Genomic DNA, 136,918 nt, shown 5'->3' with positions numbered 1-136,918 from the left:
CTCAGTCTCTCTCCATCTCTCAGTCTCCGTCTCCCAGTGTCTGACTCTCAGTCTCCGTGTCTCTGTCTCTATTCGTCTCTCCATCTCCATCTCACAGTCTCTCTCCGTCTTGCAGTCTCTGTCTCTAAGTCTCTCTCCATCTCTCAGTCTCTCTCCATCTCTCAGTCTCTCTCTGTCTCTCAGTCTTCCTCTCTCAGTCTCCGTCTCTCAGTCTTCATCTCTCAGTCTCTGTCTCTCAGTCTCTCACCGTCACTCAGTCTCCATCTCTCTGTCTCACTCTGTCTCACAGACTCCGTCTCTCAGTCTCCGTCACTCAGTCTCCGTCTCTCAGTCTCTCTTCGTTTTTCAGTCTCTCTCCATATCTCAGTCTCCATCTCTCAGTCTCTCTCCATCTCTCAGTCTTCTTCTCTCAGTCTCCGTCTCTCAGTCTTCATCTCTCAGTCTCCGTCTCTCAGTCTATCAACGTCTGTCAGTTTCCGCCTCTCAGTCTCTCTCCGTCTCTCTGCCTCTCACCATTTCTCAGTCTCTCTACATCTCTCAGTCTCCATCTCCCAGTGTCCGACTCTCAGTCTCCGTCTCTCTGTCTCTATCCGTCTCTCCATCTCCATCTCACAGTCTCTCTCCGTCTCGCAGTCTCTATCTCTAAGTCTCTCACCGTCTCTCAGTCTCCGTCTCTCAGTCTCCTTCTCTCAGTCTACTTCTCTCAGTCTCGGTCTCTCAATCTCTCTCCGTCTCTCATTCTCTCTCCATCTCTAAGTCTCTCTCCGTCTCTCAGTCTCTCTCAGCCAATCATTCTCCTTCTCTCAGTCTCTGTGTCTCAGTCTCCATCCATCTCTCAGTCTCCGTCTCTCAGTCCCTCGCCATCTCTCAGTCTCCATCTCTCAGTCTTCGTCTCCCAGTTTCCGTCTCCCAGTGTCCGTCTCTCAGTCTCTGTCGCTCACTCTCTCTCCGTCTCTCAGTCTCTCTCCGTCTCTCAGTCTTCTTCTCTCAGTCTCCATCTCTCAGTCTTCATCTCTCAGTCTCTGTCTCTCAGTCTCTCACCATCTCTCAGTCTCCTTCTCTCAGTCTCTCTCTGTCTCTCAGTATCCATTTCAGTCTCTGTCTCTCAGTCTCCGTCTCTTAGTCTCTCTCCTTCTCTCTGTCTCCGTCTCTCAGTCTCCATTTCTCAGTCTCTCAGTCTCCCAGTTTCCGTCTCCCTGTGTCCGTCTCTCAGTCTCTGTCACTCACTCTCTCTCCGTCTCTCAGTCTCTCTCCGTCTCTCAGTATCCATTTCAGTCTCTGCCTCTCAGTCTCCGTCTCTTAGTCTCTCTCCTTCTCTCTGTCTCCGTCTCTCAGTTTCCATTTCTCAGTATCTCAGTCTCCTTCTCTCTGTCTCCGTCTCTCAGTCTCCATCTATCTATCTCTCTCTGTCTCTCAGTCTCCATCTCTCAGTCTCTCTCCTTCTCACAGTTTCCGTCTCCCAGTCTCTCTCTCCCAGTCTCCGTCTCTCAGTCTCTGTCTATCAGTCTCTCCTTGTCTCTCAGTCGCTCTCCATCTCTCATCTCCGTCTCTCAGTCTCCGTCTTTCAGGCTCTATCCGTCTCTCAGCCTTTCTCCATCCCTCAGTCTCGCTACATCTCTCATCTCCGTCTCTCAGTCTCCGTCTCTCTGACTCTCTCCGTCTCTCAGTCTCCATTTCTCAGTCTTTCTCCGTCTCTCAGTATCCGCCTCTCAGTCTCTCTCCGTCTCTCAGTCTCTCACCGTATCTCAGTCTCTCTCCAACTCTCAGTCTCTCTCCATCTCCCAGTCTCCATCTCTCAGTCTCCATTTCTCTGTCTCTCTCTGTCTCTCCGTCTCCATCTCACAGTCTCTCTCCGTCTCTAAGTATCTCTCCATCTCTCAGTCTCTCTCCTTTTCGTAGTCTCCTTCTCGCAGGCCCCATCTCTCAGTCTCCATCTCTAAGTCTCTCTCTGTCTCTCAGTCTCTCTCTGTCTCTCAGTCTCTCTCCGTCTCTCAGTCTCTCCCGTCTCTCAGCCTCCGTCTCTCAGTCTCGGTCCCTCAGTCTCTCAGTCTCCGTCTCTCTGTCTCCATCTCTCAGTCTCTCTCCATCTCTCAGTCTCTCTCCTTTTCGTAGTCTCCGTCTCCCAGTCTACATCTCTCAGTCTCCGTCTCTCAGTCTCTCTCTGTCTCATCAGTCTCTCTCTGTCTCTCAATCCCTCTCTTTCTCTCAGTCTCTCCCGTCTCTCAGCCTCCATCTCTCAGTCTCCGTCTCTCAGTCTCTGTCTCTCAGTCATACTCTGTCACTCTGTCTCCGTCACTCAGTCCCCATTTCTCAGACTCTCTCCGTCTCTCAGTCTCCATCTCTCAGTCTCCATCTCTCAGTCTCTATCCATCTGTCTCTCTCCGTCTCTCAGTTTCTGCCTCTCAGTCTCACTCCGTCTCTCTGTCTCTCACCGTTTCTCAGTCTCTCTCCATCTCTCAGTCTCCGTCTCCCAGTGTCTGACTCTCAGTCTCCGTGTCTCTGTCTCTATTCGTCTCTCCATCTCCATCTCACAGTCTCTCTCCGTCTTGCAGTCTCTGTCTCTAAGTCTCTCTCCATCTCTCAGTCTCTCTCCATCTCTCAGTCTCTCTCTGTCTCTCAGTCTTCCTCTCTCAGTCTCTGTCTCTCAGTCTTCATCTCTCAGTCTCTGTCTCTCAGTCTCTCACCGTCTCTCAGTCTCCTTCTCTCAGTCTCTCTCTGTCTCTCAGTATCCATCTCAGTCTCTGCCTCTCAGTCTCCATCTCTTAGTCTCTCTCCGTCTCTCAGTCTCCATCCCTCAGTCTATCAGTCTCCTTCTCTCTGTCTCCATCTCTCAGACTCCATCTATCTATCTCAATCCGTCACTCAGTCTCCGTCTCTCAGTCTCACTCTGTCTCACAGACACCATCTCTCAGTCTCCGTCAATCAGTCTCTATATCTCAGTCTCTCTCACTCAGTCTCTCTCCGTCTCTCAGTCTCTCTAAGCCAATCATTCTCCTTCTCTCAGTCTCCATGTCTCAGTCTCCATCCATCTCTCAGTATCCGTCTCTCAGTCTCTCTCTTTCTCTCAGTTTCCGTCTTCCAGTGTCCGTCTCCCATTCTCCGTTTCTCAGTCTCTGTCTCTCAGTCATACTGTGTCTCTCATTTTCCGTCACTCAGTCCCCATCTCTCAGACTCCATCCGTCTCTCAGTCTCCGTTTCTCAGTCTCTCTCCATCTCTCAGTCTCCGTCTCTCGGTCTCTCAGTCTCAATCCATGTCTCAGTCTCACTCTGTCTCACAGACTCCATCTGTCAGTCTCGGTAACTCAGTCTCCGTCTCTCAGTCTCTCTCCATTTTTCAGTCTCTCCGTATGTCAGTCTCCGTCTCTCAGTCTCTCTCCGTCTCTCAGCCTTTTTCTGTCCCTCACACTCTCTCCATCTCTCACCTGCTGCCCTCAGTTTCCGCCTCTCAGTCTCTCTCCGTCTCTCAGTCTCTCACCGTTTCTCAGTCTCTCTCCATCTCTCAGTCTCTGTCTCCCAGTCTCCGTCTATCAGTCTCCATTTCTCTGTCACTCTCCGTCTCTCCGTCTCAATCTGACAGTCTCTCTCCGTCCCACAGTCTCTCTCCTTTTCGTAGTCTCCGTCTCCCAGTCTCCATTTCTCAGTCTCCGTCTCTCAGTCTCTCTCTGTCTCTCAGTCTCTCTCTGTCTCTCAGTCTCACCCGTCTCTCAGCCTCCGTCTCTCAGTCTCGGTCCCTCAGTCTCTCAATCTCCGTCTCTCTGTCTCCGTCTCTCAGTCTCTATCCATCTCAGCCTCTCTCCTTTTCGTAGTCTCCATCTCCCAGTCTACATCTCTCAGTCTCCGTCTCTCAGTCTCTCTCTGTCTCTCAGTGTCCATCTCTCAGTCTCGGTCTCTCAGTCTCCGTCTCTCAGTCATACTCTGTCACTCAGTCTCCGTCACTCAGTCCCCGTTTCTCAGACTCTCTCTGTCTCTCAGTCTCTGTCTCTCAGTCTCTGTCTCCGTCTCTCAGTCTCTGTCTCTCGGTCTCTCAGTCTCACTCCATCACTCAGTCTCCGTCTCTCAGTCTCTCTCCATATCTCAGTCCCTCACACTTTCTCAGTCTCTTTCCATCTCTCAGTCTCCGTCTCACAGTATTTCTCCGTCTCTTAGTCTCCTTCTCTCAGTCTCTGTCTCTCAATCATACTCTGTCACTCAGTCTCCGTCACTCAGTCGCCATTTCTCAGACTCTCTCCATCTCTCAGTCTCCGTCTCTCAGTCTTTCTCCGTCTCTCAGTCTCTGTCTCTCGGTCTCCGTCTCTCGGTCTCTCCGTCTCATTCCAACTCTCAGTCTCCGTCTATCAGTGTCCATCCCTCAGTCTCTCAGTCTCCGTCTCTCTGTTTCCGTCTCTCCATCTCCATCTATCTGTGTCTCTCAGTCTCTCAGTCTCCATCTCTCAGTCTCTCTCCTTCTCTCAGTTTCAGTCCCCCAGTCTCCGTCTCCCAGTCTCCATCTCCCAGTCTCCGTCTCTCAGTCTCTGTCTCTCAGTCTCTCTCTGTCTCTCAGTCGCTCTCTGTCTCACAGTCTCTCCCCTCTCTCAGTCTCTCCCGTCTCTCAGTCTCCTTCTCTCAGTCTCCGTCTCTCAATCTCCGTCTCTCAGTCATACTCTGTCTCTCAGTTTCCATCATTCAGTCCCCGTCTCTCAGACTGTCTCCGTCTCTCAGTCTCCGTTTCTCAGTATCTCTCCATCTCTCAGTCTCTGTCTCTCAGTCTCCGTCTCTCGATCTCTCAGTCTCACTCCGTCACTCAGTCTCCGTCTCTCAGTCTCACTCATCTCACAGACTCCGTCTCTCAGTCTCCATCACTCAGTCTCCATCTCCGCCTCTCAGTCTCACTCCGTCTCTCTGTCTCTCACCGTTTCTCAGTCTCTCTCCATCTTTCAGTCTCCGTCTCCCAGTGTCTGACTCTCAGTCTCCGTGTCTCTGTCTCTATTCGTCTCTCCATCTCCATCTCACAGTCTTTCTCCGTCTTGCAGTCTCTTTCTCTAAGTCTCTCTCCATCTCTCAGTCTCTCTCCATCTCTCAGTCTCTCTCTGTCCCTCAGTCTTTGTCTGTCTCTCAGTCTCCTTCCCCACATCTCCGTCTCTCAGTCTCTCTCCGTCTCTCAGTCTTCCTCTCTCAGTCACTGTTTCCCAGTATGCATTTCCCAGTCTCCGTCTCTCAGCATCCGTCTCTCAGTCTCTCTCCTTCTCTCAGTCTATGTCTCTCAGTCTCCGTCTCTCAGTCTCTCACTGCCTCTCAGTCTCTCTCTTGGTCTGTCTCTTTCTCTCAGTCTCTCTCCATCTCTAAGTCTCCGTCTCTCATTCCCTTTCCGTCTCTCATTCTCTCTCCTTCTCTCAGTCTACTTCTCTCAGTCCCTCTTCGTCTCTCAGTCTCTGTCTGACGGTCTCCGTCTTTCAGTCTCCGTGTCTCTCTCTGTCTCTCTCCGTCTCTCTTTCGCCTTCTCTCAATCTCCGTCTCTCAGTCTCTCTCTCTCTCGCAGACTCTGTCTCACTGTCTCGGTCTCTCAGTCTCGGTCTCTCAGTCTCCGTCTCTCAGTCTCTCTCAGTCTCTGTCTCTCAGTCTCCGTCTCTCTGTCTCTCACTGCCTCTCAGTCTCTCTCTGGCTCTGTCTCCTTCTCTCACTCTCTCTCCGTCTCTAAGTCTCGGTCTCTCAGTCTCTCTCCTTCTCTCAGTCTCCGACTCTCAGTCTCACTCCATCTCTCTGACTCTCTCCTTCTCTCAGTCTCTCTCCGTCTCTCAGTCTCCGTCTCTCAGTCTCCATCTCTCCGTCTCTGGCTCTCTCCATGTCTCAGTCTCCGTGTCTCTGTCTGAGTGTCTTTTCCTCGAATTCTCTGTCTCCGTGTCTCTGTCTCCATCTCTTATTCTCCGTCTCCCAATCTCTCGCTGTCTCTCAGTCTCTCTCCGTCTCTCATTCTCTCTCCTTCTCTCAGTCTCCTTCTCTCAGTCTCTCTTCATCTCTCAGTCTCTGTCTTAGGGTCTCCGTCTCTCAGTCTCCCCGTCTCTCTCTGTCTCTCTCCATCTCTCTCCACCTCTCAGTCTCCGTCTCTCAGTCTCTCTCTGTCTCGCAGACTGTGTCTCACAGTCTCGGTCTCTCAGTCTCCGTCTCTCAGTCTCTCTCGATCTCTCAGTCTCTCTCCAGCTCTCAGTCTCCATCTCTCAGTCTCCGTCTCTCAGTCTCCGTCTCTTTCTCTGTCTCTTTTATTCTCTCAGTTTCTCCCCGTCTCTCAGTCTTCTTGTCTCAGTATCCGTTTCTCAGTCTCCCTCCGTACCTCAGTCTTCATCTCTCAGTCTCCGTCTCTCAGTCTCTCGCCGTCTCTAAGTCTCTATCTCTCAGTCTCTCTCTGTCTCTCAGTCTCCGTCTCTCAGTCTCTGTCTCTCTGTCTCTCTCTGTCCCTCAGTCTCTCTCCGTCTCTAAGTCTTCCTCTAAGTCTCCATTTCCCAGTATCAGTTTCCCAGTCTCCGTCTCTCAGTCTCCTTCTCTCAGTCTCTCACTGCCTCTCAGTCTCTCACTGCCTCTCAATCTCTCTCTGGCTCTGTCTCCTTCTCTCAGTCTCTCTCGGTCACTCAGTCACTGTCTCTCGGTCTCCATCTCTCATTCTCTCGGTCGCTCTCCTTTTCTCAGTCTCCATCTCTCAGTCTCACTTTGTCTCGCAGTCTCCATCTCTCAGTCTCCATCTCTCAGTCTCTGTCTGTCAGTCTCTCTCTATGTCTCAGTCTCTCTCGGTCTCTCAGTCTCCGTTTCTCAGCATCCATCTCTCAGTCTCCGTCTCTCAGTCTCTCTCCATCTCTAAGTCTCCGTCTCTCAGTCCCTTTCCGTCTCTCATTCTCTCTCCTTCTCTCAGTCTCCTTCTCTCAGTCCCTCTTCGTCTCTCAGTCTCTGTCTTACGGTCTCCGTCTTTCAGTCTCCGTGTCTCTCTCTGTCTCTCTCCGTCTCTCTTTCGCCGTCTCTCAATCTCCGTCTCTCAGTCTCTCTCTGTCTCGCAGACTCTCTCTCACTGTCTCGGTCTCTCAGTCTCGGTCTCTCAGTCTCCGTGTCTCAGTCTCTCTCCTTCTCTCAGTCTCTGTCTCTCAGTCTCCGTCTCTCTGTCTCCGTGTCTCTGTCTCCATCTCTTATTCTCCGTCTCTCAGTCACTCGCTGTCTCTCAGTCCCTCTCCGTCTCTCATCCTCTCTCCTTCTCTCAGTCTCCTTCTCTCAGTCTCTCTTCGTCTCTCAGTCTCTGTCTTACGGTCTCCGTCTCTCGGTCTCCCCATCACTCTCTTTCTCTCTCCGTCTCTCTTTCTCCCTCTCTCAGTCTCCGTCTCTCAGTCTCTCTCTGTCTCGCAGATTCTGTCTCACAGTCTCGGTCTCTCAGTCTCCATCTCTCAGTCTCTCTCCGTCTCTCATTCTCTCTCCTTCTCTCAGTCTCTCTCGATCTCTCAGTCTCTCTCCAGCTCTCAGTCTCCATCTCTTAGTCTCCATCTCTCAGTCTCCGTCTCTCAGTCTCCGTCTCTTTCTCTGTCTCTTTTATTCTCTCAGTTTCTCCCCGTCTCTCAGTCTCCTTGTCTCAGTCTCCTTGTCTCAGTCTCCCTCCATCTCTCAGTCTTCATCTCTCAGTCTCCTTCTCTCAGTCTCTCGCCGTCTCTCAGTCTCCATCTCTCAGTCTCTGTCTGTCTCTCAGTCTCCATCACTCAGTCTCTATCTCTCAGTCTCTCTCTATCCCTCAGTCTCTCTCTGTCTCTCAGTCTCCTTCACTACGTCTCAGTCTCTCAGTCTCTCTCCGTTTTTCAGTCTTCCTCTCTCAGTCTCCGTTTCCCAGTATCCGTTACCCAGTCTCCGTCTCTCAGTCTCCATCTCTCAGTCTCTAATGCCTCTCAGTCTCTCACTGCCTGTCAGTCACTCTCTGGCTCTGTCTCCTTCTCTCAGTCTCCGTCTCACAGTCTCTCTCCTTCTCTCAGTCTCTGTCTCTCAGTCTCCGTCTCTCTGTCTCTCACTGCCTCTCAGTCTCTCTTTGGCTCTGTCTCCTTCTCTCGGTCTCTCTCCGTCTCTAAGTCTCCGTCTCTCATTCTCTCTCCTTCTCTCAGTCTCCGTTTCTCAGTCTCACTCCATCTCTCTGTCTCTCTCCTTCTCTCAGTCTTTCTCCGTCTCTCAGTCTCCGACTCTCAGTCTCTATCTCTCCGTCTCTGGCTCTCTCCATGTCTCAGTCTCCGTGTCTCTGTCTCCGTGTCTCTGTCTAAGTGTCTTTGCCTCAATATCTCTGTCTCCGTGTCTCTGTCTCCATCTCTTATTCTCCTTCTCTAAGTCTCTCACTGCCTCTCAGTCTCTCTTTGGCTCTGTCTCCTTCTCTCAGTCTCTCTCCGTCTCTAAGTCTCTGTCTCTCATTCTCTCTCCTTCTCTCAGTCTCCGTTTCTCAGTCTCACTCCATCTCTCTGTCTCTCTCCTTCTCTAAGACTCTCTCCGTCTCTCAGTCTCCGTCTCTCAGTCTCCATCTCTCCGTCTCTGGCTCTCTCCATCTCTCAGTCTCTCTCCTTCTCTCAGTCTCTGTCTCTCAGTCTCCTTCTCTCTGTCTCTCTCCATCTCTCAGTCTCTCTCTGTCTTTCAGTCTCTCTCTCTCAGTCTCCTTCTCTCTGTCTCTCTTCATCTCACTCCGTCTCTCAGTCTCTCTCCGTTTCTCAGTCTCTGATAGTCAGTATCCATGTGTCAGTCTCTTTGTCTCAGTCTCCGTGTCTCATTCTCCGTGTGTCTCTCTCCATGTCTCTGTCTTCGTGTCTCTGTCTCCGTGTGTCTGTCCCTGTCTCTCTGTCTCTGTGTCTCAGTCTGCATCTCTCAGTCTCTCTCCGTCTCTAAGACTCCATCTCCTAGTCTCTCTCGGGCACTCAGTCTCTGTCTCTCGGACTCCATCTCTTATTCTCTCGGTCGCTCTCCTTTTCTCAGTCTCCATCTCTCAGTCTCACTTTGTCTCGCAGTCTCCGTCTCTCTGTCTCTGTCTCTCAGTCTCCATCTGTCAGTCTCTCTCCATGTCTCAGTCTCTCTCAATTTCTCAGTCTCTGTTCCTCAGTCTCCATCTCTCAGTCTCCGTCTCTTAGTCTCTCTCCATCTCTCAGTCTCCGTCTCTCAGTCTCATTCTCCCAGTCTCTGTCTCTCCGTCTCTCTTCATCTCTCTCTGTCTCTTAATCTCTCTCCAACTCTCAGTCTCTCTCCATCTCTTGGTCTCAATCTCTCGTCTCTCTCCATCTCTCAGTCTCCGTGTCTCAGTCTCTGTGTCTCAGTCTCTTTGCCTCTGTCTCTCTGTCTCTTTCTCCATGTATCTGTCTCCGTATCTCTGTCCCCGTTTCTCTGACACTGTGTATCTGTCCCCGTGTCTCTGTCTCCGTCACTCAGTCTCCATCTCTCAGTCTCCTTCTCTCAGTCTCTCTCCATCTCTAAGACTCCATCACTCAGTCTCTCTCAGTCTCTCTCGGTCACTCAGTCTCTGTCTTTCAGTCTCCTTCTCTCTGTCTCTCTTCATCTCTCTCCGTCTCCCAGTCTCTCAGTCTCCATGAGTCAGTTTCCGTGTGTCAGTCTCTTTGTCTCAGTCTCCGTGTCTCATTCTCCGTGTCTCTGTCTCCATGTCTCTGTCTCAGTGTCTCTGTCTCCGTGTCTCTGTCCCCGTCTCTCTGTCTCTGTGTCTCAATCTGCGTCTCTCAGTCTCTCTCCGTCTCTAAGTCTCCATCTCCTAGTCTCTCTCGGTCACTAAGTCTCTGTATCTCTGTCTCCATCTCACAGTCTCACTTTGTCTCGCAGTCTCTGTCTCTCAGTCTCCGTCTGTCAGTCTCTCTCCATCTCTCAGTCTCTCTCCGTCTCTCAGTCTCCTTTCCTCAGTCTCCATCTCTCAGTCTCTGTCTCTTAGTCTCTCTCCATCTCAAAGTCTCCGTCTCTCAGTCTCTGTCTCTCAGTCTCTGTCTCTCCGTCTCTCTTCATCTCTCTCTGTCTCTTAGTCTCTCTCCATCTCTCGGTCTCCATCTCACATCTCTCTCCATCTCTCAGTCTCCCTGTCTCAGTCTCTGTGTCTCAGTCTCTGTGTCTCAGTCTCTGTTTCTCTGTCTCTGTGTCTCTGTCTCTGTGTCTCTTTCTCCATGTCTCTGTTTTCGTGTCTCTGTCTCCATGTCTCTCTCTCCATCTCTCTGTCCCCATTTCTCTGACACCGTGTATCTGTCACCGTGTCTTTGTCTCCGTCACTCAGTCTCCATCTCTCAGTCTCCTTCTCTAATTCTCTCTCCATCTCTAAGTCTCCATCACTCAGTCTCTCTCAGTCACTCTCCGTCTCTCAGTCTCCATCTCTCAGTCTCTCTCCGTCTCTCATTCTCTCCAGGTCTCTCTGTCTAATTCACTCTGTCCCCGTCTCTCAGTCTCTCTCCATCTCTCAATCTTCTTCTCCCAGTCTCCGTCTCTCATTCTCTCTCCATCTCTCAGTCTCCGTCTCTCAATATCTCTCCGCATCTCAGTCTCCGTGTCTCTATCCCTGTGTCTCAGTCTCCGTCTCTCATTCTCTCTCCGTCTCTAAGTCTCCATCACTCAGTCACTCTCAGTCTCTCTCAGTCTCTCAGTCTCTGTCTCTCAGTCTCTCTCCGTCTCTCAGTCTCTGTCTCTCAGTCTCCGTCTCTCAGTTTCTCTCCGTCTCTCCGTCTCTCTTCATCTCTCTCTGTCACTTATTCTCTGTCCTTCTCTCAGTCTCTCTCCAACTCTCGGTCCCTGTCTCTCTCTCCCTCTCCATCTCTCAGTCTTCCTCTCTCAGTCTCCATTTCCCAGTATCCGTTTCCAAGTCTCCGTCTCTCAGTCTCCGTCTCTCAGTCTCTCACTGCCTCTCAGTCTCTAATTGCATCTGAGTCTCTCACTGCCTCTCAGTCTCTCTCTGGCTCTGTCTCCTTCTCTCAGGCTCCGTCTCTCAGTCTCTCTCCTTCTCTCATTCTCCATCTCTCAGTCTCCGTCTCCCAGACTCCGTCTCTTTCTCCACCTCTTTTATTCCCACAGTCTCTCCCCGTCTCTCATTCTCCTTGTCTTAGTCTCCGTCTCTCAGTCTCCGTCTCTCAGTCTCCATCTCTCAGTCTCACTCCATCTCTCTGTCTCTCTCCTTCTCTCAGTCTCTCTCCGTCTCACAGTCTCCGTCTCCCAATCTCCATCACTCCATCTCTGGCTCTCTCCATGTCTCAGTCTCCGTGTCTCTGTCTCCGTGTGTCTCTCTAAGTGTCTTTGCCTCGATGTCTCTGTCTCCGTGTCTCTGTCTCCATCTCTTATTCTCAGTCTCTCAGTCTCTCTCTGTCTCTCAGTCTCCGTCTCTCAGTCTCTGTCTCTCAGTCGCTCTCTGTTCCTCAGTCTCCCTCTGTCTCTCAGTCTCCTTCTCTACGTCACCGTCTCTCAGTCTCTCTCCGTCTCTCAGTCTTCCTCTCTCAGTCTCCGTTTCCCAGTATCCATTTCCCAGTCTCCGTCTCTCAGTCTCCGTCTCTCAGTCTCTCACTGCCTCTCAGTCACTCAGTGCCTGTCAGTCTCTCTCTGGCTCTGTCTTTTCTCTCAGTCTCCGTCTCTCAGTCTCTCTCCTTCTCTCAGTCTCTGTCTCTCAGTCGCTGTCTTTCAGTCTCTCACTGCCTCTCAGTCTCTCTTGGCTCTTTCTCCTTCTCTCAGTCTCCAACGTCTCTAAGTCTCTGCCTCTCAGACTCTCTCCTTCTCTCAGTCTCCGTCTCTCAGTCTCACTCCATCTCTCTGTCTCTGTCCTTCTCTCAGTCTCTTTCCATCTCTCAGTCTCCATCTCTCAGTCTCCATCTGTCCGTCTCTGGCTCTCTCCATGTCTCAGTCACCATGTCTCTGTCTCCGTGTCTCTGTCTAAGTGTCTTTGCCTCGATGTCTCTGTCTCCGTGCCTCTGTCTCCATCTCTTATTCTCCGTCTCTCAGTCTCTCGCTGTCTCTCAGTCTCCGTCTCTCAGTCTCTCTCCATCTCTCATTCTCTCTCCTTCTCTCAGTCTCCTTCTCTCAGTCTCTCTTCGTCTCTCAGTCTCTGTCTTACGGTCTCCGTCTCTCAGTCTCTCTCCATCTCTCTCTTTCTCTCTCCGTCTCTCCTTCTCCCTCTCTCAGTCTCCGTCTCTCAATCTCTCTCCATCTCGCAGACTCTGTCTCACAGTCTCGGTCTCTCAGTCTCCGTCTCTCAGTCTCTCTCCGTCTCTCATTCTCTCTCCATCTCTCAGTCTCTCTCGATCTCTCAGTCTCTCTCCAGCTCTCAGTCTCCATCACTCAGTCTCCATCTCTCAGTCTCTGTCTTTCAGTCTCCGTCTCTTTCTCTGTCTCTTTTATTCTCTCAGTTTCTCCCCGTCTCTCAGTCTCCTTGTCTCAGTCTCAGTCTCTCAGTCCCCCTCAGTCTCTCAGTCTTCATCTCTCAGTCTCCAGCTCTCAGTCTCTCACCGTCTCTCAGTCTTCCTCTCTCAGTCTCCGTTTCCCAGTATCCATTACACAGTCTCCGTCTCTCAGTCTCCGTCTCTCAGTCTCTCATGCCTCTCAGTCTCTCACTGCCTGTCAGTCTCTCTCTGGCTCAGTCTCCTTCTCTCAGTCTCCGTCTCTCAGTATCCGTTTCCCAGTCTCCGTCTCTCAGTCTCCGTCTCTCAGTCTCTCACTTCCTGTCAGTCTCTCTCTGGCTCTGTCTCCTTCTCTCGGTCTCTATCCGTCTTTAAGTCTCCTTCTCTCAGTCTCTCTCCTTCTCTCAGGCTCTGTCTCTCAGTCTCACTCCATCTCTCTGTCTCTCTCCTTCTCCCAGTCTCTCTCCGTCTCTCAGTCTCCGTCTCTCAGGCTCCATCTCTCTTTCTCTGGCTCTCTCCATGTCTCAGTCTCCGTGTCTCTGTCTCCGTGTCTCTGTCTAAGTGTCTTTGCCTCGATGTCTCTGTCTCCGTGTCTCTGTCTCCATCTCTTATTCTCCGTCTCTCAGTCTCTCGCTGTCTCTCAGTCTCTCTCAGTCTCTCATTCTCTCTCCTTCTCTCAGTCTCCTTCTCTCAGTCTCTCTTCGTCTATCAGTCTCTGTCTTACGGTCTCCGTCTCTCAGTCTCACCGTCTCTCTCTTTCTCTCTCCGTCTCTCTTTCTCCGTCTCTCAGTCTCTCTCCGTCTCGCAGATTCTGTCTCACAGTCTCGGTCTCTCAGTCTCCGTCTCTCAGTCTCTCTCGATCTCTCAGTCTCTCTCCAGCTCTCAGTCTCAATCTCTCAGTCTCCATCTCTCAGTCTCCATCTCTCAGTCTCCGTCTCTTTCTCTGACTCTTTTATTCTCTCAGTTTCTCCCCGTCTCTCAGTCTCCTTGTCTCAGTCTCCTTGTCTCAGTCTCCCTCCGTCTCTCAGTCTTCAGCTCTCAGTCTCCGTCTCTCAGTTCCTCTCTGTCTCTCAGACTCCGTCTCTCCATCTCTGGCTCTCTCCATGACTCAGTCTCCGTGTCTCTGTCTCCGTGTCTCTGTCTAAGTGTCTTTGCCTCGATGTCTCTGTCTCCGTGTCTCTGTCTCCATCTCTTATTCTCCATCTCTCAGTCTCTCGCTGTCTCTCAGTCTCTCTCCGTCTCTCATTCTCTCTCCTGCTCTCAGTATCCTTCTCTCAGTCTCTCTTCGTCTCTCAATCTCTGTCTTATGGTCTCCATCTCTCAGTCTCCCCATCTCTCTCTGTCTCTCTCCGTCTCTCTTTCTCCCTCTCTCAGTCTCCGTCTCTCAGTCTCTCTCCATCTCGCAGATTCTGTCTCACAGTCTCGGTCTCTCAGTCTCCGTCTCTCAGTCTCTCTCCGTCTCTCAGTCTCTCTCCATCTCGCAGATTCTGTCTCACAGTCTCGGTCTCTCAGTCTCCGTCTCTCAGTCTCTCTCGATCTCTCAGTCTCTCTCCAGCTCTCAGTCTCCATCTCTTAGTCTCCATCTCTCAGTCTCCGTCTCTCAGTCTCCGTCTCTTTCTCTGTCTCTTTTATTCTCTCAGTTTCTCCCCGTCTCTCAGTCTCCTTGTCTCAGTCTCCTTGTCTCAGTCTCCCTCCGTCTCTCAGTCTTCATCTCTCAGTCTCCTTCTCTCAGTCTCTCGCCGTCTCTCAGTCTCCATCTCTCAGTCTCTGTCTGTCTCTCAGTCTCCATCACTCAGTCTCTGTCTCTCAGTCTCTCTCTGTCCCTCAGTCTCTCTCTGTCTCTCAGTCTCCTTCACTACATCTCAGTCTCTCAGTCTCTCTCCGTTTTTCAGTCTTCCTCTCTCAGTCTCCATTTCCCAGTATCCGTTTCCCAGTCTCCGTCTCTCAGTCTCCATCTCTCAGTCTCTAATGCCTCTCAGTCTCTCACTGCCTGTCAGTCTCTCTCTGGCTCTGTCTCCTTCTCTCAGTCTCTCTCCTTCTCTCAGTCTCTGTCTCTCAGTCTCCGTCTCTCTGTCTCTCACTGCCTCTCAGTCTCTCTTTGGCTCTGTCTCCTTCTCTCGGTCTCTCTCCATCTCTAAGTCTCCGTCTCTCATTCTCTCTCCTTCTCTCAGTCTCCGTTTCTGAGAGACGGAGACTTAGAGACGGAGAGAGACCGAGAGAAGGAGACAGAGCCAGAGAGAGACTGAGAGGCAGTGAGAGACTGAGAGACGGAGACTGAGAGACAGAGACTGAGAGAAGGAGAGAGACTGAGAGATGGAGACTGAGAGAAGGAGACAGAGCCAGAGAGAGACTGACAGGAAGTGAGAGACTGAGAGACGGAGACTGAGAGCCGGAGACTGGGAAATGGATACTGGGAAACGGAGACTGAGAGAGGAAGACTGAGAGACAGAGAGAGACTGAGAGACGGAGACGTAGTGAAGGAGACTGAGAGACAGAGAGAGACTAAGGGACAGATAGAGACTGAGAGACAGAGACTGAGAGATGGAGACTGAGAGACAGAGAGAGACTGACAGATGGAGACTGAGAGACGGTGAGAACTGAGAGACTGAGACTGAGAGATGAAGACTGAGAGACGGAGGGAGACTGAGAGAAGGAGACTGAGACAAGGAGACTGAGAGATGGGGAGAAACTGAGAGAATAAAAGAGAGAGAAAGAGAAGGAGACTGAGAGACGGAGACTGAGAGACGGAGACTGAGAGATGGAGACTGAGAGATGGAGACTGAGAGATGGAGACTGAGAGATGGAGACTGAGAGATGGAGACTGAGAGCTGGAGAGAGACTGCGAGATCGAGAGAGACTGAGAGACGGAGACTAAGAGACCGAGACTGTGAGACAGAATCTGCGAGACGGAGAGAGACTGAGAGATGGAGAAAGAGAGACGGAGACAGAGACACGGAGACAGAGACATCGAGGCAAAGACACTTAGACAGAGACAAGGAGACAGAGGCACGGAGACTGAGACATGGAGAGAGCCAGAGACGGACAGATGGAGACTGAGTGACGGAGACAGAGAAACGGGGACAGATACACGGTGTCAGAGAAACGGGGACATAGAGACGGAGACAGATACATGGAGAAAGAGACACGGAGACAGAGACACAGAGACTGAGACACAGAGACTGAGACACAGAGACTGAGACACAGAGACTGAGAGATGGAGAGAGACGAGAGATGGAGACCGAGAGATGGAAAGAGACTGAGAGTTGGAGAGAGACTAAGAGACAGAGAGAGATGAAGAGGGACGGAGAGACAGAGACTGGGAGAAGGAGACTGAGAGATGGAGACTGTAAGAAAGAGATTGAGAGAAGAAGAGAAACTGAGAGAAAAGAGACTGAGAGAAGGAGAGAGAATGAGAGATGGAGAGAGACTGAGAGACGGAGACTGAGAGACAGCGAGAGACTGAGAGACGGAGAATAAGAGATGGAGACAGAGACACGGAGACAGAGACATCGAGGCAAAGACACTTAGACAGTGACACGGAGACAGAGAAATGGAGACTGAGACATGGAGAGAGCCAGAGAAAGAGAGATGGAGACTGAGAGAAGGAGACTGAGAGACGGAGAGAGACTGAGAGAAGGAGAGAGACTGAGAGAAGGAGAGAGACAGAGAGATGGAGTGAGACTGAGAGACGGTGACTGAGAGATGGAGACTGAGAGATGGAGACTGAGAGCTGGAGAGAGACTGAGAGATCGAGAGAGCCTGAGAGACGGAGAGAGAATGAGAGACGGAGAGATACTGAGAGACGGAGACTGAGAGACCGAGACTGTGAGACAGAGTCTGCGAGATGGAGAGAGACTGAGAGACGGAGACTGAGAGAGGGAGAAAGAGAGACGGAGAGAGTAAGAGAGTGATGGGGAGGCTGAGAGACGGAGACCGTAAGACAGAGACTGAGAGATGAAGAGAGACTGAGAGAAGGAGACTGAGAGAAGGAGAGAGAATGAGAGACAGAGAGGGACTGAGAGACAGCGAGAAACTGAGAGACGGAGAATAAGAGATGGAGACAGAGACACGGAGACAGAGACATCGAGGCAAAGACACTTAGACAGAGACACGGAGACAGAGACACCGAGACTGAGACATGGAGAGAGCCAGAGATGGAGAGATGGAGACTGAGAGACGGAGACTGAGAGACGGAGAGAGACTGAGAGAAGGAGAGAGACAGAGAGATGGAGTGAGACTGAGAGATGGAGACTGAGAGACGGAGACTGGGAAATGGATACTGGGAAACGGTGACTGAGAGAGGAAGACTGAGAGACGGAGAGAGACTGAGAGACGGTGACGTAGAGGTGGAGACTGAGAGACAGAGGGAGACTGAGGGACGGAGAGAGACTGAGAGCGACAGAGAGACGGAGACTTAGAGACGGAGAGATAATGAGAGACGGAGACTGAGACACAGGGATAGAGACACGGAGACTGAGATGCGCAGAGATATTGAGAGACGGAGACTGAGAGATGCAGAGAGATGGAGAGAAAATGAGGGACGGAGAGAGACAGAGAAACTGAGACACGGCGAGAGACTGAGAGACGGAGAATGGGAGAAGAAGATTGAGAGATGGAGAGAGACTGAGAGACGGGGACAGAGCGAATTAGACAGAGAGACGGAGAGACTGAGAGACGGGGACAGAGTGAATTAGACAGAGAGACAGGGAGAGAATGAGAGAGACTGTTTGATGGAGACTTAGAGATGGAGAGAGAATGAGAGAAGAAGACTGAGAGATGGAGACTGAGTGACGGAGACACAGACACGGTGACAGATACACGGTGTCAGAGAAATGGGGACAGAGAGACGGAGAGAGAGACATGGAGACAGAGACACGAAAACAGAGACATGGAGAAAGAGACACAGAGACAGAGACACAGAGACAGAGAAACAGAGACTGAGACACAGAGACTGAGACAGGGAGACTGAGAGATGCAGAGAGATGAGAGATGGAGACCGAGAGATGGAGAGAGACTAAGAGACAGAGAGAGATGAAGAGAGACGGAGAGACAGAGACTGAGAGACAGAGACTGAGAGACGGAGACTTTGAGATGGAGACAGACTAAGAGACAGAGACTGAGAGATGGAGACTGAGGAAAGGAGACTGAGAGACGGAGAGAGACTGAGAGATGGAGAGAGACTGACAGATAGAGACTGAGAGACAGAGACTGAGAGACAGAGACTGCGAGACAAAGTGAGACTGTGAGATGGAGACTGAGAAAAGGAGAGCGACCGAGAGAATGAGAGATGGAGACTGAGATACAGAGACTTAGTGACCGAGAGAGACTAGGAGATGGAGACTTAGAGACGGAGAGAGACTAAGAGACGCAGACTGAGACACAGAGACAGAGAGACGGGGACAGAGACACGGAGACAGGGACACTGAGACAGAGACATGGAGACAGAGACATGCAGAATGAGACACGGAGACTGAGACAAAGAGACTGACACACGGAAACTGACTCATGGAGACTGAGAGACTGGGAGACGGAGAGAGATGAAGAGAGACAGAGAGAAGGAGACTGAAAGACAGAGACTGAGTGACCGAGAGAGACTGAGAGAGACTGAGTGATGGAGTCTTAGAGATGGAGAGAGACTGAGAGAAGGAGACTGAGAGATGGAGACTGAGTGACGGAGACAGAGACACAGGGACAGATACACGGTGTCAGAGAAACGGGGACAGAGAGACGGAGACAGATACATGGAGAAAGAGACACGGAGACAGAGACACAGAGACTGAGACACAGAGACTGAGACACAGAGACTGAGACACGGAGACTGAGAGATGGAGAGAGATGAGAGATGGAGACCGAGAGATGGAGAGAGACTGAGAGTTGGAGAGAGACTAAGAGACAGAGAGAGGTGAAGAGAGACGGAGAGACAGAGACTGGGAGAAGGAGACTGAGAGACGGAGACTGAGAGATGGAGACTGAGAAATGGAGACTGAGAGATTGAGAGAGACTGAGACATGGAGAGAGAATGACAGACGGAGACTGAGAGACAGAGACCAGAGACGGAGACTGCGTGACAAAGTGAGACTGAGAGATGGAGACTGAGAAAAGGAGAGCGACCGAGAGAATAAGAGATGGAGACCGAGAGACAGAGACTGAGTGACTGAGAGAGACTAGGAGATGGAGACTTAGAGACGGAGAGAGACTGAGAGATGCAGGCTGAGACACAGAGACAGAGAGACAGGGAGAGACACACGGAAACAGAGACACGGAGACAGAGACATGGAGACAGACACACGGATAATGAGACACGGAGACTGAGACAAAGAGACTGACACATGGATACTGACTCTCGGAGACTGAGAAACGGAGAGAGACTGAGAGTCGGAGAGAGATGAAGAGAGACAGAGAGAAGGAGACTGAGAGACAGAGACTGAAAGACGGAGAGAGACTGAGAGATGGAGAGAGACAGAGAGAAGGAGAGTGAGAGAGAGAGACTGAGAGAAGGAGAGAGAATCTGAGATGGAAACTGAGAGACAAAGACTGAGAGAAGGAGAGAGACTGAGAGACGGAGAGTTAGAGACGGAGAGAGAATGAGAGAAGGAGAGTTAGAGACGGAGAGAGACTGAGAGAAGGAGACAGAGCCAGAGAGAGACTGAGAGGCAGTGAGAGGCTGTGAGATGGAGACTGAGAGACAGAGACTGAGAGAAGGAGAGAGACTGAGAGACAGAGACTGAGTGAAGGAGACAGAGCCAGAGAGAGACTGAGAGGCAGGGAGAGACTGAGAGGCAGTGAGAGACTGAGAGGCAGTGAGAGACTGAGAGAAGGAGACTGAGAGACGGAGACTGGGAAACGGACACTGGGAAACGGAGACTGAGAGAGGAAGACTGAGAGACAGAGAGAGACTGAGAGACGGAGACGTAGAGAAGGAGACTGAGAGACAGAGAGAGACAGAGGGACAGAGAGATACTAAGGGTCAGAGAGAGACTGAGAGACAGAGACTGAGACACGGAGACTGAGAGATGGAGAGAGATGAGAGATGGAGACCGAGAGATGGAGAGAGACTGAGAGATGAAGACTGAGAGACGGAGGGAGACTGAGAGACGGAGACTGAGACAAGGAGACTGAGAGACGGGAGAAACTGAGAATATAAAAGAGACAGAGAAAGAGACAGAGACTGAGATACGGAGACTGATAGATGGAGACTGAGAGATGGAGAAAGAGAGCAGGAGAGAGACTGAGAGACAGAGACTGAGAGACCGAGACTGTGAGACAGAGCCTGCGAGACGGAGAGAGACTGAGAGACGGAGACTGAGAGAGGGAGAAAGAGAGACGAAGAGAGAAAGAGAGAGATGGGGAGACTGAGAGACGGAGACCGTAAGACAGAGACTGAGAGATGAAGAGAGACTGAGAGATCGAGAGAGACTGAGAGACGGAGACTGAGAGACCGAGACTGTGAGACAGAATCTGCGAGACGGAGAGAGACTGAGAGACAGAGAAAGAGAGACGGAGAGAGACAGAGAGAGACGGGGAGACTGAGAGATGGAGACCGTAAGACAGAGATTGAGAGACGAAGAGAGACTGAGAGAAGGATACTGAGAGAAGGAGAGAGAATGAGAGACGGAGAGGGACTGAGAGACAGCGAGAGACTGAGAGACTGAGAATAAGAGATGGAGACAGAGACACGGAGACAGAGACATGGAGACTGAGACTTGGAGAGAGCCAGAGATGGTGAGACTGAGACTGAGAGACAGAGGTACTGAGAGACGGAGACTGAGAGATGAAGACTGAGAGACGGAGGGAGACTGAGACAAGGAGACTGAGACAAGGAGACTGAGAGACGGGGAGAAACTGAGAGAATAAAAGAGTCAGAGAAAGAGACGGAGACTGAGAGATGGAGACTGAGAGATGGAGACTGAGAGATTGAGACTGAGAGCTGGAGAGAGACTGAGAGATCGAGAGAGACTGAGAGACGGAGACTGAGAGACCGAGACTGTGAGACAGAATCTGCGAGACGGAGAGAGACTGAGAGACGGAGAAAGAGAGACGGAGAGAGACAGAGAGAGACGGGGAGACTGAGAGACGGAGACCGTAAGACAGAGACTGATAGACGAAGAGACACTGAGAGAAGGAGACTGAGAGAAGGAGAGAGAATGAGAGACGGAGAGGGACTGAGAGACTGAGAGACGGAGAATAAGAGATGGAGACAGAGACATGGAGACAGAGACATCGAGGCAAAGACACTTAGACAGAGACACAGAGACAGAGACACGGAGACTGAGACATGGAGAGAGCCAGAGATAGGGAGATGGAGACTGAGAGACGGAGACTGAGAGACGGAGAGAGACTGAGAGAAGGAGAGAGACAGAGAGATGGAGTGAGACTGAGAGACGGAGCCTGAGAGAAGGAGAGAGACTGAGAGACGGAGACTTAGAAATGGATAGAGACCGAGAGAAGGAGACAGAGCCAGAGAGAGACTGACAGGAAGTGAGAGACTGAGAGACGGAGATTGAGAGACGGAGACTGGGAAACGGATACTGAGAGACGGAGGCTGAGAGAAGGAGACAGAGCCAGAGAGAGACTGACAAGCAGTGAGAGACTGAGAGGCATGAGAGACTGAGAGACGGAGACTGAGAGATGGAGACTGGAATTGGATACTGGGAAACGGAGACTGAGAGAGGAAGACTGAGAGACGGCGAGAGACTGAGAGCTGGAGACTGAGAGATGAAGACTGAGAGACTGAGGGAGACTGAGAGACTGAGACTGAGACAAGGAGACTGAGAGACGGGGAGAAACTGAGAGAATAAAAGAGACAGAGAAAGAGACGGAGACTGAAAGACGGTGACTGAGAGATGGAGACTGAGTGATGGAGACTGAGAGCTGGAGAGAGACTGAGAGATCGAGAGAGACTGAGAGACGGAGAGAGAATGAGAGACGGAGAGAGACTGAGAGACGGAGACTGAGAGACCGAGACTGTGAGACAGAGTCTGCGAGATGGAGAGAGATTGAGAGACGGAGACTGAGAGAGGGAGAAAGAGAGACGGAGAGAGAAAGAGAGAGATGGAGAGAGACTGAGAGACGGAGACCGTAAGACAGAGACTGAGAGACGAAGAGAGACTGAGAGAAGGAGACTGAGAGAAGGAGCGAGAATGAGAGACGGAGAGAGAATGAGAGACGGAGACTGAGAGACAGCGAGAGACTGAGAGACGGAGAATAAGAGATGGAGACAGAGACACGGAGACAGAGACATCGAGGCAAAGACACTTAGACAGAGACACGGAGACAGAGACACGGCGACTGAGACATGGAGAGAACCAGAGACGGACAGATGGAGACTGAGAGATGGAGACTGAGAGACGGAAAAGGACTGAGAGAAGGAGAGAGACAGAGAGATGGAGTGAGACTGAGAGACGGAGACTGAGAGAAGGAGAGAGACTGCGAGACGGAGACTTAGAGACGTTGGAGACTGAGAGAAGGAGAAAGAGCCAAAAGAGACTGAGAGGCAGTGAGAGACTGAAAGACGGAGACTGAGAGACAGAGACTGAGAAAAGGAGAGAGACTGAGAGACGGAGACTGAGAGAAAAGACAGAGCCAGAGAGAGACTGACAGGCACTGAGTGACTGAGAGGCAGTGAGAGACTGAGAGACGGAGACTGGGAAATGGATACTGGGAAACGGAGACTGAGAGAGGAAGACTGAGAGACGGAGAGAGACTGAGAGATGGTGACGTAGAGAAGGAGACTGAGAGACAGAGGGAGACTGAGGAACAGAGAGCGACTGAGAGACAGAGACTGAGAGACGGAGACTGAGAGACAGAGAGAGACTGAGAGACTGAGAATAAGAGATGGAGACAGAGACACGGAGACAGAGACATCGAGGCAAAGACACTTAGACAGAGACACGGAGACAGAGACACGGAGACTGAGACATGGAGAGAGCCAGAGATGGAGTGATGGAGACTGAGAGACGGAGACTGAGAGACGGAGAGAGACTGAGAGAAGGAGAGAGACAGAGAGATGGAGTGAGACTGAGAGATGGAGACTGAGAGACGGAGACTGAGAGACGGAGACTAAGACAAGGAGAATGAGAGACGGGGAAAGACTTTTGGAATAAAAGAGGCGGAGAAAGAGACGGAGTCTGGGAGACGGAGACTGAGAGATGGAGAATGAGAGAAGGAGAGAGACTGAGAGACGGAGCCTGAGAGAAGGAGACAGAGCCAGAGAGAGACTGAGAGGCAGTGAGAGACTCAGATGCAATTAGAGACTGAGAGGCAGTGAGAGACTGAGAGACGGAGACTGAGAGACGGAGACTGGGAAACTGATACTGGGAAATGGAGACTGAGAGAGGAAGACTGAGAGACGGAGAGGGACTGAGAGACAGTGACCGAGAGTTGGAGAGAGACTGAGAGACGGACAGAGAATAAGTGACAGAGAGAGAAGAAGAGAGACGGAGAGATGGAGAGAAACTGAGAGACGGAGACTGAGAGACGGAGACTGAGAGACTGAGAGAGACTGAGAGCGACTGAGTGACGGAGACTTAGAGACGGAGAGAGAATGAGAGACGGAGACTGAGAGACAGGGATAGAGACACGGAGACTGAGATGCGCAGAGATATTGAGAGACGGAGACTGAGAGATGGAGAGAGAATGAGAGACGGAGACTGGGAGAAGAAGATTGAGAGATGGAGAGAGACTGAGAGACGGGGACAGAGTGAATTAGACAGAGAGACAGGGAGAGAATGAGAGACGGAGAGAGACTGAGAGATGGAGACTGAGAGACGGAGAGAGACTGAGAGAGACTGAGTGATGGAGACTTAGAGATGGAGAGTGAATGAGAGAAGGAGACTGAGAGATGGAGACTGAGTGACGGAGACACAGACACGGTGACAGATACACGGTGTCAGAGAAATTTTGACAGAGAGACGGAGAGAGAAACATGGAGACAGAGACAAGAAAACAGAGACATGGAGAAAGAAACACTGAGACAGAGACACAGAGACAGAGAAACAGAGACTGAGACACAGAGACTGAGACAGGGAGACTGAGACAGGGAGACTGAGAGATGGAGAGAGACTAAGAGACAGAGAGAGATGAAGAGAGACAGAGACAAGAGACTGAGAGACAGAGACTGAGAGACGGAGACTTTGAGATGGAGAGAGACTAAGAGACAGAGACAGAGAGTTGGAGACTGAGAAACGGAGGCTGAGAGACGGAGAGAGACTGAGAGATGGAGAGAGACTGAGAGACAGAGACTGAGAGACAGAGACTGCGAGACAAAGTGAGACTGTGAGATGGAGACAGAGATACAGAGACTTAATGACCGAGAGAGACTAGGAGATGGAGACTTAGAGACGGAGAGAGACTGAGAGACGCAGACTGAGACACAGAGACAGAGAGACGGGGACAGAGACACGGAGACAGAGACACTGAGATAGAGACATGGAGACAGAGACACGGAGAATGAGACACGGAGACTGAGACAAAGAGACTGACACACGGAAACTGACTCATGGAGACTGAGAGACTGGGAGACGGAGAGAGATGAAGAGAGACAGACAGAAGGAGACTGAAAGACAGAGACTGAGTGACCGAGAGAGACTGAGAGAGACTGAGTGATGGAGTCTTAGAGATGGAGAGAGACTGAGAGAAGGAGACTGAGAGATGGAGACTGAGTGACGGAGACAGAGACACGGGGACAGATACACAGTGTCAGAGAAACGGGGACAGAGAGACGGAGACAGATACATGGAGAAAGAGACACAGAGACAGAGACAAAGAGACTGAGACACAGAGACTGAGACACGGAGACTGAGAGATGGAGAGAGACGAGAGATGGAGACCGAGAGATGGAGAGAGACTGAGAGTTGGAGAGAGACTAAGAAACAGAGAGAGATGAAGAGAGACGGAGAGACAGAGACTGGGAGAATGAGACTGAGAGACGGAGACTGAGAGATGGAGAGAGACTAAGAGACGGAGACTGAGAGATGGAGACTGAGGAACAGAGACTGAGAAATTGAGAGAGACTGAGACATGGAGAGAGACTGACAGATGGAGACTGAGAGACGGAGACAGAGAGACGGAGGCTGCGAGACAAAGTGAGACTGAGAGATGGAGACTGAGAAAAGGAGAGCGACCGAGAGAATAAGAGATGGAGTCCGAGAGACAGAGACTGAGTGCCCGAGAGAGTCTAGGAGATGGAGACTTAGAGACGGAGAGAGACTGAGAGATGCAGACTGAGACACAGAGACAGAGAGACAGGGACAGACACACGGAGACAGAGACACGGAGACAGAGACATGGAGAGAGACACACGGAGAATGAGACACGGAGACTGAGACAAAGAGACTGACACATGGATACTGACTCTCGGAGACTGAGAAACGGAGAGAGACTGAGAGACGGAGTGAGATGAAGAGAGACAGAGAGAAGGAGACTGAGAGACAGAGACTGAAAGACGGAGAGAGACTGAGAGGTGGAGAGAGACAGAGAGAAGGAGACTGAGAGACAGAGACTGAGAGAAGGAGAGAGACTGAGAGATGGAGAGAGCCAGAGACGGAGAGATGGAGACTGAGAGACGGAGACTGAGAGATGGAGAGAGACTGAGAGAAGGAGAGAGACAGAGAGATGGAGTGAGACTGAGAAACGGAGACTGAGAGAAGGAGAGAGAATGAGAGACGGAGACTTAGAGACGGAGAGAGACCGAGAGAAGGAGACAGAGCCAAAGAGAGACTGAGAGGCAGTGAGAGACTGAGAGACGGAGACTGAGAGACAGAGACTGAGAGAAGGAGAGAGACTGAGAGACGGAGACTGAGAGAAGGAGACAGAGCAAGAGAGATACTGACAGGCAGTGAGAGACAGAGAGGCATTAGAGACTGAGAGATGGAGACTGAGAGACGGAGACTGGGAAACGGATACTGGGAAACGGAGACTGAGAGAGGAAGACTGAAAAACAAAGAGAGACTGAGAGACTGAGACGTAGTGAAGGAGATGGAGACTGAGAGATGGAGACTGAGAGATGGAGACTGAGAGCTGGAGAGAGACTGAGAGATCGAGAGAGACTGAGAGACGGAGACTGAGAGACCGAGACTGTGAGACAGAATCTGCGAGACGGAGAGAGACTGAGAGAGGGAGAAAGAGAGACGGAGAGAGACAGAGAGAGACGGGGAGACTGAGAGATGGAGACTGTAAGACAGAGATTGAGAGATGAAGAGAGACTGAGAGAAGGATACTGAGAGAAGGAGTCTCCGTCTCTCAGTCTCACCGTCTCTCTCTGTGTCTCTCCGTCTCTCTTTCTCCATTTCTCAGTCTCTCTCCGTCTCGCAGATTCTGTCTCACAGTCTCGGTCTCTCAGTCTCTGTCTCTCAGTCTCTCTCGATCTCGCAGTCTCTCTCCAGCTCTCGGTCTCCATCTCTCAGTCTCCATCTCTCAGTCTCCGTCTCTAAGTCTCCTTCTCTTTCTCTCTCTTTTATTCTCTCAGTTTCTCCCCGTCTCTCAGTCTCCTTGTCTCAGTCTCCTTCTCTCAGTCTCCCTCCGTCTCTCAGTCTTCATCTCTCAGTCTCAGTCTCTCAGTTCTCACCGTCTCTCAGTCTCCATCTCTCAGTCTCTCTCTGTCTCTCAGTCTCCATCTCTCAGTCTCTGTCTCTCAGTCTCTATCTGTCCCTTAGTCTCTCTCTGTCTCTCAGTCTCCTTCACTACGTCTCCGTCTCTCAGTCTCTCTCCGTCTCTCAGACTTCCTCTCTCAGTCTCCATTTCCCAGTATCCGTTTCCCAGTCTCCGTTTCTCAGTCTCCGTCTCTCAGTATCTCACTTCCTGTCAGTCTCTCTCTGGCTCTGTCTCCGTCTCTCAGTCTCCGTCTCTCAGTCTCTCTCCTTCTCTCAGTCTCTGTCTCTCAGTCTCCGTCTCTCAGTCTCTCACTGCCTCTCAGTCTCTCTCTGGCTCTGTCTCCTTCTCTCGGTCTCTCTCCGTCTCTAAGTCTCCGTCTCTCAGTCTCTCTCCTTCTCTCCGTCTCCGTCTCTCAGTCTCACTCCATCTCTCTGTCTCTCTCCTTCTCTCAGTCTCTCTCCGTCTCACAGTCTCCGTCTCCCAATCTCCATCACTCCATCTCTGGCTCTCTCCATGTCTCAGTCTCCGTGTCTCTGTCTCCGTGTGTCTCTCTAAGTGTCTTTGCCTCGATGTCTCTGTTTCCGTGTCTCTGTCTCCATCTCTTATTCTCAGTCTCTCAGTCTCTCTCTGTCTCTCAGTCTCCGTCTCTCAGTCTCTGTCTCTCAGTCGCTCTCTGTTCCTCAGTCTCCCTCTGTCTCTCAGTCTCCTTCTCTACGTCACCGTCTCTCAGTCTCTCTCCGTCTCTCAGTCTTCCTCTCTCAGTCTCCGTTTACCAGTATCCATTTCCCAGTCTCCGTCTCTCAGTCTCCGTCTCTCAGTCTCTCACTGCCTCTCAGTCACTCAGTGCCTGTCAGTCTCTCTCTGGCTCTGTCTTTTCTCTCAGTCTCCGTCTCTCAGTCTCTCTCCTTCTCTCAGTCTCTGTCTCTCAGTCGCTGTCTTTCAGTCTCTCACTGCCTCTCAGTCTCTCTTGGCTCTTTCTCCTTCTCTCAGTCTCCAACGTCTCTAAGTCTCTGCCTCTCAGACTCTCTCCTTCTCTCAGTCTCCGTCTCTCAGTCTCACTCCATCTCTCTGTCTCTGTCCTTCTCTCAGTCTCTTTCCATCTCTCAGTCTCCATCTCTCAGTCTCCATCTGTCCGTCTCTGGCTCTCTCCATGTCTCAGTCACCATGTCTCTGTCTCCGTGTCTCTGTCTAAGTGTCTTTGCCTCGATGTCTCTGTCTCCGTGCCTCTGTCTCCATCTCTTATTCTCCGTCTCTCAGTCTCTCGCTGTCTCTCAGTCTCCGTCTCTCAGTCTCTCTCCATCTCTCATTCTCTCTCCTTCTCTCAGTCTCCTTCTCTCAGTCTCTCTTCGTCTCTCAGTCTCTGTCTTACGGTCTCCGTCTCTCAGTCTCTCTCCATCTCTCTCTTTCTCTCTCCGTCTCTCCTTCTCCCTCTCTCAGTCTCCGTCTCTCAATCTCTCTCCATCTCGCAGACTCTGTCTCACAGTCTCGGTCTCTCAGTCTCCGTCTCTCAGTCTCTCTCCGTCTCTCATTCTCTCTCCGTCTCTCAGTCTCTCTCGATCTCTCAGTCTCTCTCCAGCTCTCAGTCTCCATCACTCAGTCTCCATCTCTCAGTCTCTGTCTTTCAGTCTCCGTCTCTTTCTCTGTCTCTTTTATTCTCTCAGTTTCTCCCCGTCTCTCAGTCTCCTTGTCTCAGTCTCAGTCTCTCAGTCCCCCTCAGTCTCTCAGTCTTCATCTCTCAGTCTCCAGCTCTCAGTCTCTCACCGTCTCTCAGTCTTCCTCTCTCAGTCTCCGTTTCCCAGTATCCATTACACAGTCTCCGTCTCTCAGTCTCCGTCTCTCAGTCTCTCATGCCTCTCAGTCTCTCACTGCCTGTCAGTCTCTCTCTGGCTCAGTCTCCTTCTCTCAGTCTCCGTCTCTCAGTATCCGTTTCCCAGTCTCCGTCTCTCAGTCTCCGTCTCTCAGTCTCTCACTTCCTGTCAGTCTCTCTCTGGCTCTGTCTCCTTCTCTCGGTCTCTATCCGTCTTTAAGTCTCCTTCTCTCAGTCTCTCTCCTTCTCTCAGGCTCTGTCTCTCAGTCTCACTCCATCTCTCTGTCTCTCTCCTTCTCCCAGTCTCTCTCCGTCTCTCAGTCTCCGTCTCTCAGGCTCCATCTCTCTTTCTCTGGCTCTCTCCATGTCTCAGTCTCCGTGTCTCTGTCTCCGTGTCTCTGTCTAAGTGTCTTTGCCTCGATGTCTCTGTCTCCGTGTCTCTGTCTCCATCTCTTATTCTCCGTCTCTCAGTCTCTCGCTGTCTCTCAGTCTCTCTCAGTCTCTCATTCTCTCTCCTTCTCTCAGTCTCCTTCTCTCAGTCTCTCTTCGTCTATCAGTCTCTGTCTTACGGTCTCCGTCTCTCAGTCTCACCGTCTCTCTCTTTCTCTCTCCGTCTCTCTTTCTCCGTCTCTCAGTCTCTCTCCGTCTCGCAGATTCTGTCTCACAGTCTCGGTCTCTCAGTCTCCGTCTCTCAGTCTCTCTCGATCTCTCAGTCTCTCTCCAGCTCTCAGTCTCAATCTCTCAGTCTCCATCTCTCAGTCTCCATCTCTCAGTCTCCGTCTCTTTCTCTGACTCTTTTATTCTCTCAGTTTCTCCCCGTCTCTCAGTCTCCTTGTCTCAGTCTCCTTGTCTCAGTCTCCCTCCGTCTCTCAGTCTTCAGCTCTCAGTCTCCGTCTCTCATTTCCTCTCTGTCTCTCAGACTCCGTCTCTCCATCTCTGGCTCTCTCCATGACTCAGTCTCCGTGTCTCTGTCTCCGTGTCTCTGTCTAAGTGTCTTTGCCTCGATGTCTCGGTCTCCGTGTCTCTGTCTCCATCTCTTATTCTCCATCTCTCAGTCTCTCGCTGTCTCTCAGTCTCTCTCCGTCTCTCATTCTCTCTCCTGCTCTCAGTATCCTTCTCTCAGTCTCTCTTCGTCTCTCAATCTCTGTCTTATGGTCTCCATCTCTCAGTCTCCCCATCTCTCTCTGTCTCTCTCCGTCTCTCTTTCTCCCTCTCTCAGTCTCCGTCTCTCAGTCTCTCTCCATCTCGCAGATTCTGTCTCACAGTCTCGGTCTCTCAGTCTCCGTCTCTCAGTCTCTCTCCGTCTCTCAGTCTCTCTCCATCTCGCAGATTCTGTCTCACAGTCTCGGTCTCTCAGTCTCCGTCTCTCAGTCTCTCTCGATCTCTCAGTCTCTCTCCAGCTCTCAGTCTCCATCTCTTAGTCTCCATCTCTCAGTCTCCGTCTCTCAGTCTCCGTCTCTTTCTCTGTCTCTTTTATTCTCTCAGTTTCTCCCCGTCTCTCAGTCTCCTTGTCTCAGTCTCCTTGTCTCAGTCTCCCTCCGTCTCTCAGTCTTCATCTCTCAGTCTCCTTCTCTCAGTCTCTCGCCGTCTCTCAGTCTCCATCTCTCAGTCTCTGTCTGTCTCTCAGTCTCCATCACTCAGTCTCTGTCTCTCAGTCTCTCTCTGTCCCTCAGTCTCTCTCTGTCTCTCAGTCTCCTTCACTACATCTCAGTCTCTCAGTCTCTCTCCGTTTTTCAGTCTTCCTCTCTCAGTCTCCGTTTCCCAGTATCCGTTTCCCAGTCTCCGTCTCTCAGTCTCCATCTCTCAGTCTCTAATGCCTCTCAGTCTCTCACTGCCTGTCAGTCTCTCTCTGGCTCTGTCTCCTTCTCTCAGTCTCTCTCCTTCTCTCAGTCTCTGTCTCTCAGTCTCCGTCTCTCTGTCTCTCACTGCCTCTCAGTCTCTCTTTGGCTCTGTCTCCTTCTCTCGGTCTCTCTCCGTCTCTAAGTCTCCGTCTCTCATTCTCTCTCCTTCTCTCAGTCTCCGTTTCTGAGAGACGGAGACTTAGAGACGGAGAGAGACCGAGAGAAGGAGACAGAGCCAGAGAGAGACTGAGAGGCAGTGAGAGACTGAGAGACGGAGACTGAGAGACAGAGACTGAGAGAAGGAGACAGAGCCAGAGAGAGACTGACAGGAAGTGAGAGACTGAGAGACGGAGACTGAGAGCCGGAGACTGGGAAATGGATACTGGGAAACGGAGACTGAGAGAGGAAGACTGAGAGACAGAGAGAGACTGAGAGACGGAGACGTAGTGAAGGAGACTGAGAGACAGAGAGAGACTAAGGGACAGATAGAGACTGAGAGACAGAGACTGAGAGATGGAGACTGAGAGACAGAGAGAGACTGACAGATGGAGACTGAGAGACGGTGAGAACTGAGAGACTGAGACTGAGAGATGAAGACTGAGAGACGGAGGGAGACTGAGAGAAGGAGACTGAGACAAGGAGACTGAGAGATGGGGAGAAACTGAGAGAATAAAAGAGAGAGAAAGAGAAGGAGACTGAGAGACAGAGACTGAGAGACGGAGACTGAGAGATGGAGACTGAGAGATGGAGACTGAGAGATGGAGACTGAGAGATGGAGACTGAGAGATGGAGACTGAGAGCTGGAGAGAGACTGCGAGATCGAGAGAGACTGAGAGACGGAGACTAAGAGACCGAGACTGTGAGACAGAATCTGCGAGACGGAGAGAGACTGAGAGATGGAGAAAGAGAGACGGAGACAGAGACACGGAGACAGAGACATCGAGGCAAAGACACTTAGACAGAGACAAGGAGACAGAGGCACGGAGACTGAGACATGGAGAGAGCCAGAGACGGACAGATGGAGACTGAGTGACGGAGACAGAGAAACGGGGACAGATACACGGTGTCAGAGAAACGGGGACATAGAGACGGAGACAGATACATGGAGAAAGAGACACGGAGACAGAGACACAGAGACTGAGACACAGAGACTGAGACACAGAGACTGAGACACGGAGACTGAGAGATGGAGAGAGACGAGAGATGGAGACCGAGAGATGGAAAGAGACTGAGAGTTGGAGAGAGACTAAGAGACAGAGAGAGATGAAGAGGGACGGAGAGACAGAGACTGGGAGAAGGAGACTGAGAGATGGAGACTGTAAGACAGAGATTGAGAGACGAAGAGAAACTGAGAGAAAAGAGACTGAGAGAAGGAGAGAGAATGAGAGATGGAGAGAGACTGAGAGACGGAGACTGCGAGACAGCGAGAGACTGAGAGACGGAGAATAAGAGATGGAGACAGAGACACGGAGACAGAGACATCGAGGCAAAGACACTTAGACAGTGACACGGAGACAGAGAAATGGAGACTGAGACATGGAGAGAGCCAGAGAAAGAGAGATGGAGACTGAGAGAAGGAGACTGAGAGACGGAGAGAGACTGAGAGAAGGAGAGAGACTGAGAGAAGGAGAGAGACAGAGAGATGGAGTGAGACTGAGAGACGGAGACTGAGAGATGGAGACTGAGAGATGGAGACTGAGAGCTGGAGAGAGACTGAGAGATCGAGAGAGCCTGAGAGACGGAGAGAGAATGAGAGACGGAGAGATACTGAGAGACGGAGAGTGAGAGACCGAGACTGTGAGACAGAGTCTGCGAGATGGAGAGAGACTGAGAGACGGAGACTGAGAGAGGGAGAAAGAGAGACGGAGAGAGAAAGAGAGTGATGGGGAGGCTGAGAGACGGAGACCGTAAGACAGAGACTGAGAGATGAAGAGAGACTGAGAGAAGGAGACTGAGAGAAGGAGAGAGAATGAGAGACAGAGAGGGACTGAGAGACAGCGAGAAACTGAGAGACGGAGAATAAGAGATGGAGACAGAGACACGGAGACAGAGACATCGAGGCAAAGACACTTAGACAGAGACACGGAGACAGAGACACCGAGACTGAGACATGGAGAGAGCCAGAGATGGAGAGATGGAGACTGAGAGACGGAGACTGAGAGACGGAGAGAGACTGAGAGAAGGAGAGAGACAGAGAGATGGAGTGAGACTGAGAGATGGAGACTGAGAGACGGAGACTGGGAAATGGATACTGGGAAACGGTGACTGAGAGAGGAAGACTGAGAGAAGGAGAGAGACTGAGAGACGGTGACGTAGAGATGGAGACTGAGAGACAGAGGGAGACTGAGGGACAGAGAGAGACTGAGAGCGACAGAGAGACGGAGACTTAGAGACGGAGAGATAATGAGAGACGGAGACTGAGACACAGGGATAGAGACACGGAGACTGAGATGCGCAGAGATATTGAGAGACGGAGACTGAGAGATGCAGAGAGATGGAGAGAAAATGAGGGACGGAGAGAGACAGAGAAACTGAGACACGGCGAGAGACTGAGAGACGGAGAATGGGAGAAGAAGATTGAGAGATGGAGAGAGACTGAGAGACGGGGACAGAGCGAATTAGACAGAGAGACGGAGAGACTGAGAGACGGGGACAGAGTGAATTAGACAGAGAGACAGGGAGAGAATGAAAGAGACTGAGTGATGGAGACTTAGAGATGGAGAGAGAATGAGAGAAGAAGACTGAGAGATGGAGACTGAGTGACGGAGACACAGACACGGTGACAGATACACGGTGTCAGAGAAATGGGGACAGAGAGACGGAGAGAGAGACATGGAGACAGAGACACGAAAACAGAGACATGGAGAAAGAGACACAGAGACAGAGACACAGAGACAGAGAAACAGAGACTGAGACACAGAGACTGAGACAGGGAGACTGAGAGATGCAGAGAGATGAGAGATGGAGACCGAGAGATGGAGAGAGACAAAGAGACAGAGAGAGATGAAGAGAGACGGAGAGACAGAGACTGAGAGACAGAGACTGAGAGACGGAGACTTTGAGATGGAGACAGACTAAGAGACAGAGACTGAGAGATGGAGACTGAGGAAAGGAGACTGAGAGACGGAGAGAGACTGAGAGATGGAGAGAGACTGACAGATAGAGACTGAGAGACAGAGACTGAGAGACAGAGACTGCGAGACAAAGTGAGACTGTGAGATGGAGACTGAGAAAAGGAGAGCGACCGAGAGAATGAGAGATGGAGACTGAGATACAGAGACTTAGTGACCGAGAGAGACTAGGAGATGGAGACTTAGAGACGGAGAGAGACTAAGAGACGCAGACTGAGACACAGAGACAGAGAGACGGGGACAGACACACGGAGACAGGGACACTGAGACAGAGACATGGAGACAGAGACATGGAGAATGAGAATCGGAGACTGAGACAAAGAGACTGACACACGGAAACTGACTCATGGAGACTGAGAGACTGGGAGACGGAGAGAGATGAAGAGAGACAGAGAGAAGGAGACTGAGAGATGGAGACTGAGTGACGGAGACAGAGACACAGGGACAGATACACGGTGTCAGAGAAACGGGGACAGAGAGACGGAGACAGATACATGGAGAAAGAGACACGGAGACAGAGACACAGAGACTGAGACACAGAGACTGAGACACAGAGACTGAGACACGGAGACTGAGAGATGGAGAGAGACGAGAGATGGAGACCGAGAGATGGAGAGAGACTGAGAGTTGGAGAGAGACTAAGAGACAGAGAGAGGTGAAGAGAGACGGAGAGACAGAGACTGGGAGAAGGAGACTGAGAGACGGAGACTGAGAGATGGAGACTGAGAAATGGAGACTGAGAGATTGAGAGAGACTGAGACATGGAGAGAGAATGACAGACGGAGACTGAGAGACAGAGACCAGAGACGGAGACTGCGTGACAAAGTGAGACTGAGAGATGGAGACTGAGAAAAGGAGAGCGACCTAGAGAATAAGAGATGGAGACCGAGAGACAGAGACTGAGTGACTGAGAGAGACTAGGAGATGGAGACTTAGAGACGGAGAGAGACTGAGAGATGCAGGCTGAGACACAGAGACAGAGAGACAGGGAGAGACACACGGAAACAGAGACACAGAGACAGAGACATGGAGACAGACACACGGATAATGAGACACGGAGACTGAGACAAAGAGACTGACACATGGATACTGACTCTCGGAGACTGAGAAACGGAGAGAGACTGAGAGTCGGAGAGAGATGAAGAGAGACAGAGAGAAGGAGACTGAGAGACAGAGACTGAAAGACGGAGAGAGACTGAGAGATGGAGAGAGACAGAGAGAAGGAGAGTGAGAGAGAGAGACTGAGAGAAGGAGAGAGAATCTGAGATGGAAACTGAGAGACAAAGACTGAGAGAAGGAGAGAGACTGAGAGACGGAGAGTTAGAGACGGAGAGAGAATGAGAGAAGGAGAGTTAGAGACGGAGAGAGACTGAGAGAAGGAGACAGAGCCAGAGAGAGACTGAGAGGCAGTGAGAGGCTGTGAGATGGAGACTGAGAGACAGAGACTGAGAGAAGGAGAGAGACTGAGAGACAGAGACTGAGTGAAGGAGACAGAGCCAGAGAGAGACTGAGAGGCAGGGAGAGACTGAGAGGCAGTGAGAGACTGAGAGGCAGTGAGAGACTGAGAGAAGGAGACTGAGAGACGGAGACTGGGAAACGGACACTGGGAAACGGAGACTGAGAGAGGAAGACTGAGAGACAGAGAGAGACTGAGAGACGGAGACGTAGAGAAGGAGACTGAGAGACAGAGAGAGACAGAGGGACAGAGAGATACTAAGGGTCAGAGAGAGACTGAGAGACAGAGACTGAGACACGGAGACTGAGAGATGGAGAGAGATGAGAGATGGAGACCGAGAGATGGAGAGAGACTGAGAGATGAAGACTGAGAGACGGAGGGAGACTGAGAGACGGAGACTGAGACAAGGAGACTGAGAGACGGGAGAAACTGAGAATATAAAAGAGACAGAGAAAGAGACAGAGACTGAGATACGGAGACTGATAGATGGAGACTGAGAGATGGAGAAAGAGAGCAGGAGAGAGACTGAGAGACAGAGACTGAGAGACCGAGACTGTGAGACAGAGCCTGCGAGACGGAGAGAGACTGAGAGACGGAGACTGAGAGAGGGAGAAAGAGAGACGAAGAGAGAAAGAGAGAGATGGGGAGACTGAGAGACGGAGACCGTAAGACAGAGACTGAGAGATGAAGAGAGACTGAGAGATCGAGAGAGACTGAGAGACGGAGACTGAGAGACGGAGACTGTGAGGCAGAATCTGCGAGACGGAGAGAGACTGAGAGACAGAGAAAGAGAGACGGAGAGAGACAGAGAGAGACGGGGAGACTGAGAGATGGAGACCGTAAGACAGAGATTGAGAGACGAAGAGAGACTGAGAGAAGGATACTGAGAGAAGGAGAGAGAATGAGAGACGGAGAGGGACTGAGAGACAGCGAGAGACTGAGAGACTGAGAATAAGAGATGGAGACAGAGACACGGAGACAGAGACACGGAGACTGAGACTTGGAGAGAGCCAGAGATGGTGAGACTGAGACTGAGAGACAGAGGTACTGAGAGACGGAGACTGAGAGATGAAGACTGAGAGACGGAGGGAGACTGAGACAAGGAGACTGAGACAAGGAGACTGAGAGACGGGGAGAAACTGAGAGAATAAAAGAGTCAGAGAAAGAGACGGAGACTGAGAGATGGAGACTGAGAGATGGAGACTGAGAGATTGAGACTGAGAGCTGGAGAGAGACTGAGAGATCGAGAGAGACTGAGAGACGGAGACTGAGAGACCGAGACTGTGAGACAGAATCTGCGAGACGGAGAGAGACTGAGAGACGGAGAAAGAGAGACGGAGAGAGACAGAGAGAGACGGGGAGACTGAGAGACGGAGACCGTAAGACAGAGACTGATAGACGAAGAGACACTGAGAGAAGGAGACTGAGAGAAGGAGAGAGAATGAGAGACGGAGAGGGACTGAGAGACTGAGAGACGGAGAATAAGAGATGGAGACAGAGACATGGAGACAGAGACATCGAGGCAAAGACACTTAGACAGAGACACAGAGACAGAGACACGGAGACTGAGACATGGAGAGAGCCAGAGAAAGGGAGATGGAGACTGAGAGACGGAGACTGAGAGACGGAGACTGGGAAATGGATACTGGGAAACGGAGACTGAGAGAGGAAGACTGAGAGACAGAGAGAGACTGAGAGACGGAGACGTAGTGAAGGAGACTGAGAGACAGAGAGAGACTAAGGGACAGATAGAGACTGAGAGACAGAGACTGAGAGATGGAGACTGAGAGACAGAGAGAGACTGACAGATGGAGACTGAGAGACGGTGAGAACTGAGAGACTGAGACTGAGAGATGAAGACTGAGAGACGGAGGGAGACTGAGAGAAGGAGACTGAGACAAGGAGACTGAGAGATGGGGAGAAACTGAGAGAATAAAAGAGAGAGAAAGAGAAGGAGACTGAGAGACAGAGACTGAGAGACGGAGACTGAGAGATGGAGACTGAGAGATGGAGACTGAGAGATGGAGACTGAGAGATGGAGACTGAGAGATGGAGACTGAGAGCTGGAGAGAGACTGCGAGATCGAGAGAGACTGAGAGACGGAGACTAAGAGACCGAGACTGTGAGACAGAATCTGCGAGACGGAGAGAGACTGAGAGATGGAGAAAGAGAGACGGAGACAGAGACACGGAGACAGAGACATCGAGGCAAAGACACTTAGACAGAGACAAGGAGACAGAGGCACGGAGACTGAGACATGGAGAGAGCCAGAGACGGACAGATGGAGACTGAGTGACGGAGACAGAGAAACGGGGACAGATACACGGTGTCAGAGAAACGGGGACATAGAGACGGAGACAGATACATGGAGAAAGAGACACGGAGACAGAGACACAGAGACTGAGACACAGAGACTGAGACACAGAGACTGAGACACGGAGACTGAGAGATGGAGAGAGACGAGAGATGGAGACCGAGAGATGGAAAGAGACTGAGAGTTGGAGAGAGACTAAGAGACAGAGAGAGATGAAGAGGGACGGAGAGACAGAGACTGGGAGAAGGAGACTGAGAGATGGAGACTGTAAGACAGAGATTGAGAGACGAAGAGAAACTGAGAGAAAAGAGACTGAGAGAAGGAGAGAGAATGAGAGATGGAGAGAGACTGAGAGACGGAGACTGCGAGACAGCGAGAGACTGAGAGACGGAGAATAAGAGATGGAGACAGAGACACGGAGACAGAGACATCGAGGCAAAGACACTTAGACAGTGACACGGAGACAGAGAAATGGAGACTGAGACATGGAGAGAGCCAGAGAAAGAGAGATGGAGACTGAGAGAAGGAGACTGAGAGACGGAGAGAGACTGAGAGAAGGAGAGAGACTGAGAGAAGGAGAGAGACAGAGAGATGGAGTGAGACTGAGAGACGGAGACTGAGAGATGGAGACTGAGAGATGGAGACTGAGAGCTGGAGAGAGACTGAGAGATCGAGAGAGCCTGAGAGACGGAGAGAGAATGAGAGACGGAGAGATACTGAGAGACGGAGAGTGAGAGACCGAGACTGTGAGACAGAGTCTGCGAGATGGAGAGAGACTGAGAGACGGAGACTGAGAGAGGGAGAAAGAGAGACGGAGAGAGAAAGAGAGTGATGGGGAGGCTGAGAGACGGAGACCGTAAGACAGAGACTGAGAGATGAAGAGAGACTGAGAGAAGGAGACTGAGAGAAGGAGAGAGAATGAGAGACAGAGAGGGACTGAGAGACAGCGAGAAACTGAGAGACGGAGAATAAGAGATGGAGACAGAGACACGGAGACAGAGACATCGAGGCAAAGACACTTAGACAGAGACACGGAGACAGAGACACCGAGACTGAGACATGGAGAGAGCCAGAGATGGAGAGATGGAGACTGAGAGACGGAGACTGAGAGACGGAGAGAGACTGAGAGAAGGAGAGAGACAGAGAGATGGAGTGAGACTGAGAGATGGAGACTGAGAGACGGAGACTGGGAAATGGATACTGGGAAACGGTGACTGAGAGAGGAAGACTGAGAGAAGGAGAGAGACTGAGAGACGGTGACATAGAGATGGAGACTGAGAGACAGAGGGAGACTGAGGGACAGAGAGAGACTGAGAGCGACAGAGAGACGGAGACTTAGAGACGGAGAGATAATGAGAGACGGAGACTGAGACACAGGGATAGAGACACGGAGACTGAGATGCGCAGAGATATTGAGAGACGGAGACTGAGAGATGCAGAGAGATGGAGAGAAAATGAGGGACGGAGAGAGACAGAGAAACTGAGACACGGCGAGAGACTGAGAGACGGAGAATGGGAGAAGAAGATTGAGAGATGGAGAGAGACTGAGAGACGGGGACAGAGCGAATTAGACAGAGAGACGGAGAGAGAATGAAAGAGACTGAGTGATGGAGACTTAGAGATGGAGAGAGAATGAGAGAAGAAGACTGAGAGATGGAGACTGAGTGACGGAGACACAGACACGGTGACAGATACACGGTGTCAGAGAAATGGGGACAGAGAGACGGAGAGAGAGACATGGAGACAGAGACACGAAAACAGAGACATGGAGAAAGAGACACAGAGACAGAGACACAGAGACAGAGAAACAGAGACTGAGACACAGAGACTGAGACAGGGAGACTGAGAGATGCAGAGAGATGAGAGATGGAGACCGAGAGATGGAGAGAGACAAAGAGACAGAGAGAGATGAAGAGAGACGGAGAGACAGAGACTGAGAGACAGAGACTGAGAGACGGAGACTTTGAGATGGAGACAGACTAAGAGACAGAGACTGAGAGATGGAGACTGAGGAAAGGAGACTGAGAGACGGAGAGAGACTGAGAGATGGAGAGAGACTGACAGATAGAGACTGAGAGACAGAGACTGAGAGACAGAGACTGCGAGACAAAGTGAGACTGTGAGATGGAGACTGAGAAAAGGAGAGCGACCGAGAGAATGAGAGATGGAGACTGAGATACAGAGACTTAGTGACCGAGAGAGACTAGGAGATGGAGACTTAGAGACGGAGAGAGACTAAGAGACGCAGACTGAGACACAGAGACAGAGAGACGGGGACAGAGACACGGAGACAGGGACACTGAGACAGAGACATGGAGACAGAGACATGGAGAATGAGACACGGAGACTGAGACAAAGAGACTGACACACGGAAACTGACTCATGGAGACTGAGAGACTGGGAGACGGAGAGAGATGAAGAGAGACAGAGAGAAGGAGACTGAGAGATGGAGACTGAGTGACGGAGACAGAGACACAGGGACAGATACACGGTGTCAGAGAAACGGGGACAGAGAGACGGAGACAGATACATGGAGAAAGAGACACGGAGACAGAGACACAGAGACTGAGACACAGAGACTGAGACACAGAGACTGAGACACGGAGACTGAGAGATGGAGAGAGACGAGAGATGGAGACCGAGAGATGGAGAGAGACTGAGAGTTGGAGAGAGACTAAGAGACAGAGAGAGGTGAAGAGAGACGGAGAGACAGAGACTGGGAGAAGGAGACTGAGAGACGGAGACTGAGAGATGGAGACTGAGAAATGGAGACTGAGAGATTGAGAGAGACTGAGACATGGAGAGAGAATGACAGACGGAGACTGAGAGACAGAGACCAGAGACGGAGACTGCGTGACAAAGTGAGACTGAGAGATGGAGACTGAGAAAAGGAGAGCGACCTAGAGAATAAGAGATGGAGACCGAGAGACAGAGACTGAGTGACTGAGAGAGACTAGGAGATGGAGACTTAGAGACGGAGAGAGACTGAGAGATGCAGGCTGAGACACAGAGACAGAGAGACAGGGAGAGACACACGGAAACAGAGACACAGAGACAGAGACATGGAGACAGACACACGGATAATGAGACACGGAGACTGAGACAAAGAGACTGACACATGGATACTGACTCTCGGAGACTGAGAAACGGAGAGAGACTGAGAGTCGGAGAGAGATGAAGAGAGACAGAGAGAAGGAGACTGAGAGACAGAGACTGAAAGACGGAGAGAGACTGAGAGATGGAGAGAGACAGAGAGAAGGAGAGTGAGAGAGAGAGACTGAGAGAAGGAGAGAGAATCTGAGATGGAAACTGAGAGACAAAGACTGAGAGAAGGAGAGAGACTGAGAGACGGAGAGTTAGAGACGGAGAGAGAATGAGAGAAGGAGAGTTAGAGACGGAGAGAGACTGAGAGAAGGAGACAGAGCCAGAGAGAGACTGAGAGGCAGTGAGAGGCTGTGAGATGGAGACTGAGAGACAGAGACTGAGAGAAGGAGAGAGACTGAGAGACAGAGACTGAGTGAAGGAGACAGAGCCAGAGAGAGACTGAGAGGCAGGGAGAGACTGAGAGGCAGTGAGAGACTGAGAGGCAGTGAGAGACTGAGAGAAGGAGACTGAGAGACGGAGACTGGGAAACGGACACTGGGAAACGGAGACTGAGAGAGGAAGACTGAGAGACAGAGAGAGACTGAGAGACGGAGACGTAGAGAAGGAGACTGAGAGACAGAGAGAGACAGAGGGACAGAGAGATACTAAGGGTCAGAGAGAGACTGAGAGACAGAGACTGAGACACGGAGACTGAGAGATGGAGAGAGATGAGAGATGGAGACCGAGAGATGGAGAGAGACTGAGAGATGAAGACTGAGAGACGGAGGGAGACTGAGAGACGGAGACTGAGACAAGGAGACTGAGAGACGGGAGAAACTGAGAATATAAAAGAGACAGAGAAAGAGACAGAGACTGAGATACGGAGACTGATAGATGGAGACTGAGAGATGGAGAAAGAGAGCAGGAGAGAGACTGAGAGACAGAGACTGAGAGACCGAGACTGTGAGACAGAGCCTGCGAGACGGAGAGAGACTGAGAGACGGAGACTGAGAGAGGGAGAAAGAGAGACGAAGAGAGAAAGAGAGAGATGGGGAGACTGAGAGACGGAGACCGTAAGACAGAGACTGAGAGATGAAGAGAGACTGAGAGATCGAGAGAGACTGAGAGACGGAGACTGAGAGACCGAGACTGTGAGACAGAATCTGCGAGACGGAGAGAGACTGAGAGACAGAGAAAGAGAGACGGAGAGAGACAGAGAGAGACGGGGAGACTGAGAGATGGAGACCGTAAGACAGAGATTGAGAGACGAAGAGAGACTGAGAGAAGGATACTGAGAGAAGGAGAGAGAATGAGAGACGGAGAGGGACTGAGAGACAGCGAGAGACTGAGAGACTGAGAATAAGAGATGGAGACAGAGACACGGAGACAGAGACACGGAGACTGAGACTTGGAGAGAGCCAGAGATGGTGAGACTGAGACTGAGAGACAGAGGTACTGAGAGACGGAGACTGAGAGATGAAGACTGAGAGACGGAGGGAGACTGAGACAAGGAGACTGAGACAAGGAGACTGAGAGACGGGGAGAAACTGAGAGAATAAAAGAGTCAGAGAAAGAGACGGAGACTGAGAGATGGAGACTGAGAGATGGAGACTGAGAGATTGAGACTGAGAGCTGGAGAGAGACTGAGAGATCGAGAGAGACTGAGAGACGGAGACTGAGAGACCGAGACTGTGAGACAGAATCTGCGAGACGGAGAGAGACTGAGAGACGGAGAAAGAGAGACGGAGAGAGACAGAGAGAGACGGGGAGACTGAGAGACGGAGACCGTAAGACAGAGACTGATAGACGAAGAGACACTGAGAGAAGGAGACTGAGAGAAGCAGAGAGAATGAGAGACGGAGAGGGACTGAGAGACTGAGAGACGGAGAATAAGAGATGGAGACAGAGACATGGAGACAGAGACATCGAGGCAAAGACACTTAGACAGAGACACAGAGACAGAGACACGGAGACTGAGACATGGAGAGAGCCAGAGAAAGGGAGATGGAGACTGAGAGACGGAGACTGAGAGACGGAGAGAGACTGAGAGAAGGAGAGAGACAGAGAGATGGAGTGAGACTGAGAGACGGAGCCTGAGAGAAGGAGAGAGACTGAGAGACGGAGACTTAGAGATGGATAGAGACCGAGAGAAGGAGACAGAGCCAGAGAGAGACTGACAGGAAGTGAGAGACTGAGAGACGGAGATTGAGAGACGGAGACTGGGAAACGGATACTGAGAGACGGAGGCTGAGAGAAGGAGACAGAGCCAGAGAGAGACTGACAAGCAGTGAGAGACTGAGAGGCATGAGAGACTGAGAGACGGAGACTGAGAGACGGAGACTGGAATTGGATACTGGGAAACGGAGACTGAGAGAGGAAGACTGAGAGACGGCGAGAGACTGAGAGCTGGAGACTGAGAGATGAAGACTGAGAGACTGAGGGAGACTGAGAGACTGAGACTGAGACAAGGAGACTGAGAGACGGGGAGAAACTGAGAGAATAAAAGAGACAGAGAAAGAGACGGAGACTGAAAGACGGAGACTGAGAGATGGAGACTGAGTGATGGAGACTGAGAGCTGGAGAGAGACTGAGAGATCGAGAGAGACTGAGAGACGGAGAGAGAATGAGAGACGGAGAGAGACTGAGAGACGGAGACTGAGAGACCGAGACTGTGAGACAGAGTCTGCGAGATGGAGAGAGATTGAGAGACGGAGACTGAGAGACAGCGAGAGACTGAGAGACGGAGAATAAGAGATGGAGACAGAGACACGGAGACAGAGACATCTAGGCAAAGACACTTAGACAGAGACACGGAGACAGAGACACGGCGACTGAGACATGGAGAGAACCAGAGACGGACAGATGGAGACTGAGAGATGGAGACTGAGAGACGGAAAGAGACTGAGAGAAGGAGAGAGACAGAGAGATGGAGTGAGACTGAGAGACGGAGACTGAGAGAAGGAGAGAGACTGCGAGACGGAGACTTAGAGACGTTGGAGACTGAGAGAAGGAGAAAGAGCCAAAAGAGACTGAGAGGCAGTGAGAGACTGAAAGACGGAGACTGAGAGACAGAGACTGAGAAAAGGAGAGAGACTGAGAGACGGAGACTGAGAGAAAAGACAGAGCCAGAGAGAGACTGACAGGCACTGAGTGACTGAGAGGCAGTGAGAGACTGAGAGACGGAGACTGAGAGACGGAGACTGGGAAATGGATACTGGGAAACGGAGACTGAGAGAGGAAGACTGAGAGACGGAGAGAGACTGAGAGATGGTGACGTAGAGAAGGAGACTGAGAGACAGAGGGAGACTGAGGAACAGAGAGCGACTGAGAGACAGAGACTGAGAGACGGAGACTGAGAGACAGAGAGAGACTGAGAGACTGAGAATAAGAGATGGAGACAGAGACACGGAGACAGAGACATCGAGGCAAAGACACTTAGACAGAGACACGGAGACAGAGACACGGAGACTGAGACATGGAGAGAGCCAGAGATGGAGTGATGGAGACTGAGAGACGGAGACTGAGAGACGGAGAGAGACTGAGAGAAGGAGAGAGACAGAGAGATGGAGTGAGACTGAGAGATGGAGACTGAGAGACGGAGACTGAGAGACGGAGACTAAGACAAGGAGAATGAGAGACGGGGAAAGACTTTTGGAATAAAAGAGGCGGAGAAAGAGACGGAGTCTGGGAGATGGAGACTGAGAGATGGAGAATGAGAGAAGGAGAGAGACTGAGAGACGGAGCCTGAGAGAAGGAGACAGAGCCAGAGAGAGACTGAGAGGCAGTGAGAGACTCAGATGCAATTAGAGACTGAGAGGCAGTGAGAGACTGAGAGACGGAGACTGAGAGACGGAGACTGGGAAACTGATACTGGGAAATGGAGACTGAGAGAGGAAGACTGAGAGACGGAGAGGGACTGAGAGACAGTGACCGAGAGTTGGAGAGAGACTGAGAGACGGACAGAGAATAAGTGACAGAGAGAGAAGAAGAGAGACGGAGAGATGGAGAGAAACTGAGAGACGGAGACTGAGAGACGGAGACTGAGAGACTGAGAGAGACTGAGAGCGACTGAGTGACGGAGACTTAGAGACGGAGAGAGAATGAGAGACGGAGACTGAGAGACAGGGATAGAGACACGGAGACTGAGATGCGCAGAGATATTGAGAGACGGAGACTGAGAGATGGAGAGAGAATGAGAGACGGAGACTGGGAGAAGAAGATTGAGAGATGGAGAGAGACTGAGAGACGGGGACAGAGTGAATTAGACAGAGAGACAGGGAGAGAATGAGAGACGGAGAGAGACTGAGAGATGGAGACTGAGAGACGGAGAGAGACTGAGAGAGACTGAGTGATGGAGACTTAGAGATGGAGAGTGAATGAGAGAAGGAGACTGAGAGATGGAGACTGAGTGACGGAGACACAGACACGGTGACAGATACACGGTGTCAGAGAAATTTTGACAGAGAGACGGAGAGAGAAACATGGAGACAGAGACAAGAAAACAGAGACATGGAGAAAGAAACACTGAGACAGAGACACAGAGACAGAGAAACAGAGACTGAGACACAGAGACTGAGACAGGGAGACTGAGACAGGGAGACTGAGAGATGGAGAGAGACTAAGAGACAGAGAGAGATGAAGAGAGACAGAGACAAGAGACTGAGAGACAGAGACTGAGAGACGGAGACTTTGAGATGGAGAGAGACTAAGAGACAGAGACAGAGAGTTGGAGACTGAGAAACGGAGGCTGAGAGACGGAGAGAGACTGAGAGATGGAGAGAGACTGAGAGACAGAGACTGAGAGACAGAGACTGCGAGACAAAGTGAGACTGTGAGATGGAGACAGAGATACAGAGACTTAATGACCGAGAGAGACTAGGAGATGGAGACTTAGAGACGGAGAGAGACTGAGAGACGCAGACTGAGACACAGAGACAGAGAGACGGGGACAGAGACACGGAGACAGAGACACTGAGATAGAGACATGGAGACAGAGACACGGAGAATGAGACACGGAGACTGAGACAAAGAGACTGACACACGGAAACTGACTCATGGAGACTGAGAGACTGGGAGACGGAGAGAGATGAAGAGAGACAGACAGAAGGAGACTGAAAGACAGAGACTGAGTGACCGAGAGAGACTGAGAGAGACTGAGTTATGGAGTCTTAGAGATGGAGAGAGACTGAGAGAAGGAGACTGAGAGATGGAGACTGAGTGACGGAGACAGAGACACGGGGACAGATACACAGTGTCAGAGAAACGGGGACAGAGAGACGGAGACAGATACATGGAGAAAGAGACACAGAGACAGAGACAAAGAGACTGAGACACAGAGACTGAGACACGGAGACTGAGAGATGGAGAGAGACGAGAGATGGAGACCGAGAGATGGAGAGAGACTGAGAGTTGGAGAGAGACTAAGAAACAGAGAGAGATGAAGAGAGACGGAGAGACAGAGACTGGGAGAATGAGACTGAGAGACGGAGACTGAGAGATGGAGAGAGACTAAGAGACGGAGACTGAGAGATGGAGACTGAGGAACAGAGACTGAGAAATTGAGAGAGACTGAGACATGGAGAGAGACTGACAGATGGAGACTGAGAGACGGAGACAGAGAGACGGAGGCTGCGAGACAAAGTGAGACTGAGAGATGGAGACTGAGAAAAGGAGAGCGACCGAGAGAATAAGAGATGGAGTCCGAGAGACAGAGACTGAGTGCCCGAGAGAGTCTAGGAGATGGAGACTTAGAGACGGAGAGAGACTGAGAGATGCAGACTGAGACACAGAGACAGAGAGACAGGGACAGACACACGGAGACAGAGACACGGAGACAGAGACATGGAGAGAGACACACGGAGAATGAGACACGGAGACTGAGACAAAGAGACTGACACATGGATACTGACTCTCGGAGACTGAGAAACGGAGAGAGACTGAGAGACGGAGTGAGATGAAGAGAGACAGAGAGAAGGAGACTGAGAGACAGAGACTGAAAGACGGAGAGAGACTGAGAGGTGGAGAGAGACAGAGAGAAGGAGACTGAGAGACAGAGACTGAGAGAAGGAGAGAGACTGAGAGATGGAGAGAGCCAGAGACGGAGAGATGGAGACTGAGAGACGGAGACTGAGAGATGGAGAGAGACTGAGAGAAGGAGAGAGACAGAGAGATGGAGTGAGACTGAGAAACGGAGACTGAGAGAAGGAGAGAGAATGAGAGACGGAGACTTAGAGACGGAGAGAGACCGAGAGAAGGAGACAGAGCCAAAGAGAGACTGAGAGGCAGTGAGAGACTGAGAGACGGAGACTGAGAGACAGAGACTGAGAGAAGGAGAGAGACTGAGAGACGGAGACTGAGAGAAGGAGACAGAGCAAGAGAGATACTGACAGGCAGTGAGAGACAGAGAGGCATTAGAGACTGAGAGATGGAGACTGAGAGACGGAGACTGGGAAACGGATACTGGGAAACGGAGACTGAGAGAGGAAGACTGAAAAACAAAGAGAGACTGAGAGACTGAGATGTAGTGAAGGAGATGGAGACTGAGAGATGGAGACTGAGAGATGGAGACTGAGGAACAGAGACTGAGAAATTGAGAGAGACTGAGACATGGAGAGAGACTGACAGATGGAGACTGAGAGACGGAGACAGAGAGACGGAGGCTGCGAGACAAAGTGAGACTGAGAGATGGAGACTGAGAAAAGGAGAGCGACCGAGAGAATAAGAGATGGAGTCCGAGAGACAGAGACTGAGTGCCCGAGAGAGTCTAGGAGATGGAGACTTAGAGACGGAGAGAGACTGAGAGATGCAGACTGAGACACAGAGACAGAGAGACAGGGACAGACACACGGAGACAGAGACACGGAGACAGAGACATGGAGAGAGACACACGGAGAATGAGACACGGAGACTGAGACAAAGAGACTGACACATGGATACTGACTCTCGGAGACTGAGAAACGGAGAGAGACTGAGAGACGGAGTGAGATGAAGAGAGACAGAGAGAAGGAGACTGAGAGACAGAGACTGAAAGACGGAGAGAGACTGAGAGGTGGAGAGAGACAGAGAGAAGGAGACTGAGAGACAGAGACTGAGAGAAGGAGAGAGACTGAGAGATGGAGAGAGCCAGAGACGGAGAGATGGAGACTGAGAGACGGAGACTGAGAGATGGAGAGAGACTGAGAGAAGGAGAGAGACAGAGAGATGGAGTGAGACTGAGAAACGGAGACTGAGAGAAGGAGAGAGAATGAGAGACGGAGACTTAGAGACGGAGAGAGACCGAGAGAAGGAGACAGAGCCAAAGAGAGACTGAGAGGCAGTGAGAGACTGAGAGACGGAGACTGAGAGACAGAGACTGAGAGAAGGAGAGAGACTGAGAGACAGAGACTGAGAGAAGGAGAGAGACTGAGAGATGGAGAGAGCCAGAGACGGAGAGATGGAGACTGAGAGACGGAGACTGAGAGATGGAGAGAGACTGAGAGAAGGAGAGAGACAGAGAGATGGAGTGAGACTGAGAAACGGAGACTGAGAGAAGGAGAGAGAATGAGAGACGGAGACTTAGAGACGGAGAGAGACCGAGAGAAGGAGACAGAGCCAAAGAGAGACTGAGAGGCAGTGAGAGACTGAGAGACGGAGACTGAGAGACAGAGACTGAGAGAAGGAGAGAGACTGAGAGACGGAGACTGAGAGAAGGAGACAGAGCAAGAGAGATACTGACAGGCAGTGAGAGACAGAGAGGCATTAGAGACTGAGAGATGGAGACTGAGAGACGGAGACTGGGAAACGGATACTGGGAAACGGAGACTGAGAGAGGAAGACTGAAAAACAAAGAGAGACTGAGAGACTGAGATGTAGTGAAGGAGATGGAGACTGAGAGATGGAGACTGAGAGATGGAGACTGAGAGCGGGAGAGAGACTGAGAGATCGAGAGAGACTGAGAGACGGAGACTGAGAGACCGAGACTGTGAGACAGAATCTGCGAGACGGAGAGAGACTGAGAGAGGGAGAAAGAGAGACGGAGAGAGACAGAGAGAGACGGGGAGACTGAGAGATGGAGACTGTAAGACAGAGATTGAGAGATGAAGAGAGACTGAGAGAAGGATACTGAGAGAAGGAGTCTCCGTCTCTCAGTCTCACCGTCTCTCTCTGTGTCTCTCCGTCTCTCTTTCTCCATCTCTCAGTCTCTCTCCGTCTCGCAGATTCTGTCTCACAGTCTCGGTCTCTCAGTCTCTGTCTCTCAGTCTCTCTCGATCTCGCAGTCTCTCTCCAGCTCTCGGTCTCCATCTCTCAGTCTCCATCTCTCAGTCTCCGTCTCTAAGTCTCCTTCTCTTTCTCTCTCTTTTATTCTCTCAGTTTCTCCCCGTCTCTCAGTCTCCTTGTCTCAGTCTCCTTCTCTCAGTCTCCCTCCGTCTCTCAGTCTTCATCTCTCAGTCTCAGTCTCTCAGTTCTCACCGTCTCTCAGTCTCCATCTCTCAGTCTCTCTCTGTCTCTCAGTCTCCATCTCTCAGTCTCTGTCTCTCAGTCTCTATCTGTCCCTTAGTCTCTCTCTGTCTCTCAGTCTCCTTCACTACGTCTCCGTCTCTCAGTCTCTCTCCGTCTCTCAGACTTCCTCTCTCAGTCTCCATTTCCCAGTATCCGTTTCCCAGTCTCCGTTTCTCAGTCTCCGTCTCTCAGTATCTCACTTCCTGTCAGTCTCTCTCTGGCTCTGTCTCCTTCTCTCAGTCTCCGTCTCTCAGTCTCTCTCCTTCTCTCAGTCTCTGTCTCTCAGTCTCCGTCTCTCAGTCTCTCACTGCCTCTCAGTCTCTCTCTGGCTCTGTCTCCTTCTCTCGGTCTCTCTCCGTCTCTAAGTCTCCGTCTCTCAGTCTCTCTCCTTCTCTCCGTCTCCGTCTCTCAGTCTCACTCCATCTCTCTGTCTCTCTCCTTCTCTCAGTCTCCATCTCCTAGTCTCTCTCGGTCACTCAGTCTCTGTCTCTCGGTCTCCGTCTGTCAGTCTCTCTCCATGTCTCAGTCTCTCTCAATCTCTCAGTCTCCGTTTCTCAGTCTCCATCTCTCAGTCTCTGTCTCTTAGTCTCTCTCCATCTCTCAGACTCCGTCTCTCAGTCTCCTTCTCCCAGTCTCTGTCTCTCCGTCTCTCTTCATCTCTCTCTGTCTCTTAGTCTCTCTCCAACTCTGTCTCTCTCCATCTCTCGGTCTCCATCTCTCGTCTCTCTCCATCTCTCAGTCTCCATGTCTGAGTCTCTGTGTCTCAGTCTCAGTCTCTCAGTCTCTGTGTCTCTGTCTCCGTGTCTCTTTCTCCATGTATCTGTCTCCGTCTCTCTGTCCCCGTTTCTCTGACACCGTGTATCTGTCCCTGTGCCTCTGTCTCCGTCACTCAGTCTCCATCTCTCAGTCTCCTTCTCTCAGTCTCTCTCCATCTCTAAGACTCCATCACTCAGTCTCTCTCAGTCTCTCTCGGTCACTCAGTCTCTGTCTTTCATTCTCCTTCTGTCTGTCTCTCTTCATCTCTCTCCGTCTCCCAGTCTCTCAGTCTCCATGAGTCAGTTTCCGTGTGTCAGTCTCTTTGTCTCAGTCTCCGTGTCTCATTCTCCATGTATCTGTCTCCATGTCTCTGTCTCAGTGTCCCTGTCTCCGTGTCTCTGTCCCCGTCTCTCTGTCTCTGTCTCAGTCTGCGTCTCTTAGTCTCTCTCCGTCTCTAAGTCTCCATCTCCTAGTCTCTCTCGGTCACTCAGTGTCTGTATCTCAGTCTCCATCTCTCATTCTCTCAGTCGCTCTCCTTTTCTCAGTCTCCATCTCACAGTCTCACTTTGTCTCGCAGTCTCTGTCTCTCAGTCTCTGTCTCTCAGTCTCTGTCTGTCAGTCTCTCTCCATTTCTCAGTCTCTCTCCGTCTCTCAGTCTCCTTTCCTCAGTCTCCATCTCTCAGTCTCTGTCTCTTAGTCTCTCTCCATCTCAAAGTCTCCGTCTCTCAGTCTCTGTCTCTCAGTCTCTGTCTCTCCGTCTCTCTTCATCTCTCTCTGTCTCTTAGTCTCTCTCCAACTCTCTGTCTCTCTCCATGTCTCAGTCTCTCTCAATCTCTCAGTCTCCATTTCTCAGTCTCCATCTCTCAGTCTCCGTCTCTTAGTCTCACTCCATCTCTCAGTCTCCGTCTCTCAGTCTCCTTCTCCCAGTCTCTGTCTCTCCGTCTCTCTTCACCTCTCTCTGTCTCTTAGTCTCTCTCCAACTCTCAGTCCCTCTCCATCTCTCGTTCTCCATGTCTTGTCTCTCTCCATCTCTCAGTCTCCGTGTCTCAGTCTCTGTGTCTCAGTCTCTGTGTCTCTGTCTCCGTGTCTCTTTCTCCATGTATCTGTCTCCGTCTCTCTGTCCCCGTTTCTCTGACACCGTGTATCTGCCCCCGTGTCTCTGTCTCCATCACTCAGTCTCCATCTCTCAGTCTCTCTCCTTCTCTCAGTCTCTGTCTCTCAGTCTCCTTCTCTCTGTCTCTCTCCATCTCTCAGTCTCTCTCCGTCTTTCAGTCTCTCACTCTCAGTCTCCTTCTCTCTGTCTCTCTTCATCCATCTCCATCTCTCAGTCTCTCTCCGTTTCTCAGTCTCCGAGAGACAGTATCCATGTGTCAGTCTCTTTGTCTCAGTCTCCGTGTCTCATTCTCCGTGTGTCTGTCTCCATGTCTCTGTCTCCGTGTCTCTGTCTCCATGTGTCTGTCCCCGTCTCTCTGTCTCTGTGTCTCAGTCTGCGTCTCTCAGTCTCTCTCCGTCTCTAAGTCTCCATCTCCTAGTCTCTCTCGGTCACTCAGTCTCTGTCTCTCGCTCTCCATCTCTTATTCTCTCGGTCGCTCTCCTTTTCTCAGTCTCACTTTGTCACGCAGTCTCCGTCTCTCAGTCTCTGTCTCTCAGTCTCCGTCTGTCAGTCTCTCTCCATGTCTCAGTCTCTCTCAATCTCTCAGTCTCCGTTTCTCAGTCTCCATCTCTCAGTCTCTGTCTCTTAGTCACTCTCCATCTCTCAGTCTCCATCTCTCAGTCTCCTTCTCCCAGTCTCTGTCTCTCCGTCTCTCTTCATCTCTCTCTGTCTCTTAGTCTCTCTCCAACTCTCAGTCTCTCTGCATCTCTCGGTCTCCATTTCTCGTCTATCTCCAACTCTCAGTCTCCGTGTCTCAGTCTCTGTGTCTCAGTCTCTGTGTCTCTGTCTCCGTGTCTCTTTCTCCATGTATCTGTCTCCATCTCTCTGTCCCCATTTCTCTGAAACCGTGTATCTGTCCCCGTGTCTCTGTCTCCGTCACTCCGTCCCAATCTCTCCGTCTCTGGCTCTCTCCATGTCTCTGTCTCCGTGTCTCTGTCTCCGTGTCTCTGTCTAAGTGTCTTTGCCTCGATGTCTCTGTCTCCGTGTCTCTGTCTCCATCTCTTATTCTCCGTCTCTCAGTCTCTCGCTGTCTCTCAGTCCCTCCCCGTCTCTCATTCTCTCTCCTTCTCTCAGTCTCCTTCTCTCAGTCTCTCTTCGTCTCTCAGTCTCTGTCTTACGGTCTCTGTCTCTCAGTCTCCCCATCTCTCTCTTTCTCTCTCCGTCTCTCTTTCTCCCTCTCTCAGTCTCCGTCTCTCAGTCTCTCTCCATCTCGCAGACTCTGTCTCACAGTCTCGGTCTCTCAGTATCCGTCTCTCAGTCTCTCTCCATCTCTCAGTCTCCATCTGTCAGTCTCCATCTCTCAATCTCCGTATCTCAGTCTCTGTCTCTTTCTCTGTCTCTTTTATTCTCTCAGTTACTCCCGTCTCTCAGTCTCCTTGTCTCAGTCTACGTCTCTCAGTCTCCCTCCGTCTCTCAGTCTTCATCTCTCAGTCTCCGTCTCACAGTCTCTCGCCGTCTCTCAGTCTCCATCTCTGAGTCTCTCTCCATCTCTCGGTCTCCATTTCTCATCTCTCTCCATCTCTCAGTCTCCGTGTCTCAGTCTCTGTCTCTCAGTCTCTCTCTGTCCCTTAGTCTCTCCCTGTCCCTCTGTCTCTCTCTGTCTCTCAGTCTCATTTTCTACGTCTCCGTCTCTCAGTCTCTCTCTGTCTCTCAGTCTTCCTCTCTCAGTCTCTGTTTCCCAGTATCCGTTTCCCAGTCTCCGTCTCTCAGTCTCCGTCTCTCAGTCTCTCTCCTTCTCTTCAGTCTCTGTCTCTCTGTCTCCATCTCACAGTCTCTCACTGCCTCTCGGTCTCTCTCTGGCTCTGTCTCTTTCTCTCAGTCTCTCTCCTTCTCTCAGTCTTTGTCTCTCAGTCTCCATCTCTCAGTCTCTCTCCTTCTCTCAGTCTCCATCTCTCAGTCTCCTTCTCTCAGTCTCCATGTCTGAGTCTCTGTGTCTCAGTCTCAGTCTCTCAGTCTCTGTGTCTCTGTCTCCGTGTCTCTTTCTCCATGTATCTGTCTCCGTCTCTCTGTCCCCATTTCTCTGACACCATGTATCTGTCCCCGTGTCTCTGTCCCCGTCACTCAGTCTCCATCTCTCAGTCTCCTTCTCTCAGTCTCTCTCCATCTCTAAGACTCCATCACTCAGTCTCTCTCAGTCTCTCTCGGTCACTCAGTCTCTGTCTTTCAGTCTCGTTCTCTCTGTCTCTCTTCATCTCTCTCCGTCTCCCAGTCTCTCAGTCTCCATGAGTCAGTTTCCGTGTGTCAGTCTCTTTGTCTCTGTCTCCGTGTCTCATTCTCCGTGTCTCTGTCTCCATGTCTCTGTCCCCGTCTCTCTCTCTCTGTGTCTCAGGCTGCGTCTCTTAGTCTCTCTCTGTCTCTAAGTCACCATCTCCTAGTCTCTCTCGGTCACTAAGTCTCTGTATCTCAGTCTCCATCTCTCATTCTCTCGGTCGCTCTCCTTTTCTCAGTCTCCATCTCACAGTCTCACATTGTCTCGCAGTCTCTGTCTCTCAGTCTCCGTCTCTCAGTCTCCGTCTGTCAGTCTCTCTCCATCTCTCAGTCTCTCTCCATCTCTCAGTCTCCGTTTCTCAGTCTCCATCTCTCAGTCTCTGTCTCTTAGTCTCTCTCCATCTCAAAGTCTCCGTCTCTCAGTCTCTGTCTCTCAGTCTCTGTCTCTCCGTCTCTCTTCATCTCTCTCTGTATCTTAGTCTCTCTCCATCTCTCGGTCTCCATCTCTCATCTCTCTCCATTTCTCAGTCTCCCTGTCTCAGTTTCTGTGTCTCAGTCTCTGTTTCTCTGTCTCTGTGTCTCTGTCTCTGTGTCTCTTTCTCCATGTCTCTGTTTTCGTGTCTCTGTCTCCATGTCTCTCTCTCCGACTCTCTGTCCCCGTTTCTCTGACACCGTGTATCTGTCACCGTGTCTGTGTCTCCATCACTCAGTCCCCATCTCTCAGTCTCCTTCTCTCATTCTCTCTCCATCTCAAGTCTCCATCACTCAGTCTCTCTCAGTCTCTCTCCGTCTCTCAGTCTCCATCTCTCAGTCTCTTGGTGTCTCTCATTCTCTCCCTGTCTCTCTGTCTAATTCTCTCTGTCCCCGTCTCTCAGTCTCTCCGTCTCTCTGTCTAATTCACTCTGTCCTCATCTCTCAGTCTCTCTCCATCTCTCAATCTTCTTCTCCCAGTCTCCGTCTCTCAGTCTCTCGCCGTCTCTCAGTTTCTCTGTCTTTCTCCGTCCCTCATTCTCTCTCCATCTCTCTCCATCTCTCAGTCGCCGTCTCTCAATATCTCGGCGCATCTCAGTCTCCGTGTCTCTATCCCTGTGTCTCAGTCTCCGTCTCTCATTCTCTCTCCGTCTTCTAGTCTCCGTCTCTCTGTCGCTCTCAGTCTCTCTCAGTCTCAAAGTCTCCGTCTCTCAGTCTCTCTCCGTCTCTCAGTCTCTGACTCTCAGTCTTCGTCTCTCAGTCACTCTCCTTCTCTCAGTCTCCGTCTCTCAGTCTCACTTTGTCTCGCAGACTCCATCTCTCAGTCTCCGTCTCTCAGTTTGTCTCCGTCTCTCCGTCTCTCTTCATCTCTCTCTGTCACTTATTCTTTGTCCGTCTCTCAGTCTCTCTCCAAATCTCGGTCCATGTCTCTCAGTCCCTCTCCGTCTCTCAGTCTTCCTCTCTCAGTCTCCGTTTCCCAATATCCGTTTCCCAGTCTCCGTCTCTCAGTCTCCGTCTCTCAGTCTCACACTGCCTCTCAGTCTCTCATTGCCTCTGAGTCTCTCACTGCCTCTCAGTCTCTCTCTGGCTCTGTCTCCTTCTCTCAGACTCCGTCTCTCAGTCTCCATCTCCCAGACTCCGTCTCTTTCTCCGTCTTTTTTATTCCCACAGTCTCTCCCCATCTCTCATTCTCCTTGTCTTAGTCTCCGTCTCTCAGTCTCACTCCATCTCTCTGTCTCTTTCCTTCTCTCAGTCTCTCTCCATCTCTCCGTCTCCGTCTCTCAGTCTCCATCTCTCCGTCTCTGGCTCTCTCCATGTATCAGTCTCCGTGTCTCTGTCTCCATCTCTTATTCTCAGTCTCTCAATCTCTCTCTGTCTCTCAGTCTCCGTCTCTCAGTCTCTGTCTCTCAGTCTCTCTCTGTCCCTCAGTCTCCCTCTGTCTCTCAGTCTCCTTCTCTACGTCACTGTCTCTCAGTCTCTCTCCGTCTCTCAGTCTTTCTCTCTCAGTCTCCGTTTCCCAGTATCCATTTCCCAGTCTCCGTTTCCCAGTCTCCGTCTCTCAGTCTCTCACTGCCTCTAAGTCTCTCAGTGCCTGTCAGTCTCTCTCTGGCTCTGTCTTTTCTCTCAGTCTCCGTCTCTCTGTCTCTCTCCTTCTCCCAGTCTCTGTCTCTCAGTCTCCGTCTCTCAGTCTCTCACTGCCTCTCAGTCTCTCTCTGGCTCTGTCTCCTTCTCTCTGTCTCTCTCTGTCTCTAAGTCTCCGTCTCTCAGTCTCTCTCCTTCTCTCAGTCTCTCTCCTTCTCTCAGTCTTCTCCATCTCTCAGTCTCCGTCTCTCAGTATCCATCTGTCCGTCTCTGGCTCTCTCCATATCTCAGTCTCCGTGTCTCTGTCTCCGTGTCTCTGTCTCCATCTCTTATTCACTGTCTCTCAGTCTCTCGCTGTCTCTCAGTCTCCGTCTCTCAGTCTCTCTCCGTCTCTCAATCTCTGTCTTACTGTCTCCGTCTCTCAGTCTCCCCATCTCTCTCTTTCTCTATCCGTCTCTCTTTCTCCCTCTGTCAGTCTCCGTCTCTCAGTCTCTCTCCATCTCGCAGACTCTGTCTCACAGTCTCGGTTCTCAGTCTCCGTCTCTCAGTCTCTCTCCGTCTCTCATTCTCTCTCAGTCTCTCAGTCTCTCTCGATCTCTCAGTCTCTCTCCAGCTCTCAGTCTCCATCTCTCAGTCTCCATCTCTCAGTCTCTGTCATTCAGTCTCCGTCTCTTTCTCTGTCTCTTTTATTCTCTCAGTTTCTCCCCATCTCTCAGTCTCCTTGTCTCAGTCTCAGTCTCTCAGTCTCCCTCCGTCTCTCAGTCTTCATCTCTCAGTCTCCAGCTCTCAGTCTCTCGCCGTCTCTTAGTCTCCATCTCTCAGTCTCTCTCTGTCTCTCAGTCTCTGTCTCTCAGTCTCTGTCCCTCAGTCTCTCTCTGTCCCTCAGTCTCTCTCTGTCTCTCAGTCTTCCTCTCTCAGTCTCCGTTTCCCAGTCTCCGTTTCCCAGTCTCCGTTTCCCAGTCTCCGTCTCTCAGTCTCCGTCTCTCAGTCTCTGTCTCTGTCTCTCTCTGTCTCTTAGTCTCTCTCCCTATGTCAGTCTCTGTCTCTCAGTCTCTGTCTCTCAGTCTCTGTCCCTCAGTCTCTCTCTGTCCCTCAGTCTCTCTCTGTCTCTCAGTCTTCCTCTCTCAGTCTCCGTTTCCCAGTCTCCGTTTCCCAGTCTCCGTTTCCCAGTCTCCGTCTCTCAGTCTCCGTCTCTCAGTCTCTGTCTCTGTCTCTCTCTGTCTCTTAGTCTCTCTCCCTATGTCAGTCTCTGTCTCTCAGTCTCTCTCCATCTCCTAGACTCTGTCTCTCTTCTCTCTCCATCTCTAAGCCTCCATCTCTCAGTCTCTGTCTCTCCCTATCTCTCTGTCTCTCAGTCTCCGTCTCTCCCTCTCTCTTCATCTCTCAGTGTGCATCTCTCAGTCTCCGTCTCTTAGTCTCTCTCCATCTCTCAGTCTCCGTCTCTCAGTCTCCATCTCGCAGTCTCCGTCTCTACGTCTCTCTTCATCTCTCTCTGTCTCTTAGTCTCTCTCCATCTCTCAGTCTCAGTGTCTCAGTCTCTGTGTCTCAGTCTCTGTGTCTCAGTCTCTGTATCTCTGTCTCCGTGTCTCTTTCTCCATTTCTCTGTCTTCGTGTCTCTGTCTCCATGTCTCTGTCTCCGTCTCTCCGTCCACGTTTCTCTGACACCGTGTATCTGTTCCCGTGTCACTGTCTCCGTCACTCAGTCTCCATCTCTCAGTCTCCTTCTCTCATTCTCTCTCCATCTCTAAGTCTCCGTCACTCAGTCTCTCTCAGTCTCTCTCCGTCTCTCAGTCTCCGTCTCTCAGTCTCTCGCCGTCTCTCATTCTCTCCCTGTCTCTCTGTCTAATTCTCTCTGTCCCCGTCTCTCAGTCTCTCTCCTTCTCTCTGTCTAATTCGCTCTGTCCCCGTCTCTCAGTCTCTCTCCATCTCTCAATCTTCTTCTCCCAGTCTCCGCCTCTCAGTCTCTCGCCGTCTCTCAGTCTCTCTGTCTCTCTCCGTCTCTCATTCTCTCTCCATCTCTCTCCATCTCTCGGTCTCCGTCTCTCATTCTCTCGGTCGCTCTCCATTTCTCAGTCTCCATCTCTCAGTCTCACTTTTTCTAGCAGTCTCCGTCTCTCAGTCTCCGTCTCTCAGTCTCCGTCTGTCAGTCTCTCTCCATCTCTCAGTCTCTCTCTGTCTCTCAGTCTCCGTTTCTCAGTGTGCATCTCTCAGTCTCTGTCTCTTAGTCTCTCTCCATCTCTCAGTCTCCGTCTCTCAATCTCCGTCTCTCAGTCTCTCTCTGTCTCTTAGTCTCTCTCCATCTCTCGGTCTCCATCTCTCATCTCTCTCCATCTCTCAGTCTCCGTGTCTCAGTCTCTGTGTCTCAGTCTCTGTGTCTCAGTCTCTGTGTCTCTGTCTCCGTGTCTATTTCTCCATGTCTCTGTCTTCGTGTCTCTGTCTCCATGTCTCTGTCTCCGTCTCTCTGTCCCCATTTCTCTGACACCTTGTATCTGTCCCCGTGTCTCTGTCTCCGTCACTCAGTCTCCATCTCTCAGTCTCCTTCTCTCATTCTCTCTCCATCTCTAAGTCTCCATCACTCAGTCTCTCTCAGTCTCTCTCCGTCTCTCAGTCTCCTTCTCTCAGTCTGTCGCCGTCTCTCATTCCCTCCCTGTCTCTCTGTCTAATTCTCTCTGTCCCCGTCTCTCAGTCTCTCTCCATCTCTCAATCTTCTTCTCCCAGTCTCCGTCTCTCAGTCTCTCGCCGTCTCTCAGTCTCTGTCTCTCTCCGTCACTCAGTCTCCGTCTCTCAGTATCTCTCCATCTCTCGGTCTCCGTCTCTCAATATCTCTCCATCCCTCAGTCTCCGTGTCTCAGTCTCCATGTCTCAGTCTCCGTCTCTCATTCTCTCTCCGTCTCTAAGTCTCCGTCTCTCAGTCGCTCTCAGTCTCTCTCTGTCTCTCAGTCTCCGTCTCTCAGTCTCTCTCTGTCTCTCAGTCTCTGTCTCTCAGTCTCCGTCTCTCAGTCTCTCAGTCACTCTACTTCTCTCAGTCTCCGTCTCTCAGTCTCAATTTGTCTCGCAGACTCCGTTTCTCACTCTCCGTCTCTCAGTTTCTCTCTGTCTCTCCGTCTCTCTTCATCTCTTTCTGTCTCTTATTCTCTGTCCGTCTCTCAGTCTCTCTCCAACTCTCGGTCTCTGTCTCTCAGTCTCTCTCCATCTCTCAGTCTCCGTGTCTCTGTCTCCATTTCTCAGTGTCTTTGTCTCAGTCTCTCTGTCTCTGTCTCCGTGTCTCTTTCTCCATGTCTCTGTCTCCGTGTCTCTGTCTCCATGTCTCTGGCTACATGTCTCTGTCTCCGTCTCTCTATCCCCGTTTCTCTGTCCTCGTGTATCTGCCCCCGTGTCTCTGTTTCCGTCTCTCTGTCTCCGTCTCTCAGTCTCCATCTCTCAGTCTCTTTCCTTCTATACGTCTCCGTCACTCAGTCTCTCTCAGTCTCTCTCCATCTCTCAGTCTCCGTCTCTCAGTCTCTCTCCGTCTCTCAGTCTCTCTCCGTCTCTCTGTCTAATTCTCTCCGTCCCCGTCTCTCAGTCTCTCTCCATCTCTCTGTCTAATTGTCTCTGTCCCCGCCTCTCAGTCTCACTCTATCTCTCAGTCTTCATCTCCCAGTCTCCGTCTCTCAGTCTCTCATCGTCTCGCAGTCTCTCTGTCTCTCTCCGTCTCTCAGTCTCTCTCCATCTCTCTCCATTACTCGGTCTCCGTCTCTCAGTCTCTCTCCGTGTCTCAGTCTCTGTGTCTCAGTCTCCGTGTCTCTGTCTCCGTGTTTCTATTTCCGTGCCTCTGTCCCCGTTTCTCTGTCTCTGTGTCTGTGTCTCAGTCTCCATCTCTCAGTCTTTCTCAGTCTCTCAGTCTCTGTCTCTCAGTCTCTCTCTGTCTCTCAGTCTCTGTATCTCCATCTCCATCTCTCAGTCTCCCAGTCGCTCTCCTTCTCTCAGTCTTCATCTTTCAGTCTCATTTTGTCTCGCAGACTCAGTCTCTCAGTCTCCATCTCTCATTCTCTGTCTCTCATTCTACATCTCTCAGTCTCTCTCCGTCTCTCAGTCTCTGTCTCTCATTCTCCTTCTCTCTGTTTCTCTTCATCTCTCTCCGTCTCTCAGTCTCTCTCCGTCTCTCAGTCTCTGTGAGTCAGTATCCGTGTGTCAGTCTCTTTTTCTCAGTCTCCGTGTCTCGTTCTCCGTGCCTCTGTCTCCATGTCTCTGTCTCCGTGTCTCTGTCTCTGTGTCTCTGTCCCCGTCTCTCTGTCTCTCTCCATCTCAAAGTCTCCATCTCCTAGTCTCTCTCGGTCACTCAGTCTCTGTATCTCAGTCTCCATCTCTCACTCTCTCGGTCGCTCTCCTTTTCTCAGTCTCCATCTCACAGTCTCACTTTGTCTCTCAGTCTCCGTCTCTCAGTCTCCGTCTCTCAGTCTCTGTCTCTCAGTCTCTCTCCATCTCTCAGTCTCTCTCCGTCTCTCAGTCTCCGTTTCTCAGTTTACTCTCTCAGTCTCCGTCTCTTAGTCTCTCTCCATCTCTCAGTCTCCATCTCTCAGTCTCCGCCTCTCAGTCTCCCTCTCTCAGTCTCTGTCTCTCAGTCTCTCTCTGTCTCTTAGTCTCTCTCCGTATGTCAGTCTCTGTCTCTCAGTCTCTCTCCGTCTCCCAGACTCTGTCTCTCAGTCTCTCTCCATCTCTCAGCCTCCGTCTCTCAGTCTCCGTCTCTCAGTCTCCGTCTCTTAGTCTCTTTCCATCTCTCAGTCTCCATCTCTCAGTCTCCATCTCTCAGTCTCCATCTCTCAGTCTCTGTCTCCCCGTCTCTCTTCATCTCTCTCTGTCTCTTACTCTCTCTCCATCTCTCAGTCTCCGTCTCTCAGTCTCCGTCTGTCAGTCTCTCTCCATCTCTCAGTCTCTCTCTGTCTCTCAGTCTCCGTTTCTCAGTGTGCATCTCTCAGTCTCCGTCTCTTAGTCTCTCTCCATCTCTCAGTCTCCGTCTCTCAATCTCCGTCTCTCAGTCTCTCTCTGTCTCTTAGTCTCTCTCCATCTCTCGGTCTCCATCTCTCATCTCTCTCCATCTCTCAGTCTCCGTGTCTCAGTCTCTGTGTCTCAGTCTCTGTGTCTCAGTCTCTGTGTCTCTGTCTCCGTGTCTATTTCTCCATGTCTCTGTCTTCGTGTCTCTGTCTCCATGTCTCTGTCTCTGTCTCTCTGTCCCCATTTCTCTGACACCGTGTATCTGTCCCCGTGTCTCTGTCTCCGTCACTCAGTCTCCATCTCTCAGTCTCCTTCTCTCATTCTCTCTCCATCTCTAAGTCTCCATCACTCAGTCTCTCTCAGTCTCTCTCCGTCTCTCAGTCTCCTTCTCTCAGTCTGTCGCCGTCTCTCATTCCCTCCCTGTCTCTCTGTCTAATTCTCTCTGTCCCCGTCTCTCAGTCTCTCTCCATCTCTCAATCTTCTTCTCCCAGTCTCCGTCTCTCAGTCTCTCGCCGTCTCTCAGTCTCTCTGTCTCTCTCCATCTCTCATTCTCTCTCCCTCTCTCTCCATCTCTCGGTCTCCGTCTCTCAATATCTCTCCATCCCTCAGTCTCCGTGTCTCTGTCCCTGTGTCTCAGTCTCCGTCTCTCATTCTCTCTCCGTCTCTAAGTCTCCGTCTCTCAGTCGCTCTCAGTCTCTCTCTGTCTCTCAGTCTCCGTCTCTCAGTCTCTCTCTGTCTCTCAGTCTCTGTCTCTCAGTCTCCGTCTCTCAGTCTCTCAGTCACTCTACTTCTCTCAGTCTCCGTCTCTCAGTCTCAATTTGTCTCGCAGACTCCGTTTCTCACTCTCCGTCTCTCAGTTTCTCTCTGTCTCTCCGTCTCTCTTCATCTCTTTCTGTCTCTTATTCTCTGTCCGTCTCTCAGTCTCTCTCCAACTCTCGGTCTCTGTCTCTCAGTCTCTCTCCATCTCTCAGTCTCCGTGTCTCTGTCTCCATTTCTCAGTGTCTTTGTCTCAGTCTCTCTGTCTCTGTCTCCGTGTCTCTTTCTCCATGTCTCTGTCTCCGTGTCTCTGTCTCCATGTCTCTGGCTACATGTCTCTGTCTCCGTCTCTCTATCCCCGTTTCTCTGTCCTCGTGTATCTGCCCCCGTGTCTCTGTTTCCGTCTCTCTGTCTCCGTCTCTCAGTCTCCATCTCTCAGTCTCTTTCCTTCTATACGTCTCCGTCACTCAGTCTCTCTCAGTCTCTCTCCATCTCTCAGTCTCCGTCTCTCAGTCTCTCTCCGTCTCTCAGTCTCTCTCCGTCTCTCTGTCTAATTCTCTCCGTCCCCGTCTCTCAGTCTCTCTCCATCTCTCTGTCTAATTGTCTCTGTCCCCGCCTCTCAGTCTCACTCTATCTCTCAGTCTTCATCTCCCAGTCTCCGTCTCTCAGTCTCTCATCGTCTCGCAGTCTCTCTGTCTCTCTCCGTCTCTCAGTCTCTCTCCATCTCTCTCCATTACTCGGTCTCCGTCTCTCAGTCTCTCTCCGTGTCTCAGTCTCTGTGTCTCAGTCTCCGTGTCTCTGTCTCCGTGTTTCTATTTCCGTGCCTCTGTCCCCGTTTCTCTGTCTCTGTGTCTGTGTCTCAGTCTCCATCTCTCAGTCTTTCTCAGTCTCTCAGTCTCTGTCTCTCAGTCTCTCTCTGTCTCTCAGTCTCTGTATCTCCATCTCCATCTCTCAGTCTCCCAGTCGCTCTCCTTCTCTCAGTCTTCATCTTTCAGTCTCATTTTGTCTCGCAGACTCAGTCTCTCAGTCTCCATCTCTCATTCTCTGTCTCTCATTCTACATCTCTCAGTCTCTCTCCGTCTCTCAGTCTCTGTCTCTCATTCTCCTTCTCTCTGATTCTCTTCATCTCTCTCCGTCTCTCAGTCTCTCTCCGTCTCTCAGTCTCTGTGAGTCAGTATCCGTGTGTCAGTCTCTTTTTCTCAGTCTCCGTGTCTCGTTCTCCGTGCCTCTGTCTCCATGTCTCTGTCTCCGTGTCTCTGTCTCTGTGTCTCTGTCCCCGTCTCTCTGTCTCTCTCCATCTCAAAGTCTCCATCTCCTAGTCTCTCTCGGTCACTCAGTCTCTGTATCTCAGTCTCCATCTCTCACTCTCTCGGTCGCTCTCCTTTTCTCAGTCTCCATCTCACAGTCTCACTTTGTCTCTCAGTCTCCGTCTCTCAGTCTCCGTCTCTCAGTCTCTGTCTCTCAGTCTCTCTCCATCTCTCAGTCTCTCTCCGTCTCTCAGTCTCCGTTTCTCAGTTTACTCTCTCAGTCTCCGTCTCTTAGTCTCTCTCCATCTCTCAGTCTCCATCTCTCAGTCTCCGCCTCTTAGTCTCCCTCTCTCAGTCTCTGTCTCTCAGTCTCTCTCTGTCTCTTAGTCTCTCTCCGTATGTCAGTCTCTGTCTCTCAGTCTCTCTCCGTCTCCCAGACTCTGTCTCTCAGTCTCTCTCCATCTCTCAGCCTCCGTCTCTCAGTCTCCGTCTCTCAGTCTCCGTCTCTTAGTCTCTTTCCATCTCTCAGTCTCCATCTCTCAGTCTCCATCTCTCAGTCTCCATCTCTCAGTCTCTGTCTCCCCGTCTCTCTTCATCTCTCTCTGTCTCTTACTCTCTCTCCATCTCTCAGTCTCCGTGTCTCAGTCTCGGTGTTTCAGTCTCTGTGTCTCAGTCTCTGTCTCTCTGTCTCTGAGTCTCAGTCTCCATCTCTCTGTCTCCTTCTCTCAGTCTCACTCCATCTCTAAGTCTCCATCACTCAGTCTCTCTCAGTCTCTCTCCGTCTCTCTGTCTCCCTCTCTCAGTCTCTCGCCGTCTCTCATTCTCTCCCTGTCTCTCTGTCTAATTCTCTCTGTCTCCGTCTCTCAGTCTCTCTCCCTCTCTCTTTCTAAATCGCTCTGTCCCCGTCTCTCAGCCTCTCTCCCTCTCTCTTTCTAAATCGCTCTGTCCCCGTCTCTCAGTCTCTCGCCATCTCTCAATCTTCTTCTCCCAGTCTCCGTCTCTCAGTCTCTCGCCGTCTCTCAGTCTCTCTGTCTCTCATTCTCTCTCCATCTCTCGGTCTCCGTCTCTCAATATCTCTCCGTCTTTCAGTCTCCGTGTCTCTGTCCCTGTGTCTCAGTCTCCGACTCTCATTCTCTCTCCGTCTCTAAGTCTCCGTCTCTCAGTCGCTCTCAGTCTCTCAGTCTCTGCCTCTCAGTCTCCGTCTCTCAGTCTCTCAGTTACTCTCCTTCTCTCAGTTTCCGTCTCTCAGTCTCCGTGAGTCAGTATCCGTGCGTCAGTCTCTTTTTCTCAGTCTCTGTGTCTCATTCTCCGTGTCTCTGTCTCCATGTCTCTGTCTCCGTGTCTCTTTCTCTGAGTCTCAGTCTGCATCTCTCAGTCTCTCTCCATCTCTAAGTCTCCATCTCCTAGTCTTTCTCGCTCACTCAGTCTCTGTATCTCAGTCTCCATCTCTCATTCTCTCGGTCGCTCTCCTTTTCTCAGTCTCCATCTCACGTCTCACTTTGTCTCGCAGTCTCCGTCTCTCAGTCTCCGTTTCTCAGTCTCAATCTCTCAGTATCCGTCTCTTAGTCTCTCTCCATCTCTCAGTCTCCGTCTCTCAGTCTCCGTTTCTCAGTTTCCGTCTGACAGTCTCTCTCCGTCTCTCAGTCTCCATTTCTCAGTCTCCATCTCTCAGTCTCCGTCTCTTAGTCTCTCTCCATCTCTCAGTCTCCGTCTCTCAGTCTCTGTCTCTTAGTCTCCGTCTGTCAGTCTCTCTCCATATCTCAGTCTCTCTCAATCTCTCAGTCTCCGTTTCTCAGTCTCCATCTCTCAGTCTCCATCTCTCAGTCTCCTTCTCCCAGTCTCTGTCTCTCCGTCTCTCTTCATCTCTCTCTGTCTCTTAGTCTCTCTCCAACTCTCAGTCTCTCTGCATCTCTCGGTCTCCATTTCTCGTCTATCTCCAACTCTCAGTCTCAGTCTCTCAGTCTCTGTGTCTCTGTCTCCGTGTCTCTTTCTCCATGTATCTGTCTCCGTCTCTCTGTCCCCGTTTCTCTGAAACCGTGTATCTGTCCCCGTGTCTCTGTCTCCGTCACTCAGTCCCAATCTCTCCGTCTCTGGCTCTCTCCATGTCTCTGTCTCCGTGTCTCTGTCTCCGTGTCTCTGTCTAAGTGTCTTTGCCTCGATGTCTCTGTCTCCGTGTCTCTGTCTCCATCTCTTATTCTCCGTCTCTCAGTCTCTCGCTGTCTCTCAGTCCCTCTCCGTCTCTCATTCTCTCTCCTTCTCTCAGTCTCCTTCTCTCAGTCTCTCTTCGTCTCTCAGTCTCTGTCTTACGGTCTCTGTCTCTCAGTCTCCCCATCTCTCTCTTTCTCTCTCCGTCTCTCTTTCTCCCTCTCTCAGTCTCCGTCTCTCAGTCTCTCTCCATCTCGCAGACTCTGTCTCACAGTCTCGGTCTCTCAGTATCCGTCTCTCAGTCTCTCTCCATCTCTCAGTCTCCATCTGTCAGTCTCCATCTCTCAATCTCCGTATCTCAGTCTCTGTCTCTTTCTCTGTCTCTTTTATTCTCTCAGTTACTCCCGTCTCTCAGTCTCCTTGTCTCAGTCTCCGTCTCTCAGTCTCTCACTGCCTTTCAGTCTCTCCCTGCCTCTCAGTCTCTCTCTGGCTCTGTCTGCTTCTCTCCGTCTCCGTCTCTCAGTCTCTCTCCTTCTCTCAGTCTCTGTCTCTCAGTCTCCATCTCACAGTCTCTCACTGTCTCTCAGTCTCTCTCTGGCTCTGTCTCCTTCTCTCAGTCTCTCTCCATCTCTAAGTCTCCGTCTCTCAGTCTCTCTCCTTCTCTCAGTCTTTGTCTCTCAGTCTCCATCTCTCAGTCTCTCTCCTTCTCTCAGTCTCTGTCTCTCAGTCTCCTTCTCTCTGTCTCTCTCCATCTCTCAGTCTCTCTCCGTCTTTCAGTCTCTGTCTCTCAGTCTCCTTCTCTCTGTCTCTCTTCATCTCTCTCTGTCTCTCAGTCTCTCTCCGTGTCTCAGTCTCCGTGTCTCAGTCTCAGTGTCTCTGTCTCCGTGTCTCTATCGCCGTGCCTCTGTCCCCGTTTCTCTGTCTCTGTGTCTGTGTCTCAGTCTCCATCTCTCAGTCTCTCTCAGTCTCTCAGTCTCTGTCTCTCAGTCTCTCTCTTTCTCTCAGTCTCCGTCTCTCACTCTCCGTCTCTCCCTATCTCTCTGTCTCTCAGTCTCCGTCTCACCCTCTCTCTCCATCTCTCAGTCTCCATCTCTCAGTCTCCATCTCTTAGTCTCTCTCCATCTCTCAGTCTCCGTCTCTCAGTCTCTCTCCATCTCTCAGTCTCTCATCGTCTCGCAGTCTCTCTGTCTCTCTCCGTCTCTCAGTCTATCTCCATCTCTCTCCATCACTCGGTCTCTGTCTCTCAGTCTCTCTCCGTGTCTCAGTCTCCGTGTCTCAGTCTCCGTGTCTCTGTCTCCGTGTCTCTATCGCCGGGCCTCTGTCCCCGTTTCTCTGTCTCTGTGTCTGTGTCTCAGTCTCCATCTCTCAGTCTCTCTCAGTCTCTCAGTCTCTGTCTCTCAGTCTCTCTCTTTCTCTCAGTCTCTGTATCTCCGTCTCCGTCTCTCAGTTTCCCAGTCGCTCTCCTTCTCTCAGTCTTCATCTTTCAGTCTCATTTTGTCTCGCAGACTCAGTCTCTCAGTCTCCGTCTCTCATTCTCTGTCTCTCATTCTACATCTCTCAGTCTCTCTCCATCTCTCAGTCTCCGTGAGTCAGTATCCGTGTGTCAGTCCCTTTTTCTCAGTCTCCGTGTCTCATTCTCCGTGTCTCTGTCTCCATGTTTCTGTCTCTGTGTCTCTGTCTCGTTATCTCTGTCCCCGTCTCTCTCTCTCTCTCCGTCTCAAAGTCTCCATCTCCTAGTCTCTCTCGGTCACTCAGTCTCTGTATCTCAGTCTCCTTCTCTCACTCTCTCGGTCGCTCTCCTTTTCTCAGTCTCCATCTCACAGTCTCACTTTGTCTCTCAGTCTCTCTCCATCTCTCAGTCTCCGTTTCTCAGTTCCCTCTCTCAGTCTCCGTCTCTTAGTCTCTCTCCATCTCTCAGTCTCCATCACTCTGTCTCCGTCTCTCAGTCTCCGTCTCTCAGTCTCTCTCCATCTCTCTCCATCACTCGGTCTCTGTCTCTCAATCTCTCTCCGGGTCTCAGTCTCCATGTCTCAGTCTCCGTGTCTCTGTCTCTGTGTCTCTGTCTCCATGTCTCTATCTCCGTGTCTCTGGCTCTGTGTCTGTGTCTCAGTCTCCGTCTCTCAGTCTCTCTCAGTCTCTCAATCTCCGTCTCTCAGTCTCTCTCTGTCTCTCAGTCTCTGTATCTCGGTCTCCATCTCTCAGTCTCCCAGTCGCTCTCCTTCTCTCAGTCTTCATCTTTCAGTCTCATTTTGTCTCGCCAACTCAGTCTCTCAGTCTCCGTCTCTCAGTCTTGTTCTCTCATTCTCCGTCTCTCAGTCTCTCTCCGTCTCTCAGTCTCTCTCCGTATCTCAGTCTTCCTCTCTTAGTTCCTCTCCATCTCTCAGTCTCTTTCTCTCAGTCATTCTCTCCGTCTCAGTCTATCTCCGTCTCTCAGTCTCCAACTCTCTTCATCTCTCTCTGTCTCTCAGTCTCTCTCCGTCTCTCAGTCTCTCTCCATCTCTCAGTCTCCACGTCTCAGCCTCCGTTTCTTTGTCTCCATGTTTCTGTCCCGGTGTCTCTGTCCCCTTGTCTCAGTCTCCGTGTCTCAGTTTCCGTGTCTCAGTCTCATGTCTCTTTCTCCGTGTCTCTTTCTCCATGTCTCTGTCTCCGTCTCTCTGTCCCCGTTTCTCTGTCCCCATGTATCTGTCCCCATGTCTCTGTCTCCGTCTCTCAGTCTACGTCTCTCAGTCTCTTTCCATCTTTAAGTCTCCGTCATTCAGTCTCTCTCCATCTCTCAGTCTCCATCTCTGTCTCTCTCCATCTCTCAGTCACTCCCCATCTCTTTGTCTAATTCTCTCTGTCCCCGTCTCTCAGACTCTCTCCATCTCTCAGTCTCTTTCTCTCAGTCTCCGCCTCTCAATCTCTGTCTCTCACTCTCTCTCTGCCTCTCAGTCTCTCTCTGTCTCTCAGTCTCTCAGCCCCCTTCTGTCAGTCTCCATCTCTCAGTCTCCATCTCTCAATATCTGTCTCTCAGTCTCTGTCTCTCAGTCTCTCTCTGCCTCTCAGTCTCTGTCTCTCAGTTGCCATCTCTCAGTTTCTCGTTGTCTCTCAGTCTCCATCTCGCGGTCTCTCAACTTCTCTCAGGCTCCGTCTCTCACTCTCTCTCTGCCACTCGATCTCTCTCATTCTCTCTCGGACTCTCAGTCTCTCTCCGTCTCTCAGTCTCTCTCCATTTTTCGGTCTCCATCTTTCAGTCTCTCTGTCCCCGTGTCTCTGTCCCCGTGTCTCTGTCTCTGTATCTCAGTCTCCATCTCTCAGTGTCTCTCCGTCTCCAAGTCTCCGTTTCTCAGTCTCTATCCTTCTCTCAGTCTCTGTCTCTCAGTCTCTCAGTCGCTCTCTGTCTCTCAGTCACCGTCTCTCAGTCTCTCTTTCTCTTGCAGACTCCATCTCTCCATCTCCATCTCTCCGTCTCTCAGTCTCTCTCCATCTCTCGGTCTCCGTTCCTCTGTCTCTCTCCGTCTCTCAGTCTCTCTCGGTCTCTCAGTCTCTGTCTCCCAGTCTCTGTCTCTCAACCTCTGTCTCTCAGTCTCTCAGTCTCTCAGTCTCTCACTCTCTCAGTCTCTCTTCGTCTCTCAGTCTCTCTCCATCTCTCGGTCTCTGTCTCTCAGTCTCGCTATGTCTCTCAGTCTCCATTAATCTGTCTCTCTCTGTCTCTCATTCACTCTCCGTCTCTCAGTCTCTGTCTCCCAGTCTCCATCTCTCAACCTCTATCTCTCAGTCTCTCTCTGTCTCTCAGTCTCTCTCTTTCTCTCAGCCTCCGTCTCTCAGTTTCCGTCTCTCAGTCTCCGTCTCTTAGTCTCTTTCCATCTCTCAGTCTCCGTCTCTCAGTCTCCATCTCTCAGTCTCTGTCTCCCCGTCTCTCTTCATCTCTCTCTGTCTCTTAGTCTCTCTCCATCTCTCGGTCTCCATCTCTCATCTCTCTCCATCTCTCAGTCTCCGTGTCTCAGTCTCGGTGTCTCAGTCTCTGTGTCTCAGTCTCTGTGTCTCTGTCTCTGTGTCTCTGTCTCTGTGTCTCTGTCTCCGTGTCTCTTTCTCCATGTCTCTGTCTTTGTGTCTCTGTCTCCATGTCTCTGTCTCCCTCTCTCTGTCCCCATTTCTCTGACACCGTGTATCTGTCCACGTGTCTCTGTCTCCGTCACTCAGTCTCCATCTCTCAGTCTCCTTCTCTCAGTCTCTCTCCTTCTCTCAGTCTCCATCTCTCAGTCTCTCGCCGTCTCTAATTCTCTCCCTGTCTCTCTGTCTAATTCGCTCTGTCCCCGTCTCTCAGTCTCTCTCTCCATCTCTCAGTCTTCTTCTCCCAGTCTCCGTCTCTCAGTCTCTCGCCGTCTCTCAGTCTCTCTGTCTCTCTCCATCTCTCGGTCTCCGTCTCTCAATATCTCTCCGTCTTTCTGTCTCCATGTCTCTGCCCCTGTGTCTCAGCCTCCGTCTCTCATTCTCTCTCTGTCTCTAAGTCTCCGTCTCTCAGTCGCTCTCAGTCTCTCTCAGTCTCTCAGTCTCCGTCTCTCAGTCTCCGTGAGTCAGTATCCATGCGTCAGTCTCTTTTTCTCAGTCTCCGTGTCTCATTCTCCGTGTCTCTGCTTCCGTGTCTCTGTCCCCATCTCTCTGTCTCTGTGTCTCAGTCTGCATCTCTCAGTCTGTATCCGTCTCTCAGTCTCCATCTCCTAGTCTCTCTCGCTCACTCAGTCTCTGTATCTCAGTCTCCATCTCTCATTCTCTCGGTCGCTATCCTTTTCTCAGTCTCCATCTCACAGTCTCACTTTGTCTCGCAGTCTCTGTCTCTCAGTCTCCGTCTCTCAGTCTCCGTCTGTCAGTCTCTCTCCGTCTTTCAGTCTCCGTTTCTCAGTCTCCATCTCTCAGTCTCCGTCTCTTAGTCTCTCTCCATCTCTCAGTCTCCGTCTCTCAGTCTCTGTCTCTCAGTCAGTCTCTGAGTCTCAGTCTATCTCCGTCTCCTAGTCTCTGTCTCTCAGTCTCCGTCTCTCTTCATCTCTCTCTGTCTCTCAGTCTTTCTCCGTCTCTCAGTCTCTTTCCATCTCTCAGTCTCCGTCTCTCAGTCTCTCTCTGTCTCTCAGTCTCCGTGTGTCAGTCCCAGTGTGTCAGGCTCCGTGTCTCTGTCTCCGTGTCTCTGTCTCAATGTCTCTGTCTCCATGTCTCTTTCGCCGTTTCTCTGTCTCTGTGTCTCTGTCTCCGTGTCTCTGTCTCTGTGTCTCTGTCTCCATGTCGCTAACTCCGTGTCTCTGTCTCCGTGTCTCTGTCTCCTTGTCTCTGTCCCGGTGTCTCTGTCTCCGTGTCTCTTTCTCCACGTCTCTGTCTATGTGTCGCTGTCTCCTTGTCTTTGCCTCCATGTCTCTGTCTCTGTGTCTCAGTCTCAGTCTCTCTGTCTCCGTCTCTCAGTCTCTCTCCTTCTCTCAGTCTCCATCTAGCAGTCTCTCACCAACTCTCTCCATCACTCGGTCTCCGTCTCTAAGTCTCTCTCCATGTCTCAGTCTCCGTTTCTCAGTCTCCGTGTCTCTGTCTCCGTGTCTCTGGCGCTGTGTCTGTGTCTCAGTCTCTGTCTCATTCTCTCTCAGTCTCCGTCTCTCAGTCTCTCGCTGTCTCTCAGTCTCTGTATCTCGGTCTCCTCGCTCAGTCTCCCAGTCCCTCCCCTTCACTGTCTTCATCTTTCAGTCTCATTTTGTCTCGCAGACTCAGTCTCTCAGTCTCAGTCTCTCAGTCTCCGTCTCTCAGTCTCCGTCTCTCATTCTCCGTCTCTCAGTCTCTCTCCATCTCTCAGTCTCTCTCCGTATCTCAATCTTCGTCTCTTAGTCTCTCTCCATCTCTCAGTCTCTGTCTCTCAGTCTCCATCTCTCAGTCTCAGTCTATCTCCGTCTCTCAGTCTCTGTCTCTCAGTCTCCGACTCTCTTCATCTCTCTCTGTCTCTCAGTCTCTCTCCGTCTCTCAGTCTCTCTCCATCTCTCAGTCTCCGTCTCTCAGTCTCTCTCCATCTCTCAGTCTCCACGTCTCAGCCTCTGTGTCTCTGTCGCCTTGTCTCTGTCTCCGTGTATCTGCCTCCGTGTCTCTGTCTCCATGTTTCTGTCCCGGTGTCTCTGTCCCTGTGTCTCAGTCTCCGTGTCTCAGTTTCCGTGTCTCAATCTCCATGTCTCTTTCTCCGTGTCTCTTTCTCCATGTCTCTGTCTCCGTCTCTCTGTCCCCATTTCTCTGTCCCCATGTATCTTTCCCCGTGTCTCTGTCTCCGTCTCTCAGTCTCCGTCTCTCAGTCTCTTTCCATCTATAAGTCGCTGTCACTCAGTCTCTCTCCATCTCTCAGTCTGCATCTCTGTCTCTCTCCGTCTCTCAGTTCTTGCCCATCTCTTTGTCTAATTCTCTCTGTCCCCGTCTCTCAGACTCTCTCCATCTCTCAGTCTTCATCTCCCAGTCTCTTTCTCTCAGTCTCTCGCCGTCTCGCAGTCTCTCTGTCTCTCTCCGTCTCTCTGTCTCTCTCTGTATCTCAATCTCCGTCTCTTAGTCTCTCTCCATCTCTCAGTCCCTGTCTCTCAGTCTCCATCTCTCAGTCAGTCTCTCAGTCTCAGTCTATCTCCGTCTCTCAGTCTCTCTCTGTCTCTCAGTCTCCGTGTGTCAGTCCCGGCGTGTCGGTCTCCGTGTCTCTGTCTCCGCGTCTCTGTCTCCGTGTCTCTGTCTCAATGTCTCTGTCTCCATTTCTCTTTTGCCGTGTCTCTGTCTCTGTGTCTCTGTCTCCGTGTCTCTGTCTCCTTGTCTCTGTCCCGGTATCTCTGTCCCCGTGTCTCAGTCTCCGTAAATCAGTTTCCGTGTCTCTGTCTCCGTGTCACTTTCTCCATCTCTGTCTCCGTGTCTCTGTCTCCGTGTCTTTGTCTCTGTTCTCTGTCTCTGTGTCTCAGTCTCAGTCTCTCTGTCTCCGTCTCTCAGTCTCTCTCCTTCTCTCAGTCTCCGTCTCTCAGTCTCTCTCCATCTCTCTCCATCACTCGGTCACTGTCTCTCAGTCTCTCTCCGGGTCTCAGTCTCCATGTCTCAGTCTCCGTGTCTCTGTCTCTGTGTCTCTGGCTCTGTGTCTGTGTCTAAGTCTCCATCTCTCAGTCTCTTTCCATCTTTAAGTCTCCGTCACTCAGTCTCTCTCCATCTCTCAGTCTCCATCTCTGTCTCTCTCCGTCTCTCAGTCACTCCCCGTCTATTTGTCTAATTCTCTCTGTCCCCGTCTCTCAGACTCTCTCCATCTCTCAGTCTCTTTCTCTCAGTCTCCGCCTCTCAATCTCTGTCTCTCACTCTCTCTCTGTCTCTCAGTCTCTCTCTGTCTCTCAGTCTCTCCGTCCCCTTCTGTCAGTCTCCGTCTCTCAGTCTCCATCTCTCAATATCTGTCTCTCAGTCTCCATCTCACAGTCTCACTTTGTCTCTCAGTCTCCGTCTCTCAGTCTCCGTCTCCTTGTCTCTGTCAGTCTCTCTCCATCTCTCAGTCTCTCTCCTTCTCTCAGTCTCCGTTTCTCAGTTTCCTCTCTCAGTCTCCGTCTCTTAGTCTCTCTCCATCTCTCAGTCTCCATCACTCTGTCTCCGTCTCTCAGTCTCCCTCTCTCAGTCTCTGTCTCTCAGTCTCTCTCTGTCTCTTAGTCTCTCTCCGTATGTCAGTCTCTGTCTCTCAGTCTCTCTCCGTCTCCCAGACTCTATCTCTCAGTCTCTCTCCATCTCTCAGCCTCCGTCTCTCAGTTTCCGTCTCTCAGTCTCCGTCTCTTAGTCTCTTTCCATCTCTCAGTCTCCGTCTCTCAGTCTCCGTCTCTCAGTCTCTGTCTCCCCGTCTCTCTTCATCTCTCTCTGTCTCTTAGTCTCTCTCCATCTCTCAGTCTCCATCTCTCATCTCTCTCCATCTCTCAGTCTCCGTGTCTCAGTCTCGGTGTCTCAGTCTCTGTGTCTCAGTCTCTGTGTCTCTTTCTCTGTGTCTCTGTCTCTGTGTCTCTTTCTCCATGTCTCTGTCTTCGTGTCTCTGTCTCCATGTCTCTGTCTCCCTCTCTCTGTCCCCGTTTCTCTGACACCGTGTATCTGTCCACGTGTCTCTGTCTCCGTCACTCAGTCTCCATCTCTCAGTCTCCTTCTCTCAGTCTCTCTCCTTCTCTCAGTCTCCATCTCTCAGTCTCTCGCCGTCTCTAATTCTCTCCCTGTCTCTCTGTCTAATTCTCTCTGTCCCCGTCTCTCAGTCTCTCTCCATCTCTCTCCATCTCTCGGTCTCCGTCTCTCAATATCTCTCCGTCTTTCAGTCTCCGTGTCTCTGCCCCTGTGTCTCAGTCTCCGTCTCTCATTCTCTCTCTGTCTCTAAGTCTCCGTCTCTCAGTCGCTCTCAGTCTCTCTCAGTCTCTCAGTCTCCGTCTCTCAGTCTCTGTGAGTCAGTATCCGTGCGTCAGTCTCTTTTTCTCAGTCTCCGTGTCTCTGTCTCCGTGTCTCTGTCCCCGTCTCTCTGTCTCTGTGTCTCAGTCTGCATCTCTCAGTCTGTCTCCGTCTCTAATTCTCCATCTCCTAGTCTCTCTCGCTCACTCAGTCTCTGTATCTCAGTCTCCATCTCTCATTCTCTCGGTTGCTATCCTTTTCTCAGTCTCCATCTCACAGTCTCACTTTGTCTCGCAGTCTCTGTCTCTCAGTCTCCATCTCTCAGTCTCCGTCTGTCAGTCTCTCTCCGTCTCTCAGTCTCCGTTTCTCAGTCTCCATCTCTCAGTCTCCGTCTCTTAGTCTCTCTCCATCTCTCAGTCTCCATCTCTCAGTCTCTGTCTCTCAGTCAGTCTCTGAGTCTCAGTCTATCTACGTCTCTCAGTCTCTCTCAGTCTCCGTCTCTCTTCATCTCTCTCTGTCTCTCAGTCTCCGTGTGTCAGTCCCAGCGTGTCAGTCTCCATGTCTCTGTCTCCGTGTCTCTGTCTCCGTGTCTCTGTCTCAATGTCTCTGTCTCCATGTCTCCTTCGCCGTGTCTCTGTCTCTGTGTCTCCGTCTCCATGTCACTAACTCTGTGTCTCTGTCTCCGTGTCTCTGTCTCCATGTCTCCTTCGCCGTGTCTCTGTCTCTGTGTCTCCGTCTCCATGTCACTAACTCTGTGTCTCTGTCTCCGTGTCTCTGTCTCCTTGTCTCTGTCCCGGTGTCTCTGTCTCCGTGTCTTTGTCTCCGTGTCTCTGTCTCTGTGTCTCAGTCTCAGTCTCTCTGTCTCCGTCTCTCAGTCTCTCTCCTTCTCTCAGTCTCCGTCTAGCAGTCTCTCACCATCTCTCTCCATCACTCGGTCTCCGTCTCTCAGTCTCTCTCCGTGTCTCAGTCTCCGTGTCTCAGTCTCCGTGTCTCTGTCTCCGTGTCTCTGTCTCCGTGTCTCTATCTCCGCGTCTCTGGCTCTGTGTCTGTGTCTCAGTCTCCGTCTCAGTCTCTCTCAGTCTCTCAGTCTCCGTCTCTCAGCTCTTGCTGACTCTCAGTCTCTGTATCTCGGTCTCCTCGCTCAGTCTCCCAGTCCCTCCCCTTCACTGTCTTCATCTTTCAGTCTCATTTTGTCTCGCAGACTCAGTCTCTCAGTCTCCGTCTCTCAGTCTCCGTCTCTCAGTCTCCGTCTCTCATTCTCCGTCTCTCATTCTCCGTCTCTCAGTCTCTCTCCGTCTCTCAGTCTCTCTCCGTATCTCAATCTTCATCTCTTAGTCTCTCTCCATCTCTCAGTCTCTGTCTCTCAGTCTCCATCTCTCAGTCATTCTCTCAGTCTCAGTCTATCTCCGTCTCTCAGTCTCTGTCTCTCAGTCTCCTTCTCTCTTCATCTCTCTCTGTCTCTCAGTCTCTCTCCGTCTCTCAGTCTCGCTCCATATCTCATTCTCCGTCTCTCAGTCTCTCTCCATCTCTCAGTCTCTGTCTCTCAGTCTCTCTCCATCTCTCAGTCTCCACGTCTCAGCCTCTGTGTCTCTGTCGCCTTGTCTCTGTCTCCGTGTCTCTGTCTCCATGTTTCTGTCCCGGTGTCTCTGTCCCTGTGTCTCAGTCTCCGTGTCTCAGTTTCCGTGTCTCAATCTCCATGTCTCTTTCTCCGTGTCTCTTTCTCCATGTCTCTGTCTCCGTCTCTCTGTCCCCATTTCTCTGTCCCCATGTATCTTTCCCCGTGTCTCTGTCTCCGTCTCTCAGTCTCCGTCTCTCAGTCTCTTTCCATCTATAAGTCGCTGTCACTCAGTCTCTCTCCATCTCTCAGTCTGCATCTCTGTCTCTCTCCGTCTCTCAGTTCTTGCCCATCTCTTTGTCTAATTCTCTCTGTCCCCGTCTCTCAGACTCTCTCCATCTCTCAGTCTTCATCTCCCAGTCTCTTTCTCTCAGTCTCTCACCGTCTCGCAGTCTCTCTGTCTCTCTCCGTCTCTCAGTCTCTCTCCGTATCTCAATCTCTGTCTCTTAGTCTCTCTCCATCTCTCAGTCCCTGTCTCTCAGTCTCCATCTCTCAGTCAGTCTCTGAGTCTCAGTCTATCTCCGTCTCTCAGTCTCTCTCTGTCTCTCAGTCTCCATGTGTCAGTCCCGGCGTGTCGGTCTCCGTGTCTCTGTCTCCGCGTCTTTGTCTCCGTGTCTCTGTCTCAATGTCTCTGTCTCCATTTTCTTTCGCCGTGTCTCTGTCTCTGTGTCTCTGTCACTGTGTCTCTGTCTCCATGTCTCTGTCTCCATGTCACTGTCTCCATGTCTCTGTCTCCGTGTCTCTGTCTCCTTGTCTCTGTCCCGGTATCTCTGTCCCCGTGTCTCAGTCTCCGTAAATCAGTTTCCGTGTCTCTGTCTCCGTGTCACTTTCTCCATCTCTGTCTCCGTGTCTCTGTCTCCGTGTCTTTGTCTCTGTGTCTCTGTCTCTGTGTCTCAGTCTCAGTCTCTCTGTCTCCGTCTCTTAGTCTCTCTCCTTCTCTCAGTCTCCGTCTCTCAGTCTCTCTCCATCTCTCTCCATCACTCGGTCTCTGTCTCTCAATCTCTCTCCGGGTCTCAGTCTCCATGTCTCAGTCTCCGTGTCTCTGTCTCTGTGTCTCTGTCTCCATGTCTCTATCTCCGTGTCTCTGGCTCTGTGTCTGTGTCTCAGTCTCCGTCTCTCAGTCTCTCTCTGTCTCTCAGTCTCTGTATCTCGGTCTCCATCTCTCAGTCTCCCAGTCGCTCTCCTTCTCTCAGTCTTCAATTTTCAGTCTCATTTTGTCTCGCCAACTCAGTCTCTCAGTCTCCGTCTCTCAGTCTCGTTCTCTCATTCTCCGTCTCTCAGTCTCTCTCCGTCTCTCAGTCTCTCTCCGTATCTCAGTCTTCCTCTCTTAGTTCCTCTCCATCTCTCAGTCTCTTTCTCTCAGTCATTCTCTCCGTCTCAGTCTATCTCCGTCTCTCAGTCTCCAACTCTCTTCATCTCTCTCTGTCTCTCAGTCTCTCTCCGTCTCTCAGTCTCTCTCCATCTCTCAGTCTCCACGTCTCAGCCTCCGTTTCTTTGTCTCCATGTTTCTGTCCCGGTGTCTCTGTCCCCTTGTCTCAGTCTCCGTGTCTCAGTTTCCGTGTCTCAGTCTCATGTCTCTTTCTCCGTGTCTCTTTCTCCATGTCTCTGTCTCCGTCTCTCTGTCCCCGTTTCTCTGTCCCCATGTATCTGTCCCCGTGTCTCTGTCTCCGTCTCTCAGTCTACGTCTCTCAGTCTCTTTCCATCTTTAAGTCTCCGTCATTCAGTCTCTCTCCATCTCTCAGTCTCCATCTCTGTCTCTCTCCATCTCTCAGTCACTCCCCATCTCTTTGTCTAATTCTCTCTGTCCCCGTCTCTCAGACTCTCTCCATCTCTCAGTCTCTTTCTCTCAGTCTCCGCCTCTCAATCTCTGTCTCTCACTCTCTCTCTGCCTCTCAGTCTCTCTCTGTCTCTCAGTCTCTCAGTCCCCTTCTGTCAGTCTCCATCTCTCAGTCTCCATCTCTCAATATCTGTCTCTCAGTCTCTGTCTCTCAGTCTCTCTCTGCCTCTCAGTCTCTGTCTCTCAGTTGCCATCTCTCAGTTTCTCATTGTCTCTCAGTCTCCATCTCGCGGTCTCTCAACTTCTCTCAGGCTCCATCTCTCACTCTCTCTCTGCCACTCGATCTCTCTCATTCTCTCTCGGACTCTCAGTCTCTCTCCGTCTCTCAGTCTCTCTCCATTTTTCGGTCTCCATCTTTCAGTCTCTCTGTCCCCGTGTCTCTGTCCCCGTGTCTCTGTCTCTGTATCTCAGTCTCCATCTCTCAGTGTCTCTCCGTCTCCAAGTCTCCGTTTCTCAGTCTCTATCCTTCTCTCAGTCTCTGTCTCTCAGTCTCTCAGTCGCTCTCTGTCTCTCAGTCACCGTCTCTCAGTCTCTCTTTCTCTTGCAGACTCCATCTCTCCATCTCCATCTCTCCGTCTCTCAGTCTCTCTCCATCTCTTGGTCTCTGTCTCTCAGTCTCTCTCCATCTCTCAGTCTCCGTTCCTCTGTCTCTCTCCGTCTCTCAGTCTCTCTCGGTCTCTCAGTCTCTGTCTCCCAGTCTCTGTCTCTCAACCTCTGTCTCTCAGTCTCTCACTGTCTTTCAGTCTCTCGCTCTCTCAGTCTCTCTCCGTCTCTCAGTCTCTCTCCATCTCTCGGTCTCTGTCTCTCAGTCTCGCTATGTCTCTCAGTCTCCATTAATCTGTCTCTCTCTGTCTCTCATTCACTCTCCGTCTCTCAGTCTCTGTCTCCCAGTCTCCATCTCTCAACCTCTATCTTTCAGTCTCTCTCTGTCTCTCAGTCTCTCTCTCTCTCAGTCTCTCTCCATCTTTCAGTCTCCTTCTGTCACTCTCGGTCTCTCAGTTTCTGTCTCTCAGTCTCCATCTCTCTTCATCTCTCTCTGTCTCTCTCCGTCTCTCAGTCTCCAGGACTCAGTCTCCATGTCTAAGTCTCCGTGTCTCTGTCTCTGTGTCACTGTCTCCATGTCTCTGTCTCTGTGTCTCTCTCTGAGTCTCTCTTTCCCCGTTTCTCTTTCCCCGTGTCTCTGTCTAATTGTCTCAGTCTCCATATCTCAGTTTCCATGACTCTGTCTCGATGTCTCTGTCTCCTTGTCTCTTTCTCCATTTCTCTGTCTCCATGTCTCTGTCTCAGTGTCTCAGTCCCCGTCTCTATCTGTCTCCGTCTCTCAGTCTCTGTCTCTCAGTCTCCATCTCTCTTCATCTCTCTCTGTCTCTCAGTCTCTCTCCGTCTCTCAGTCTCTCTCCATCTCTCAGTCTCTGTCTCTCAGTCTCGCTCCGTCTCTCAGTCTCCATCCCTCTGTCTCTCTCCATCTCTCAGTCTCTCTCCATCTCTCAGTCTCTGTCTCCCAGTCTCCATCTCTCAACCTCTGTCTCTCAGTCTCTCTCTGTCTCTCAGTCTCTCACTCTCTAAGTCTCTCTCCGTCTCTCAGTCTCCTTCTGTCAGTCTCCGTCTCTCAGTCTCTGTCTTTCAGTCTCCGTCTCTCTTCATCACTCTATGTCTCTCTCCATCTCTCGGTGTGCGTATCTCAGTCTCTCTCCGTCTCTCAGTCTCCATGTTTCAGTCTCCACGTCTCAGTCTCCGTGTCTCTGTCTCCATGTTTCTGTCTCCGTGTCTCTGTCTCCGTGTCTCTCTCTCAGTCTCTCTTTCCCCATGTCTCTTTCCCCGTGTCTCTGTCTCTGTGTCTCAGTCTCCGTGTCTCAGTCTCCATGTCTCTGTCTCGATGTCTCTTTCTCCTTGTCTCTTTCTCCATGTCTCTGTCTCCATGTCTCTGTCTCTGTGTCTCAGTCTCCATCTCTCTGTCTCCATCTCTCAGTCTCCGTCTCTCTGTCTATCTCCGTCTCACAGTCTCTGTCTCTCAGTCTCCGTCTCTCTTCATCTCTCTCTGTCTCTCAGTCTCTCTCCGTCTCTCAGTCTCTCTCAATCTCTCGGTGTCCGTCTCTCAGTCTCTCTCCACCTCTCAGTCTCCATGTCTCAGTCTCCATGTCTCTGTCTCCGTGTCTCTGTCTCTGTGTCTCTGTCTCTGTCTCTCTGTCCCCGTGTCTCTGTCCCTGTGTCTCTGTCTCCGTGACTCTATCTCCATGTCTCAGTCTCAGTGTCTCTGTCTCGATGTCTCTGTCTCCGTGTTTCTGTCTCCGTGTCTCTCTCTCCGTCTCTTTGTACCCGTGTCTCATTCTGCGTGTCTCTGTCTCCATGTCTCTGTCTCCATGTCTCAGTTTCAGTGTTCACTGTCTCGATGTCTCTTTCTCCTTGTCTCTTTCTCCATTTCTCTGTCTCCATGTCTCTGTCTCTGTGTCTCAGTCCCCGTCTCTCTCTGTCTCCATCTCTCAGTCTCCATCTCTCTGTCTATCTCCTTCTCTCAGTCTCTGTCTCTCAGTCTCCATCTCTCTTCATCTCTCTCTGTCTCTCAGTCTCTCTCCATCTCTCATTCTCTCTCCATCTCTCGGTCTCTGTCTCTCAGTCTCGCTCCGTCTCTCAGTCTCCGTCCCTCTGTCTCTCTCCATCTCTCAGTCTCTCTCCATCTCTCAGTCTCTGTCTCCCAGTCTCCATCTCTCAACCTCTGTCTCTCAGTCTCTCTCTGTCTCTCAGTCTCTCAATCTCTAAGTCCCTCGCCGTCTCTCAGTCTCCTTCTGTCAGTCTCCGTCTCTCAGTCTCTGTCTTTCAGTCTCCGTCTCTCTTCATCACTCTATGTCTCTCTCCATCTCTCGGTGTGCTTATCTCAGTCTCTCTCCATCTCTCAGTCTCCATGTTTCAGTCTCCACGTCTCAGTCTCCGTGTCTCTGTCTCCATGTTTCTGTCTCCGTGTCTCTGTCTCCGTGTCTCTCTCTCAGTCTCTCTTTCCCCATGTCTCTTTCCCCGTGTCTCTGTCTCTGTGTCTCAGTCTCCGTGTCTCAGTCTCCATGTCTCTGTCTCGATGTCTCTTTCTCCTTGTCTCAGTCTCCATCTCTCTGTCTCCATCTCTCAGTCTCCGTCTCTCTGTCTATCTCCGTCTCACAGTCTCTGTCTCTAAGTCTCAGTCTCTCTTCATCTCTCTCTGTCTCTCAGTCTCTCTCCGTCTCTCAGTCTCTCTCAATCTCTCGGTGTCCGTCTCTCAGTCTCTCTCCACCTCTCAGTCTCCATGTCTCAGTCTCCAAGTCTCTGTCTCCGTGTCTCTGTCTCTGTGTCTCTGTCTCTGTCTCTCTGTCCCCGTGTCTCTGTCCCTGTGTCTCTGTCTCCGTGACTCTATCTCCATGTCTCAGTCTCAGTGTCTCTGTCTCGATGTCTCTGTCTCCGTGTTTCTGTCTCCGTGTCTCTCTCTCCGTCTCTTTGTACCCGTGTCTCATTCTGCGTGTCTCTGTCTCCATGTCTCTGTCTCCATGTCTCAGTTTCAGTGTTCTCTGTCTTGATGTCTCTTTCTCCTTGTCTCTTTCTCCATTTCTCTGTCTCCATGTCTGTCTCAGTGTCTCAGTCTCCGTCTCTCTGTCTCCATCTCTCAGTCTCCGTCTCTGTGTATCTCTCCGTCTCTCAGTCTCCGTCTCTCAGTCTCTCTCCGTCTCTCAGTCCCTCTCCGTCTCTCAGTCTCTGTCTCCCAGTCTCCATTTCTCAATCTGTCTCTCACTCTCTCACTCTCTCGCAGTCTCTCTGTCTCACAGTCTCCTTCTGTCAGTGTCCATCTCTCAGTCTCTGTCTCCCACTCTCCATTTCTCAATCTCTGTCTCTCACTCTCTCTCTGTCTCTCAGTCTCTCTCTGTCTTTCAGTCTCTCAGTCACCATCTGTCAGTGTCTTGTTTTCTCTCATTTTCAGTCTCTCGGTCTTTCACCTTCTCTCAGTCTCCGTCTCTCGCTCTCTCTCTGCCACTCGATCTCACTCGTTCTCTCTCGGACTCTCAGTCTCTCTCCTTCTCTCAGTCTCTCTCCATTTGTCGGTCCCCATCTCTCAGTCTCTCTCCATCACTCAGTCTCTCTCTGTCTCCGTGTCTCTGTCTCCGTGTCTCTGTCCCCGTGTCTCTGTCTCTGTATCTCAGTCTCCATCTCTCAGTGTCTCTCCGTCTCAAAGTCTCCTTCTCTCAGTCGCTCTCCGTCTCTCAGTCTCCATCTCTCAGACTCCCTTTGTCTTGCAGACTCCGTATCTCAGTCTCCATCTCTCAGTCTCCGTCTCTCAGTCTCTCAGTCTTCCTGTGTATCTCAGTCTCCGTCTCTCAGACTCTCTCCTTCTCCCAGACACCGTCTCTCAGTATCCGCCTCTCAGTCTCTCTCCGTCCCTCAGTCCCTGTCTCTCTCCTTCTCTCAGCCTCCATCCCTCAGTCTCTCTCCGTCTCTCGGTCTCTGTCTCTCAGTCTCTCTCCGTCTCTCAGTCTCCATGTCTCAGACTCCATGTCTCTGTCTCCATGTCTCTGTCTCCATTTCTCTGTCTCCATGTCTCTGTCTCTGTGTCTCTGTCTCCGTGTCTCTGTCTCCGTCTTTCTGTCTCCGTGTCTCTGTGTCCATCTCTCTGTCTCCGTGTCTCTGTTTCCGTGTCTCAATCTCCATGTCTCAGTCTCAGTGTCTCTGTCTCGATGTCACTTTCTCCTTGATTGGTTCTCCATGTCTCTGTCTCCGTGTCTCTGTCTCCATGTATGTGTCTCCTTGTCTCTGTCTCTTATTCTCCGTCTCTCTTCATCTCTCTCTGTCTCTCTCCATCTCTCAGTCTCTCTCCATCTCTCGGTGTGCATAACTCAGTCTCTCTCCGTCTCTCAGTCTCCATGTCTCAGTCTCCATGTCTCAGTCTCCATGTCTCTGTCTCCGTGTTTCTGTCTCCGTGTCTCTGTCTCCGTGTCTCTCTCTTATTCTCTCTTTCCCCGTGTCTCTTTCCCCGTGTCTCTGTCTCCATGTCTCAGTCTCCATGTCTCAGTCTCCATGTCTCAGTCTCCGTTCTCTGTCTCGATGTCTCTTTCTCCTTGTCTCTTTCTCCATTTCTCTGTCTCCATTTCTCTGTCTCTGTGTCTCAGTCTCCGTCTCTCTGTCTCCATCTCTCAGTCTCCGTCTCTCTGTTTATCTCCGTCTCACAGTCTCTGTCTCTCAGTCTCCGTCTCTCTTCATCTCTCCCTGTCTCTCAGTCTCTCTCCATCTCTCAGTCTCTCTCCATCTCTCGGTGTCCGTCTCTCAGTCTCTCTCCATCTCCCAGTCTCCATTACTCAATCTCCGTCTCTCACTCTATCTGTCTCTCAGTCTCTCTCTGTCTCTCAGTCTCTCAGTCTCCTTCTGACAGTGTCCGTCTCTCAGTCTCCATCTCTCAGTCTTTCTCCGAATCTCAGTCTCCATCTCTCAGTCTCTCTCCGTCTCTCAGTTTCTGTCTCTCCGTCTCTCTCCTTCTCTCAGTCTCCGTCTCTCTGTCTCTCTCCGTCTCTCAGTCTCTCTCCGTCTCTCAGTCTCTGTCTCCCAGTCTCCGTCTCTCAACCTCTGTCTCTCAGTCTCTCTCCGTCTCTCAGTCTCCTTCTGTCAGTGTACGTCTCTCAGTTCTGTCTCTCAGTCTCTGTCTCTCTTCATCTCTCTCTGTCTCTCTCCGTCTCTTAGTCTCTCTCCATCTCTTGGTTTCTGTCTTTCAGTCTCTCTCCGTCTCTCAGTCTCCATGTCTCAGTCTCCGTGTCTTTGTCCCCATGTCTCTGTCTCTGTGTTTCAGTCTCCATGTCTCAGTCTCAGTGTCTCCGACTCGATGTCTCTTTCTCCTTGTCTCTTTCTCCATGTCTCTGTCTCTCTGTCTCAGTCTCCGTCTCTCTGTCTCCGTTTCTTTCTCCATCTCTCAGTCTCCGTCTCTCTGTCTCTCTCCATCTCTCAGTCTCCGTCTCTCATTCTCTCTCCGTCTCTCAGTCCCTCTCCGTCTCTCAGTCTTTGTCTCCCAGTCTCCATTTCTCAATCTCTCTCTCTCACTCTCTCTCTGCCTCTCAGTCTCTCTCTGTCTCTCAGTCTCTCAATCGCCATCTGTCAGTGTCTCGTTGTCTCTCAGTCTCCATCTCTCGGTCTTTCACCTTTTCTCAGTCTCCATCTCTCGCTCTCTCTCTGCCACTCGATTTCTCTCGTTCTCTCTCGGACTCTCAGTCTCTCTCCTTCTCTCAGTGTCTCTCCATTTTTCGGTCTCCATCTCTCAGCCTCTCTCCATCTCTCAGTCGCTGTGTCTCTCTCTCCGTGTCTCAGTCTCCATCTCTCTGTCTCCGTGTCTCTGTCTCCGTGTCTCTGTCCCCGTGTCTCTGTCTCTGTATCTCAGTCTCCATCTCTCAGTGTCTCTCCGTCTCAAAGTCTCCTCTCAGTCGCTCTCCATCTCTCAGTCTCCATCTCTCAGACTCCCTTTGTCTTGCAGACTCCGTATCTCAGTCTCCATCTCTCAGTCTCCGTCTCTCAGTCTCTCAGTCTTTCTGTGTATCTCAGTCTCCATCTCTCAGTCTCTCTCCTTCTCCCAGACACCGTCTCTCAGTATCCGCCTCTCAGTCTCTCTCCGTCCCTCAGTCTCTGTCTCTCTCCTTCTCTCAGTCTCCATCCCTCAGTCTCTCTCCGTCTCTCGGTCTCTTTCTCTCAGTCTCTCTCCGTCTCTCAGTCTCCATGTCTCTGTCTCCGTGTCTCTGTCTCCATTTCTCTGTCTCCATGTCTCTGTCTCTGTGTCTCTGTCTCCGCGTCTCTGTCTCCGTCTCTCTGTCTCCGTGTCTCTGTGTCCATCTCTCTGTCTCCGTGTCTCTGTTTCCGTGTCTCACTCTCCATGTCTCAGTCTCAGTGTCTCTGTCTCGATGTCACTTTCTTCTAACTCAGTCTCTCTCCATCTCTCAGTCTCCATGTCTCAGTCTCCATGTCTCTGTCACCGTGTTTCTGTCTCCGTGTCTCTGTCTCCGTGTCTCTCTCTTAGTCTCTCTTTCCCCGTGTCTCTTTCCCCATGTCTCTGTCTCCATGTCTCAGTCTCCATGTCTCAGTCTCCATCTCTCAGTCTCTCTTCGTCTCTCGGTCTCTGTCTCTCAGTCTCTCTCCGTATCTAAGTCTCCGTTTCTCAGTCTCTCTCCGTCTCTCCGTCTCTGTCCCTCCGTCTCTTTCCTTCTCTCAGTCTCCATCTCTCTGTTTCGCTCCCTCTCTCAGTCTCTCTCCGTCTCTCAGTCTCTGTCTCCTAGTCTCCGTCTCTCAACCTCTGTCTCTCATTCTCTTTCCGTCTCTCAGTCTCCTGTCAATCTCCGTCTCTCAGTATCTGTCTCTAAGTCTCCGTCTCTCTTCATCTCTCTCTGTCTCTCTCTCTCTCTCAGTCTCCCTCCATCTCTCTGTCTCTGTCTCTCAGTCTCTCTCCGTCTCTCAGTCTCCATGTCTCAGTCTCCATGTCTCAGTCTCCGTGTCTCTGTCTCCGTGTCTCTGTCTCCATGTCCCTGTCTCCATGTCTCTCTCTCAGTCTCTCTTTCCCCATGTCTCTTACCCCGTGTCTCAATCTCAGTGTCTCAGTCTCTGTGTCTCTGTCTCGATGTCTCTTTCTCCTTGTCTCTTTCTCCATTTCTCTGTCTCCATGTCTCTGTCTCTGTGTCTCAGTCTCCATCTCTCTGTCTCCATCTCTCAGTCTCTGTCTCTCTGTCTATCTCCGTCTCTCAGTAACTGTCTCTCAGTCTCTCTCTCTCTTCATCTCTCTCTGTCTCTCAGTCCCTCTCCGTCTCTCAGTCTCTCTCCATCTCTCGGTCTCCATCTCTCAGTCTCTCTCTGTCTCTCAGTCTCTGTCCCTCTTTCTCACTCCGTCTCTCAGTCTCTCTCCGTCTCTCAGTCTGTGTCTCCCAGTCTCCGTCTCTCAACCTCTGTTTCTCAGTCTCTCTCTGTCTCTCAGTCTCTCACTCTCTCAGTCTCTCTCCGTCTCTCAGTCTCCTTCTGTCAGTGTACATCTCTCAGTTCTGTCTCTCAGTCTCTGTCTCTCTTCATCTCTCTCTGTCTCTCTCCGTCTCTCAGTCTCTCTCCATCTCTTGGTTTCTGTCTTTCAGTCTCTCTCTGTCTCTCAGTCTCCATGTCTCAGTCTCCATGTCTCTGTCCCCATGTCTCTGTCTCTGTGTCTCAGTCTCCATGTCTCAGTCTCACTGTCTCCGACTCGATGTCTCTTTCTCCATGTCTCTGTCTCTCTGTCTCAGTCTCCGTCTCTCTGTCTCCGTGTCTCTCTCCATCTCTCAGTCTCCGTCTCTCTGTCTCTCTCCATCTCTCAGTCTCCGTCTCTCAGTCTCTCTCCGTCTCTCATTCTCTCTCCATCTCTCTCCTTCCCCATGCTCTCAGTCTCCGTGTCTCTGTCTCCATTTCTCTGTCTCCTGTCTCTGTCTCTGTGTCTCTGTCTCCGCGTCTCTGTCTCGTCTCTCCTGTCTCGTGTCTCTGTGTCCATCTCTCTGTCTCCGTGTCTCTGTTTCCGTGTCTCAATCTCCATGTCTCAGTCTCAGTGTCTCTGTCTCGATGTCACTTTCTCCTTGATTGGTTCTCCATGTCTCTGTCTCCGTGTCACTGTCTCCATGTCTTTGTCTCCATGTCTCTGTCTCTGTCTCTAATTCTCCGTCTCTCTTCATCTCTCTCTGTCTCTCTCCATCTCTCAGTCGCTCTCCATCTCTCGGTGTGCGTAACTCAGTCTCTCTCCATCTCTCAGTCTCCATGTCTCTGTCTCCATGTCTCTGTCACCGTGTTTCTGTCTCCGTGTCTCTGTCTCCGTGTCTCTCTCTTAGTCTCTCTTTCCCCGTGTCTCTTTCCCCATGTCTCTGTCTCCATGTCTCAGTCTCCATGTCTCAGTCTCCATCTCTCAGTCTCTCTTCGTCTCTCGGTCTCTGTCTCTCAGTCTCTCTCCGTATCTAAGTCTCCGTTTCTCAGTCTCTCTCCGTCTCTCCGTCTCTGTCCCTCCGTCTCTTTCCTTCTCTCAGTCTCCGTCTCTCTGTTTCGCTCCCTCTCTCAGTCTCTCTCCGTCTCTCAGTCTCTGTCTCCTAGTCTCCGTCTCTCAACCTCTGTCTCTCATTCTCTTTCCGTCTCTCAGTCTCCTGTCAATCTCCGTCTCTCAGTATCTGTCTCTAAGTCTCCGTCTCTCTTCATCTCTCTCTGTCTCTCTCTCTCTCTCAGTCTCCCTCCATCTCTCTGTCTCTGTCTCTCAGTCTCTCTCCGTCTCTCAGTCTCCATGTCTCAGTCTCCATGTCTCAGTCTCCGTGTCTCTGTCTCCGTGTCTCTGTCTCCATGTCCCTGTCTCCATGTCTCTCTCTCAGTCTCTCTTTCCCCATGTCTCTTACCCCGTGTCTCAATCTCAGTGTCTCAGTCTCTGTGTCTCTGTCTCGATGTCTCTTTCTCCTTGTCTCTTTCTCCATTTCTCTGTCTCCATGTCTCTGTCTCTGTGTCTCAGTCTCCATCTCTCTGTCTCCATCTCTCAGTCTCTGTCTCTCTGTCTATCTCCGTCTCTCAGTAACTGTCTCTCAGTCTCTCTCTCTCTTCATCTCTCTCTGTCTCTCAGTCCCTCTCCGTCTCTCAGTCTCTCTCCATCTCTCGGTCTCCATCTCTCAGTCTCTCTCTGTCTCTCAGTCTCTGTCCCTCTTTCTCACTCCGTCTCTCAGTCTCTCTCCGTCTCTCAGTCTGTGTCTCCCAGTCTCCGTCTCTCAACCTCTGTTTCTCAGTCTCTCTCTGTCTCTCAGTCTCTCACTCTCTCAGTCTCTCTCCGTCTCTCAGTCTCCTTCTGTCAGTGTACATCTCTCAGTTCTGTCTCTCAGTCTCTGTCTCTCTTCATCTCTCTCTGTCTCTCTCCGTCTCTCAGTCTCTCTCCATCTCTTGGTTTCTGTCTTTCAGTCTCTCTCTGTCTCTCAGTCTCCATGTCTCAGTCTCCATGTCTCTGTCCCCATGTCTCTGTCTCTGTGTCTCAGTCTCCATGTCTCAGTCTCACTGTCTCCGACTCGATGTCTCTTTCTCCTTGTCTCTTTCTCCATGTCTCTGTCTCTCTGTCTCAGTCTCCGTCTCTCTGTCTCCGTGTCTCTCTCCATCTCTCAGTCTCCGTCTCTCTGTCTCTCTCCATCTCTCAGTCTCCGTCTCTCAGTCTCTCTCCGTCTCTCATTCTCTCTCCATCTCTCTCCATCTCTCAGTCTCCGTCTCTCTGTCTCTCTCCATCTCTCAGTCTCCGTCTCTCAGTCTCTCTCCGTCTCTCATTCTCTCTCCATCTCTCTCCATCTCTCGGTCTCCGTCTCTCAATATCTCTCCGTCTTTCAGTCTCCGTGTCTCTATCCCTGTGTCTCAGTCTCCGTCTCTCATTCTCTCTCCGTCTCTAAGTCTCCGTCACTCAGTCACTCTCAGTCTCTCTCAGTCTCTCAGTCTCCGTCTCTCAGTCTTTGTCTCTCAGTCTCCGTCTCTCAGTCTCTCAGTCACTCTCCTTCTCTCAGTCTCTGTCTCTCAGTCTCACTTTGTCTCGCAGACACCGTCTCTCACTCTCCGTCTCTCAGTTTCTCTCCATCTCTCCGTCTCTCTTCATCTCTCTCTGTATCTTATTCTCTGTCCATCTCTCAGTCTCTCTCCAACTCTCGGTCCCTGTCTCTCAGTCTCTCTCCACCTCTCAGACTCCGTGTCTCAGTTTCCATTTCTCAGTCTCTTTTTCTCAGTCTCTCTGTCTCTGTCTCCGTTTCTCTTTCTCCATGTCTCTGTCTCTGTGTCTCTGTCTCCGTGTCTCTGTCTCCATGTCTCTGTCTCCGTCTCTCTATCCCCATTTCTCTGTCCGCGTGTATCTGCCCCGGTGTCTCTGTTTCCGTCTCTCAGTCTCGGTCTGTCAGTCTCCGTCTCTCAGTCTCTTTCCATCTATACGTCTCCTTCACTCAGTCTCTCTCAGTCTCTCTCCATCTCTCAGTCTCCGTCTCTCAGTCTCTCTCCGTCTCTCAGTCTCTCTCCGTCTCTCTGTCTAATTCTCCCTGTCCCCGTCTCTCAGTCTCTCTCCATCTCTCTGTCTAATTCTCTCTGTCCCCGTCTCTCAATCTCACTCCATCTCTCAGTCTTCATCTCCCAGTCTCCGTCTCTCAGTCTCTCATCGTCTCGCAGTCTCTCTGTCTGTCTCCGTCTCTCAGTCTCTCTCTATCTCTCTCCATCACTCGGTCTCCATCTCTCAGTCTCTCTCCGTGTCTCAGTCTCCGTGTCTCAGTCTCCGTGTCTCAGTCTCCGTGTCTCTGTCTCCATTTCTCTATTTCCCTGCCTCTGTCCCCGTTTCCCTGTCTCTGTGTCTGTGTCTCAGTCTCCATCTCTCAGTCTCTCTCAGTCTCTCAGTCTCTGTCTCTCAGTCTCTCTCTTTCTCTCAGTCTCTGTATCTCCGTCTCCGTCTCTCAGTCTCCCAGTCGCTCTCCTTCTCTCAGTCTTCATCTTTCAGTCTCATTTTGTCTCGCAGACTCAGTCTCTCAGTCTCCGTCTCTCAGTCCCTGTCTCTCATTCTCCGTCTCTCAGTCTCTCTCCTTCTCTCAGTCTCTCTCCATATCTCAATCTTCATCTCTTAGTCTCTCTCCGTCTCTCAGTCTCTGTCTCTCAGTCTCTGACTCTCTTCATCTCTCTCTGTCTCTCAGTCTGTCACCGTCTCTCAGTCTCTCTCCATCTCTCAGTCTCCGCCTCACAGTCTCTCTCCATCTCTCACTCTCCACGTCTCAGCCTCTGTGTCTCTGTCTCCTTTTCTTTGTCTCCGTGTCTCTGTCTCCATGTCTCTGTCTCCATGCTTCTGTCCCGGTGTCTCTGTCCCCGTGTCTCAGTCTCCGTGTCTCAGTTTCCGTGTTTCAGTCACCATGTCTCTTTCTCCGTGTCTCTTTCTTCATGTCTCTGTCTCCATTTCTCTGTCCCCGTTTCTCTGTCCCCATGCATCTGTCCCCGTGTCTCTGTCTCCGTCTCTCAGTTTCCGTCTCTCAGTCTCTTTCCATCTATAAGTCTCCGTCACTCAGTCTCTCTCCGTCTCTCTGTCTAATTCTTTCTGTCCCTGTCTCTCAGACACTCTCCATCTCTCAGTCTTCATCTCCCAGTCTCTTTCTCTCAGTCTCTCACCGTCTCGCAGTCTCTCTGTCTCTCTCCGTCTCTCAGTCTCTCTCCGTATCTCAATCTCCGTCTCTTAGTCTCTCTCCATCTCTCAGTCCCTGTCTCTCAGTCTCCATCTCTCAGTCAGTCTCTGAGTCTCAGTCTATCTCCGTCTCTCAGTCTCTCTCTGTCTCTCAGTCTCCGTGTGTCAGTCCCTGCGTGTCAGTCTCCATGTCTCTGTCTCCGCGTCTCTGTCTCCGTGTCTCTGTCTCAATGTCTCTGTCTCCATTTCTCTTTCGCCGTGTCTCTGTCTCTGTGTCTCTGTCACCGTGTCTCTGTCTCCGTGTCTCTGTCTCCATGTCGCTGTCTCCATGTCTCTGTCTCCGTGTCTCTGTCTCCTTGTCTCTGTCCCGGTATCTCTGTCCCAGTGTCTCAGTCTCCGTATCTCAGTTTCCTTGTCTTGTCTCCGTGTCTCTTTCTCCATCCCTCTGTCTCCGTGTCTCTGTCTCCGTGTCTCTGTCTCCTTGTCTCTGTCCCGGTATCTCTGTCCCAGTGTCTCAGTCTCCGTATCTCAGTTTCCTTGTCTTGTCTCCGTGTCTCTTTCTCCATCCCTCTGTCTCCGTGTCTCTGTCTCCGTGTCTTTGTCTCTGTGTCTCTGTCTCTGTGTCTCAGTCTCAGTCTCTCTGCCTCCATCTCTCAGTCTCTCTCCTTCTCTCAGTCTCCGTCTCTCAGTCTCTCTCCATCTCTCTCCATCACTCGGTCTCTGTCCCTCAGTCTCTCTCCGGGTCTCAGTCTCCATGTCTCAGTCTCCATGTCTCTGTCTCCGTGTCTCTATATCCGTGTCTCTGGCTCTGTGTCTGTGTCTCAGTCTCCGTCTCTCAGTCTCTCTCAGTCCCTCAGTCTCCATCTCTCAGTCTCTCTCTGTCTCTCAGTCTCTGTTTCTCGGTCTCCGTCTCTCAGTCTCCCAGTCACTCTCCTTCTCTCAGTCTTCATCTTTCAGTCTCATTTTGTCTCGCCGACTCAGTCTCTCAGTCTCCATCTCTCAGTCTCTCTCCTTCTCTCAGTCTCCGTCTCTCAGTCTCTCTCCATCTCTCTCCATCACTCGGTCTCTGTCCCTCAGTCTCTCTCCGGGTCTCAGTCTCCATGTCTCAGTCTCCGTGTCTCTGTCTCCATGTCTCTATATCCGTGTCTCTGGCTCTGTGTCTGTGTCTCAGTCTCCGTCTCTCAGTCTCTCTCAGTCCCTCAGTCTCCATCTGTCAGTCTCTCTCTGTCTCTCAGTCTCTGTTTCTCGGTCTCCGTCTCTCAGTCTCCCAGTCACTCTCCTTCTCTCAGTCTTCATCTTTCAGTCTCATTTTGTCTCGCCGACTCAGTCTCTCAGTCTCCGTCTCTCAGTCTCTCTCCGTATCTCAATTTCGTCTCTTAGCTTCTCTCCATCTCTCAGTCTCTGTCTCTCAGTCTCCATCTCTCAGTCATTCTCTCAGTCTCAGTCTATCTCCGTCTCTCAGTCTCCGACTCTCTTCATCTCTCTCTGTCTCTCAGTCTCTCTCCGTCTCTCAGTCTCTCTCCATCTCTCAGTCTCCGTCTCTCAGTCTCTCTCCATTTCTCAGTCTCCACGTCACAGCCTCTGTGTCTCTGTCTCCTTGTCTCTCTCTCCGTTTCTCAGCCTCCGTGTCTCTGTCTCCATGTTTCTGTCCCGGTGTCTCTGTCCCGGTGTCTCTGTCCCCGTGTCTCAGTCTCCGTGTCTCAGTTTCCGTGTCTCAGTCTCCATGTCTCTTTCTCCGTGTCTCTTTCTCCATGTCTCTGTCTCAGTCTCTCTGTCCCCGTTTCTCTGTCCCCATGTATCTGTCCCCGTGTCTCTGTCTCCGTCTCTCAGTCTCTGTCTCTCAGTCTCTTTCCATCTATAAGTTAACGTCACTCAGTCTCTCTCCATCTCTCAGTCTCCATCTCTGTCTCTCTCCGTCTCTCAGTCACTCCCCATCTCTTTCTCTAATTCTCTCTGTCCCCGTCTCTCAGACTCTCTCCATCTCTCAGTCTCTTTCTCTCAGTCTCTGCCTCTCAATCTCTGTCTCTCACTTTCACTCTGTCTCTCAGTCTCTCTCTGTCTCTCAGTCTCTCAGTCCCCTTCTGTTAGTCTCCGTCTCTCAGTCTCCATCTCTCAATATCTGTCTCTCAGTCTCTGTCTCTCAGTCTCTCTCTGCCTCTCAGTCTTTGTCTCTCAGTTGCCATCTCTCAGTGTCTCGTTGTCTCTCAGTCTCCATCTCGCGGTCTCTCAACTTCTCTCAGGCTCCGTCTCTCACTCTCTCTCTGCCACTCGATCTCTCTCATTCTCTCTCGGACTCTCAGTCTCTCTCCGTCTCTCAGTCTCTCTCCATTTTTCGGTCTCCATCTTTCAGTCTCTCTGTCCCCGTGTCTCTGTCCCCGTGTCTCTGTCTCTGTATCTCAGTCTCCATCTCTCAGTGTCTCTCCGTCTCCAAGTCTCCGTTTCTCAGTCTCTATCCTTCTCTCAGTCTCTCAGTCACTCTCTGTCTCTCAGTCACCGTCTCTCAGTCTCCCTTTCTCTTGCGGACTCCATCTCACGGTCTCCATCTCTCCGTCTCTCAGTCTCTCTCCATCTCTCGATCTCTGTCACTCAGTCTCTCTCCGTCTCTCAGTCTCCGTTCCTCTGTCTCTCTCCGTCTCTCAGTCTCTCTCGGTCTCTCAGTCTCTGTCTCCCAGTCTCTGTCTCTCAACCTCTGTCTCTCAGTCTCTCAGTCTCTCAGTCTCTCACTCTCTCAGTCTCTCTTCGTCTCTCAGTCTCTCTCCATCTCTCGGTCTCTGTCTCTCAGTCTCGCTCTGTCTCTCAGTCTCCGTTCCTCTGTCTCTCTCCGTCTCTCATGCGCTCTCCGTCTCTCAGTCTCTCTCCATCTCTCAGTCTCTGTCTCCCAGTCTCCAACTCTCAACCTCTGTCTCTCAGTCTCTCTCTGTCTCTCAGTCTCTCTCTCTGTCAGTCTCTCTCCGTCTCTCAGTCTCCTTCTGTCACTCTCCATCTCTCAGTCTCTGTCTCTCGGTCTCCATCTCTCTTCATCTCTCTCTGTCTCTCTCCGTCTCTCAGTCTCCAGGACTCAGTCTCCATGTCTAAGTCTCCGTGTCTCTGTCTCTGTGTCACTGTCTCCGTGTCTCTGTCTCCGTGTCTCTCTCTCAGTCTCTCTTTCCCCGTTTCTCTTTCCCCGTGTCTCTGTCTAATTGTCTCAGTCTCCATATCTCAGTTTCTATGTCTCTGTCTCGATGTCTCTTTCTCCTTGTCTATGTCTCCATCTCTCAGTCTCCATCTCTCTGTCTATCTCCATCTCTCAGTCTCTGTGTCTCAGTCTCCATCTCTCTTCATCTCTCTCTGTCTCTCAGTCTCTCTCCGTCTCTCAGTCTCTCTCCATCTCTCGGTCTCTGTCTCTCAGTCTCGCTCCGTCTCTCAGTCTCCGTCCCTCTGTCTCTCCCCATCTCTCAGTCTCTCTCCATCTCTCAGTCTCTGTCTCCCAGTCTCCATCTCTCAACCTCTGTCTCTCAGTCTCTCTCTGTCTCTCAGTCTCTCACTCTCTAAGTCTCTCTCCGTCTCTCAGTCTCTTTCAGTCAGTCTCCGTCTCTCAGTCTCTGTCTTTCAGTCTTCGTCTCTCTTCATCACTCTATGTCTCTCTCCATCTCTCGGTGTGCGTATCTCAGTCTCTCTCCGTCTCTCAGTCTCCATGTCTCAGTCTCCACGTCTCAGTCTCCGTGTCTCTGTCTCCGTGTTTCTGTCTCCGTGTCTCAGTCTCCATGTCTCAGTCTCCATGTCTGTCTCGATGTCTCTTTCTCCTTGTCTCTTTCTCCATTTCTCTGTCTCCATGTCTCTGTCTCTGTGTCTCAGTCTCCGTCTCTCTGTCTCCATCTCTCAGTCTCCGTCTCTCTTCTATCTCCGTTTCACAGTCTCTGTCTCTCAGTCTCTGTCTCTCTTCATCTCTCTCTGTCTCTCAGTCTCTCTCCGTCTCTCAGTCTCTCTCAATCTCTCGGTGTCCGTCTCTCAGTCTCTCTCCGTCTCTCAGTCTCCATGTCTCAGTCCCCATGTCTCTGTCTCCGTGTCTCTGTCTCTGTGTCTCTGTCTCTGTCTCTCTGTCCCCGTGTCTCTGTCCCTGTGTCTCTGTCTCCATGACTCTGTCTCCATGTTTCAGTCTCAGTGTCTCTGTCTCGATGTCTCTGTCTCCGTGTTTCTGTCTCCGTATCTCTCTCTCCGTCTCTTTGTACCCGTGTCTCATTCTGCGTGTCTCTGTCTCCATGTCTCTGTCTCCATGTCTCAGTTTCAGTGTTCTCTGTCTCCATGTTTCTTTCTCCTTGTCTCTTTCTCCATTTCTCTGTCTCCATGTCTCTGTCTCTGTGTCTCAGTCTCCATGTCTCTGTCTCTGTGTCTCAGTCTCCGTCTCTCTGTCTCCATCTCTCAGTCTCCGTCTCTCTGTCTCTCTCCATCTCTCAGTCTCTGTCTCTCAGTCTCTCTCCGTCTCTCAGTCCCTCTCCGTCTCTCAGTCTCTGTCTCCCAGTCTCCATTTCTCAATCTCTGTCTCTCTCTCTCTCTGTCTCTCAGTCTCCCTCTGTCTCTCAGTCTCTCAGTCACCATCTGTCAGTGTCTTGTTTTCTCTCATTCTCAGTCTCTCGGTCTTTCACCTTCTCTCAGTCTCCATCTCTCGCTCTCTCTCTGCCACTCGATCTCTCTCATTCTCTCTCGGACTCTCAGTCTCTCTCCTTCTCTCAGTCTCTCTCCATTTGTCGGTCTCCATCTCTCAGTCTCTCTCCATCACTCAGTCTCCGTCTCTCTGTCTCCGTGTTTCTGTCTCCATGTCTCTGTCCCCGTGTCTCTGTCTCTGTATCTCAGTCTCCATCTCTCAGTGTCTCTCCGTCTCAAAGTCTCCTTCTCTCAGTCGCTCTCCGTCTCTCATTCTCCATCTCTCAGACACCCTTTGTCTTGCAGACTCCGTATCTCAGTCTCCATCTCTCAGTCTCCGTCTCTCAGTCTCTCAGTCTTTCTGTGTATCTCAGACTCCGTCTCTCAGTCTCTCTCCTTCTCCCAGACACCATCTCTCAGTATCCGCCTCTCAGTCTCTCTCCATCTCTCAGTCTCTGTCTCTCTCCTTCTCTCAGTCTCCATCCCTCAGTCTCGCTCCGTCTCTCGGTCTCTGTCTCTCAGTCTCTCTCCGTCTCTCAGTCTCCATGTCTCAGTCTCCATGTCTCTGTCTCCGTGTCTCTGTCTCCATTTCTCTGTCTCCATGTCTCTGTCTCTGTGTCTCTGTCTCCGTGTCTCTGTCTCCGTGTCTCTGTTTCCGTGTCTCAATCTCCACGTCTCAGTCTCAGTGTCTCTGTCTCGATGTCACTTTCTCCTTCATTGGTTCTCCATGTCTCTGTCTCCGTGTCTCTGTCTCCATGTCTTTTTCTCCATGTCTCTGACTCTGTCTCTAATTCTCCATCTCTCTTCATCTCTCTCTGTCTCTCTCCATCTCTCAGTCTCTCTCCATCTCTCGGTGTGTGTAACTCAGTCTCTCTTCGTCTCTCAGTCTCCATGTCTCAGTCCCCACGTCTCAGTCTCCATGTCTCTGTCTCCGTGTTTCTGTCTCCGTGTCTCTGTCTCCGTGTCTCTCTCTTAGTCTCTCTTTCCCCGTGTCTCTTTCCCCGTGTCTCTGTCTCCATGTCTCAGTCTCCATGTCTCAGTCTCCATGTCTCAGTCTCCGTTCTCTGTCTCGAAGTCTCTTTCTCCTTGTCTCTTTCTCCATTTCTCCGTCTCCATTTCTCTGTCTCTGTGTCTCAGTCTCCGTCTCTCTGCCTCCATCTCTCAGTCTCCGTCTCTCTGTCTATCTCCGTCTCACAGTCTCTGTCTCTCAGTCTCCTTCTCTCTTCATCTCTCCCTGTCTCTCAGTCTCTCTCCATCTCTCAGTCTCTCTCCATCTCTCGGTGTCCGTCTCTCAGTCTCTCTCCGTCTCCCAGTCTCCATTTCTCAATCTCCATCTCTCACTCTCTCTGTCTCTCAGTCTCTCTCTGTCTCTCAGTCTCTCAGTCTCCTTCTGTCAGTGTCCGTCTCTCAGTATCCATCTCTCAGTCTTTCTCCGTATCTCAGTCTCCATCTCTCAGTCTCTCTCCGTCTCTCAGTCTCTGTCTCTCCGTCTCTCTCCTTCTCTCAGTCTCCGTCTCTCTGTCTCTCTCCGTCTCTCAGTCTCTCTCCGTCTCTCAGTCTCTGTCTCCCAGTCTCCGTCTCTCAACCTTTGTCTCTCAGTCTCTCTCCGTCTCTCAGTCTCCTTCTGTCAGTTTCCGTCTCTCAGTCTCTGTCTCTCAGTCTCCGTCTCTCTTCATCTCTCTCTGTCTCTCTCCCTCTCTCAGTCTCTCAGTCTCTCTCCGTATCTCAGTCTCCGTTTTTCAGTCTCTCTCCTTCTCTCAGTCTCCGTCTCTCTGTTTCTCTCCCTCTCTCAGTCTCTCTCCGTCTCTCAGTCTCTGTCTCCCAGTCTCCGTCTCTCAACCTCCGTCTCTCAGTCTCTCTCCATATCTCGGTATCCGTCTCTCTGTCTCTCAGTCTCTCTCCGTCTCTCAGTCTCCATTTCTCAGTCTCCATGTCTCAGTCTCCGTGTCTCTGTCTCCATGTCTCTGTCTCCATGTCTCTTTCTCCATGTCTCTCTCTCAGTCTCCCTTTCCCCGTGTCTCTTACCCCGTGTCTCAGTCTCCGTGTCTCAGTCTCTGTGTCTCTGTCTCTGTTCTCTGTCTCGATGTCTCTTTCTCCTTGACTCTTTCTCCATTTCTCTGTCTCCATGTCTCTGTCTCTGTGTCTCAGTCTCCATCTCTCTGTCTCCATCTCTCAGTCTCTGTCTCTCTGCCTATCTCCGTCTCTCAGTAACTGTCTCTCAGTCTCTCTCTCTCTTCATCTCTCTCTGTCTCTCAGACCCTCTCCGTCTCTCAGTCTCTCTCCATCTCTCGGTCTCCATCTCTCAGTCTCTCTCTGTCTCTCAGTCTCTGTCCCTCTTTCTCACTCCGTCTCTCAGTCTCTCTCCGTCTCTCAGTCTGTGTCTCCCAGTCTCCGTCTCTCAACCTCTGTATCTCAGTCTCTCTCTGTCTCTCAGTTTCTCACTCTCTCAGTCTCTCTCCATCTCTCAGTCTCCTTCTGTCAGTGTACGTCTCTCAGTTCTGTCTCTCACTCTCCGTCTCTCTTCATCTCTCTCTGTCTCTCTCCATCTCTCAGTCTCTCTCCATCTCTTGGTTTCCGTCTCTCAGTCTTTCTCCGTCTCTCAGTCTCCATGTCTCAGTCTCCGTGTCTCTGTCCCCATGTCTCTGTCTCTGTGTCTCAGTCTCCATGTCTCAGTCTCAGTGTCTCTGTCTCGATGTCTCTTTCTCCTTGTCTCTTTCTCCATGTCTCTGTCTCTCTGTCTCAGTCTCCATCTCTCTGTCTCCGTGTCTCTCTCCATCTCTCAGTCTCCGTCTCTCTGTCTCTCTCCATCTCTCAGTCTCCGTCTCTCAGTCTCTCTCCGTCTCTCAGTCCCTCTCCGTCTCTCAGTCTCTGTCTCCCAGTCTCCATTTCTCAATCTCTCTGTCTCACTCTCTCTTTGTGTCTCACTCTCTCTCTGTCTCTCAGTCTCTCAATCGCCATCTGTCAGTGTCTCGTAGTCTCTCAGTCTCCGTCTCTCGGTCTTTCACCTCTTCTCAGTGTCCGTCTCTTGCTCTCTCTCTGCCACTCGATTTCTCTCGTTCTCACTCGGACTCTCAGTCTCTCTCCTTCTCTCAGTCTCTCTCCATTTTTCGGTCTCCATCTCTCAGCCTCTCTCTTTCTCTCAGTCACCATTTCTCTCTCTCCGTGTCTCTGTCTCTGTGTCTCTGTCTCTGTGTCTCTGTCTCCGTGTCTCTGTCCCCGTGTCTCTGTCTCTGCATCTCTGTCTCCATTTCTCAGTGTCTCTCCATCTCAAAGTCTCCGTCTCTCAGTCGCTCTCTGTCTCTCAGTCTCTGTATCTCAGTCTCCCTTTGTCTCACAGACTCCGTATCTCAGTCTCCGTCTCTCAGTCTGCGTCTCTCAGTCTACGTCTCTCAGTCTCTCAGTCTTTCTCTGTATCTAAGTCTCCATCTCTCTGTCTCTCTCCTTCTCCCAGACACTGTCTCTCAGTATCCGCTTCTCAGTCTCTCTCCGTCTCTCATTCTCCTTCTTTCTCCTTCTCTCAGTCTCCATCCCTCAGTCTCTCTCCGTCTCTCAGTCTCTCTCGTCTCTCAGTGTCTGTCTCCCAGTCCCCGTCTCTCAACCTCTGTCTCTCAGTCTCTCTCTGTCTCTCAGTCTCTCAGTCTCTCTCTCTCAGTCTCTTTCCATCTCTCAGTCTACTTCTGTCAGTCTCTATCTCTCAGTCTCTGTCTCACAGTCTCCTTCTCTCTTCATCTCTCTCTGTCTCTCTCCGTCTCTCAGTCTCCATGTCTCAGTCCCCATGTCTCAGTCTCCGTGTCTCTGTCTCCGTGTCTCTGTCTTCGCGTCTCTGTCTCCGTGTTTCTGTCTAAGTGTCTCTCTCTCCGTCTCTTTGTCCCTGTGTCTCAATCCCCGTGTCTCTGTCTCCGTGTTTCAATATCCATGTCTCAGTCTCCGTGTATCTGTCTCGATGTCTCTTTTTCCTTGTCTCTTTCTCCATGTCTCAGTCTCCGTGTCTCTGTCTCTGTGTCTAAGTCTCCATGTCTCAGTCTCTGTGTCTCTGTCTCGATGTCTCTTTCTCCTTGTCTCTTTCTCCATGTCTCTGTCTCCGTGTCTCTGTCTCCGTTACTCTGTCTCTTTGTCTCAGTCTCCATCTCTCTGTCTCTGTCTCTCTCTCCATCTCTCTGTCTCCGTGTCTCTGTCTTCGCACCTCTGTCTCCGTGTTTCTGTCTAAGTGTCTCTCTCTCCGTCTCTTTGTCCCCGTGTCTCATTCCCCGTGTCTCTGTCTCCGTGTTTCAATATCCATGTCTCAGTCTCCGTGTATCTGTCTCGACGTCTCTTTTTCCTTATCTCTTTCTCCATGTCTCAGTCTCCGTGTCTCTGTCTCTGTGCCTCAGTCTCCATTTCTCTGTCTCCGTGTCTATGTCTCTGTGTCTCTGTCTCCGTGTCTCTGTGTCCGTCTCTCTGTCCCCGTGTCTCTGTCCCCGTGTCCCTGTCTCTGTGTCTCAGTCTCCATGTCTCAGTCTCTGTGTCTCTGTTTCGATGTCTCTTTCTCCTAGTCTCTTTCTCCATTTCTCTGTCTCCATGTCTCTGTCTCTGTGTCTCAGTCTCCATCTCTCTGTCTCCATCTCTCTCTCCGTCTCTCAGTCTCCGTCTCTCTGTCTCTCTCCGTCTCTCAGTCTCTCTCCGTCTCTCAGTCCCTCTCCATCTCTCAGCCTCTGTCTCCCAGTCTCCTTTTCTCAATCTCTGTCTCTCACTCTCTCTCTGTCTCTCAGTCTCTCTCTGTCTCTCAGTCACACAGTCTCCTTCTGTCAGTGTCCATCTCTCAGTCTCTGTCTCCTAGTCTACATTTCTCAATCTTTTTTTTTCTCTCAATCTCTCTCTGTCTCTCAGTCTCTCATTCGCCATCTGTCAGTGTCTCGTTTTCTCTCAGTCTCAGTCTCTCGGTTTTTCACCTTCTCTCAGTCTCCATCTCTCGCTCTCTCTCTGCCACTCGATCTCTCTCGTTCTCTCTTGGACTCTCAGTCTCTCTCCATTTTTTGGTCTCCATATCTCAGTCTCTCTCCATCACTCAGTCTCCGTCTCTCTGTCTCCGTGTCTCTGTCTCCGTGTCTCTGTCTCCCTGTCTCTGTCCCCGTGTCTCTGTCTCTGTATCTCATTCTCCATCTCTCAGAGTCTCTCCGTCTCAAAGTCTCCATCTCTCAGTCGCTGTCCGTCTCTCAGTCTCCATCTCTCAGACTCCTTTTGTCTAGCAGACTCCGTATCTCAGTTTCCGTCTCTCAGTCACCATCTCTCAGTCTCTCAGTCTTTCTCTGCATCTCAGTTTCCATCTCTCAGTCTCTCTCCTTCTCCCAGACATCATCTCTCAGTATCCGCCTCAGTCTCTCTCCGTCTCTCAGTCTCTCTCCGTCTCTCAGTCTCTCTCCATTTCTCGGTCTCTGTCTCTCAGTCTCTCTCTGTCTCTCAGTCTCCATGTCTCAGTCTCCATGTCTCAGTCTCCATGTCTCTCTCTCCGTGTCTCTGTCTCCATGTCTCTGTCTCCGTGTTTCTGTCTCCGTGACTCTCCCTCCGTCTCTTTGTCACCATGTCTCATTCCGCGTGTCTCTGCCTCCGTGTCTCAGTCTCCATATCTCAGTCTCCGTGTATCTGTCTCGAGGTCTCTTTCTCCTTGTCTGTTTCTCCATCTCTCAGTCTCCGTGTCTCTGTCTCCGTGTCTCTGTCTCAAATTCTCAGTCTCTGTGTCTCTGTCTCCGTGTCTCTGTCTCCGTCTCTCTGTCCCCATGTCTCTGTCCCTGTGTCACTGTCTCTGTGTCTCAGTCTCCATGTCTCAGTCTCAGTGTCTCTGTCTCGATGTCACTTTCTCCTTGTCTCTGTCTCCATGTCTCTGTCTCTGTGTCTCAGTCTACTTGTCTCAGTTTCAGTGTTTCTGTCTCGATGTCTCTTTCTCCTTGTCTCTTTCTCCATGTCTCTGTCTCCGTGTCTCTGTCTCCGTGTCTCTGTCTCTGTGTCTCAATCACTGTCTCTCTGTCTCCATCTCTCTCTCCATCTCTCAGTCTCTGTCTCTCAGTCTCTCTCCATCTCTCAGTCTCTGTCTCCCAGTCTCCATTTCTCAATCTCTGTCTCTCACTCTCTGTCTCTCAGTCTCTCTCTGTCTCTCAGTCTCTCAGTCTCCTTCTGTTAGTGTCCATCTCTCAGTCTCCATCTCTCAGTCATTCTCCGTATCTCAGTCTCCGTTTCTCAGTCTCTCTCCATCTCCCAGTCTCTGTCTCTCCATCTCCCTACTTCTCTCAGTCTCCGTCTCTCGGTTTCTCTCCGTCTCTCTGTTTCTCTCCGTCTCTCAGTCTCTCTCCGTCTCTCAGTCTCTGTCTCCCAGTCTCCATCTCTCAACCTCTGTCTCTCAGTCTCTCTCCATCTCTCAGTCTCCTTCTGTCAGTCTCCGTCTCTCAGTCTCTGTCTCTCTTCATCTCTCTCTGTCTCTCTCCGTCTCTCAGTCTCTCTCCATCTCTCGGTATCCGTCTCGCAGTCTCTCTCCATCTTTCAGTCTCCATGTCTCAGTCTCCGTGTCTCAGTCTCCGTGTCTCTGTCTCTGTGTCTCTGTCTCCATGCCTCTGTCTCTGTTTCTCTCTCTCAGTCTCTCTTTCCCCGTGTCTCTTACCCCGTGTCTCTGTCTTCGTGTCTCAGTCTCCATGTCTCAGTCTCTGTGTCTCTGTCTCGATGTCTCTTTCTCCTTGTCTCTTTCTCCATTTCTCTGTCTCCATGTCTCTGTCTCTGTGTCTCAGTCTCCATCTCTCAGTCTCCATCTCTCAGTCTCCATCTCTCTGTCTATCTCCGTCTCTCAGTAACTGTCTCTCAGTCTCTCTCTCTCTTCATCTCTCTCTGTCTCTCAGTCCCTCTCCGTCTCTCAGTCTCTCTCCATCTCTCGGTCTCCATCTCTCAGTCTCTCTCTGTCTCTCAGTCTCTGTCCCTCTGTCTCACTCCATCTCTCAGTCTCTCTCAGTCTCTCAGTCTGTGTCTCCCAGTCTCCGTCTCTCAACCTCTGTCTCTCAGTCTCTCTCTGTCTCTCAGTCTCTCACTCTCTCAGTCTCTCTCCGTCTCTCAGTCTCCTTCTGTCAGTTTACGTCTCTCAGTTCTGTCTCTCAGTCTCCGTCTCTCTTCATCTCTCTCTGTCTCTCTCCGTCTCTCATTCTCTCTCCATCTCTTGGTTCCCGTCTCTCAGTCTTTCTCCGTCTCTCAGTCTCGATGTCTCAGTCTCTGTGTCTCAGTCTCTGTGTCTCTGTCTCCATGTTTCTGTCTCCATCTCTCTGTCCCCATGTCTCTGTCCCCGTGTCTCTGTCTCTGTGTCTCAGTCTCCATGTCTCAGTCTCAGTGTCTCAGTCTCGATGTCTCTTTCTCCTTGTCTCTTTCTCCATGTCTCTGTCTCTGTGTCTCAGCCTCCGTCTCTCTGTCTCCGTGTCTCTCTCCGTCTGTCAGTCTCCGTCTCTCTGTCTCTCTCCATCTCTCAGTCTCAGTCTCTCTCCGTCTCTCAGTCCCTCTCCGTCTCTCATCTCTGTCTCCCAGTCTCCATTTCTCAATCTCTCTCTCTCACTCTCTCTCTGTCTCTCACTCTCTCTCTGTCTCTCAGTCTCTCAATTGCCATCTGTCAGTGTCTCGATGTCTCTCAGTCTCCGTCTCTCGGTCTTTCACCTTTTCTCAGTGTCCGCCTCTCGCTCTCTCTCTGCCACTCGATTTCTCGTGTTCTCTCTCGGACTTTCAGTCTCTCTCCTTCTCTCAGTTTCTCTCCATTTTTCGGTCTCCATCTCTCAGCCTCTCTCCATCTATCAGTCTCTGTTTCTCTGTCTCCGTGTCTCTGTCTCTGTTTCTCTGTCTCCGTGTCTCTGTCCCCGTGTCTCTGTCTCTGTATCTCAGTCTCCATTTCTCATTGTCTCTCCATCTCAAAGTCTCCGTCTCTCAGTCGCTCTCCGTCTCTCAGTCTCCTTATCTCAGTCTCCCTTTGTCTCACAGACTCCGTATCTCAGTCTCCGTCTCTCAGTCTCTGTCTCTCAGTCTCTCAGTCTTTCTCTGCATCTCAGTTTCCTTCTCTCAGTCTCTCTCCTTCTCCCAGACATCGTCTCTCAGTATCCGCCTCTCAGTCTCTCTCCGTCTCTCAGTCTCCATCCCTCAGTTTCTCCCCGTCTCTCAGTCTCTCTCCATCTCTCAGTCTCTGTCTCTCAGTCTCCGTCTCTCTTCATCTCTCTCTGTCTCTCTCCATCTCTCAGTCTCTCTCCATTTCTCGGTCTCTGTCTCTCAGTCTCTCTCCGTCTCTCAGTCTCCATGTCTCAGTCTCCATGTCTCAGTCTCCATGCCTCTGTCTCCATGTCTCTGTCTCCGTGTCTCTGTCACCGTGTTTCTGTCTCCGTGTCTCTCTCTCCATCTCTTTCTCCCCGTGTCTCATTCCGCGTGTCTCTGTCTCCGTGTCTCAGTCTCCATATCTCAGTCTCCGTGTATCTGTCTCGAGGTCTCTTTCTCCTTTTCTGTTTCTCCATCTCTCAGTCTCCGTGTCTTTGTCTCCGTGACTCTGTCTCCATTTCTCTGTCTCTGTTTCTCTGTCTCTGTGCCTCTGTCTCCCTGTCTCTGTCTCTGTATCTCAGTCTCCATGTCTCAGTTTCAGTGTTTCTGTCTCGATGTCTCTTTCTCCTTGTCTCTTTCTCCATGTCTCTGTCTCCGTGTCTCTGTCTCTGTGTCTCAATCTCCGTCTCTCTGTCTCCATCTCTCTCTCCACCTCTCAGTCTCTGTCTCTCTGTCTCTCTCCATCTCTCAGTCTCTGTCTCCCAGTCTCCATTTCTCAATCTCTGTCTCTCACTCTCTCTGTCTCTCAGTCTCTCTCTGTCTCTCAGTCTCTCAGTCTCCTTCTGTCAGTGTCCGTCTCTCAGTCTCCATCTCTCAGTCTTTCTCCGTATCTCAGTCTCCGTTTCTCAGTCTCTCTCCATCTCTCAGTCTCCGTCTCTCCGTCTCTCTCCTTCTCCCAGTCTCCGTCTCTCTGTTTCTCTCCGTCTCTCAGTCTCTCTCCGTCTCTCAGTCTCTCTCCATCTCTCAGTCTCAATCTTTTAGTGTCTCTCCATCTCTCAGATTCCGTCTCGTCTCTCTCCGTATCTCAGTCTCCGTCTCTCAGTCTCTTTCTCTTAGTGTTTCTCCATCTCTCAGATTCCGCCTCATCTCTCTCCGTATCTCAGTCTCCCTCTCTCAGTCTCCATCTCTCAGTCTCTCTCTGTCTCTCAGTCTCCTCCTCTCAGTCTCTCTCCATCTCTCAAACCCCGTCTGTCCCTCTCCCACCGTCTCTCGGTCTCCATCTCTCAGTCTCTCTTTGTCTCTCAGTCTCACTCGGTCTCTCAGTCTCCGTTTCTCAGTCTCTGTCTCTCAGTCTCTGTCTCTTTGTGTGTCTCCAACTCTCAGTCTCCATCTCCCTGTCTCCGTCTCTCAGTCTGCATTGCTCAGTCTCCTAATCTCTCAGTCTCAGTCTCTCAGTCTCAGTCTCAGTCTCTCAGTCTCAGTCTCTCAGTCTCTCACCATCTCTTAGTCTCTCTCCGTATGTCAGTCTCTGTCTCTCAGTGTCTCTCCGTTTCCCAGACTCTGTCTCTCAGTCTCCGTCTCTCAGTCTCTCACCATCTCTTAGTCTCTCTCCGTATGTCAGTCTCTGTCTCTCAGTGTCTCTCCGTTTCCCAGACTCTGTCTCTCAGTCTCCGTCTCTCAGTCTCTCTGCATCTCTCAGCCTCTGTCTCTCAGTCTCAGTCTCTCAGTCTCAATCTCTCTCCATCCCTCATTCTCTTTCCGTACCTCAGTCTCTCTCTCTGTCTCAGAGCCTCTGTCTCTCAGTCTCCGTCTATCAATTTCTCTCCGTCTCTCAGTCTGTCTCTGTCTCACAGCTTCCGTCTTCAGTCTCCGTCTATCAATTTCTCTCCGTCTCTCAGTCTCCGTCTTTCAGACTCTCAACATCTCTCAGTCAACGTCCCACAGTCTCTCTCCGTCTCTCGGTCTCTCTCCGTCTCTCAGTTTCTCACCGTCTCTCAGTCTCTCTCCGTCTCTCAGCCTCTCTCAGTCTCTCAGCCTCTCTCCGTCTCTCAGTCTCTCACTCTCTCTCAGTCTCTCAGTCACCGTCTCTCAGTCTCCGTCTCTCAGTCACTGTCTCTCAGTCTCCGTCTCTCAGCCACCGTCTCTCAGTCTCCCTCCATCTCTCAGTCTCCGCCTCTCAGTCTCTCTTCATCGCTCAGTCTTCGTCTCTCAGTCTCGGTCTCTCAGTCTCCGCCTCTCAGTCTCTCTCTGTCTCTCAGTCTTTTTCTCTCATTCTTTCCTGTCTCTCAGACCCTATCTGTCCGTTTCTCTCCATCTCTCAGTCTCCTTCTCTCAGTCACACTCTGTCTCTCAGACCCCGTCTCTCCCTCTCTCTCCCTCTCAATCTCCATCTCTCAGTCTCTCTCTGTCTCTCATTCTCTCTCCATCTCTCAGTCTGCATTTCTCAGTATCCGTCTCTGAGTCTCCATCTCTTAGTGTCTCTCCATCTCTCAGATTCCATCTCGTCTCTCTCCGTATCTCAGTCCCCGTCTCTCAGTCTCCATCTCTCAGTCTCCATCTCTCAGACTCCCTCCATCTCTCAGTCTCCTCCTCTCAGTCTCCCTCCGTCTCTCAAACCCAGTCTCTCCCTCTCTCACCGTCTCTGGGTCTCCATTTCTCAGTCTCTCTTTGTCTCTCAGTCTCACTCCGTCTTTATGTCTCTGTTTTTCAGTCTCTGTCTCTCAGTCTCCATCTCTTTGTGTCTCTCCATCTCTCAGATTCCGTCTCGTCTCTCTCCGTATCTCAGTCCCCGTCTCTCAGTCTCCATCTCTCAGTCTCCATCTCTCAGACTCCCTCCATCTCTCAGTCTCCTCCTCTCAGTCTCTCTCCGTCTCTCAAACCCAGTCTCTCCCTCTCTCACCGTCTCTGGGTCTCCATTTCTCAGTCTCTCTTTGTCTCTCAGTCTCACTCCGTCTTTATGTCTCTGTTTTTCAGTCTCTGTCTCTCAGTCTTCATCTCTTTGTGTCTCTCCAACTCTCAGTCTCCATCTCCCTTTCTCTGTCTCTCAGTCTCCATCTCTCAGTCTCCTAATCTCTCAGTCTCAGTCTCTCAGTCTCAGTCTCTCAGTCTCAGTCTCTCAGTCTCAGTCTCTCAGTCTCACTTTGTCTTGCATTCTCTGTCTCGCATTCTCCGTCTCTCAGTCTCTCACCATCTCTTAGTCTCTCTCCGTATGTCAGTCTCTGTCTCTCAGTCTCTCTCCGTCTCCCAGACTCTGTCTCTCAGTCTCCGTCTCTCAGTCTCTCTGCATCTCTCAGCCTCTGTCTCTCAGTCTCAGTCTCTCAGTCTCAATCTCTCTCCATCTGTCATTCTCTTTCCGTCTCTCAGTCTCTCTCTGCCTCACAGCCTCCGTCTCTCAGTCTCCGTCTATCAATTTCTCTCCGTCTCTCAGTCTCCATCTCTCAGACTCTTCACATCTCTCAGTCACCGTCCCACAGTCTCTCAACATCTCTAGGTCTCTGCCTCTCAGTCTCTATCCGTCTCTGTCTGTCTCCGTCTCTCAGTCTCTCTCCGTCTCTCGTTCTCTCTCCATCTCTAGGTCTCTCTCCATCTCTCGGCCTCTCTCCGTCTCTCAGTTTCTTACCATCTCTCAGTCTCCGTCTCTCAGTCTCCGTCTCTCAATCTCTCTCCATCTCTCAGCCTCTTTCCATCTCTCAGCCTCTGTCAGTCTCTCAGTCTCTCACTCTCTCTCAGTCTCTCAGTCACCGTCTCTCAGTTTCCATCTCTCAGTCTCCGTCTCTCAGCCACCGTCTCTCAGTCTCTCACCATCTCTCAGTCGCCATCTCTCAGTCTCCGTCTCTCAGTCTCTGCCTCTCAGTCTCTGCCTCTCACTCTCTCTCCATCTCTTGGTCTCCGTCTCTCAGTCTCGAGCACTCAATCCCCATCTCTCAGTTTCACTCCATCTCTCAGTCTCAGTCTCTCAGTCTCCGTTTCTCAGTCTCCAACTCTGAATCTCTCCATCTCTCAGCCTCACTCAGTCTCTCAGCCTCTCTCAGTCTCTCTTTCTCTTAATCTCTCTCGGTCTCTCAGTAACCATTACTCAGTCTCCGACCTTCAGGCTCCATCTATCTGTCTCCGTCTCTCAGCCACCGTCTCTCAGTCTCTCTGTGTCTCTCAGTCTCTGTCTCGCAATCTCCGCCTCTCAGTCTCACTTCATCTGTCAGTCGCGTCCTTTCAGTCACCGGCACTCAGTCCCCGACTCTCAGTTTCTCTCTGTCTCTCAGTCTCCATTCCTCAGCCTCCACCTGTCAATCTCTCTCTGTCTCTCAGTCTCCGTCTCTCCCTGACTGTCAGTGTCTCAGCCTCCGTCTCTCATTCTCCATCCCCTAATCTCTCTCCGTCTCTCAGTCATCGTCTCTCAGTCTCTCATCAGCTCTCAGTCTTCGTCTCTCAGTCTCTATCTGTCTCGGTCTCTCTCTGTCTCTCAGTCTCTCTCTGTCTCTCAGTCTCTCTCCATCTCTCAGTTTCTGACTGTCTCTCAGTCTCCGTCTCTCAGTCTCCATCTCTCATTCTCTCTCCATCTTTCAGCCTCTCTCAGTCTCTCAGCCTCCCTCAGTCTCTCAATCTCTCTCCATTTCTCAGACACCGTCTCTCAGTCTCCGTCTGTCAGCCCCCCTCTCTCAGCCACCGTCTCTCAGTCTCTCTCCGTTTCTCAGTCTCTCACTCTCCGTCACTCAGTATCCATCTCTCAGTCTCCGTCTCTCAGTCTCTCTCCCTATCACAGTCTCCATCTTTCAGTCTCCATGTCTCAATCTCTCTCCATCTCTCAGTCTCCATCTCTCACTCTCCGTCTCTCAGTCTGTATCTCTCAGTCTCTCTCCGTCTCTCAGTCTCTATCTCTCAGTCTCCGTCTCTCAATCTCTCTCCATCTCTCAGCCTCTCTCGGTCTCTTAGCCTCTCTCAGTCTCTCAGTCTTTCACTCTCTCTCAGTCGCCGTCTCTCAGTCTCCGTCTCCAAGTCTCCGTCTCTCAGTCTCTGTCTCTCAGTCTCCATCGCTCAGTCTCTCTCTGTCTCTCAGTCTTTCTCCGTCTCTCAGTCTGCGTTTCTCAGTCTCTGACTCTCAGTCTCCATCTCTTAGTGTCTCTCCATCTCTCATCTCCATCTGTCATTTTCAGGCTCTCTCCGTCTCTCCGTCTCTGTCTCTCAGTCTCCGTCTCTCTGTCTCTCTCCATCTCTATACATCTCTCGGTCTCCGTCTATCAGACTCTATCCGTGTCTCAGTCTCCGTGTCTCTCTCTCCGTGTCCCTGTCTCCGTGTCTCTGTCTCCGTCTCTTAGTCTCTCTCCATCTCTCAGTCTCAGTCACTCAGTCGCAGTCTCTCTCCATCTCTCAGTCTCCATCTCTCAATCTCCATCTCTCAGTCTCCATCTCTCAGTCTCTCTCTGTCTCTCAGTCTCCCTCTGTCTCTTAGTCTTCGTTTCTCAGTCTCCGTCTATCAGTCTCTGTCTCTTAGTGACTCTCCAACTCTCAGTCTCCATCTCCCTGTCTCCATCTCTCAGTCTCTATCTCTCAGTCTCCGTCTCTCAGTCTCAGTTTCTCAGTCTCAGTCCCTCTCCATCTGTCAGTCTCTGTCTCTCAGTCTCCTTCTCTCTGTCTCTCTTCATCTCTCTCCGTCTCTCAGTGTCTCTCCGTCTCTCACTCTCCGTATCTCAGTCTCCATCTCTCAGTCTCCGTCTCTTAGTCTCTCTCCATCTCCCAGTCTCAGTCTCTCAGTCTCAGTCTCTCTCCATCTCTCAGTTTCCATATCTCAATCTCTGTCGCTCAGTCTCCATTTCAGTCTCTCTCTGTCTCTCAGTCTGCATCTCTCAGTCTCTCTCCGTCTCTCAGTCTCTATCTCTCAGTCTCTGTCTCTCAATCTCTCTCCATCTCTCAGCCTCTCTCAGTCTCTTAGCCTCTCTCAGTCTCTCAGTCTCTCACTCTCTCTCAGTCTCCGTCTCTCAGTCTCCGTCTCTCTGTCTCCGTCTCTCAGTCTCTGTCTCTCAGTCTCCGTCTCTCAGCCACCATCTCTCAGTCTCTCTCCATCTCTCAGTCTCCGTCTCTCAGTCTCCGTATCTCAGTCTCCATCTCTCAGTCTCTGCCTTTCAGTCTCTCTCCATCTCTCGGTCTCCATCTCTCAGTCTACGGCACTCTGTCCCAGTCTCGGAGTTTCATTCCTTCTCTCAGTCTCCGTCTCTCAGTATCCGTCTCTCAGTCTCGTTCTCTCAGTCTCTCTCTGTCTCTCAGACCCCGTCTATCCCTCTATCTCTGTCTCTCAGTCTGCGTCTCTCAGTCTCTCTCCGTCTCTCAGTCTCTATCTCTCAGTCTCCGTCTCTCAATCTCTCTCCTTCTCTCAGCCTCTCTCAGTCTCTTAGCCTCTCTCATTCTCTCAGTCTCTCACTCTCTCTCAGTCTCTGTCTCTCAGTCTCCGTCTCTCAGCCACCATCTCTCAGTCTCTTTCCATCTCTCGGTCTCCATCTCTCAGTCTCCGGCACTCTGTCTCGGTCTCTCAGTTTCATTCCTTCTCTCAGTCTCAGTCTCAGTCTCCATCTCTCAATCTCTATCCATCTCTCAGCCGCACTCAGTCTTTCAGCCTCCCTCAGTCTCTCGGTCTCTCTCCGTCTCTCAGTCTCTGTCTCTCAGTATCTGTCTCTCAGTCTCGTTCTCTCAGTCTCTCTGTCTCTCAGACCCCGTCTATCCCTCTATCTCTGTCTGTCAGTCTCCATCTCTCAGTCTCTCTCTGTCTGTCAGTCTTTCTCGGTCTCTCAGACTGCGTTTTTCAGTCTCTGTCTCTCAGTCTCCATCTCTTAGTGTCTCTCCATCTCTCAGTCTCCGTCTCTCAGTCTCTGTTTCTCAGTCTCCATCTCTCAGTCTCTCTCTGTCTCTCAGTCTCCTCCTCTCAGTCTCTCTCCGTCTCTCAGACCACGTCTCTCTCTCTCTCACCGTCTCTCGGTCTCCATCTCTCAGTCTCTCTCTGGCTCTCAGTCTCTGTCTCTTAGTCTTCGTTTCTCAGTCACCGTCTATCAGTCTCTGTCTCTTAGTGACTCTCCAACTCTCAGTCTCCATCTCCCTGTCTCCGTCTATCTGTCTCCGTCTCTCAGTCTCAGTTTCTCAGTCTCAGTCCCTCTCCATCTCTCAGTCTCTGTCTCTCAGTCTCCTTCTCTCCGTCTCTCTTCATCTCTCTCTGTCTCTCAGTCTCTCTCTGTCTCTCAGACCCCGTCTATCCCTCTATGCTTGTCTCTCAGTCTCCATCTCTCAGTCTCTCTCTGTCTCTCTGTCTTTCTTCGTCTCTCAGTCTGCGTTTCTCAGTCTCCGTCTCTCAGTCTCTTCTCTTAGTGTCTCTCCATCTCTCAGTCTCCATCTGTCATTCTCAGTCTCTCTCCGTCTCTCAGTCTCAGTCTCTCAGTTTCCGTCTCTCAATCTCTCTCCATCTCTCAGCCGCACTCAGTCTTTCAGCCTCACTCAGTCTCTCAGCCTCTCTCCGTCTCTCAGTCTCCGTCTCTCAGTATCCGTCTCTCAGTCTTGTTCTCTCAGTCTCTCTCTGTCTCTCAGTCTTTCACTGTCACTCAGTCTGCGTTTCTCAGTCTCCGTCTCTCAGTCTCCATCTCTTAGTATCTCTCCATCTCTCAGTCTCCGTCTCTAAGTCTCTGTCTCTCAGTCTCCATCTCTCAGTCTCTCTCTGTCTCTCAGTCTCCTCCTCTCAGTCTCCATCTCTCAGACCACGTCTCTCTCTCTCTCACCGTCACTCGGTCTCCATCTTCAGTCTCTCTCTGGCTTTCAGTCTCTCTCTGTCTCTTAGTCTTCGTTTCTCAGTCTCCGTCTATCAGTCTCTGTCTCTTAGTGTCTCTCCAACTCTCAGTCTCCATCTCCCTGTCTCCGTCTCTCAGTCTCCGTCTCTCAGTCTCATTTTCTCAGTCTCAGTCCCTCTCCATCTCTCAGTCTCTGTCTCTCAGTCTCCTTCTCTCCGTCTCTCTCTGTCTCTCTGTCTTTCTCCGTCTCTCTGTCTCAGTTTCTCAGTCTCAGTCTCTCACCATCTCTCAGTCACTGTCTCTCAGTCTCCTTCTCTCCATCTCTCTTCATCTCTCGCTGACTCTCCGTGTCTCTCCGTCTCTCAGTCTCCGTGTCTCAGTCTCCGTGTCTCTGACACTGTGTCTCTGACTCCGTGTCTCTGTCTCCGTGTCTCATTCCCCTTGTCTCTGTCTCCGTGTCCTGTCTCCGTGTCTCAGTCTCCATCTCTCAGTCTCCGTCTCATCGTCTCTCTCCATTTCTAAGTCTCCAAATCTCAGTCTCTCTCTGTCTCTCAGTCTCCTCCTCTCTGTCTCTCTCTGTCTCTCAGACCCTGTCACTCCCTCTCTCACTGTCTCTCGGTCTCCATCTCTCAGTCTCTCTCTGTCTCTCATTCGCTCTCCGTCTCTCAGTCTCTCTCCACCTCTCAGTCTCTCTCCGTCTCAAGGTCTCTCTCCATCTCTCGGTCTCTCTACGTCTCTCAGGTTCTGACCATCTCTCTGTCTACGTCTCAGTCTCCGTCTCTCAATCTCTCTTCATCTCTCAGCCTCCCTCAGTCTCTCAGTCTCCCTCCATCTCTCAGAAACCCTCTCTAAGTCTCCGTCTCTCAGTCCCCCTCTCTCAGACACCGTCTCTCAGTCTCTCTCCATCTCTCAGCCTCAGTCATTCAGTCACAGTCTCTCTCCATCTCTCCGTCGCTGTCTCGGTCTCACTCCGTATCTCAGTCTCCATCTCCAAGTCTCCGTCTCTCAGTCTCTCTCCATCTCTCAGTCTCCGTCTCTCAGTCTCTGACTCTCAGTCTCCATCTCTCAGTCTCTCTCTGTCTCTCAGTCTCCTCCTCTCAGTCACTCTCCGTCTCTCAGACCACGTCTCTCTCTCTCACCGTCTCTCGGACTCCATCTCTCAGTCTCTCTCTGTCTCTTAGTCTTCGTTTCTCAGTCTCCGTCTATCAGTCTCTGTCTCTTAGTGTCTCTCCAACTCTCAGTCTCCATCTCCCTGTCTCCGTCTCTCAGTCTCCATCTCTCAGTCTCATTTTCTCAGTCTCAGTCCCTCTCCATCTCTCAGTCTCTGTCTCTCAGTCTCCATCTCTCCGTCTCTCTTCATCTCTCTCTGTCTCTCAATCTCTCTCTGTCTCTCAGACCCCGTCTATCCCTTTATCTCTGTCTCTCAGTCTCCATCTCTCAGTCTCTCTCTGTCTCTCTGTCTTTCTCCGTCTCTCAGTCTGTGTTTCTCAGTCTCCGTCTCTCAGTCTCTTCTCTTAGTGTCTCTCCATCTCTCAGTCTCCATCTGTCATTCTCAGTCTCTCTCCGTCTCTCAGTCTCTGTCTCTCAGTCTGCGTCTCTCTGTCTCTCTCCATCTCTCTACATCACTCGGTCTCCGTCTATCAGACTCTATCCGTGTCTCTGTCTCCGTGTCTCTGTATACGTGTCTCTGTATACGTGTCTCTGTCTCTGTGTCTCTGTCTCTGTCTCTTAGTCTCTCTCCATCTCTCAGTCTCCGTCTCCGTGTCTCTCCGTATCTCAGTCTCCATCTCTCAATCTCCATCTCTAAGTCTCTCTCCATCTCTCAGTCTCCATCTCTCAGTCTCTGTCTCTCAGTCTCCATCTCTCAGTCTCTCTCAGTCTCTCAGTCTCCTTGTCTAAGTCTCTCTCCGTCTCTCAGACCCCGTCACTCCCTCTCTCACTGTCTCTCGGTCTCCATCTCTCAGTCTCTCTCTGTCTCTCATTCGCTCTCTGTCTCTCAGTCTCTCTCCGTCTCTCAGTCTCTCTCCGTCTCTCAGTCTCTCTCCATCTCTCGATCTCTCTCCATCTCTCGGTCTCTCTCCGTCTCTCAGGTTCTGACCGTCTCTCTGTCTACATCTCTCAGTCTCCGTCTCTCAATCTCTCTTCGTCTTTCAGAATCCCTCAGTCTCTCAGTCACTCTCCGTCTCTCAGACACCGTCTCTCAGTCTCCGTCTCTCAGTCCCCCTCTCTCAGCCACCGTCTCTCAGTCTCTCTCCATCTCTCAGTCTCAGTCACTCAGTCGCAGTCTCTCTCCATCTCTCAGTTGCTGTCTCGGTCTCTCTCCGTATCTCAGTCTTCGTCTCCCAGTCTCCGTCTCTCAGTCTCTCTCCGTCTCTCAGTCTCCGTGTCTCAGTTTCCGTGTCTCTGACTCCTTGTCTCTGTCTTCTTGTCTCTGTCTCCGTGCCTCTTTCCCCTTGTCTCTATCTCCGTGTCTCTGTCTCCGTGTCTCAGTCTCCGTATCTCAGTCACAATCTCTCAGACTCCATCTCTCAGTCTCTGTCTCTCCGTCTCCATCTCTCAGTCTCCGTCTCTTAGTCTCTCTCCATCTCTCAGTCTCAGTCTCACAGTCTGAGTCTCTCTCCATCTCAGTTTCCATCTCTCAGTCTCCATCTCTCAGTCTCCGTCTCTCAGTCTCCATTTCAGTCTCTCTCCGTCTCTCACACCCCGTCACTCCCTCTATCACTGTCTCTCGGTCTCCATCTCTCAGTCTCTCTCTGTCTCTCATTCGCTCTCTGTCTCTCAGTCTCTCTCCGTTTCTCAGTCTCTCTCCGTCTTTCAGTCTCTCTCCATCTCTCAGTCTCTCTCCATCTCAAGGTCTCTCTCCGTCTCTCGGTCTCTCTCCGTCTCTCAGGTTCTGACCGTCTCTCAGTCTCCGTCTCTCAGTCCCCCTCTCTCAGCCACCGTCTCTCAGTCTCTCTCCATCTCTCAGTCTCAGTCACTCAGTCGCAGTCTCTCTCCATCTCTCCGTCGCTGTCTCGGTCTCTCTCCGTATCTCAGTCTCCGTCTCCCAGTCTCCGTCTCTCAGTCTCTCTCCATCTCTCAGTCTCCGTCTCTCAGTCTCTGCCTCTCAGTCTCCATCTCTCAGTCTCTCTCTGTCTCTCAGTCTCCTCCTCTCAGTCTCTCTCCGTCTCTCAGACCACGTCTCTCTCTCTCTCACCGTCTCTCCGTCTCCATCTCTCAGTCTCCCTCTGTCTCTCAGTCTCTCTCTGTCTCTTAGTCTTCGTTTCACAGTCTCCGTCTATCAGTCTCTGTCCCTTAGTGTCTCTCCAACTCTCAGTCTCCATCTCCCTGTCTCTGTCTCTCAGTCTCCGTCTCTCAGTCTCAGTTTCTCAGTCTCAGTCCCTCTCCATCTCTCAGTCTCTGTCTCTCAGTCTCCTTCTCTCCGTCTCTCTTCATATCTCTCTGTCTCTCAGTTTCTCTCCGTCTCTCAGTCTCCGTGTCTCAGTCTCCGTAGCTCTGACTCCGTGTCTCTGTCTCCTTGTCTCTGTCTCCGTCTCTCACTCTCCGACTCTCATTCTCCATCTCTCAGTCTCCGTCACTTAGTCTCTCTCCATCTCTCAGTCTCAGACTCTCAGTCTCAGTCTCTCTCCATCTCTCAGTTTCCATATCTCAGTCTCCATCTCTCAGTCTCAGTCTCTCAGTCTCCACTTCAGTCTCTCTCCGTCTCTCAGTCTGCGTCTCTCAGTCTCTCTCCGTCTCTCAGTCTCTATCTCTCAGTCTCCGTCTCTCAATCTCTCTCCATCTCTCAGCCACTCTCAGTCTCTTAGCCTCTCTCAGTCTCTCACTCTCTCTCAGTGTCTCACTCTCTCTCAGTCGCCGTCTCTCAGTCTCCGTATCTCAGTCTCCGTCTCTCAGTCTCTGCCTTTCAGTCTCTCTCCAAATCTCGGTCTCCATCTCTCAATCTCCGGCACTCTGTCCCGGTCTCTCAGTTTCACTCCGTCTCTCAGTCTCTGTCTCTCAGTCTCCTCCTCTCAGTCTCTCTCCGTCTCTCAGACCACGTCTCTCTCTCTCTCACCGTCTCTCGGTCTCCATCTCTCAGTCTCTCTCTGTCTCTCAGTCTCTCTCTGTCTCTTAGTCTTCGTTTCTCAGTCTCCGTCTATCAGTCTCTGTCTCTTAGTGTCTCTCCAACTCTCAGTCTCCATCTCCCTGTCTCCGTCTCTCAGTGTCCGTCTCTCAGTCTCAGTCTCTCAGTCTCAGTCCCTCTCCATCTCTCAGTCTCTGTCTCTCAGTCTCCTTCTCTCCGTCTCTCTTCATCTCTCTCTGTCTCTCAGTCTATCTCCGTCTCTCATTCTCCGTGTCTCAGTCTCCGTAGCTCTGACTCCGTGTCTCTGTCTCCTTGTCTCTGTCTCGGTCTCTCACTCTCCGTCTCTCATTCTCCATCTCTCAGTCTCAGTCTCTCTCCATCTCTCAGTTTCCATATCTCAGTCTCCATCTCTCAGTCTCCCTCTCTCAGTCTCCATTTCAGTCTCTCTCCATCTCTCAGTCTGAGTCTCTCAGTCTCTCTCCGTCTCTCATTCTCTATCTCTCAGTCTCCGCCTCTCAATCTCTCTCCATCTCTCAGCCTCTCTCAGTCTCTTAGCCTCTCTCAGTCTCTCAGTCTCTCACTCTCTCTCAGTCGCCGTCTCTCAGTCTCCGTCTCTCAGTCTCCGTATCTAAGTCTCCGTCTCTCAGTCTCTGCCTTTCAGTCTCTCTCCATCTCTCGGTCTCCATCTCTCAGTCTCCGGCACTCTGCCTGGTCTCTCAGTTTCACACCGACTCTCAGTCTCAGTCTCTCAGTCTCCGTCTCTCAATCTCTCTCCATCTCTCAGCCGCACTCAGTCTTTCAGCCTCCCTCAGTCTCTCAGTCTCTCTCCGTCTCTCAGTCTCCGTCTCTCAGTATCCATCTCTCAGTCTCGTTCTCTCATTCTCTCTCTGTCTCTCAGACCCTGTCTATCTCTCTATCTCTGTCTCTCAGTCTCCACCTCTCAGTCTCTCTCTGTCTCTCAGTCTTTCTCCGTCTCTCAGTCTGCGTTTCTCAGTCTCCGTCTCTCATTCTCCATCTCTTAGTGTCTCTCCATCTCTCAGTCTCCATCTGTCATTCTCAGTCTCTCTCCATCTCTCAGTCTCTGTCTCTCAGTCTCCGTCTCTCTGTCTTTCTCCATCTCTCTCCATTGCTCGGTCCCCGTCTATCAGACTCTATCCGTGTCTCAGTCTCCGTATCTCTGTCTCCGTGTCTCTGTCTCTGTCTCTTAGTCTCTCTCCATCTCTCAGTCTCCGTCTCTCAGTCTCCATCTCTCAGTCTCCATCTCTCTGTCTCTCGCTGTCTCTCAGTCTCCTCCTCTCTGTCTCTCTCCGTCTCTCAGACCCCGTCACTCCCTCTCTCACTGTCTCTCGGTCTCCATCTCTCAGTCTGTCTCTGTCTCTCATTTGCTCTCTGTCTCTCAGTCTCTCTCCGTCTCTCAGTCTCTCTCCGTCTCTCAGACTCACTCCACCTCTCAGTCCCTCTCCATCTCAAGGTCTCTCTCCATCTCTCGGTCTCTCTCCGTCTCTCAGGTTCTGACCATCTCTCTGTCTACGTCTATCAGTCTCCGTCTCTCAATCTCTCTTCATCTCTCAGCCTCCCTCAGTCTCTCAGTTTCTTTCCATCTCTCAGACACCGTCTCTCAGTCTCCGTCTCTCAGTCCCCCTCTCTCAGCCACCCTCTCTCAGTCTCTCTCCATCTCTCAGTCTCAGTCACTCAGTCGCAGTCTCTCTCCATCTCTCCGTCGCTGTCTCGGTCTCTCTCCGTATCTCAGTCTCCGTCTCCCAGTCTCCGTCTCTCAGTCTCTCTCCATCTCTCAGTCTACGTCTCTCAGTCTCCGTCTCTCAGTCTCCATCTCTCAGTCTCCATCTCTCAGTCTTCTCTTCTCTGTCTCTCTCCGTCTCTCAGACCCCGTCACTCCCTCTCTCACTGTCTCTCGGTCTCCATCTCTCAGTCTCTCTCTGTCTCTCATTTGCTCTCTGTCTCTCAGTCTCTCTCCGTCTCTCAGTCTCTCTCCACCTCTCAGTCTCTCTCCGTCTCAAGGTCTCTCTCTGTCTCTCGGTCTCTCTCCGTCTCTCAGGTTCTGACAGTCTCTCTGTCTACGTCTCTCAGTCTCCGTCTCTCAATCTCTCTTCATCTCTCAGCCTCCCTCAGTCTCTCAGTCTCCCTCCGTCTCTCAGACACCCTCTCTAAGTCTCCGTCTCTCAGTCCCCCTCTCTCAGCCACTGTCTCTCAGTCTCTCTCCATCTCTCAGCCTCAGTCACTCAGTCGCAGTCTCTCTCCATCTCTCTGTCGCTGTCTCGGTCTCACTCCGTATCTCAGTCTCCATCTCCAAGTCTCCGTCTCTCAGTCTCTCTCCATCTCTCAGTCTCCGTCTCTCACTCTCTGTCTCTCAATCTCCATCTCTCAGTCTCTCTCTGTCTCTCAATCTCCTCCTCGCAGTCACTCTCCGTCTCTCAGACCACGTCTCTCTCTCTCACCGTCTCTCGGCCTCCATCTCTCAGTCTCTATCTGTTTCTTAGTCTTCGTTTCTCAGTCTCCGTCTAACAGTCTCTGTCTCTTAAAGTCTCTCCAACTCTCAGTCTCCATCTCCCTGTCTCCGTCTCTCAGTCTCCGTCTCTCAGTCTCATTTTCTCAGTCTCAGTCCCTCTCCATCTCTCAGTCTCTGTCTCTCAGTCTCCTTCTCTCCGTCTCTCTCTGTCTCTCTGTCTTTCTCCGTCTCTCAGTCTGCGTTTCTCAGTCTCCGGCTCTCAATCTCTTCTCTTAGTGACTCTCCATCTCTCAGTCTCCATCTGTCATTCTCAGTCTCTCTCCGTCTCTCAGTCTCTGTCTCTCAGTCTGCGTCTCTCTGTCTCTCTCCATCTCTCTACATCGCTCGGTCTCCGTCTATCAGACTCTATCCGTGTCTCAGTCTCCGTGTCTCTGTCTCCATGTCTCTGTATACGTGTCTCTGTCTCTGTGTCTCTGTCTCTGTCTCTTAGTCTCTCTCCATCTCTCAGTCTCCGTCTCCGTGTCTCTCCGTATCTCAGTCTCCATTTCTCAATCTCCATCTCTAAGTCTCTCTCCATCTCTCAGTCTCCGTCTCTCAGTCTCTGTCTCTCAGTCTCCATCTCTCAGTCTCTCTCTGTCTCTCAGTCTCCTCGTCTAAGTCTCTCTCCGTCTCTCAGACCCCGTCACTCCCTCTCTCACTGTCTCTCGGTCTCCATCTCTCAGTCTCTCTCTGTCTCTCATTCGCTCTCTGTCTCTCAGTCTCTCTCCTTCTCTCAGTCTCTCTCCGTCTCTCAGTCTCTCTCCGTCTCTCAGTCTCTCTCCATTTCTCGATCTCTCTCCATCTCTCAGTCTCTCTCCGTCTCAAGGTCTCTCTCCATCTCTCGGTCTCTCTCCGTCTCTCAGGTTCTGACCGTCTCTCTGTCTACATCTCTCAGTCTCCGTCTCTCAATCTCTCTTCATCTTTCAGCCTCCCTCAGTCTCTCAGTCTCTCTCCGTCTCTCAGACACCCTCTCTCAGTCTCGGTCTTTCAGGCCCCCTCTCTCAGCCACCGTCTCTCACTCTCCGTCTTTCAGGCCCCCTCTCTCAGCCACCGTCTCTCAGTCTCTCTCCATCTCTCAGTCTCAGTCACTCAGTCGCAGTCTCTCTCCATCTCTCAGTTGCTGTCTCGGTCTCTCTCCGTATCTCAGTCTCCGTCTCCCAGTCTCCGTCTCTCAGTCTCTCTCCGTCTCTCAGTCTCCGTGTCTCAGTTTCCGTGTCTCTGACTCCTTGTCTCTGTCTTCTTGTCTCTGTCTCCGTGCCTCTTTCCCCTTGTCTCTATCTCCGTGTCTCTGTCTCCGTGTCTCAGTCTCCGTCTCTCAGTCACCATCTCTCAGTCTCCATCTCTCAGTCTCCGTCTCTCCGTCTCCATCTCTCAGTCTCCGTCTCTTAGTCTCTCTCCATCTCTCAGTCTCAGTCTCACAGTCTGAGTCTCTCTCCATCTCAGTTTCCATCTCTCAGTCTCCATCTCTCAGTCTCCGTCTCTCAGTCTCCATTTCAGTCTCTCTCCGTCTCTCACACCCCGTCACTGCCTCTCTCACTGTCTCTCGGTCTCCATCTCTCAGTCTCTCTCTGTCTCTCATTCGCTCTCTGTCTCTCAGTCTCTCTCCGTTTCTCAGTCTCTCTCCGTCTTTCAGTCTCTCTCCATCTCTCAGTCTCTCTCCATCTAAAGGTCTCTCTCCGTCTCTCGGTCTCTCTCCGTCTCTCAGGTTCTGACTGTCTCTCTGTCTACGTCTCTCAGTCTCCGTCTCTCAATCTCTCTTCATCTCTCAGCCTCCCTCAGTCTCTCAGTCTCTCTCCGTCTCGCAGACACCATCTCTCAGTCTCCGTCTCTCAGTCCCCCTCTCTCAGCCACCGTCTCTCAGTCTCTCTCCATCTCTCAGTCTCAGTCACTCAGTCGCAGTCTCTCTCCATCTCTCCGTCGCTGTCTCGGTCTCTCTCCGTATCTCAGTCTCTGTCTCCCAGTCTCCATCTCTCAGTCTCTCTCCGTCTCTCAGTCTCCGTCTCTCAGTCTCTGCCTCTCAGTCTCCATCTCTCAGTCTCTCTCTGTCTCTCAGTCTCTCTCTGTCTCTTGGTCTTCGTTTCTCAGTCTCCGTCTATCAGTCTCTGTCTCTTAGTGTCTCTCCAACTCTCAGTCTCCATCTCCCTGTCTCCGTCTCTCAGTCTCCGTCTGTCAGTCTCAGTTTCTCAGTCTCAGTCCCTCTCCATCTCTCAGTCTCTGTCTCTCAGTCTCCTTCTCTCCGTCTCTCTTCATCTCTCTCTGTCTCTCAGTCTCTCTCCGTCTCTCAGTCTCCGTGTCTCAGTCTCCGTAGCTCTGACTCCGTATCTCTGTCTCCTTGTCTCTGTCTCGGTCTCTCACTCTCCGTCTCTCATTCTCCATCTCTCAGTCTCAGTCTCTCTCCATCTCTCAGTTTCCATATCTCAGTCTCCATCTCTCAGTCTCCCTCTCTCAGTCTCCATTTCAGTCTCTCTCCATCTCTCAGTCTGAGTCTCTCAGTCTCTCTCCGTCTCTCATTCTCTATCTCTCAGTCTCCGCCTCTCAATCTCTCTCCATCTCTCAGCCTCTCTCAGTCTCTTAGCCTCTCTCAGTCTCTCAGTCTCTCACTCTCTCTCAGTCGCCGTCTCTCAGTCTCCGTCTCTCAGTCTCCGTATCTCAGTCTCCGTCTCTCAGTCTCTGCCTTTCGGTCTCTCTCCATCTCTCGGTCTCCATCTCTCAGTCTCCGGCACTCTGCCTGGTCTCTCAGTTTCACACCGACTCTCAGTCTCAGTCTCTCAGTCTCCGTCTCTCAATCTCTCTCCATCTCTCAGCCGCACTCAGTCTTTCAGCCTCCCTCAGTCTCTCAGTCTCTCTCCGTCTCTCAGTCTCCGTCTCTCAGTATCCATCTCTCAGTCTCGTTCTCTCATTCTCTCTCTGTCTCTCAGACCCTGTCTATCTCTCTATCTCTGTCTCTCAGTCTCCACCTCTCAGTCTCTCTCTGTCTCTCAGTCTTTCTCCGTCTCTCAGTCTGCGTTTCTCAGTCTCCGTCTCTCATTCTCCATCTCTTAGTGTCTCTCCATCTCTCAGTCTCCATCTGTCATTCTCAGTCTCTCTCCATCTCTCAGTCTCTGTCTCTCAGTCTGCGTCTCTCTGTCTCTCTCCATCTCTCTACATCGCTCGGTCTCCGTCTATCAGACTCTATCCGTGTCTCAGTCTCCGTGTCTCTGTCTCCATGTCTCTGTATACGTGTCTCTGTCTCTGTGTCTCTGTCTCTGTCTCTTAGTCTCTCTCCATCTCTCAGTCTCCGTCTCCGTGTCTCTCCGTATCTCAGTCTCCATTTCTCAATCTCCATCTCTAAGTCTCTCTCCATCTCTCAGTCTCCGTCTCTCAGTCTCTGTCTCTCAGTCTCCATCTCTCAGTCTCTCTCTGTCTCTCAGTCTCCTCGTCTAAGTCTCTCTCCGTCTCTCAGACCCGGTCACTCCCTCTCTCACTGTCTCTCGGTCTCCATCTCTCAGTCTCTCTCTGTCTCTCATTCGCTCTCTGTCTCTCAGTCTCTCTCCTTCTCTCAGTCTCTCTCCGTCTCTCAGACCCCGTCACTCCCTCTCTCACTGTCTCTCGGTCTCCATCTCTCAGTCTCTCTCTGTCTCTCATTCGCTCTCTGTCTCTCAGTCTCTCTCCTTCTCTTTGTCTCTCTCCGTCTCTCAGTCTCTCTCCGTCTCTCAGTCTCTCTCCATTTCTCGATCTCTCTCCATCTCTCAGTCTCTCTCCGTCTCAAGGTCTCTCTCCATCTCTCGGTCTCTCTCCGTCTCTCAGGTTCTGACCGTCTCTCTGTCTACATCTCTCAGTCTCCGTCTCTCAATCTCTCTTCATCTTTCAGCCTCCCTCAGTCTCTCAGTCTCTCTCCGTCTCTCAGACACCCTCTCTCAGTCTCTGTCTTTCAGGCCCCCTCTCTCAGCCACCGCCTCTCACTCTCCGTCTTTCAGGCCCCCTCTCTCAGCCACCGTCTCTCAGTCTCTCTCCATCTCTCAGTCTCAGTCACTCAGTCGCAGTCTCTCTCCATCTCTCAGTTGCTGTCTCGGTCTCTCTCCGTATCTCAGTCTCCGTCTCCCAGTCTCCGTCTCTCACTCTCTCTCCGTCTCTCTGTCTCCGTGTCTCAGTCTCCGTCTCTCAGTCACCATCTCTCAGTCTCCATTTCTCAGTCTCCGTCTCTCCGTCTCCATCTCTCAGTCTCCGTCTCTTAGTCTCTCTCCATCTCTCAGTCTCAGTCTCACATTCTGAGTCTCTCTCCATCTCAGTTTCCATCTCTCAGTCTCCATCTCTCAGTCTCCGTCTCTCAGTCTCCATTTCAGTCTCTCTCCGTCTCTCACACCCCGTCACTGCCTCTCTCACTGTCTCTCGGTCTCCATCTCTCAGTCTCTCTCTGTCTCTCATTCGCTCTCTGTCTCTCAGTCTCTCTCCGTTTCTCAGTCTCTCTCCGTCTTTCAGTCTCTCTCCATCTCTCAGTCTCTCTCCATCTAAAGGTCTCTCTCCGTCTCTCGGTCTCTCTCCGTCTCTCAGGTTCTGACTGTCTCTCTGTCTACGTCTCTCAGTCTCCGTCTCTCAATCTCTCTTCATCTCTCAGCCTCCCTCAGTCTCTCAGTCTCTCTCCGTCTCGCAGACACCGTCTCTCAGTCTCCGTCTCTCAGTCCCCCTCTCTCAGCCACCGTCTCTCAGTCTCTCTCCATCTCTCAGTCTCAGTCACTCAGTCGCAGTCTCTCTCCATCTCTCCGTCGCTGTCTCGGTCTCTCTCCGTATATCTGTCTCCGTCTCCCAGTCTCCATCTCTCAGTCTCCCTCCATCTCTCAGTCTCCGTCTCTCAGTCTCTGCCTCTCAGTCTCCATCTCTCTGTCTCTCTCTGTCTCTCAGTCTCCTCCTCTATGTCTCTCTCCGTCTCTCAGACCCCGTCACTCCCTCTCTCACTGTCTCTCAGTCTCCATCTCTCAGTCTCTCTCTGTCTCTCATTCGCTCTCTGTCTCTCAGTCTCTCTCCGTCTCTCAGTCTTTCTCCGTCTCTCAGTCTGCGTTTCTCAGTCTCCGTCTCTCATTCTCCATCTCTTAGTGTCTCTCCATCTCTCAGTCTCTGTCTCTCAGTCTGCGTCTCTCTGTCTCTCTCCATCTCTCTACATCGCTCGGTCTCTGTCTATCAGACTCTATCCGTGTCTCAGTCTCCGTGTCTCTGTCTCCATGTCTCTGTATAAGTGTCTCTGTCTCTGTGTCTCTGTCTCTGTCTCTTAGTCTCTCTCCATCTCTCAGTCTCCGTCTCCGTGTCTCTCCGTATCTCAGTCTCCATTTCTCAATCTCCATCTCTAAGTCTCTCTCCATCTCTCAGTCTCCGTCTCTCAGTCTCTGTCTCTCAGTCTCCATCTCTCAGTCTCTCTCTGTCTCTCAGTCTCCTCGTCTAAGTCTCTCTCCGTCTCTCAGACCCCGTCACTCCCTCTCTCACTGTCTCTCGGTCTCCATCTCTCAGTCTCTCTCTGTCTCTCATTCGCTCTCTGTCTCTCAGTCTCTCTCCTTCTCTTTGTCTCTCTCCGTCTCTCAGTCTCTCTCCGTCTCTCAGTCTCTCTCCATTTCTCGATCTCTCTCCATCTCTCAGTCTCTCTCCGTCTCAAGGTCTCTCTCCATCTCTCGGTCTCTCTCCGTCTCTCAGGTTCTGACCGTCTCTCTGTCTACATCTCTCAGTCTCCGTCTCTCAATCTCTCTTCATCTTTCAGCCTCCCTCAGTCTCTCAGTCTCTCTCCATCTCTCAGACACCCTCTCTCAGTCTCTGTCTTTCAGGCCCCCTCTCTCAGCCACCGCCTCTCACTCTCCGTCTTTCAGGCCCCCTCTCTCAGCCACCGTCTCTCAGTCTCTCTCCATCTCTCAGTCTCAGTCACTCAGTCGCAGTCTCTCTCCATCTCTCAGTTGCTGTCTCGGTCTCTCTCCGTATCTCAGTCTCCGTCTCCCAGTCTCCGTCTCTCAGTCTCTCTCCGTCTCTCTGTCTCCGTGTCTCAGTCTCCGTCTCTCAGTCACCATCTCTCAGTCTCCATTTCTCAGTCTCCGTCTCTCCGTCTCCATCTCTCAGTCTCCGTCTCTTAGTCTCTCTCCATCTCTCAGTCTCAGTCTCACATTCTGAGTCTCTCTCCATCTCAGTTTCCATCTCTCAGTCTCCATCTCTCAGTCTCCGTCTCTCAGTCTCCATTTCAGTCTCTCTCCGTCTCTCACACCCCGTCACTGCCTCTCTCACTGTCTCTCGGTCTCCATCTCTCAGTCTCTCTCTGTCTCTCATTCGCTCTCTGTCTCTCAGTCTCTCTCCGTTTCTCAGTCTCTCTCCGTCTTTCAGTCTCTCTCCATCTCTCAGTCTCTCTCCATCTAAAGGTCTCTCTCCGTCTCTCGGTCTCTCTCCGTCTCTCAGGTTCTGACTTTGTCACTGTCTACGTCTCTCAGTCTCCGTCTCTCAATCTCTCTTCATCTCTCAGCCTCCTTCAGTCTCTCAGTCTCTCTCCGTCTCGCAGACACCGTCTCTCAGTCTCCGTCTCTCAGTCCCCCTCTCTCAGCCACCGTCTCTCAGTCTCTCTCCATCTCTCAGTCTCAGTCACTCAGTCGCAGTCTCTCTCCATCTCTCCGTCGCTGTCTCGGTCTCTCTCCGTATCTCAGTCTCCGTCTCCCAGTCTCCATCTCTCAGTCTCCCTCCATCTCTCAGTCTCCGTCTCTCAGTCTCTGCCTCTCAGTCTCCATCTCTCAGTCTCTCTCTGTCTCTCAGTCTCTCTCTGTCTCTTAGTCTTCGTTTCTCAGTCTCCGTCTATCAGTCTCTGTCTCTTAGTGTCTCTCCAACTCTCAGTCTCCATCTCCCTTTCTCCGTCTCTCAGTCTCCGTCTCTCAGTCTCACTTTCTCACTCTCAGTCCCTCTCCATCTCACAGTCTCTGTCTCTCAGTCTCCTTCTCTCCGTCTCTCTTCAACTCTCTCTGTCTCTCAGTCTCTCTCCGTCTCTCATTCTCTGTGTCTCAGTCTCCGTAGCTCTAACTCCGTGTCTCTGTCTCCTTGTCTCTGTCTCGGTCTCTCACTCTCCGTCTCTCATTCTCCATCTCTCAGTCTCCGTCTCTTAGTCTCTCTCCATCTCTCAGTTTCTATGTCTCAGTCTCCATCTGTCAGTCTCCGTCTCTCAGTCTCCATATCAGTCTCTCTCCGTCTCTCAGTCTGAATCTCTCAGTCTCTCAGTCTCTCACTCTCTCTCAGTCGCCGTCTCTCAGTCTCCGTCTCTCAGTCTCCGTATCTCAGTCTCCGTCTCTCAGTCTCTGCCTTTCAGTCTCTCTCCATCTCTCGGTCTCCATCTCTCATTCTCCGGCACTCTGTCCCGGTCTCTCAGTTTCACACCGACTCTCAGTCTCAGTCTCTCAGTCTCCGTCTCTCAATCTCTCTCCATCTCTCAGCCGCACTCAGTCTTTCAGCCTCCCTCAGTCTCTCAGTCTCTCTCCGTCTCTCAGTCTCCGTCTCTCAGTATCCATCTCTCAGTCTCGTTCTCTCATTCTCTCTCTGTCTCTCAGACCCTGTCTATCTCTCTATCTCTGTCTCTCAGTCTCCACCTCTCAGTCTCTCTCTGTCTCTCAGTCTTTCTCCGTCTCTCAGTCTGCGTTTCTCAGTCTCCGTCTCTCATTCTCCATCTCTTAGTGTCTCTCCATCTCTCAGTCTCCATCTGTCATTCTCAGTCTCTCTCCATCTCTCAGTCTCTGTCTCTCAGTCTCCGTCTCTCTGTCCTTCTCCATCTCTCTCCATCGCTCGGTCCCCGTCTATCAGACTCTATCCGTGTCTCAGTCACCGTATCTCTGTCTCCGTGTCTCTGTCTCTGTCTCTTAGTCTCTCTCCATCTCTCAGTCTCTGTCTCTCAGTCTCCATCTCTCAGTCTCCATCTCTCTGTCTCTCTCTGTCTCTCAGTCTCCTCCTCTCTGTGTCTCTCCATCTCTCAGACCCCGTCACTCCCTCTCTCACTGTCTCTCGGTCTCCATCTCTCAGTCTGTCTCTGTCTCTCATTCGCTCTCTGTCTCTCAGTCTCTCTCCGTCTCTCAGTCTCTCTCCGTCTCTCATCTCTCTCCACCTCTCAGTCTCTCTCCGTCTCAAGGTCTCTCTCCGTCTCTCGGTCTCTCTCCGTCTCTCAGGTTCTGACCATCTCTCTGTCTACGTCTATCAGTCTCCGTCTCTCAATCTCTCTTCATCTCTCAGCCTCCCTCAGTCTCTCAGTTTCTTTCTGTCTCTCAGACACCGTCTCTCAGTCTCCGTCTCTCAGTCCCCCTCTCTCAGCCACCGTCTCTCAGTCTCTCTCCGTCTCTCAGTCTCTCAGTCGCTCTTCATCTATCAGTCTCCGTCTCTCAGTCTCACTTTGTCTCGCAGACTCTGTCTCGCAGTCTCCGTCTCTCAGTCTCCGTCTCTCAGTCTCTCTCCATCTCTTAGTCTCTCTCCGTATGTCTGTCTCTGTCTCTCAGTCTCTCTCCGACTCCCAGACTCTGTCTCTCAGTCTCGGTCTCTCAGTCTCTCTGCATCTCTCAGCCTCCGTCTCTCAGTCTCAGTCTCTCAGTCTCAGTCTCACTCCGTCTCTCATTCTCTTTCTGTCTCTCAGTCTCTCTCTGTCTCACAGCATCCGTCTCTCAGTCTCCGTCTATCAATTTATCTCCATCTCTCAGTCTCCGTCTCTCAGACTCTCAACATCTCTCAGTCACCGTCCCACAGTCTCTCTCCATCTCTCAGTCTCCGTCTCTCAGTCTCTATCCATCTCTGCTTGTCTCCGTCTCTCAGTCTCTTTCCGTCTCTCGGTCTCTCTCCATCTCAAGGTCTCTATCCGTCTCTCGGTCTCTCTCCATCTCTCGGTCTCTCTCCTTCTCTCAGTTTCTCACCATCTTTCAGTCTCTGTCTCTCAGTCTCCGTCTCTCAGCCACAGTCTCTCACCATCTCTCAGTCGCCGTCTCCCAGTCTCCGTCTCTCGGTCTCTCTCCATCTCTCAGTCTACGTCTCTCAGTCTCGGTCTCTCAGTCTCCATCTCACAGTCTCCATCTCTCAGTCTCTCTCTGTCTCTCAGTCTCCTCCTCTCTGTCTCTCTCCATCTCTCAGACCCCGTCACTCCCTCTCTCACTGTCTCTCGGTCTCCATCTCTCAGTCTCTCTCTGTCTCTCATTTGCTCTCTGTCTCTCAGTCTCTCTCCGTCTCTCAGTCTCTCTCCGTCTCTTAGTCTCTCTCCACCTCTCAGTCTCTCTCCGTCTCATGGTCTCTCTCCGTCTCTCGGTCTCTCTCCGTCTCACAGGTTCTGACCGTCTCTCTGTCTACGTCTCTCAGTCTCCGTCTCTCAATCTCTCTTCATCTCTCAGCCTCCCTCAGTCTCTCAGTCCACCTCCGTCTCTCAGACACCGTCTCTCAGTCTCCGTCTCTCAGTCCCCCTCTCTCAGCCACCGTCTCTCAGTCTCTCTCCATCTCTCAGTCTCAGTCACTCAATCGCAGTCTCTCTCCATCTCTCCGTCGCTGTCTCGGTCTCTCTCCGTATCTCAGTCTCCGTCTCCCAGTCTCCGTCTCTCAGTCTCTCTCCATCTCTCAGTCTCCGTCTCTCAGTCTCTGTCTCTCAGTCTCCATCTCTCAGTCTCTCTCTGTCTCTCAGTCTCCTCCTCTCAGTCTCTCAGACCACGTCTCTCCCTCTCTCACCGTCTCTCGGTCTCTATCTCTCAGTCTGTCTCTGTCTCTCATTCGCTCTCTGTCTCTCAGTCTCTCTCCGTCTCTCAGTCTCTCTCCGTCTCTCAGTCTCTCTCCACCTCTCAGTCTCTCTCCGTCTCAAGGTCTCTCTCTGTCTCTCGGTCTCTCTCCGTCTCTCAGGTTCTGACCATCTCTCTGTCTACGTCTATCAGTCTCCGTCTCTCAATCTCTCTTCATCTCTCAGCCTCCCTCAGTCTCTCAGTTTCTTTCCGTCTCTCAGACTCTCAACATCTCTCAGTCACCGTCCCACAGTCTCTCTCCATCTCTCAGTCTCCGTCTCTCAGTCTCTATCCATCTCTGCTTGTCTCCGTCTCTCAGTCTCTCTCGGTCTCTCGGTCTCTCTCCATCTCAAGGTCTCTATCCGTCTCTCGGTCTCTCTCCATCTCTCGGTCTCTCTCCTTCTCTCAGTTTCTCACCATCTTTCAGTCTCTGTCTCTCAGTCTCCGTCTCTCAGCCACAGTCTCTCACCATCTCTCAGTCGCCGTCTCCAGGTCTCCGTCTCTCGGTCTCTCTCCATCTCTCAGTCTACATCTCTCAGTCTCGGTCTCTCAGTCTCCATCTCACAGTCTCCATCTCTCAGTCTCTCTCTGTCTCTCAGTCTCCTCCTCTCTGTCTCTCTCCGTCTCTCAGACCCCGTCACTCCCTCTCTCACTGTCTCTCGGTCTCCATCTCTCAGTCTCTCTCTGTCTCTCATTTGCTCTCTGTCTCTCAGTCTCTCCCCGTCTCTCAGTCTCTCTCCACCTCTCAGTCTCTCTCCGTCTCAAGGTCTCTCTCTGTCTCTCGGTCTCTCTCCGTCTCTCGGTCTCTCTCCGTCTCTCAGGTTCTGACCGTCTCTCTGTCTACGTCTCTCAGTCTCCGTCTCTCAATCTCTCTTCATCTCTCAGCCTCCCTCAGTCTCTCAGTCTCTCTCCGTCTCTCAGACACCGTCTCTCAGTCTCCGTCTCTCAGTCCCCCTGTCTCAGCCACCGTCTCTCAGTCTCTCTCCATCTCTCAGTCTCAGTCACTCAATCGCAGTCTCTCTCCATCTCTCCGTCGCTGTCTCGGTCTCTCTCCGTATCTCAGTCTCCGTCTCCCAGTCTCCGTCTCTCAGTCTCTCTCCATCTCTCAGTCTCCGTCTCTCAGTCTCTGTCTCTCAGTCTCCATCTCTCAGTCTCTCTCTGTCTCTCAGTCTCCTCCTCTCAGTCTCTCAGACCACGTCTCTCCCTCTCTCACCGTCTCTCGGTCTCCATCTCTCAGTCTCTCTCTGTCTCTCAGTCTCTCTCTGTCTCTTAGTCTTCGTTTCTCTGTCCCGGTCTATCAGTCTCTGTCTCTTAGTATCTCTCCAACTCTCAGTCTCCATCTCCCTGTCTCCGTCTCTCAGTCTCCGTCTCTCAGTCTCAGTTTCTCAGTCTCAGTCCCTCTCCATCTCTCAGTCTCTGTCTCTCAGTCTCCTTCTCTCCGTCTCTCTTCATCTCTCTCTGTCTCTCAGTCTCTCTCCATCTCTCAGTCTCCGTTTCTCAGTCTCCGTGTCTCTGACTCCGTGTCTCTGTCTTCATGTCTCTGTCACCGTGTCTCTGTCCCCTTGTCTCTGTCTCCGTGTCTCTGTCGCCGTGTCTCTGTCTCCGTCTCTCAGTCTCCGTCTCTCACTCTCCATCTCTCAGTCTCCGTCTCTTAGTCTCTCTCCATCTCTCAGTCTCAGTCTCTCAGTCTTAGTCTCTCTCCATCTCTCATTTTCCATATCTCAGTCGCCGTCTCTCAATCTCCGTCTCTCAGTCTCCGTATCTCAGTCTCCGTCTCTCAGTCTCTGCCTTTCAGTCTCTCTCCATCTCTCGGTCTCCATCTCTCAGTCTCCGGCACTCTGTCCCGCTCTCTCAGTTTCACTCCGTCTCTCAGTCTCAGTCTCTCAGTCTCCGTCTCTCAATCTCTCTCCATCTCTCAGCGGCACTCAGTCTTTCAGCCTCCCTCAGTCTCTCAGTCTCTCTCCGTCTCTCAGTCTCCATCTCTCAGTTTCCATCTCTCAGTCTCGTTCTCTCAGTCTCTCTCTGCCTCACAGACCCTGTCTATCTCTCTATCTCTGTCTCTCAGTCTCCACCACTCAGTCTCTCTCTGTCTCTCAGTCTTTCTCCATCTCTCAGTCTGTGTTTCTCAGTCTCCGTCTCTCAGTCTCCATCTCTTAGTGTCTCTCCATCTCTCAGTCTCCATCTGTCATTCTCAGTCTCTCTCCGTCTCTCAGTCTCTGTCTCTCAGTCTCCGTCTTTCTGTCTCTCTCCATCACTCTCCATCGCTCGGTCTCCGTCTATCAGACTCTATCCGTGTCTCAGTCTACGTATCTCTGTCTCCGTGTCTCTGTCTCCGTGTCTCTGTCTATGTCTCTTAGTCTCTCTCCATCTCTCAGTCTCCGTCTCACAGTCTCCATCTCTCAGTCTCCATCTCTCTGTCTCTCTCTGTCTCTCAAACTCCTCCTCTCTGTCTCTCTCCGTCTCTCAGACCCCGTCACTCCCTCTCTCACTGTCTCTCGGTCTCCATCTCTCATTCTCTCTCTGTCTCTCATTCGCTCTCTGTCTCTCAGTCTCTCACCGTCTCTCAGTCTCTCTCCGTCTCTCAGTCTCTCTCCACCTCTCAGTCTCTCTCCGTCTCAAGGTCTCTCTCCATCTCTCGGTCTCTCTCCGTCTCTTAGGTTCTGACCGTCTCTCTGTCTACATCCCTCAGTCTCCGTCTCTCAATCTCTCTTCATCTCTCAGCCTCCCTCAGTCTCTCAGTCTCTCTCCATCTTGCAGAAACCGTCTCTCAGTCTCCGTCTCTCAGTCCCCCTCTCTCAGCCACCGTCTCTCAGTCTCTCTCCATCTCTCAGTCTCAGTCACTCAATCGCAGTCTCTCTCCATCTCTCCGTCGCTGTCTCGGTCTCTCTCCGTATCTCAGTCTCCGTCTCCCAGTCTCCGTCTCTCAGTCTCTCTCCATCTCTCAGGCTCCGTCTCTCAGTCTCTGTCTCTCAGTCTCCATCTCTCAGTCTCTCTCTGTCTCTCAGTCTCCTCCTCTCAGTCTCTCAGACCACGTCTCTCCCTCTCTCACCGTCTCTCGGTCTCCATCTCTCAGTCTCTCTCTGTCACTCAGTCTCTCTCTGTCTCTTAGTCTTCGTTTCTCTGTCCCGGTCTATCAGTCTCTGTCTCTTAGTATCTCTCCAACTCTCAGTCTCCATTTCCCTGTCTCCGTCTCTCAGTCTCCGTCTCTCAGTCTCAGTTTCTCAGTCTCAGTCCCTCTCCATCTCTCAGTCTCTGTCTCTCAGTCTCCTTCTCTCCGTCTCTCTTCATCTCTCTCTGTCTCTCCGTCTCTCTCCATCTCTCAGTCTCCGTTTCTCGGTCTCCGTGTCTCTGACTCCGTGTCTCTGACTTCGTGTCTCTGTCACCGTGTCTCTGTCCCCTTGTCTCTGTCTCCGTGTCTCTGTCGCCGTGTCTCAGTCTCCGTCTCTCAGTCTCCGTCTCTCACTCTCCATCTCTCAGTCTCCGTCTCTTAGTCTCTCTCCATCTCTCAGTCTCAGTCTCTCAGTCTTAGTCTCTCTCCATCTCTCATTTTCCATATCTCAGTCGCCGTCTCTCCATCTCCGTCTCTCAGTCTCCGTATCTCAGTCTCCGTCTCTCAGTCTCTGCCTTTCAGTCTCTCTCCATCTCTCGGTCTCCATCTCTCAGTCTCCGGCACTCTGTCCCGGTCTCTCAGTTTCACTCCGTCTCTTAGTCTCAGTCTCTCAGTCTCCGTCTCTCAATCTCTCTCCATCTCTCAGCCGCACTCAGTCTTTCAGCCTCCCTCAGTCTCTCAGTCTCTCTCCGTCTCTCAGTCTCCATCTCTCAGTTTCCATCTCTCAGTCTCGTTCTCTCAGTCTCTCTCTGCCTCTCAGACCCTGTCTATCTCTCTATCTCTGTCTCTCAGTCTCCACCACTCAGTCTCTCTCTGTCTCTCAGTCTTTCTCCATCTCTCAGTCTGTGTTTCTCAGTCTCCGTCTCTCAGTCTCCATCTCTTAGTGTCTCTCCATCTCTCAGTCTCCATCTGTCATTCTCAGTCTCTCTCCGTCTCTCAGTCTCTGTCTCTCAGTCTCCGTCTTTCTGTCTCTCTCCATCACTCTCCATCGCTCGGTCTCTGTCTATCAGACTTTATCCGTGTCTCAGTCTACGTATCTCTGTCTCCGTGTCTCTGTCTCCGTGTCTCTGTCTATGTCTCTTAGTCTCTCTCCATCTCTCAGTCTCCGTCTCTCAGTCTCCATCTCTCAGTCTCCATCTCTCTGTCTCTCTCTGTCTCTCAGTCTCCTCCTCTATGTCTCTCTCCGTCTCTCAGACCCCGTCACTCACTCTCTCACTGTCTCTCAGTCTCCATCTCTCAGTCTCTCTCTGTCTCTCATTCGCTCTCTGTCTCTCAGTCTCTCTCCGTCTCTCAGTCTCTCTCCGTCTCTCAGTCTCTCTCCACCTCTCAGTCTCTCTCCGTCTCAAGGTCTCTCTCCATCTCTCGGTCTCTCTCCGTCTCTTAGGTTCTGACCGTCTCTCTGTCTACATCTCTCAGTCTCCGTCTCTCAATCTCTCTTCATCTTTCAGCCTCCCTCAGTCTCTCAGTCTCTCTCCGTCTCTCAGACACCGTCTCTCAGTCTCCGGTCTCTCAGTCCCCCTCTCTCAGCCACCGTCTCTCAGTGTCTCTCCATCTCTCAGTCTCAGTCACTCAGTCGCGGTCTCTCTCCATCTCTAAGTTGGTGTCTCGGTCTCTCTCCGTATCTCAGTCTCCGTCTCCCAGTCTCCGTCTCTCTGTCTCTCTCCGTCTCTCAGTCTCCGTGTCTCAGTTTCCGTGTCCCTGACTCCTTGTCTCTGTCTTTTTGTCTCTGTCTCCGTGCCTCTTTCCCCTTGTCTCTATCTCCGTGTCTCTGTCTCCGTGTCTCAGTCTCCGTATCTCAGTCACCATCTCTCAGTCTCCATCTCTCAGTCTCCGTCTCTCCGTCTCCATCTCTCAGTCTCCGTCTCTTAGTCTCTCTCCATATCTCAGTCTCAGTCTCACAGTCTGAGTCTCTCTCCATCTCAGTTTCCATCTCTCAGTCTCCATCTTTCAGTCTCCGTCTCTCAGTCTCCATTTCAGTCTCTCTCCGTCTTTCAGTCTGCGTCTCTCAGTCTCTCTCTGTCTCTCAGTCTCCTCCTCTCTGTCTCTCTCCGTCTCTCACACCCCGTCACTCCCTCTCTCACTGTATCTCGGTCTCCATCTCTCTGTCTCTCTCTGTCTCTCAGTCTCCTCCTCTATGTCTCTCTCCGTCTCTCAGACCCCGTCACTCACTCTCTCACTGTCTCTCAGTCTCCATCTCTCAGTCTCTCTCTGTCTCTCATTCGCTCTCTGTCTCTCAGTCTCTCTCCGTCTCTCAGTCTCTCTCCGTCTCTCAGTCTCTCTCCACCTCTCAGTCTCTCTCCGTCTCAAGGTCTCTCTCCATCTCTCGGTCTCTCTCCGTCTCTTAGGTTCTGACCGTCTCTCTGTCTACATCTCTCAGTCTCCGTCTCTCAATCTCTCTTCATCTTTCAGCCTCCCTCAGTCTCTCAGTCTCTCTCCGTCTCTCAGACACCGTCTCTCAGTCTCCGGTCTCTCAGTCCCCCTCTCTCAGCCACCGTCTCTCAGTGTCTCTCCATCTCTCAGTCTCAGTCACTCAGTCGCGGTCTCTCTCCATCTCTAAGTTGGTGTCTCGGTCTCTCTCCGTATCTCAGTCTCCGTCTCCCAGTCTCCGTCTCTCTGTCTCTCTCCGTCTCTCAGTCTCCGTGTCTCAGTTTCCGTGTCCCTGACTCCTTGTCTCTGTCTTTTTGTCTCTGTCTCCGTGCCTCTTTCCCCTTGTCTCTATCTCCGTGTCTCTGTCTCCGTGTCTCAGTCTCCGTATCTCAGTCACCATCTCTCAGTCTCCATCTCTCAGTCTCCGTCTCTCCGTCTCCATCTCTCAGTCTCCGTCTCTTAGTCTCTCTCCATATCTCAGTCTCAGTCTCACAGTCTGAGTCTCTCTCCATCTCAGTTTCCATCTCTCAGTCTCCATCTTTCAGTCTCCGTCTCTCAGTCTCCATTTCAGTCTCTCTCCGTCTTTCAGTCTGCGTCTCTCAGTCTCTCTCTGTCTCTCAGTCTCCTCCTCTCTGTCTCTCTCCGTCTCTCACACCCCGTCACTCCCTCTCTCACTGTATCTCGGTCTCCATCTCTCAGTCTCTCTCTGTCTCTCATGCGCTATCTGTCTCTCAGTCTCTCTCCATTTCTCAGTCTCTCTCCGTCTTTCAGTCTCTCTCCATCTCTCAGTCTCTTTCCATCTCAAGGTCTCTCTCCAACTCTCGTTCTCTATCCGTCTCTCAGGTTCTGACCGTCTCTCTGTCTACGTCTCTCAGTCTCCGTCTCTCAATCTCTCTTCATCTCTCAGCCTCCCTCAGGCTCTCAGTCTCTATCCGTCTTGCAGACACCGTCTCTCAGTCTCCGTCTCTCAGTCCCCCTCTCTCAGCCACCGTCTCTCAGTCTCTCTCCATCTCTCAGTCTCAATCACTCAGTTGCAGTCTCTCTCCATCTCTCCATCGCTGTCTCGGTCTCTCTCCGTATCTCAGTCTCCGTCTCCCAGTCTCCGTCTCTCAGTCTCTCTCCATCTCTCAGTCTCCGTCTCTCAGTCTCTGCCTCTCAGTCTCCATCTCTCAGTCTCTCACTGTCTCTCAGTCTCCTCCTCTCAGTCTCTCTCCGTCTCTCAGACCACGTCTCTCTCTCTCTCACCATCTCTCGGTCTCCATCTCTCAGTCTCTCTCTGTCTCTCAGTCTCTCTCTGTCTCTTAGTCTTCGTTTCTCAGTCTCCGTCTATCAGTCTCTGTCTCTTAGTGTCTCTCCAACTCTCAGACTCCATCTCCCTGTCTCCGTCTCTCAGTCTCCGTCTCTCAGTCTCAGTTTCTCAGTCTCAGTCCCTCTCCATCTCTCAGTCTCTGTCTCTCAGTCTCCTTCTCTCCGTCTCTCTTCATCTCTCTCTGTCTCTCAGTCTCTCTCCGTCTCTCAGTCTCCGTGTCTCAGTCTCCGTAGCTCTAACTCCGTGTCTCTGTCTCCTTGTCTCTGTCTCGGTCTCTCACTCTCCGTTTCTCATTCTCCATCTCTCAGTCTCCGTCACTTAGTCTCTCTCCATCTCTCAGTCTCAGACTCTCAGTCTCAGTCTCTCTCCATCTCTCAGTCTCCGTCTCTCAGTCTCCATTTCAGTCTCTCTCCGTCTCTCAGTCTGCGTCTCTCAGTCTCTCTCCGTCTCTCAGTCTCTATCTCTCAGTCTCCGTCTCTCAATCTCTCTCCATCTCTCAGCCACTCTCAGTCTCTTGGCCTCTCTCAGTCTCTCAGTAACTCACTCTATCTCAGTGTCTCACTCTCTCTCAGTCGCCGTCTCTCAGTCTCCGTATCTCAGTCTCCGTCTCTCAGTGTCTGCCTTTCAGTCTCTCTCCATTTCTCGGTCTCCATCTCTCAGTCTCCGGCACTCTGTCCCGGTCTCTCAGTTTCACTCCGTCTCTCAGTCTCTGTCTCTCAGTCTCCTCCTCTCAGTTTCTCTCCCTCTCTCAGACCACGTCTCTCTCTCTCTCACCGTCTCTCGGTCTCCATCTCTCAATCTCTCTCTGTCTCTCAGTCTCTCTCTGTCTCTTAGTCTTCTTTTCTCAGTCTCCGTCTATCAGTCTCTGTCTCTTAGTGTCTCTCCATCTCTCAGTCTCCATCTCCCTGTCTCCGTCTCTCAGTCTCCGTCTCTCAGTCTCAGTTTCTCAGTCTCAGTCCCTCTCCATCTCTCAGTCTCTGTCTCTCAGTCTCCTTCTCTCCGTCTCTCTTCATCTCTCTCTGTCTCTCAGTCTCTCTACGTCTCTCATTCTCCGTGTCTCAGTCTCCGTAGCTCTGACTCCGTGTCTCTGTCTCCTTGTCTCTGTCTCGGTCTCTCACTCTCCGTCTCTCATTCTCCATCTCTCAGTCTCCGTCTCTTAGTCTCTCTCCATCTCTCAGTCTCAGACTCTCAGTCTCAGTCTCTCTCCATCTCTCAGTTTCCATATCTCAGTCTCCATCTCTCAGTCTCCGTCTCTCAGTCTCCATTTCAGTCCCTCTCCATCTCTCAGTCTGCGTCTCTCAGTCTGCCTCTCTCAGTCTCTCTCCGTCTCTCTCCGTCTCTCAGTCTCTATCTCTCAGTCTCCGTCTCTCAATCTCTCTCCATCTCTCAGCCTCTCTCAGTCTCTTAGCCTCTCTCAGTCTCTCAGTCTCTCACTCTCTCTCAGTCGCCGTCGCTCAGTCTCCGTCTCTCAGTCTCCGTATCTCAGTCTCTGTCTCTCAGTCTCTGCCTTTCAGTCTCTCTCCATCTCTCGGTCTCCATCTCTCAGTCTCCGGCACTCTGTCCCGGTCTCTCAGTTTCACTCCGTCTCTCAGTCTCAGTCTCTCAGTCTCCGACTCTCAATCTCTCTCCATCTCTCAGCCGCACTCAGTCTTTCAGCCTCCCTCAGTCTCTCAGTCTCTGTCCGTCTCTCAGTCCCCGTCTCTCAGTATCCATCTCTCAGTCTCGTTCTCTCAGTCTCTCTCTGTCTCTCAGACCCTGTCTATCGCTATATCTCTGTCTCTCAGTCTCCACCTCTCAGTCTCTCTCTGTCTCTCAGTCTTTCTCCATCTCTCAGTCTGCGTTTCTCAGTCTCCATCTCTCAGTCTCCATCTCTTAGTGTCTCTCCATCTCTCAGTCTCCATCTGTCATTCTCAGTCTCTCTCCGTCTCTCAGTCTCTGTCTCTTAGTCTCCGTCTCTCTGCCTTTCTCCATCTCTCTCCATCGCTCGGTCTCCGTCTATCAGACTCTATCCGTGTCTCAGTCTCCGTATCTCTGTCTCCGTGTCTCTGTCTCTGTCTCTTAGTCTCTCGCCATCTCTCATTCTCCGTCTCTCAGTCTCCGTCTCTCAGTCTCCATCTCTCTGTCTCTCTCTGTCTCTCAGTCTCTCTTCATCTCTCAGCCTCCCTCAGTCTCTCAGCTTCTTTCCGTCTCTCAGACACCGTCTCTCAGTCTCCGTCTCTCAGTCCCCCTCTCTCAGCCACCGTCTCTCAGTCTCCCTCCATCTCTCAGTCTCAGTCACTCAGTCACAGTCTCTCTCCATCTCTCCGTCGCTGTCTCGGTCTCTGTCCGTATCTCAGTCTCCGTCTCCCAGTCTCCGTCTCTCAGTCTCTCTCCATCTCTCAGTCCACGTCTCTCAGTCTCCGTCTCTCAGTCTCCATCTCTCAGTCTCCATCTCTCAGTCTCTCTCTGTCTCTCAGTCTCCTCCTCTCTGTCTTTCTCCGTCTCTCAGACCCCGTCACTCCCTCTCTCACTGTCTCTCGGTCTCCATCCCTCAGTCTCTCTCCGTCTCTCAGTCTCTCTACGTCTCTCAGTCTCTCTCCACCTCTCAGTCTCTCTCCGTCTCATGGTCTCTCTCCGTCTCTCGGTCTCTCTCCGTCTCTCATGTTCTGACCGTCTCTCTGTCTACGTCTCTCAGTCTCCGTCTCTCAATCTCTCTTCATCTCTCAGCCTCCCTCAGTCTCTCAGTCTCTCTCCGTCTCTCAGACACCGTCTCTCAGTCTCCGTCTCTCAGTCCCCCTCTCTCAGCCACCGTCTCTCAGTCTCTCTCCATCTCTCAGTCTCAGTCACTCAGTCGCAGTCTCTCTCCATCTCTCCGTCGCTGTCTCGGTCTCTGTCCGTATCTCAGTCTCCGTCTCCCAGTCTCCTTCTATCAGTCTCTCTCCATCTCTCAGTCTACGTCTCTCAGTCTCCGTCTCTCAGTCTCCATCTCTCAGTCTCCATCTCTCAGTCTCTCTCTGTCTCTCAGTCTCCTCCTCTCTGTCTCTCTCCGTCTCTCAGACCCCGTCACTCCCTCTCTCACTGTCTCTCGGTCTCCATCTCTCAGTCTCTCTCTGTCTCTCATTCGCTTTCTGTCTCTCAGTCTCTCTCCGTCTCTCAGTCTCTCTCCATCTCTCATTCTCTCTCCACCTCTCAGTCTCTCTCCGTCTCTCGGTCTCTCTCCGTCTCTCAGGTTCTGACCGTCTCTCTGTCTACGTCTCTCAGTCTCCGTCTCTCAATCTCTCTTCATCTCTCAGCCTCCCTCAGTCTCTCAGTCTCTCTCCGTCTCTCAGACACCATCTCTCAGTCTCCGTCTCTCAGTCCCCCTCTCTCAGCCACCGTCTCTCAGTCTCTCTCCATCTCTCAGTCTCAGTCACTCAATCGCAGTCTCTCTCCATCTCTCCGTCGCTGTCTCGGTCTCTCTCCGTATCTCAGTCTCCGTCTCCCAGTCTCCGTCTCTCAGTCTCTCTCCATCTCTCAGTCTCCGTCTCTCAGTCTCTGTCTCTCAGTCTCCATCTCTCAGTCTCTCTCTGTCTCTCAGTATCCTCCTCTCAGTCTCTCAGACCACGTCTCTCCCTCTCTCACCATCTCTCTGTCTCCATCTCTCAGTCTCCGTCTCTCAGTCTCTGTCTCTCAGTCTCCATCTCTCAGTCTCTCTCTGTCTCTCAGTATCCTCCTCTCAGTCTCTCAGACCACGTCTCTCCCTCTCTCACCATCTCTCTGTCTCCATCTCTCAGTCTCTCTCTTTCTCTCAGTCTCTCTCTGTCTCTTAGTCTTCGTTTCTCTGTCCCGGTCTATCAGTCTCTGTCTCTTAGTATCTCTCCAACTCTCAGTCTCCAACTCCCTGTCTCCGTCTCTCAGTCTCAGTTTCTCAGTCTCAGTCCCTCTCCATCTCTCAGTCTCTTTGTCTCTCAGTCTCCTTCTCTCCATCTCTCTTCATCTCTCTCTGTCTCTCAGTCTCTCTCCATCTCTCAGTCTCCGTTTCTCAGTCTCCGTGTCTCTGACTCCGTGTCGCTGTCTCCGTGTCTCTGTCACCGTGTCTCTGTCCCCTTGTCTCTGTTTCCGTGTCTCTGTCTCCGTGTCTCAGTCTCCGTCTCTCAGTCTCCGTCTCTCACTCTCCATCTCTCAGTCTCCGTCTCTTAGTCTCTCTCCATCTCTCAGTCTCTATCTCTCAGTCTCAGTCTCTCTCCATCTCACATTTTCGATATCTCAGTCGCCGTCTCTCAGTCTCCGTCTCTCAGTCTCCGTATCTCAGTCTCCGTCTCTCCGTCTCTGCCTTTCAGTCTCTCTCCATCTCTCGGTCTCCATCTCTCAGTCTCTGGCACTCTGTCCCGGTCTCTCAGTTTCACTCCGTCTCTCAGTCTCAGTCTCTCAGTCTCTGTCCCTCAATCTCTCTCCATCTCTCAGCCGCACTCAGTCTTTCAGCCTCCCTCAGTCTCTCAGTCTCTCTCCGTCTCTCAGTCTACGTCTCTCAGTATCCATCTCTCAGTCTTGTTCTCTCAGTCTCTCTCTGTCTCTCAGACCCTGTCTATCTCTCTATCTCTGTCTCTCAGTCTCCACCTCTCAGTCTCTCTCTGTCTCTCAGTCTTTCTCCGTCTCTCAGTCTGCGTTTCTCAGTCTCCGTCTCTCAGTCTCCATCTCTTAGTGTCTCTCCATCTCCCAGTCTCCATCTGTCATTCTCAGTCTCTCTCCGTCTCTAGGTTTCTGTCTCTCAGTCTCCGTCTCTCTGTCTTTCTCCATCTCTCTCCATCACTTGGTCTCCGTCTATCAGACTCTATCCGTGTCTCAGTCTCCGTATCTCTGTCTCCGTGTCTCAGTCTCCATATCTCTGTCTCTCTCTGTCTCTCAGTCTCTCTCCGTCTCTCAGTCTCTCTCCGTCTCTCAGTCTCTCTCCACCTCTCAGTCTCTCTCCGTCTCTCAGTCTCTGTCTCTCAGTCTCCGTCTCTCTGTCTTTCTCCATCTCTCTCCATCGCTCGGTCTCCGTCTATCAGACTCTATCCGTGTCTCAGTCTCCGTATCTCTGTCTCTGTGTCTCTGTCTCTGTCTCTTACTCTCTCTCCATCTCTCACTCTCCGTCTCTCAGTCTCCGTCTCTCAGTCTCCATCTCTCTGTCTCTCTCTGTCTCTCAGTCTCTCTTCATCTCTCAGCCTCACTCAGTCTCTCAGTTTCTTTCCGTCTCTCAGACATCATCTCTCAGTCTCCGTCTCTCAGTTCCCCTCTCTGAGCCATCGTCTTCAGTCTCTCTCCATCTCTGAGTCTCAGTCACTCAGTCGCAGTCTCTCTCCATCTCTCCGTCGCTGTCTCGGTCTCTGTCCGTATCTCAGTGTCCGTCTCCCCGTCTCCGTCTCTCAGTCTCTCTCCAAATCTCAGTCTCCGTCTCTCAGTCTCTGTCTCTCAGTCTCCATCTCTCAGTATCCATCTCTGAGTCTCTCTCTGTCTCTCAGTCTCCTCCTCTCTGCCTCTCTCCGTCCCTCAGACCCCGTCACTCCCTCTCTCACTGTCTCTCGGTCTCCATCCCTCAATCTCTCTCTATCTCTCATTCGCTCTCTGTCTCTCAGTCTCTCTCCGTCTCTCAGTCTCTCTCCGTCTCTCAGTCTCACTCCACCTCTCAGTCTCTCTCCGTCTCATGGTCTCTCTCCGTCTCTCGGTCTCTCTCCGTCTCTCATGTTCTGACCGTCTCTCTGTCTACGTATCTCAGTCTCCGTCTCTCAATCTCTCTTCATCTCTCAGCCTCCCTCAGTCTCTCAGTCTCTCTCCGTCTCTCAGACACCGTTTCTCAGTCTCCATCTCTCAGTCCCCCTCTCTCAGCCACCGTCTCTCAGTCTCTCTCCATCTCTCAGTCTCAGTCAATCAGTCGCAGTCTCTCTCCATCTCTCCGTCGCTGTCTCGGTCTCTGTCCGTATCTCAGTCTCCGTCTCCCAGTCTCCTTCTCTCAGTCTCTCTCCATCTCTCAGTCTACGTCTCTCAGTCTCCGTCTCTCAGTCTCTATCTCTCAGTCTCCATCTCTCAGTCTCTATCTCTCAGTCTCTCTCTGTCTCTCAGTCTACTCCTCTCTGTCTCTCTCCATCTCTCAGACCCCGTCACTCCCTCTCTCTCTGTCTCTCGGTCTCCATCTCTCAGTCTCTCTCTGTCTCTCACTCGCTCTCTGTCTCTCAGTCTCTCTCCGT

Source organism: Carcharodon carcharias, chromosome 35 (genome assembly GCF_017639515.1).
Source record: "Carcharodon carcharias isolate sCarCar2 chromosome 35, sCarCar2.pri, whole genome shotgun sequence".
In the NCBI taxonomy this organism is placed as follows: Eukaryota; Metazoa; Chordata; class Chondrichthyes; order Lamniformes; family Lamnidae; genus Carcharodon; species Carcharodon carcharias.
The sequence above is the reverse complement of the archived record's forward strand: the minus strand, read 5'-3'. Positions refer to the sequence as shown.